Source organism: Mus musculus, chromosome 6, assembly GCF_000001635.26.
Source record: "Mus musculus strain C57BL/6J chromosome 6, GRCm38.p6 C57BL/6J".
NCBI lineage: Eukaryota > Metazoa > Chordata > Mammalia > Rodentia > Muridae > Mus > Mus musculus.
In genome coordinates, this window is record NC_000072.6 from 112,593,946 (window position 1) to 112,738,124 (window position 144,179).

At 43.1% G+C, this 144,179-nt stretch overlaps 2 protein-coding genes, 2 long non-coding RNA genes and 2 pseudogenes across 17 annotated transcripts in view; 3 read left to right on the forward strand and 3 right to left on the reverse strand.

Moving 5' to 3' along the window:
* On the forward strand, window positions 11,460–14,852 carry Gm5578 (predicted pseudogene 5578; annotated as a pseudogene).
* Window positions 25,906–102,746, reverse strand: Rad18 (RAD18 E3 ubiquitin protein ligase). Of its 8 annotated transcripts, XM_006506434.4 has the most exons (15): window positions 102,599–102,746; window positions 99,524–99,605; window positions 94,032–94,093; window positions 92,771–92,841; window positions 87,394–87,731; window positions 85,972–86,071; window positions 81,801–81,985; window positions 78,179–78,255; window positions 71,333–71,393; window positions 70,151–70,228; window positions 55,794–55,892; window positions 55,650–55,757; window positions 50,643–50,802; window positions 34,517–34,579; window positions 25,957–26,959 (listed from the first exon to the last, which is right to left on the reverse strand). In XM_006506434.4, exons 1-15 carry the CDS (start codon window positions 102,647–102,649, stop codon window positions 26,860–26,862), a joined length of 1,635 nt encoding a protein of 544 aa, XP_006506497.1. In that variant the 5' UTR covers window positions 102,650–102,746; the 3' UTR covers window positions 25,957–26,859. The 8 variants fall into 8 exon arrangements, with proteins under 8 accessions (NP_001161202.1, NP_067360.2, NP_001368860.1 ...); NM_001167730.1 differs by having other exon boundaries at window positions 25,906–26,959; window positions 55,650–55,892; window positions 102,599–102,725; NM_001381931.1 differs by lacking the exon at window positions 70,151–70,228 and having other exon boundaries at window positions 25,924–26,959; window positions 55,650–55,892; window positions 102,599–102,703.
* Window positions 102,723–104,542, forward strand: Gm35824. The gene is made up of 2 exons (XR_377964.4): window positions 102,723–104,310; window positions 104,425–104,542. It is a non-coding gene; the product is annotated as a predicted gene, 35824 (long non-coding RNA).
* Window positions 104,543–105,834: 1,292 nt separating this feature from the next.
* On the forward strand, window positions 105,835–110,219 carry Gm26799. Of its 2 annotated transcripts, none has more exons than XR_869361.2 (2): window positions 105,835–108,932; window positions 109,927–110,219. It is a non-coding gene; the product is annotated as a predicted gene, 26799 (long non-coding RNA). The 2 variants fall into 2 exon arrangements; XR_869362.2 differs by lacking the exon at window positions 105,835–108,932 and adding an exon at window positions 109,241–109,286.
* A 13,806-nt stretch (window positions 110,220–124,025) lies between these two features.
* On the reverse strand, window positions 124,026–127,497 carry LOC108169181 (annotated as a pseudogene). The gene is made up of 2 exons (XR_001785425.1): window positions 127,481–127,497; window positions 124,026–125,565 (listed from the first exon to the last, which is right to left on the reverse strand). The product of XR_001785425.1 is annotated as an uncharacterized LOC108169181 (transcript).
* Window positions 124,026–144,179, reverse strand: part of Srgap3 (SLIT-ROBO Rho GTPase activating protein 3) — a 229,535-nt gene continuing 209,381 nt past the window's right edge. For 3 of the 5 annotated variants that reach the window (XM_006506145.2, XM_006506144.2, NM_080448.4), the window contains 5 exons: window positions 141,889–141,968; window positions 137,384–137,564; window positions 135,704–135,853; window positions 133,268–133,595; window positions 124,026–129,256 (listed from right to left, as the gene is read on the reverse strand). In XM_006506145.2, the coding sequence (XP_006506208.1) occupies window positions 128,843–129,256; window positions 133,268–133,595; window positions 135,704–135,853; window positions 137,384–137,564; window positions 141,889–141,968 (1,153 nt within the window). In that variant the 3' untranslated portion in view covers window positions 124,026–128,842. The remainder of the gene's footprint in view (window positions 129,257–133,267; window positions 133,596–135,703; window positions 135,854–137,383; window positions 137,565–141,888; window positions 141,969–144,179) is intronic. The other 2 variants (XM_030255398.1, XM_006506146.2) reach the window with 1 other exon arrangement.

Below are 144,179 nucleotides of genomic sequence, written 5' to 3' on the forward strand. Positions count from 1 at the left end.
CCTGAGGGAGAATGGCTGTGACTATCAGTAAGGGAGCAGGGGGCAATGGCAAAGTGTCTGCGCAGGTGGACTGAAGTGCCCCGTGCCTGTCTATCAAAAGAAGCCCAGAAAAGGCTACTTGGCTTCAGTGTTGGTTTGATGTGATTAGAAAGTGGAAGGTCTGGATTAAGTTTTAAAGCAAACTGCATTTTCAAAGAATAAAAGTGATTTTGACTGGCCAACCAGAGAAAATGCTAAATGTAAAAACTGTCTGATCACTCTCATGCTGAACGGGCACACTTCTCCAGAAGCTTCTGGCATGACAGCAGATACACAAACAAGTTGGCACTGACACTGTGTGTTTGATCTGTCCTAAAAGCTGCCAGTCTTGACCAGATGGAAGTCAGGCTTCTCATGGAGAAGGGAAAGTTGAGACTGAATCAAGATGACGGCTGTGTTAATCCAACTCAAGTTCTTCATGCTTTTGAGAGGAGGGGCATAAAAGAGCTCAGGACTGAAACCTGGGCCTCTGCACCTGAGTCAGGTGACAGCACACCCGAGGAGATGACAGAGATGGAACGGGACAGGAGTGACCCAAGAGGAATGGGCACACTTCTCCAGAAATTTAATTTACACACACACACACACACACAGAGAGAGAGAGAGAGAGAGAGAGAGAGAGACAGACAGAGAGACAGAGACAGAGACAGAGACACAGAGAGACAGAGAGAGACAGAGAGAGACAGAGAGAGAGAGACAGCTCCAAAACAATAGAAGTCTGGAGTTTAAAAAGAAATGTCAGCACAGGACCACAGGGGACTGGGCTAGGACAGCCCAGCCTCACAGATGATCATGAACAATGGCACAATCAAAACGCAGATGATGCTCCAGGTGCATCTCTGAAGTGGAAACTTAGGGGTTCTTTGGAAAGTCGGTTGGGGGGTGTTCTGCTGAGGCAAACTCGTGAAGGAATGTTTAACTGAAATGGACACAGGTGAAAGGATGTTTTACTAAAGCAAGTATGTGAAAGGACACATGATGAAGGAGTTTTTGCTAACAGTGCATGTATTGGTCTGTCTTACATTGCTGCTGAGCTACATTTGTCGGAACTCCATGTTGTAGGTGTTTGTTGCTTCTGTGGACACAGGCTGATTGGCAGAGTGATGTCAGCTGAGACAGATGTACGTGCTGAGGCAAGACCTGTGTAGGACATGTGACGTTTGGAGGGAGATCAAAAGGACTTAATGGACAGTGACAGAGGCTGAGCTGAGCTTGCTTGTAGAGCTAGCTGTGTAACGCCTGTGAGTCTCCAGTCTTTGCTGAGAGAGACACCGTGGAGAACTTTTCCTGGTGTTCCTCCTGGTCCCTCTTGCTCACTCATGCTGAGGCCGAGGCCTGGCTGATTCCACTAGGTAGTGCCACCGCTGCTGATTTGTGTCTATTATCTCAATTCTATTGAACTGGACTGCTAGTATATCCATGAAGTATTTGTAAGTGGATCAAACTGTCGCTGTTAACCTGGGAACTGAGTTGCTCCAAAGAGCCACTTCCCCAGTATCCTTTCTTTCCCACCATCTCTGGTGAGTGGTGGGATAAAAGGGAAGTTAAATTATTTCAAAACCATCATTAAAAATAGACTTAAAAAACATTTAAGTTACACATTTCTATAGAGGAAATAGCACATAACTGAGTTGGCAAAATAATGACCACCCAATGATATCAAACCCTAATCTCCCAGTTGAGAGGACTTTAGGACCAGGGGGCAAATGAATGGAACTGACTTTAACATAGGAAGACTATTCTGGATGTCCTAGGTAGACCCCAAAGCAATAAATAATAAGGATCATAAAAAGTGAAAAAGGTGGGGCTGAAGAGGTTAGAGTGAGGTGGTATGGACCCAACGGGCGATTTCAGGCTTTAAGGATGAAGGAAGCAGCCTCAGCTGCAAGCCTAGTAATGTGAACAGTGTCCAAAAGCTGCAAAGGACAGGGAAGCATTCTCCCCTAAGGCTTCCAGAAGGGATCATGCCCCTGCTGAAACCCTGTGTCCAACCTAGTGTAACCGAAGACAGTATACCATACCTATGAAGTTTTATAACTCTTAAGTTTGTGACTATTTGTTAGAGAAGCAACATAAAATGTAGACAATAATCATTAGGTCCCTAATTATTTCTAATATAGACAAAATAGTGGGGTCTAGGAATAGACACGGTGAAGGTTAACAAGGAGAGGCCAGGGCTGGAGAGATGGCTCAGTAGTTAAGAGCACTGACTGCTCTTCCAGAGGTCCTGAGTTCAATTCCCAGCAAACACATGGTGGCTCACAACCATCTGTAATGGGATCCAATGCTCTCTTCTGGTGTGTCTGAAGACAGCTACAGTGTACTCATATATACAGCAAAGAAAAAAGAAAAAGAAAAGAAACAAGGAGAGGCCATACTAAAGGTGAAACTCCACTGGAATGTTAAATCAAGGTCAGAAACTGGCTGGGTGATGATCGGAGGGAGTTCTCCCCACCTCTTTCCCTGGGGTAGCCTCTCCCACAGCCCTCCCCTCAATGTTACCTCTCAGTGCTCACCCACTGTTTACACATGGGCACCATTGGCATGCGATCTCCCTGGAGGCATGGCTCTTGGAGTGATTGTTAGAAAGGTCTCCACACCAAGCTGACTGGCTGCCATAACTTCTAGTCACTGGCTCTAGTTACATAATCTTAGAATGTTCAATAGCTGTAAAGATAGGAGGACAAGCACCATGTATATCTGTCTGACATTCCCTCTCTTAAGAAGTTCAGTCAGGAATGGATACAGAAAATGTGGTACATTTACACAATGGAGTACTACTCAGCTATTAAAAACAATGGATTTATGAAATTCTTGGACAAATGGATGTATCTGGAGAATATCATCCTTAGTGAGGTAACCCAATCACAAAAGAAGTCATTAGATATGCACTCACTGATAAGTGGATATTAGCCCAGAAACATAGAGCACCCAAGATACAATTTGCAAAACACAAGACAATCAAGAACAGGGAAGACCAACGTGTGGATACTTCATTCCTCCTTAGAATAGAGAACAAAATACCCATGAAAGGAGTTACAAAGTTTGGAGCTAAGATGAAAGGATGGACTATCCAGAGACTACCCCACTCAGGGATTCATCCCATAATCAGCCACCAAACCCAGACACTATTGCATATTCCAGAAAGATTTTGCTGAAGGGACCCTGTTATAGCTGTCTTGTATGAGGCTATGCCAGTGCCTGGCAAATACAGAAGTGGATGCTCACAGTCATCTATAAGATGGAACACAGGGCCCCCAATGGAGAAGCTAGAGAAAGCACCAAAGGAGCTGAAGGGGCCTGCAACCCTATAGGTAGAACAACAATATGAACTAACCAGTACCCCCAGAGCTCATGTCTCTAGCTGCATATGTAGCAGAAGATGGCCTAGTTGGCCATCAGTGGAAAGAGAGGCCCCTTGGTATTGCAAACTTTATAATGCTCCAGTACAGGGGAATGCTAGGGCCAAGAAGCAGGAGTGGGTGGGTAGGGGAGCAGGGTGGAGGGAGGGTATAGGGAACTTTCAGGATAGCATTTGAAATGTATATAAAGAAAATATCTAATATAAATAAATAAATAAATAAATAAATAAATAAATAAATGAATGAATGAATGAAAGAAGTTCAGTCAGTGCCTATGCTAACCATCCTTTCTCCCTGTGCTCCCTTTAAGATGAGGCACTCATGACCAAGCATGTCATTCCACAGAAATACAGTTTGGAGACGATATTCATCAGTCCCAGTGTTAGACGTAAGGACTTGACCAGCCATGGTTACTCACATGGTTAGGCAAGAAGCTCTTGAAGGATCTGTCTAGCCTGGATCTGTCTATCCCAGGTTCTAAGATGAGGGAATTTCACGTACTCATTTATCCAATATTCATTTTTAAAACTAATTTTGCCATTTACTGTTCTGGCACTTATTAAGACAATCAAGAGGTTTATGATCCAGGTTGGATTTGTGAGGAGTTTTCTGTGGCTTGCCAAGTCTCTACTTAAAAGTGGACCCCCTGAGGAAGATAGTACACTACAATGATGGTCTGAGCTGTCTGGAAACTTCCAAGCAAACTCACACCCACTCTCTTGTAGAGTCTCCCATGTTGTGGTTTTAGATCTCTGACATCTTTATTCTGCAGGTTCTTATCCATTTTCTTACCTCAGATATGGAGTTGCATTTCAACAAGATGGAGCCTAGGTGGGGAAAGCTGAAACATACTTCAATATAAGGCATAAAATAGCTCTGAAAAGATCCACTAAGACCTGAGAGGCACTGGCTGTCCTCAAAGGTGGGAACCCAGTGGTTAGAGAACACTGTCAGCAAGGAGGGAGACTTAATGATGAAAACAAACGCTGGCGTTTTGTGAATAATGAATATTAAATCTACTATAGATTGAATGCATCAGTGAATAACTCAGTCTCCAATAGTGCACTAGTGTCACATTAAGGAAAGAAATCAAAACACTTCCCCTTGGTATCATTTAATCAAGAGACGGATTTGAATTCTCTACTTCACTCTCCATATCCTCCATCCTGTTTGGCTGTTGTATGAGTATGAATCTATGCCTGTCTGAAGGTCATCTTATAAGTCTGTTCCTGTGTTTGTTCTTGTGTTTCTGTGTGTTGTGTCTCTCTGTGTGTGTACCCCTAACAAACAGCTTTGTCTTTATTGAACAGCCCAGAAAGCATTACAATAGGGAAGGAAAGAGGGATAATTATCAGAAATCTTTTTTTTCTGAAAGACTTTTTTTTTTAAATCAGAAATAGTGGTTTACAAAGGATTAGGTCATTGACCCAAATGACCCAGATAACGCAGTATTACAAAGACCATTGGTAATCAAGCAATATCCATATGTTGCGTTCGATATTTACATTGGATATTCATTTTTATAAGACTGCTTTCAGCCTCTATTTGCTGTTTGTAACAAATGATTATCATAACGCATTCATTATTTTGGGTCAGGGGTATGGAAAAGTATATAACTAACGATTACACCTAGGCACCAGCTTAGTCGATTGCATGGGAAACCCAAGGCAAGTAAGACTGATTGTTACATTGCTGTCTGGTTTCTTGGTTTGGTTTGGTTTGGTTTGGTTTGGTTTGGGTTGGGTTGGGTTGGGTTGGGTTGGGTTGGGTTGGGCTGGGTTGGGTTGGGTTTGGTTTGGTTTTTTTTTTTTTTTTGAGACAGAGTTTCTCTGGGTAACACTGGCTGTCCTATAACTCACCAGGCTGGCCTGAAACTCAGAGATCTACCTGCCTTTGTTTCCCAAGTGCTGGGATTAAGGGTGTGCACTACCACACCTGGCTACATGGTTCTCTTAAAGCTGTGGTTCTTAACCTTCCTAATACTTTGACCCCTTAAATACAGTTCCTCATGTTGTAGTGATCCCAATCATAACATTATTTTTGTTGATACCTAACTATAATCCTGCTACTGTTATGAATCATAATTTAAATGTTTTCAGATGGTCATGGGCAACCCCTGTGAAGGAGTTGTTTGACCACCAAAGGGGTCACAACACACAGGTTGAGAATCATGTCTCAAAGCCAGGTTAAAGAAACAGGTTGAGTAGAGTACACAGCAGGACAGCAGTCTCAAGTCTTTTTTTTTTTTTAAGATTTATTTACTATATATAAGAACATTGCAGTTGTCTTCAGACACACCAGAAGAGGGCATCGGATCCCATTACAGATGGTTGTGAGCCACCATGCTGGGAATTGAACTCAGGACCTCTGGAAGAGCAGTCAGTGCTCTTAACCACTGAGCCATCTCTCCCGCCCCAGTCTCAAGTCTTAAGTGACCTCAGAGTAATATTAACTCTTTGTTATGAGGATCAACAAAAGTCCTTCTTTTAGAATGTAAACACTACTTTGTTCATAATATCTCATTGTTATATACTATTTAAGAATAAATATTTTTAAATTTAAATTAATGCCATTAGGATATTGCTATTCTTCCTCCATTCCATGTACAACTGGAAGGTCAATGAAAGCAATCTGATAGCTACCAGGTTCACCTGAACTTCTATTTATAATACAGAAATGGATGGACATCCTATAAATAAGAAGCATCAGACAGTGAAGATCCACAGTAAGCATTAACAGTTTTACTAGTACTTCAATAGCTAGCCCATGTCCAGATCCAATGCCAGGTCTATCTGACTTTATTTCTCAAACACATAGCCTTCAAGAACCTTTTTTCTCTCTCTCTCTGAGTGGAATGGCCACATCTGTAAATTAACAACCCTGGACTGGGAAGGCTTTGTGACTGATTTCAAGCTCTAACATTTTATGACGACTTGAATTTAAGATCAAGATAGCCAAATAGCAATCCAGACCTCCTTCCTCAGCTCCAGGATCACAATCCCCCTAATCCTTCAGACAACCCCTTGTCTGTCCCCTGATGAGACTCAATCAACAGGTTCATAACAGCGGGGCTCTCTATCCACAACAAAAATCTCGGCTCTTCACATCACAAAACCTCCAGAGAAAGGAATGCATCAGTGCCGAGCATTTCAATGTGACAGAGGCAGTCTGATAATCTTTAATAAAAAGGAAAGCTATTAACAAAATCCTTGAAGGCACCCAGGAAGATGGAATAATCACTCTTAGCATCAGGACTTTCTTAGTCATCTTCAAAGATGAGTATCTGTGGATCAGATATGCAGGTTAGCATAAGGATTTAAAGTAAAATGAAGTCCAGGCACAAAGACATAAGACTATAGACTAAGTATTCAGTATTTGAATCCAAGCCACAAAATATCTTCTATACAAATAAAACTAGGTCTTCCCTAACGGTTTTTGTAAGTTTTTAGTTGGTGAGGGCATGTAAAATTTAGACAAATACGAAATTGCATAGAGACGGAAATGCAGTCAGAGTCTATAGGTTTACAACAAAGATCATCAAAAGCCTAAGTGAGGACACACAGCTATGCACTTAAAGCAGTCACCAATCTGCGATTGGAGTGGCTCACACACAGGTATAATTGTATTATTTCCATTCTGTGGAACCAGTCATTCACGTATAGAAAGACAGAAACTGAGAAAAGGAAGAAAACTCTCCAAAGAGCCCTGACCTAAGATCTCCTTGCTTCTTCTGCAAGGCCTCCTTCCACATTGCTTTGACTCTCCCTCGGCTCAGATACTATGCAGAGCACTGGGAACACAAAGGTGAGTGCCACACAGCTCAGGTCTCTGGACTCAGACCTCATGTGTCTTTCAACAAATTGGTTCTGAATGTTACTGGGTACCAAATACTATCATAGACCTGTCAAGCACAGAGCTCCATTCAGGTAATGGCAAACCCAAATACTGAACAAGTAGGCAAAGGAGTGCCTTGGACAGTATAATTCTATAGAAGGGAAGACGTCAAGAACAGATGACTACTTGAAGGTACAAGGCAGCTTCCTCAAGTTGGTGACACTCAAAGAAGTAGCTAGGAGTACAGAATTCCACAAGGAAGCTCAAGGCGCATAGCAACTATCTGAGGATCCATGCAGCTCTGGGCCAATAAGGGGATGAGGGAGTGAAGATGAGAAGTGGGGGATGAAAGCAGTCAAGGAGAAAGGATTGAGAGGGCTAAGAGATGGCTAAGTGTGAATAGGAAAAGGCAGCAGTGGAAGGCTGAGGGTAAACTGTGAAGGCTAATCCAATTATTCAGAAGGATGTGGTGATTATAGGCAAGAGAGAAAGCAGGCGTTCTAATCAAAACAGCAGATACTCTGATTTAAAAATAAGCAAGAAACTTAAGAGGATACCTCTTCAAAGAAGATATCTACCTGGCCAAGAAGCATACTAGAACATGTTTAGCATCAGTCATTAAAGAAGTGCTAATAAAACTCATAGTGAAGTATCACCTCGCACCCTGCAGGATCACTGTGGGGCTGCAGAGCTGGCTCAAAGGTTCAGAGCACTTGCCGTTCTTGCAGAAGATCCAGGTCCCCGGCACCACTGTCTGTCTGCTCACAATTGCCTGTAACCCCTGGAACTGATCAAACACCACTACTGTTCTCCGGAGGAACGTGTGCACATGTGCTGCATTTATACCGACAAACACACAAATAAAATTTTTTTAAAAAATGAAGGGGAAGCTGCAGACTAGGCTCCTGGAGTACTTTGATCCTCAAGGTTCATGGTTTGTATGGTTTGGATTTTGAAGGCTGTCAAAAGGCTATGTACAATGCTTTGGTTCCAATCTTGGCAGTTTCGGGATTGTAAGAGGTGAAGCCTAGTAGGTCTTGCAGTCATTGAATCATGAATGCCCTTGGAAAGGATTGTGGGACACCAGTCCCTTTCTTAGTATTTGAGCTTTGTTCTGCCACATGCTAACTACCATGAAACACTATCTCGCCATAGGCCCTGAAGCAGGGAAGTGCAAGCTCAGATCAACGTTTATCGTAAGTAGATTACCCGACAAACACATAAGTCATGAGACAGGCAGAAAATAAGGCCAAGAATCCTGATAGGAAAGCTGACTGACTAGGCCATTCAGGAGGGCCAACCAAGTTTAGTGGAAGTGAGAGGCAAGGGAATGGCCACCGTGGGCCATGGGATCTAAACTGTTTATAAGGGAGTAAGAACACATTAGATTTTTGATGACAGATAGCAAAGACACACTAAGGTTAAATAACAAAGGTCTTGGAGGGAGGGCAAGAGAATTGTTGAACAGTTCAATGATGTCAAGAGAGTGCCATGGGAGCTGGTGGCAGAGGAGGAGGGAGGAAGCAATCTACCAGTTAGGATCAGCGACCAGGTGGCCTGACACTGTATGATAATGAATGGCTTACAAATGGACTGGATAGAGATATGGAAACAGAAATTTACCTGATCAATCCCCAAAGGATTAGCCTTGCTTATTGAAGGGGCTTGGGAAGTTTAAAGTTGGTCAAATGTCCTCAACCTAAAACAACTTCCATCTAGAACTTAAGACCCTAAGATTCCTTCCATAGAAACACAAGTGGTAGAGGTGACGGCGGTGGCAGTGGCAGCAGCTATACCTTTAGTAAAAATGCCAATAGTGCCTGAGACCCTCCATCCAGGAGCCTATAGAACTGCCAGCCTGGATCAACTAGACCACCTAGATCTTTGATTTGTCTGAAATTTTGGCTTCAGTGATACTCAAAGCCATGACATAGAAAGCACTTTCTTTCAGTTCCCTCAGCTAGAGGACTGAGATCTCAACACTGCTTTTTGAGGCAACAATGCTGCCCTCAAAACGAGGTTCCTAATCATAGGAAGGGGATCCCAATAGGGCCACTCCTTCTTTCCACCAAGCTCCAAAAACATCCTTGCTAGAGCCTTCATCTGAGAAACATTTGGAATGACACTGCCAGGCAGTTCTATGAGTAGGAGTCCTCGATGAAACTTCCTTCAGGAAGGGGCTGAACTCGATGATAGAAAAGGTCCTTTCCTTTGAAGACATCCCAGATTCCAGTAAATGATCTATTCCACTGAAGCAGCAGCAGAGGCCAAGGTGAGAGAAAGAGATACACTGGACTAGTCACACAGGAGGCCGAGTCTTAGTTAGGGTTACTATTGCTGTGATAAAATACCATGACCAAAGTACCAGAGCAATGTGGGGAGGAAGGGGTCTTTGGCTTATACCTCCATATCACTGTCCATCATCAAAGGAGGTCAGGACAGGAACTCAAACAGGGCAGGAACCTGAAGGCAGGAGCCACGAAGGAGTGCTGTACCTCAAGGCTTGCTTAGCCTGCTTTCTTATAGAACCCAGGACCAGCTCAGGGACTACAACACCCACAATGGGCTGGGCCCTGTCCCATCAATCACTAATTAAGAAAATGTCCTACAGCTGAATCTTCTAGAGGCATTTTCTCAATTGAAGTTCCCTCCTTTTACGTTAACTCCAGCTTGTGTCAAGTTGACATAGTAGAGTAGAGGATGTTTCTTTCTTGCACATTTGCAGTCACCATGATCTTACACAGCATTCATCAAGTGACTATGACCTTTGACCTAATAACCTATGACCTAATGACCTTTTTTCACTCAAAAGCAGGTGGGGCAAAACCACATTAAAGGAAGGACTCTCCCAAAGTCAGAGTTTGGGAAAGAGGAAACTAGGGAGATGACATTAACACCAAGGCAAATTCTAACTTAGCTGTCAAGTGTCTCTCCAAGGAGAAACCATCTGCTGCTGCCCTGTCCCTGCTTCTAGTGCTCTCTGCTCCTTTCTAATGCAAAATGCATCTCTTTATAAATGCTAATACAAACTCCATCTCTCACAAGTTCTCACCAATTCAAAGTGAAGTAAGGCTGGGGATTGTGACCTAATGGTAGAATCCTCTGTTAGGCGCTGGGTTTAATCCTCAGTATCACAGACAACAACAACAATAACAAAACCCAATATAGTAAAATGAAAAGAATTCACAGAGCTAGTGGGCACAATCACTGCTACACTGAAACTGTCTGGTAGCATCTCCTATGTTTTGCTTTCTATATGGATCCTAAATATTGCAAAGCCACAAGCCATGGTGCCATACATCTGTCTTCCTAGCATTTAGAAGGATGAGGCAGAGGAATGATGCATTTGCTAATAGCCTAGGCTACAAAACAAAACCCTGTCTAAAAGCCAACACCAAACAAATAAGCCTTGTGTGTAGTAATCTACATACATATTATTGAATATTGGAATTATCTTCCTTTGTTATTTATAAGCTATGCTTCCGTTTTCAGAACTTTAAACACTTACAGCTTGTATCCACTGGTGGTTACTCTTAAGGTTATACTAATATATGGGTCCTTGTCTTAGAGTGTGAAATAAGTCAACGCCACTCAATGCCAAGGGTTCCAGAATGCTACCATAGTCCAGTCTCCTTTGTCCAAGTTCACATATGGTCAGTCTAGCTTTGATTTCCAGTATGTTTTAAACATTCTACTCTACCCAGCTACATTTGTTTAAAATCTGCCACCCTCACCCCCAACTGATTTTTTGGCTCACAGGGGCCTTTAACACCCTACTCCTCTTTAGGGCTCCACTCCATTTCAAGCTTACCCTTCATTAGAACTTCTGCTATACCTTTAAAAAGCCTGCCTCTTTCAATACACTGTCAATGGAGAGTAAGTGGATTCCAATGGAACCACCTCACAACCCACCTTAGAAAAGCAAACCCCAACACCAGCTTAAAACAAGAGCTGATTTGGGGGCGGGGGGGGGGGGGAACATGTATTCATCTGTTTTCAACTTCTAGGCAGCAACAACCCAAACGTCTATGATCTTGAAACAGAACTAGACAGGCATGACCCTTTTGAGTCTCCACTCTAGATCTCTGTGTCTAAGTGCACGAGAGAAGCCTCCCCCAGATCCACGGCAGCCTTCACCATGCTGTTGTCCCTAGGATCCCCTCAAGCGAGACGACAGGTAGGCTCTGGGGGCACCAGGGAGCTCCCGAGTGTGGAGGGGCTGTATCAGCCCGCCCAGTAACCTTGTGGAGATCTGGCAGCCATCCAACCAGAGTCTCAGCTTTGCTTTGCAGAAGTCTAATCTGGAAGCCCTGCAGTGTCAACACCTCAGGCTTCTCCCACAGACTGAGCACATTTTGTGAAGATGACCCATTGGTTTCATAGGAACCCATTAAAAGCTACAGCTCCCGTGTCTTTTAACTACTATGGCATGATCACTGGTCCTCCCGCTTCAAAGATTTGCAATGACTTGAGGTCCGCCAGGACTCGGCTCCTCGAGTTGTTCACTGATTTGAGCTGTAATCCAGAAACAATGAAGAATGCGGCAGACTTGTATTTCTCTCTTTTACAAGGTTTCATAAATTCAGTGGGTGACTCTACACAGGAAAGCAAGTTACGATACATTCAGAATTTCAAGTGGACTGATACATTGCAAGGACACGTTCCGAGTGCCCAGCAGGATGCTGTTTTTGAACTGATTTCCATGGGATTTAATGTAGCGCTGTGGTACACAAAATATGCTTCAAGATTGGCTGGAAAAGAAAACATAACAGAAGATGAAGCAAAAGAAGTTCACCGAAGCCTAAAAATTGCAGCTGGGATTTTTAAACATTTAAAGGAAAGTCATATCCCCAAACTTCTTACACCAGCAGAAAAGGGGCGGGACTTGGAGGCTCGGCTCATCGATGCTTACGTTATCCAGTGCCAGGCCGAGGCTCAGGAAGTGACAATCGCCCGAGCCATTGAGCTGAAGCACGCTCCGGGACTGATCGCTGCACTCGCCTACGACACAGCCAGCTTCTACCAGAAAGCAGATAATACTTTGTCCAGTTTGGAGCCTGCACACTCTGCTAAATGGAGAAAGTACCTTCACTTGAAGATGTGCTTCTACACAGCGTATGCGTATTGCTACCATGGCCAGACTCTGTTGGCGAGTGATAAGTGTGGAGAAGCCATCCGATCTCTCCAAGAAGCAGAAAAATTGTACGCAGAGGCAGAAGCCCTATGCAAAGAGTACGGGGAAACCAAAGGACCAGGGCCGACGGCCAAGCCGTCAGGACACTTGTTCTTCCGAAAGCTTGGGAGCCTTGTGAAGAACACCCTGGACAAATGTCAGAGAGAAAATGGCTTCATTTACTTTCAAAAAATTCCAACAGAAGCCCCACAACTGGAACTCAAAGCAAATTATGGGCTGGTAGAGCCTGTGCCTTTTGAATTCCCTCCTATGAGTGCTCACTGGACACCGGAAGCGTTGGCTGCGTTTGATCTCACCAAGAGACCCAAGGATGACAGTGTCAAACCCAAACCGGAAGAGGACGTGAAACCTGTAAAGGAACCAGATATCAGACCTCAGAAGGACACTGGGTGCTCGGTCTCATAAGAATGTCTGTCACTCACTGCAATCTCTGCTGGTCCACAAGAGAAACTGTGGGGCTTCAGTTCGCCGTTTCTGATTTCTCTGAAGCCCACAGGATAATTGTTAGCTTCAGAGCAACTTGGCCTTTCATTTATTTATTCTTGATTTTTAACATAGAGGCATTTCATGATTTTGCTTCTGGGCTCTGCTTTTTAAATCAGGACAACATTTGGAAGGGTTGTTTTTTATGCCTCTAATGAGTATATGTGGGGGATTGGACCTTTTCTGAACTCTAGATAGTAAGTTTCATGTTCATGTTTTTCTACTTTCACAGAAATGTTTGTTCTTCTTGTTTGATACCAGAAGAATGTTTTGAAAAGAGATGGGTTCATCTTTCATCACCACATTGTCAGATCCGAGTCTAGCTTAATCTTCTGGTGGGGAAACAGAATCGCAGTTAAAATCAGAAAACCTCAGACCAAGCTCTTTCCCTGTACATAACCAGAGTCCATGATGACTAGGAAATCGTGTCTTCAGGAATATGGAAGTTACGTGGAATTCAGCAGTCTGGGTCTGTGCCCCTCGGCCTGGCTCAGCGGCGGAGGGCCGTGCTCTCTCCACCCGCACTACCCACACAGTGGTGGTTTTCTTACAAGTACCTTTTCTAATGAACTTTTTACTTAAGGGGTAAAGCTTTGTACTAGCATTTAGTGCTTCTGTGTAGAGAGAGGAAGAGAATGGCAGTGTGTTTTGAAGAAGTAAAATGTTGCATGTTGTAAAGAAAGCCTTTGTAAACTCAACCAAGATAGGTTGTCCTGATTCACACTGGTAATTCCTTTGTTAGAAGAGTTTTAAGAAAATGCCTTTGTTCCCTGATTTTGGTGGACACTGTGTTTTTAACATGGTTTTCTTCAGTATCCTATCGGAATGGCTTGGCGTTAGGCCATAGTGACAGAGGTTAGGATATAGACACACAAACTATGTGTTTAAAGGATTTGCTTATACCCACACACTGGGAATGATGGGTGTGTGATACTTTACCAAGTAACAGATGTGGGTGTATCCTGCTTGGTTGCTCTCCTGGGGTGTTAACTTCCTTTTCTAGGTGACAGATTGCTTCGCATAATAGGAATAATAATGTATCTGAGAACTTACTGTGTGCCAGACGTGTATAGGCACATATGTAGACCACTGCATCCCTTTAGCCACCCTGTGAGAAACACATCAATCTGCATAAAGTATTGAAACAGGAATATACATCTCATGATGAAGAATGAAGAGATTATACCTGTCAATCAAGACAGTAGTCAATAAATCATATATCATAGTTTATACTCCTTTGAAAAGCTACATATAATCACTAAGGGTTTTTTTAAAAATAATTTAAAATGTGAGTTACAGCTTGCAGTATCTAATATCTAAGCTGTAGCTTTCAGAATACTTGGAGTAACTACTGAATGGGCATTAAGTTTTATTTTGCTGCCTATAGGAAAACAATACTTTATTACGTTGTCACCCTTCCTACAGAGTCACTTGTTAAATGCCAGTGACTGACAAAACTAACTAGTTACTGACAAAACTAACTAGTACTTGCTGCTGCCTGTTTATACTCTGCCTGTAGGACTTGCTCTGTGTACTAACCCTCATTAACCTAGGTAGGCACGCTGCGGTTTCTGTGGACTCAACTGCCGTTCATGAAATGGAAACACATACTATGTCCGGCGCTTCTGTAAAGGCAGTAAATGCAGGTGTTGAAATCCATAATTGGCCATGTTCACGTGATCGCATGAGCAGTCTCGTTGATTGTAAAGCTAACACCAGAAGCCTCGTATACGCCGCACCATGAGGTTCCGAAGCAGTAGCAGGGATTGTGGGGATGCTGACTATAAAGCATTGGCATGCAGGCTGTGGAGAGATGACACTGGACATTGGTGTTGCATGTGTTTCATACCAGGCGAGGACAGCTCCTGTACAGCTACTTCTGTACAGTGTTTATATGATTTATCTTTTTATTTATGAAAATAAAAGCCATTTTACTTACAAAAAAAAAAAAAGGATCCCCTCAAGCTGTTTTGCTGTTGTGGTTTTTCATTTGGTTGCTTGTTGGTTGGTTGGTTGGTTGGTTTTGGTCTGTTTTTTAAGACAGGGCTGTGTTCTTCTTGCTATCCTGGAATTCACTATGTAGATCAGGCTAGCCTCATACTCATAGATGTCTGCCTGCCTCTCAAGTGCTGGGATTAAATCCTCTCAAGTTTATAACACAGGTAAAAATCACTGTCAAGTAGTAGAAGCAGAAATCAGAAATCAAATGGCTCTTCACATTCACACTTTCAGAAACATTCTGTTTATTATGCTCAAAATTAAAACATTTGCAGATAGTCTTAGGATTCAAATAGTTAACACTGAAATGCCCCAGGGGCTGAGGCTGCAGCATAGTGAAGCAGTGCTTCCCAGCATGCACTGAAATGTAATTAATTACTCGTTTAAAAGGCTCTCTACTTAGCAATAAATTTCAGATGGCCTAAAACTACATTTAGCAGAGAAGACATTAACAGCCATATAAATTAAGGCTGCTCAAATCCAGGTGCTACATAAAAGATTCACGATGTGGTACTTGCGTGATCCAAACAGAAGAGAACAATGCTATGTGGACCCCTACGAGTTCAAATGGATGATTGCGAGTTCCAAAGTTAGAAGCCAGGCACACACATACACACAATAAAATCCCGATCTCTGTCAGGGTTTTCATTCAGGCAGAGACATTGACAGCAGCAGAATGGCACCTTGCTTGCCGCCTCTTCACCTGGCATTCACACCAGCTGGGTTTCTTTGGTTAGTGCAGAATGACAACAGCGACAGAATGTCAATGTATTCAGGGGTTGTGCACCCAGCTGCTACCCAAAGCCTGGGTGCACAACAAGAGTTCTCTAGTTGTGCCTGTCAGGGACCTCAATATAAAAACGGTCAGAGTAAACACCAAGTCTTTGGGATTTTTCTTGTAACTACACAGAACGCTCCACTTCAGTTTCTGGTCCTCCACTTTGACAGTTAACAGAGGCACACAGCAAACCTTATGTACTTGCTCGAATCCCCACCTGGGCATGACAACCTGTCCCTTAATATTCATTATTTTAACACCCATAGAGCAGACTTGTACGGAGTCTTATACTTTGGTGCTTCCTGTTCTGAAACCCTGGCCATATGTTAGTTACTCAAAGCTGCTGTTGTACTTATTGCATGTCTGGGACCCTAGGAAAGTAATCACACGAGAAACAGCACAGCACTCCTGCTCAGAATTGTTTATAACTAGAAAACCCAGTAGCAACCTAAATGTCTGAGAAAAAAACAAGATATAGAACATATTCCAGATTGGCGGTTAGGTGATTTGAGTATTGACAACACACTGTGGAACTTGACAAATGAAAGTGTGTGTGTAAATATGCACACGCATGTGGTTATGGATGAGTATATATGTATACTTGTGTGGGAGGATGTATATGTATATATATATATATGTATACTTGTGTGGGAGGATGTATATGTATATATATATATGTATACTTGTGTGGGAGGATGTATATGTGTGTATGTGTGTGTATATATATATATATATATATATATATATATATATATATATACTTGTGTGGATGTATATGTATATATATATATGTATACTTGTGTGGGAGGATGTATATGTATATATATATATATGTATACTTGTGTGGGAGGATGTATATGTGTATATATATATATGTATACTTGTGTGGGAGGATGTATATATGTATATATATACATATATATGTATACTTGTGTGGGAGGATGTATATGTATATATATATATATATGTATACTTGTGTGGGAGGATGTATATGTGTGTATATATATATATGTATACTTGTGTGGGAGGATGTATATGTGTGTATATATATATGTATACTTGTGTGGGAGGATGTATGTGTATATATATATATATATATATATATGTATACTTGTGTGGGAGGATGTATATATATATATATATATATATATATATACACATATATACATATATATGTATACTTGTGTGGGAGGATATATATGTATATATATATATGTATGTATACTTGTGTGGGAAGATGGGTAGTCCTGGAAAAGCCATATCCTTTCCTCTGTTGTACTTCTTGTAGCTGTGTTAATTTGTGTAACTACCTGATAAATGCTTCTCTCCCCTCCTGATCTCAATTTGATCATGGGACACACAGAGTGAAGAACAAACTCCCTTAAGTGGTCCTCTGATGTCCACATGCTGGCCATGGCATGTGCGTTGTCTACGCACACACACACACACACACACACAGTAGTTTTTAAAAGGTACATGTGAAGGAGAAACGCACAGCTTGTAAGTGCTGGTGCTAATGTGGCCTGTTTCCAGCCTTTGATGCTCTGTCTTTTAGGTTAGTTCTTAGAACAGCATCCCACTATGTGGTCCAGGCAACACAATGTCCTCCTGCTTCAGCCACCTGAGCACTTGAACTGCAGGGATAAGCCACCGTAGTTGGCATCCCAGATGGTTATTCTTAAGACTATCTGAAAGACATCATGGCTAAAATCAAAGGAAGATGAACTTCTTTCATCTTCAGGTAGTGAGATGAATGAATCTGTCTCCCCTCTAATGTTTGCAGTTATCATTTTTTTAACACCTAAGAGGAGAAAGCATGTCCCATATAAAGAACTGTTTTCTTCTGTTAATTGCTAAGAATTTGAAATCTACTGTTTTTGTCTTTTCCTTGATTCCATGAAAACTCAAAGTCAAATTTAAGGTTTATGTATGGTAGCTAGCAATGAAGTGGTCTGGGTAGTTCGTAGTTCTACAGAGCCAAGAAGCACATTTAAAAAAAAAGTTCTGGACCAGCCCTTTGTTGGATTTGTAGTTAGAATAAATTTTTCCCATTTTGTAGTTTGCCAGCTTTAAAGAAAAAAAAGCTATTAATGACAAATTAGATAATGTTCTATGGGTAAAACCACAGTATTGGAAGACATATTGTAGTTAACTAAATTCATTAAAGTCACTTAGTAAAAGATCCCTATATAATAAAACCGTCTTTATATCAATAATATATATGAATATATTTAAAAATTTTTTTACTAATTCTTTGAGAATTTCATACAATGTATTTTGGTGATATTCTTCCTATTTATTCCACCCACATCTCTCTCTACTTCTTTGACCCCCAAGTTTGTATCTCTTCTACATTAAATGACTAATAACCCCAGGGGCTGACCACTAAAGAAAACTGTCCCTCCCTCCAGCAGGAGTCACTGTCCCTAGTGCATCAGTGAGGAGTAGGGACTCATGGACCCTCTCCACGCCATGCTTGACTGTTGGCTGGCTTGACACTATGCAGGTGACCACAGATGCTATGTATCATGTGTGAGTGTGTGTGTGTGTGTGTGTGTGTGTGTGTGTGTGTGTGTGTGTGTCTGGCTTGACACTGTGCAGGTGACCACAGATGCTATGTATCATGTGTGAGTGTGTGTGTGTGTGTGTGTGTGTGTGTGTGTCTGGCTTGACACTGTGCAGGTGACCACAGATGCTATGTATCATGTGTGAGTGTGTGTGTGTGTGTGTGTGTGTGTGTGTGTGTGTGTGTGTGTGTGTGTCTGGCTTGACACTGTGCAGGTGACCACAGATGCTATGTATCATGAGGCCAGCACTTCTGTCATGTCCAGAAGACACTGTTTTCCTCTGATCCTCCCTGATGCCAGGCTCCTACAGTCTTCTGCCTCATCTTTCATGATGGTCCTTGAGCCTTGTGGAAGTGAAATAATACAGACATCCCATTAAGCATGACTGAAATCAGTAAAATAAATATAACAAAATATAAAGAATCGGTGAAATCAAGAGTTAGTGCTTTGAAAGACTGGCACACCTTCAGGCCAAGCTACCTGCCAGGAACCAGTTAAGAGAAGCTAGAAACCAGCAGGTGACCTTCCTGAAGAAGTCAATATGGACTGGTAAGTCATGATGGATTTGATCTTCTAGGAAAGGCCAAAGATCAAATTTAAGGAATGATTTCTGCTATTAATATGCATTTCCTGATATTATTAAATATATATAAAAAATCACTAGGTATTAGCCCACCCTCAGGGTGATTTCTAAAGAACAATGAAGATATACTGTCTTATAGTGATGCTATATACACAAATAGGTGATTTCTTAATTCTTTTATTTATTTACACTCCAAATGTTGCCCCCCTTACCAGTCACCCTTCCAAGGGTTCTTCACCTCATCCTCCTCCCCTCTGCCTCTGAGTGGTGCTCCCCCACCCACCCTTCTCACCTCCTATTTCCCTTTTCTGGGGCATTATATCTCTACTGGATTAGGTGCATACTCTCCCACAGAGGCCAGAAAAGGCAGTCCTTTGCTACATATGTACTGGGGACCTTGGACCAGCCTGATTATACTCTTGGGTGGCTTAGTCTCTGGGAGCTCCCAGGGGTCCAGGTTAGTTGACACTGTTGGTCAAGGGGGTTGCCATCCCCTTGAGATTCTTCAATCCTTCCCCTAACTCTTCCATAAGGACCCCTGACCTCTCTCCAATAGTTGGCTCTAAGTATCTCATCTGTCTCAGTCAGTTGCTGGTAGAGCCTCTCAGATGACAGCCATGCTAGGCTCCTGTCTGCAAGTAATTGAAATGGGGTACATATCTAAGCAGAGAATTCTCAATAAAATAAACTCAAATGACTGAGAAACACTTAAAGAAATGCTCAGCATCTCTGAACATCAGGGAAACACAAATCAAAACTATTCTGAGATTCCAGCTTATACCTGTCAGGATGGCTAAGATGAATAACACAAGTGACAACGCTTGTTGGCTAGGATGTGGAGCAAAGTGAACATTCATGCAAACTTGTACAGCCACTATGGAAATCAGTGTGGTTGCTCCTCAGGAAGCTGGGAATCCATCTACCCCAAGATACCTCTCTAGGGCATATATCCAATGGATGCCTCATCCTACTAGAGAGGCACTTGCTCAGCCATGTTCACTGGTGCTCTACTCATAATAGCCAGACACTGGAAATATCCAAGGTATCTCTCAACAGATAAACGGATAAAGGAAATGTAGGATATTCACACAGTCAGCTACTGCTTAACAGCTCAAAAAGGAAAAAGAGAAATAAAATTTGCAGGAAAATGGATGGAGCTAGAAAAAGTCATCCTGAATTAGGTAAACAGAGCCAGAAAGACAAAGAGGGTACATATCCACTTATATGTGGATGTTAGCTATTAAGTCTACAATCTGTGTAACCACAGGTTAGGTATAAGATTAGAGATGAGAAAAGGGGAACAGATTTCGATAAAAATGGGAAATAGAATATATATTTATGGACCAATAAGGGATAGGGTCTGGAACAGGAAGGTCAAATGTGGAGGGACAGGGAAGACGGAGACAAGGGAAGCAATAGAGAGAGTGACAGCTAAAATTCAGGGCCATTTGAGATGTTGTATAGCAACTTAATATAGTAGAATCACTCTAAAACACATACAAATATTAATATCTAAATGAAATTGTCCCCAAAACCAGGGAGACAGTGCCCCAACTGGATGACTCTTGTCACCAAATGAAGCTTTTGGGACTGGCAATGGGTTACATCCAATTGAGTTGCTGGACAAAGGGGTCCTATGGGAACCCCCAAACAACCCAACCTATTGCAGTATTGGTTATGCTCCATAACCTGACAGGAAGCCCCCATTGCCGAACATGGCACTGAACAGTCATCTGACATGGAGAAGTCAAGCTAGGACTTTCCTAGAGTTTTCACCTCTTAGGGACTAGTGCTCCTGGTACTGGAAGGTATTCTGCTCACTACCAAAGGAGAAAGGTAAACACCAACGGAGCCCCAAGCCCTTTCATCCACAATGGTCATCTGCATCCAAGATGTGCTGTGGTATCACTGGAACAGACCTGTGGGAATAACCAACCAATATCGGGCAGGACTTAAGTCTCACACTATGAGATGGAACTCATACCCAGTGCTTCATGGGTGGCCAAGAACCTGAGACTAGATAGGCCAGGGACCAAGGGGAAAACCAAATATTCCCGTTCTGTTTTTAAGGAATGTAGCAATAAAATGCATCCTAACTAGATTCTGCTATAGGTCACACACTGCCTTGCTCAGCCACCATCAGAGACGCTTCCTCCTGCAGTAGATAGCAGCAAATATGGAGACCATCAGGTTGTCAAGCTGCAGAGAGTAATCAACTTTGGAGCACTCATGCCTAGTCAGGATGTGTCCAATCAAAACCCTCCCCTCAGGTCTCAGGGAACCCTGGGGAAGATGAGATGGAAAGAGTGTCACAGAACACAGTAGATGCCAGGACTATCTGTGGTCCAGCTACTGAAGTGAGGCACAGACAGTGAGTGGAGTCAGACTAAACCTGAAAAGAGGTACACTGCATGTGTTGCATATGGCAGAGAGAGAGAGAGGGAGGAATGCCCTAAATGTCCCATGATTCCCAGATGCTGGATACTGGGCTGTAACATCTGGATTAATACAGCTGGATTTTAGTATTGCTCCCATATGAATCTTTCTATTCTCCCGTTTTTCCCTTGTGGAATGAGAAAATATGTAACCTTTTCATTTGTTTTATCAGTTCCAACTAATACGACTAGGTTGGGTTGTTTTTGTTTTTAAGACTCAGGACTTTTGAAATGTAATTTTTAAAGATTAAAGGATTTTAAAAACTCACGCTGTGCTTTACATTATATTAAAGTAAGAATTTAGGGAACAAGTAATAAAAAAAAAGTCAAAATAAAACAAAAAAAGTCCTGTACAAAGCCTCCCCTGCTGTCTTAGTTAGGGTTTTACTGCTGTAAACAGACACCATGACCAAGGCAAGTCTTATAAAAAACAACATTTAATTGGGGCTGGCTTACAGGTTCAGAGGTTCAGTCCATTATCATCAAGGTGGGAGCATGGCACTATCCAGGCAGGCATGGTGCAGGAGGGGCTGAGAGTTCTATGTCTTCATCCAAAGGCTGCTAGTGGAAGACTGACTTCCAGGCAACTAGGGTGAGGATCTTATGCCCACACGCACAGTGACACACCCATTCCAACAAGGTCACACCTATTCCAACAAGGCCACACCTCCAGATGGTGCCACTCCCTGGTCCAAGGATATACAAACCATCACATTCCACTCCCTGGTGCCCATAGACTTGTTCAAAAACATGAGTCTATGGGGGCCATACTTAAACATAGCATAATGCAAAATGCATTTAGTCCAACTTTCAAAGACCTCACAGTCTATAGCAGTTTCAACAACGTTAAGTCCAAAGTTCAAGGTCTCTTCTGAGATTCATCCAATCACTTAACTGTAATCCTCAAAGAAAGACAGGAAACTAGCTGGGCAAGCACTAAACTCTGCATCTCCATTGCTGATGTTAAAGCAATCTTCAGATCTCCACTCCTTTTTCATCTTTGTTGACTGCAACAAACTGCTTTCTCCTGGGCTGGTTCCACTCCATGTTAGCAGCTTTCCTCAGCATGTATCCCATGGCTCTGACATCTTTAACGTCTTTGAGTCTCCAAGGCAATTTCAATGTTACAGCTTCTTGTTTCAGTGTCTGGGATTCCACTTGATATTTTGGGCTCCTCCTAAGGGCTGGCATTACTTCTCCAGCTCTGCCCTCTGTAGCACTCTAAGCTCAGGTTGATCCACTCCACTATGGCTGCTGATCTTGGTGATCATCCCATGGTACTGACATCTCCAATACACTGGGGTGTTCCACTCCAACTAGGCTTCACCAATATCCTCTCATGGGCTCTCTTCATGGTGCCAAGCATCAAATCCTTTGCCTGACCCCTTCAGTCCTGGCCCATCAACTACAGCTGAGGCTACACCTTCTCCAATGGCCTTCTATGACCTCTCACAGTGCCAAGCCTCATCTGTTCTTCATGACACCTTCATGCCTTCACATGCAGTACCACCTGAGTGACTCTTACACATTACCAAGTCCAGCCGCAGCATGAGGTACAACCTTGGGTATCTCTGGAACACAGCTTCTTTGTGCTCCCAGAAAACAATTTCCAGAAGATTTCACCTCAGTGATGTTGGTCTCTTCTTAATCACTGCTAATTCCTTAGCTCCAGCTAACCAGCATCAATTTTCCCAGTAGTTCCTTCCATTCTTAACTCTAGAGCCAGAGCCACATGGCTGAAGCTGTGGAGTTCTGCTGCTTACAGGAACTAGAACATGATCCCCTTGTACTATTACATTATCACTAGCTTTATGTTTTCTAAATCCTTCACTGCCTAAGCTTGGCTATCCTGGTTCTAGCTCTGTAGATTGACCTTGAATGCAGAGAGATCAGCATGCCTGTCTCATGGGATTAAAGGTGTGTAGCACCATGCCTGGATCTAATTAAGCTGGGTAGAATCTTGCCCCAAGGTCCCACTCCCTTAATCTGTTATCTCCTAGAACACAAGATTTTGCTCCATTTCACTTCCTGGTACTCCTTTAATACTCAAACCATATATTTTATATTTTTCCTTTCTAAGCTTGCTATGCTTGTTCAAACTTCTTTTCAGAAGACTTAACCAGAGAATAAAGTCTCTGCTGGGCTTTTTTAAAACTTCTTTTGTCAATGCAATTAATCCAAGTCTCTTCACCTTAGCCTCAGGCAAACTTTTCAGACAAGGGCAAAAAGTAGCCACATTCTTCACCAAAATACCACAAAAACAGTCTTTATGCCACATTCTGAAATTCTTCTCCTTTGAAATCTCTTGGGCCAGGTCTGCAATTACTCCTGGTACCAACTTCTGTCTTAGTTAGGGTTTTACTGCTGTAAACAGACACCATGACCAAGGCAAGCCTTATAAAAAACAACATTTAATTGGGGCTGGCTTACAGGTTCAGAGGTTCAGTCCATTATCATCAAGGTGGGAGCATGGCAGCATCCAGGCAGGCATGGCGCAGGAGGAGCTGAGAGTTCTATGTCTTCATCCAAAAGCTGCTAGTGGAAGACCGACTTCTAGGCAACTAGGGTGAGGATCCTATACCCACACCCACAGTGACACACCCATTCCAACCAGGTCACACCTATTCCAACAAGGCCACACCTCCAGATGGTGCCACTCCCTGGTCCAAGGTCTGCTCCTTGTGACACCCGAGTCTTTACCCATATCCTATCCTGAGCAACTCCTGTGACTTTATGTTTATGAATGCTTTTTCCTTCTATACCCACAATTCCATATGGGGTAGAAGAAAAAAAGATTACAAAGTAGGAAGGCCTGACACATTAGAGCCACCTGAATGTCCTTTCCCCAGCTCACCAGCATTTGCCCATTCACCTAAACCTTATGTGTCCCTGCTATTCTGAGCCAGTATAACTGACGACAGTTACCTTGAGGACAGTTAGGAGGAAAGGGACTGCATGGCTGGTGAAGGTCAGAAGCTGGGTAAAGATTGAAATTTTACTAAGGAAAATTTTATAATTAGGAGCTTATCACGTTCAATTCTGGATCTAACCTGTGCACTGGGCTCCCCAGTCTTTGCTAAGTAGGTTCACTTCTCCTTCAATGCACATACAGAGGTCATAAATGCACTGGCCATTTAGTTCTCCCTTTTACTCTTCATTTTGGTACCACTGTGATGTCAGGCTAGACCAGCAGTTCTCAATCTGTGCGTTGCAACTCCTTTGGGGATCTAGAAAGCCTTTCACAGGGCTCATCAAACCCACAGATATTTATAATGCAACTCATAATGGTAACAAAATTTACAGCTATATAGTGGCAGTGAAAAACAGTTTTATGGTTGGGGGTCACTACAATGTGAGGAAGTGTATTAAAGGGTCACAGCATTAGGAAGTTTGAGAACCCTGGCCTAGATAACCCCTAGATAACTCTTACAGGCCCCAGACATAAATGAAGCGAGTCCTAACAGCAAGGCTGTATTTAGAGACTCATTAAAAAGATAAAGTAAAATGAGGTCACAGGAAGGGTGTGATCCAGCATGACTGGTGTCCTCATAGGAAGAGATGAGACACAGATACATGTGCACAGAGGAGAGAACACCTAAGGACACTCTGAGAAGGCAGCTGTCTCCAAGCAAAGGAGAGAGGCCTCAGGAGACAGCCTATTGATCTGGCCTTCCAGCCCCTAGAACCAGGAGGAAAATCAATGCTCACAATGTGATAAGGAGGACAGTGCTTGACAGAAGCCCAGGCCCCTGCCCACATGGTAACACTCCCCCAAGCCTCTCTGTCATAATAAACCAAACCGTATGCATTTGTGCTCACCTGTCCTTGAGGCACAAGCTCTCCTGTCTGTTCTGCTGAGAACTGTTTTCACAATGTAACGAATGCTCGCCATCATTCCATCCCAAGTCAGTTCCCTGACCGAGAGCTTGCTATCTGAACTCACATGCTGGGTTCCCACAGACATACCAGTAACTGCTTCCAGTTTAATGGATGGCAGATTATGTCATCTTTAATGAAACAGCTTTCACTATAGTCTAATATCTGGTAACTCAGAGATATAAAACACGTTAATGCTAACCTCTGCTCACTTATTTCAGATAAGACGCAGTGAGTGGTCTTGCTGTCCATTTCCCAAACTCAGAGAACACACAAGGAAAACCAATGGCAGTGCCAGTGTGAAAACATTCAACTCTTGCCATGAGATGCCACCCCCCCAGAGACAGACAGACACACGTAAGTCCATCAAACACACAGATTTACACTGCAACTCATAATGGTAACAAAATTTAGTTATATAGGAGCTAAACAGTGTGTGTGTGTGTGTGTGTATATATATATGTATACATATATGTGTGTGTGTGTGTACACATATATACATACATACATACATACATACATACATACATACATACATGGCGAGAGAGAGAGAAATGTGTATGCCAGAAGTTCCAAAGCACACCAACAAGCCCATGTCCACAGAGCTATTTTCTGGAGAGAGGGGACAGTTTTCCCATCAGAAACAGACTCATTGTTGAAACACAGCCGTATGTGCTGTGGTGAGTGAAAGATCATGTGTCTGAGGGATTGACATAGGGGCAGGATGGCTTTGAATTGCCAAACAAAGGCAGGTAAAACTGGGAAATAAAGGCATTTTTCACACAGAAACAAATTTTATGACAAATGCAATATAAAATTTTGTAGGCTCTATTCAAATACTCACAAGCCACTGTTTCAAAGACATTACACATTGCATATTCATTGATAAATAACATTTATGTCACTTTTTTGTTTGTTTGTTTAACAGCTGGGATTCAAAGTGTTAGAGATCTGCCTGACCCCAGTGGAAGAACACTAAGAGTGATAACTTTAAGTGCCACTTCAGAAGGACATACATATGCTTCAGTCATTGAGACTGCGCCCTTAAAGCACAGCACTGACATCCCTACTTCCCCAGCTTTCAAACACCATAAAATGACCCCTACCCCGCCCCATTATAAACCTAGTCTATAAGTAAACACAGGTGTGTCTAACAAACACAGTCAACTTGGGTACTAAGCAGTAACTGCGGTGGCCTGGCAGCAGGCGCTCCCACCAAGGGTGTGTGGTTAGGACAAGAGCATGCACACTCTCAGCGGCAGGCTTGCAACTGTCAAGAGGATGAAAAGCTGCTTCTGAGGTTTGGTCCCCAGTGGAAAAAATAAAAAATGACTTAAAAACATCCTGAAATAGAGAAGTCAAACCAAGGAAAACGCTCCCGCTAAGAAATGTATACTCTGTGCAAAGCTGGTGAGTATGATTTTAGGGGAGAAATGTCTCAAAGGAAAGGAAGGAACCAACTGACTAAGAAGAGTCATTTCAGAACATTTCACGTTTTTTTGTTTGTTTGTTTTTGGTTTTTGTTTGTGTGTGTGTGTGTGTGTGTGTTTGTTTTGTTGTTGTTCAGGAAGGCAAAGAAGCATGAAAATAAATTAACTATTACATTTAGACTTAAAAGTCTTCCTTGGATATTGTTAAATATGAAGCCATACATGGCAATAACAATATCATATTCAGGTCACTGTACGGAAAGCTGGCACAAAGCCCATACTAATTCTTATTCCGCTTGTTTCTTGGTTCAATCTCAACACATTCACTGGCTCTAGTGCGGCGAGTCTGTTGTGGGCTGACTTCTCTGTTTTGATCATTTCTGAAAACAAGAAAAGAAATGGCATATCAGAAAACAACAGTCATACTCTGTGGGAACTCCTAGTATACTAAGCAGTTACTTTCACATTCATGACTTCGTTAAAACCCACAGTTGCCTCTCTTCTAAAGACAAACCTATAATTTGAATTATTACTATATCATTCTTATTGTGTTAAGTATGAGAACAATGAACTTATAAGGACCAAAGAAAAGAGTCTTTCCCTTGAATCAAAAACCCGTAGCTTTAAAAAGCTGCGTACATACCTGAGTCAAAAGCTGAGTGGTATAGCTATAATTCTAGTACTTGGGAGGCAGAGGAAGGAAAATGTGGTTTTGACTACATCCTGGCCTCCATTGTGAGTTCTAGGCTATCCTGGAAGAAGGTACAAATACTATATCCAGACTTGGTCTCAAAATAACAGAGCTGGGGAGATAACTAAGTCATGGAAATCTTGAGTTCCTTCCCTAGACCTCGGTGGTGGTCTGAATAAGAATGGCCCCCAGAGGCTCCCAGAATTGAATGCTTAGTCATCAGGTAGTAGCAGTACTTGAGAAGGATTAAGAGGTGTGGCCTTGTAGGAAGAAGTGTATCATTGGGTGTGTATGTGGGGTGGGGAGAGGGGTGAGCTTTGAGGTTTCAAAAGCCCCAGGCAGGCCCAGTGTTGGCCCTCTTCCTGTTGCCTGCAGGTTCAGATGTAGAACTCTCAGCTACTTCTCCAGCACCATGTCTGCCTGCATGCTGCCATGCTTCCTGCCATGATAACAGACTAAATCTCTGAAACTGTAAGCCCGCCCCAATTAAACACCTTCCTTTATATGAGTAGCCATGGTCATGGTGTCTCTTCACAGTTAACAGAAACCTTCACTAGGACAAACCTACATTAAAAAGCCAAGTACTTGTAATCCCAGGACTGGGAGGTGGATAGGTGGATAGAGCCTTGGGCTGAGGCTCACTGAAAGCAGGCCTAACTTATTTATTGAGTTCTAGGCCAGTGAGAAATCCTGTCTGTCTCTCTGACTCACACACACACACACACCAAACAAAACCCAAGTCCCCCTTTACAGATAGATGGGCCACACAAATTCCCTCACTTTGGGCAGAACATCAGATAATGACAGAGACAGAGACAGAGAGAGAGAGAGAGAGAGAGAGAGAGAGAGAGAGAGAGAGAGAGAGAGAGAGAAGAGGGAGGAAGGGAGCAAGAGGGATGCTGTGATACTGTGCACTAAGCTAAACTTCTCAGGAGTTTTTTCTTTCATCGTTTATTCTGATGTTGGGAATGGAAGGAATCCTGGGCTTTAATATATTAAGCACATATTTTTTTTTCTTTTACCATTAACTTTGTTGCTGCTATTGTTTGTTTTGTTGAGATAGAGTCTTATTATGTAGCTCTGGCTCACCTGAAAACAATGTAGGCCAGGCTGGTTTGGCTTCTTAAGTACAAGACAAACATGTGAGTCCACACGCACTTATAAATAAGCCTTACTCTTCTGCTGGGTACTCAAGAGGAAGCCTAAAACAGGCCAGAAATAGGAGTGCCTATTGAGACAGCCAGGAGGGAGGCAGAAAGCATGTCTCCCTCCCAGGATGCTTCTCTTCTGTGAAGAATAGGAATGCACTGGTCCCTGGAACTCAGACAAAAGTCTCTGAGCTTCTGATGGAAAAACAAGAGCTGATGATCTCACGGATTCTTTGGCGAAGGCAGTCAGAGCAACCACTAAAACCCAACCAGGCCAACTCCCAGATCGCCTGGCTCAACTCCCCACATTACTGGTTAGACAGAAGTAGGCTCTTTTCTAGGCACAAACATTATTTAGCTCGATCTCAGGCATCCTACACAGGATGTTCAGTCTTAGGCTAAAAATGAAGACAAAGAACAATCAAGAAAGAGACCCTACTGTCATGCACAAAGCAACTGATGCAGAGGCAGCCCAAATACTGGGCCCACCAGACCACATGACCTCAAACATAACTATGACCAGTGATATACACTGAGGGCTCTAACACAAAAGAAAAGGAACATCCAGAGAACTCCCACAGACATGGAAATGATATGAACAAATCAAATGGAAACACTGAAAAGTTCTAAAGCATCAGAGAAGAAATGCTTCTTTAAAGGACAATTACGTATAAAGTATGAAACTGATGAATGATACAGTAAATTTAAAAGATATGTCAGCAAAAAACATCAAACTGGGGGCTGAAGAGATGGCTCAGTGGTTAAGAGCGCTTGCTCCTGAACACAGAAGGGAGCTCTTAACCACCTTTAACTCCAGTTCCAGGGGATTCAATGTTCTCTTCACCCGCAACCTGCGCACACATGACACAAACACCCTCTCTTACACACATACATACATATAAGTAAAAAAAAAAAAAAAAAAAAAAATTTAAGTCCAAACTAAAACAGAAAAAAATTGCATGTGTGTGTACATGACTAGAATCCCTGAAGAAGAAATGACTATAAAATTAATTACAATACTGAGTTTTCTAAAAATCAATTAAAGACATCAAATAGACTAAAGCTAGTTAGTTAGCCCTGCCCCCATTAACAAATAACAAACAGTAAACACCTAGATACATATTCAAAGTGCTGAAAATCTTTGAAGGCAGACAGAGCTAAAGGACATTCCATAGAGGGATAAATAAGATTTCCAGTAGGCTTCGCATCACAAACCAGACAGGCCTTGAGGTGACGCAGTGGTGGCTTGAAAGTGCCAGAAGAAAAACTGTCAACCTAGAAGCCGCTCCCAGCAAAAACAGCTTTTAAAGATGAAAGCTGAGAAGAGACATCACAGACAAAAGCTAGGAGGACTGGTGGCTAATACAATTAAGAAATAACATAAGAAATATTAAGGAAGCTTCCTACATCAAACAAGCACGATCACCGGCTGCCAATCTGCAGCCATTTAACATGCGTAGGAGTAAATACACCACAAGGGGACCAGGAACAGAAAGTACGGCATGGAAACACTGCTGTTGGTTCTCATAGATCTGAAGGCATCAAGAATACGTCAAGAATTAGGAAAGCCCTAAGAGAACCAAGGGCAAACGATTAGTTGGCCCGACAGCTTCACCAACACCAGAGAGGGCGATAGGCTAGGCTTCTGCAGAAAGTGGTTTGTGTTTTAGCACAGGCAGAGAGCATCTGAGACATCTGAGCTGCTCCAAGCCTGGTTCCCACAAGGCAACACCAGAACAGGCAAGCATTGTGTTGGGAAACTTTTTAATGCCATACTTTGTCTTCTCCCGTTTCTCGGCAGGAAGTCTTCCAATGCTACTTATCACACAATGGCCTAGACACATGCTCACCAGGAGCAGTCAGCACAAACAGAAAAGCAAGACTCCTACAGACATATGTCTCCCATCAATAGCTACCCAGTTTCTGTACCAGCGTGGTCTTCTGGAAAACTGAGGTTCGTCAGTCACTTTGACCAGCTGACAGAAATTGGTGTTAGTACACTATTTGTCTCACAGAGTGTTTAACTAAAAGTCTAGGAGCAGGATGAGATGAATTTGCAACAGTAAACCCAAGTATGAGGCCAGGGTCTTAGACCCAACAAGCAGAACAATGCTATAAGCCTTCAGTGGCTACCTCAGAAAGCCACATACAATCTCCAGTGTCTCAATACCTTCCAGGGGCAAGACAGTAACACTCACCCAAGGTAAGGTCAAAGACAAAGAATTGGATGGTTCTTATTTTAGGAACAGCAGGGTATGCATACACTACCATTCACATTCTTCAAGAAAGCTCTCCCCAAGTAACAAAAGGCAGCTTTGATCTGGAGAGCTCTCCATAATTATCTAGGGGCCTCATGATCTACCAGTGGTGTTTCTTTGAATTCTTACAAATTGGTAATGATTACCACTAGTGTGTTAGTCATGTTTCTGGGAGGAAGGGACATTAACACCTACCTGGCTTTCATACAAGTAGCACTCCTGAAGAGAAAGTGGTATTTATAACTGCTGGTTTCCCACAAAACGGCATCAACACCAACTGGGGTACATGGGTTGATGACACTTCCTACAAGACTGTCTGGCCAGTTAGTATACATCAAGATAATTTCTTACTCAGTTCAAAGAACCAAGTCCACTCCTAGCTTTTTAAGACTGTCTGGACCACCAGTACACCTCATCTCATCTGTCCAGGCCACCTGTGGGGTGAGACGCCTGAGCAACAGTATGAGAATGGTGAGATCGTCCTCACCTGGAGGAAGTAACATGCTTCTGGGAGAAGGGGCAGGATCTGCTCAACAGCGGAGAAGGAGGCCACGATGAGTGAAGATCAAATGATGTTCCTGGTCATCTCACAGGAGAGCAGGCAGGAAAGTCTAAGGCAGTTGCAGCCATCTGGGAGACTCTCACAGTGGCGTTTTTCAGGGTGAGGAGCCTTCCATGGATTGCTTTGAAGGTCAGAGTCCCCCATTCTCTTTCTGTCTACAAGGTCCTCTGTTCAGGCATCTATGTTAGTAGCCTTCCCCTCCACAAAGTCAGTGTGCCCTTTCCTATTAGTTTGAATGTCACCTCTGTTTAAATGATCTCCCACATTTATCCAGTCTTCTTACCCAGGAGGGTCGGATGCAAGGGGGCTAAAGACATTTTTATAAAACTTGCAGGGATTCCTAATGCTTCCCCAATTTTGCCAGGGTGGGTCACAGTAAAAGCTGTCAGCCAGTAGTGTACTTAACCCAATGGTTTAAATTCTTCTGATTTAGAATAAGGGCTTGCACAATTTTTTTTAGTGGCCTAAATACTTATGGCTTTGACAACTCAGTCTGCTGCAACTACTTGCCTCTGTTGTAACACGGAACAACAAAGAAGCAATGTGAACCAATGGCAAAAGGAATGTATGGCTATGTTCTTAAAAACAACAAAAAAAGCTTTATTAACAAAATCAGACAGTGGAGCAGATCTGGCTCATAGGCAGGCTATGGTTTGCCAACCTCAACCCAGGGCTACAGCAGTTTAATAAAAGAATAAAGTTTAACCTTGGCCAAACTCCCACTCAGAGGGTACACCAACAGAGCCAGTCCAGAGATGCTGTTTGGAGAAAGAAGTATCATGCACACAAATAGATGAGAAGGCTTTGTTTGAACTCTGAGGATTTGTTTTTAAATTTTGTACTTTGTACACTTTCTGGATACAGTAGTATTCAGTCATCAATTCAATCACCACCTTGACATTGGACTTCCAGCCTCTAGAGCTGTGGACAAACGCAATTCTATGGTTTAAGCCACCTAGTATGCAATGCTAGAGTCCCATGTGGATGCTAACTAAGACTTCAACACTCTTTACCAGGATAGTCCCACTCTGCAATGGGTCATCACAGATTCAAAGACCAGAAGAGCTCAGCAGAACCTACATGTCAAGGTGAAATAAGCACAGGCAGCCTGGTCCCAGGCTCATCTCAACTTTATACCAGGCCATAGCAGCTACACTGCCAGGGAACGTGTTATCCCTTCCTCTGCCACCTTATACATTTATCAAAAGAAATACAACAACAACAAATAAACTCTAGTATAAACCATTGCATTTATTTTAAAAGTCTCATATTACTGATTTAAAACAATACTGAACAGCAACTAACAAAGTATTTAAAAGGTATCTTTATGCAATAGAACACAAAGGTGATTCCAGAAACAAATACACACACATATGAAACAGACATGGGTCATCTCTTCAATACCTAGTGCTGTAGCAATGGGAAAGCCTCATGCCAAAAAGAAGTATTGAACCACGGTCATCTCCACACCTTATGACACTCTTAAAAATGTACCTGAAATAGCTTACAAACCTTAACGCAAAACCTAATACTTCTAAGCCATAAAAAACAAAAAGAAAAAAAATCTTGGTGATTTGGGGTTGGGAAAAGGTTTCCTAGGTTGGACAAAAATAATAAAACAGACATTATACATTTCATCAAAACTAAAAACTGTACTTTGAGAACAGTACCTAGAAAATGAAAGGCAAAACTAAACAAGACAAAAGGAAGAGACTGAGATCCAGGGAGGTCTGTGTCTGAAGTCCACTCCTGACAGAAGTGCACTTTAGAAGAGCGGAGAGGCGCTAGCTGGCACCTGGAGGCCATGAAAGACTCACAGAGCCAGAGAACTGCCAAGTTTTCCTGCTTTACCACACTGTTCTGGGGAAGGCAGGAGGACACTAGAGAGTGGAGCAGCATCAGCACGCAGATCTGCAGCTCACTGCAGCCCATGGCCCTCTCTCCACAAAGAGTTGATGAGGACACGACAGAGTCCACGGCAATAGGTTCTTGCTTTTTGATTGTTTGAGGAGTAGTGGTGGTGATGGTGAAATTTTTCTCCCTGTTGTCTGTGGTGGTTTTCCTTGCCATCATCTTTTGCCTCGTGTAGTCTGCGGCTCTTGTTACATGTATACATGTTCTCAATCATTTTGTCTTCTTGATAGATTGACCTTTTCAAGCATTATAAATGTCTTTGGCTCTATTACAGTTTTTACCTTTAAGTCTCCTTGTCTGACAGTAACATGTTAGCCCTGTTTGAAATGGCTATGGCATATCTTTTTCTGTTCTTTTGTTTTCAATGTATCGGTGTCTTAGAATTATAAAATCGTTCCTTGTAAGGAAAGCAAAGGTGCACAGTATCTATCTCTTCCAATCTGTTCTACAGTGTCTGACTCTGGTGTGGTTGTATAACCCATGCCTGCAGTCACCCACAAAGCAGAGTGTGTGTGGCGCTTTCTTTGTTGTCATTTCTCTATTCCATCATCTCTGTCTTCTTTGGTGTTATCCAGATATCTTCCATTGCAGCATTTTAATCCACTTTAAATTTGTTCTATTTATCTTAAAAACATCGCCACCACCATCACCATCACCTCCTCTAAGACAGGGTCTCATGTAGCTGCCATCATCATCATTTATAAGACAGAGTCTTATGTAGGCCATGCTGGCCTCAAACTTGACACTTGCTGAAAAGGACTTTGAATTTCCGATCTTTCTGCTTGGTATGAAAGTACTGCTAAAGAGGCAAGGAAAGTGAATTCTGAAAACGACCTCTGGATTTAGCAGTCTGGAGGCCTTCAAAGGGCAAAAATGGAAGATAAAGAAACAAAATGCAAGTTGACATCACCTACAGAAGCTACAGAAGGAGAATTACCTGCAGCTACACAAAGGTTCCCACTGCACACTGAGAACAAAATGAGAAAGACCCAGTTGAGAGGGAGTGGCTGTCTGTGTAAGACAAAGAAGGACAAAGAGAGTGGCTCCAGACAAGGGGGGAGGAATGAAGCAGAAAGAGACATGGGGAGGATATTTATTTGCTGTGAGACTTTGCTTAACAGACTATCACTGTCCAAAGAAATAATGTGGACATAGACCTGACATCACACAAGTAACTTGTTGTTATGTGAGGACTCCAGTTCCACAGTGAGAAAGAACATACAAACAAGAAACACGGCAGAGCCTTCCACCTGGATTGGTATTCTCTTACAGCAGAAAGCACAAATGTTTGTACAGAAATCAGCTCTAGAGAATTCTCATTTCTCAGGCCGAAGTACACACGTTTGCTGGTCGTGGGAACTCACTTGTGAGCCGCTTCCCAGGCTTCCTCTTCTTCCAGAAGATCTCTTATGATGTCTGAACTGGAACTAAAAGGACACGTGTCAGCAATGCCACTCCTTGTGAGGTCTGTCCTAATCCAAGCATGAGCCCTGGGCGATGGGGACTGGGAGATGGGCAAAGTGGCACAGGTGACACTGAACGGTGGGCATGTTCACCATGCACACTGTGAGGATAGTTGCACAGCCACATTCCTATGTGCAACCTCACCAAATTGGTCCAATTATATGCCAAATAAATTTCAAAAAAGCTGTAAAAGCTGTCATGAATTAGCAATAATGAAAACTATGAAGAAAGCTTAAATAAATCCCTCAACACAAAACCTGAGTCTAGACAGAGCAGCAACATGAGACTCTTTAATCTCTTATGCCAATCAAAGATCAAATCACATTTTATCAGTTCCCAGCACTATCAAAAAGGAAAAGAGAAAAAAATGTGCTTTAAAAACTAAATTCTAGTGATGAGATTCACAAGCGATAACTCTCTAAGTGGCTTTTAGTCTCTTGGTAACCAACATAAAGTGAAGCATAATGCTAGAGAGCCAAGCTAATAATGGAAGTGTGTTATAGAAATGTGACCTAGCTTAAAACGCCACACTCTCCAGTGGTGCACAGAAAACAAGGCTGTCGGGGAGGCATGAATTATTCCTTTAAAAGAAAAACTGTCTGAAGCCTTTAGCATCTCGTTCCCATCTTATCAATAAAAGTTACTTTAAAAAACCCACATGTCTACCAGTATCAAACACACTTCTCTAGAAATTCTACACTGAATGTCATGGGAACCAAACGGGACATTCAAAAACAAAAGTCGCTTAGCAGAATGAGGAAGGCTAGGGTGAGAAACAACAAGGTTAAAAATATTAAATGCTAATAATTCTCCAATGATACACTAATAAACAACAAAAGCTTTAAATTATGAAGGCTTAAAGTGTCAACGAGGGGCTGGAGAAATGACTCAGTTGTTAAGAGCACTGGCTACTCTTCCAGAGGTCCTCAGTTCAATTTCCAGCAACCACGTGGTGACTCACAACCATCTGTAATGGGATCTGATGCCCTCTTCTGGTGTGCATGAAGACAGCTACAGTGTACTCACATATATTAAATTTATTTAAAGTGCCAATGAAGCACTTGCAGCCATTACTGACAAGCCACACAGAAGCAGCATTTCTCTCTGATGCTTAGATCAAAGAGGCCCCGGAGACCATCAAACACAGCTCTGCACCAAATGTCTCCCTCATCCCATGTGGTGCCCCAAGTCCTCTACATTCTCAAGAGCCTCATGCAGGGTCTAGGACGTTCAGTCACACTGCACGTATGCCCCCAACCTTCTAGTACCTTTCCTGAGCATCTGAGAACAAGAGGCTCACTGGTAATAGCAACTTCAGGTGTTTGTGGCTTGAAAAATATCCATAATGATGAGGAACAGATGTGACTTCGCAATACTTTAGTTGTGTTTATTCTCACAGCACTGCACACACACAATTTTTAAAATGACAGCACACACATATGTAGGATACTGTCTTGTCTGCAGTCAATTCTGTCTTATCTACATATGAACTGCAATTTTTCCTTTTGGTCCCTGTGCTGGGAACCTGTGACACAGCCTGCCATAGTACCCAAGTGTCTACTATTTTTTCCCACTGAGAAATGCACCCCCTTCAAAAGCTAAGTGTCCTCTAGGACAAGGAACACTTCAGCAGTAAGTTTCATCCAACAAGGGAAACCTTTCCTATTAAACAACTACTGAAATGGAGCTTTTATTAGAAGAGGAGGCAAAGCAGAAAGCCCTCCAGGTCATCTAGCTGATTTCACTAACTTCATTACTCTCGAGACAGACCCACACGGCTCCTCGCTGGCTCATGCCCACCGCCACTGCCATTCTCACAGACACAGTTTAAACCTTTCTAGCATAAAATCTCAACTCTGGCTCCTCCTTATTATGCAGTAACTGTTCTAACTGTAGGAAACCTGCAGCCAGTTAACCTTTTCCAGTTCTCCTCAGCACTCCTGGACAAAGTCTGTGGCAGTAGTTCTGGGAGTTTGGGAGATCACTTGACTGTATTTCTGTCTTGAGTCACATAGTCAAAGGAAAGAGTAAAGTCTACTTCTTGTCCAATAACTCTTCCACAAAAAACACTTTAAAAGACATTAAAAAAAAAAAAGGTTACAAAGCATCTGTGGTTCCAGGTAAGTAAGCAGGATGGTCACTGGTTTGTTAAAGGAAATTTAATATGTGCAGAGCACATAGCATACACTCGAGAGGCTTCTGCAATGATGCCTCAGTGGAAAACAGATGGCAGTTCACAAAGGACACCTCGTTGTTTCCCCTGCCTTTAATACTGGTGCTCAGCCATGCTAGCAGCTCCCACTGTCCTAATTCCCATTACTTTGTTAACACTACATCTTAGGCACTCATGAAATGATGCCAAAATCAAAATCTGACTGATACAAAGCCTACAAAGTATCAAGTTCACCAGCTAGGAAGTGTCTGGGTGCTACATCTACTACTTCACTTCTGTCATCAATGACTACTAAGAGTTGGCAGGAACACACGGCAATACAGAGAAAACTGTACAAACCTGTCTAAAGGAATGTACTTACCATGTCCTCGAAAGCCAAGTGTCAGAAACTAAGCAGACAGTTCATAATTAGGATTTTACAAAGGGAACAAATTTCAGTGTTACTAAAATTATCACTCAAAGATTTCTTTCCTGTACACAGAAGCAATTCATATTTTTGAACTTACTTAGTCTTTTTAATATGCCCTAAAGATAGAATATTCCCCTAAAATATCTAAAATACTTCTTCAGGAGAAATGTAATCACTGACTCTGATAAGCCTGAGGTGAGAGCACGTGCAATCCTACATGAACATAACGTTTACATCTAAAACAAGGAACTTCTGCATAAACTTCATCATCTCTCCTAGCTCTCACCAGCTAGGTCTGCCACTGCTACAAGATTGTAATTTGGGAAGCTGAAAAAACAAGAGGTCTTGCACATGAAAGTTACAACCTAACTACGGAAGAGTATTCAGATTGTGCCCTCCGATGTCATCATCTGTCCAGCTATCATGCGCATTATATAGATCATACGTGAGAAAGCCTCATCGAATATTATATGAATTTTAAATTCTAAATTCCCAAGCTGGGTTCTGCAAGATTTTAGTAGGCTCAATTTTTCATACCTTTTGACCTTAATCTCAGCTTAAACTAGAGAAAAATAAGCTAATACATTTATATGTACATGTACCTTGGAATAGCTGAGAATTTCATCATTGCTCTCTGAACATTACTTTTAAAGAGAAAGCTATTTGCATATTTCCTCTATAGCATACAATTTCATATAACAGTAGATTTCCACAGTTGAAAAGATGTCAAATATCCTGCAAAGCTGTGATGTAAAGTTATCTGGGGGATGGGGCGCACATGCATAGACTTACTGTCAGCATTGCTAAGATGGGACCCCTGTTCCTGTCACTGAATGTGCAACCTCAGGCAACTTCTGAAATCCTTCTAAACCTCAAAGCCTGTATCTATAGAGTCAGGACACATATTTTGCAGGGATCTTTTAAAGATGATCAATACAGCACACTAGATGGTAAGGACCGAGGTTGGCACGTAGTGAGTGTTCAGTCAATGTTGCCTATTTTCATAAACCAGCTTTGAGCCTGGACTTTCCAAAACACTGTCGCAGCACCGTTTCAATTTGCCCAGGACACTTGATCACTACATACACCACTTTAACCTTTGATTCCCACTGTTTCTATGACACCAGGTGCAAACTCATCAGAGCCTAATTATCTAGCTTGCCCGGTACAAAGGGTACCAGTAGGAAAAAACACAAATATCTGCTATAAAAAATCCTGTGGATTAAAGATTACTTACAAGTGGAATTTTCTATTATCTAATAGTTACCTGCCTCCAAGTGTCTTCACTGTGGCAATAATTTGAATGTGGTTAAGAATATGCACCACTAAAAAGAAAACAACCTCCTTTACTGCAAATCAAGTATTCAATGAAAGGGTACGAAACCTGCCAGACAATGGTCTTTCAGTAAATGCTGCCCACCAGCAGGAATCCTTCCTCAAAGAGTGATTTCTAGTAATCTGTTCTTTAGGATGAGCCAATCGTCTACATGCAAAATACTCTGGTAGTGGAGTATTACTATTAATAATTATTAGCAGTGGCAGTAAAATAGCACTTATGGATTTTTTTTAACTCAGTGATGATAAAGGGCACCATTTTTTTCTGAGTAACTACTATTAGCAACCACTGTAACAATTACCTTACATACTAGCTTTAATGCAGACCTGTTCTACGTTTCTTACCATCTGCAAGATGGACAGAGGATCAGAAAGAAAAAAGGGGGGGGGGGGCAGGAATACCAAGCTCATTTTGTTTTCACCAGCCATGTTGCTTCAGCCAGAGGAAGTAGGAACTCAAATACTCTTCATCTGTAAGGTGGTACTATTCATACTTCCCTACATTTCTATCAATAAAGTTTTACTAGATAACCAACTGCGAACTTCATAAAGATCAGCTAAGAAGAGCTTAGTGGGCTCCAGAGCTAGAAAACTAAGATGACAAGGCCTCAGATGACAGGTAATAAAAAGAATGTGTTTATCCAAGCTTATAAAACAACAGCAATGAGGTTCACTTAAAAATTAGTCCCAATGCATGAATAGACACAGTGTGGGTTTCCATTGCTGTGAAGAGACACCATGACCAAGGCAGCTCTTATAAGGAAACATTTAATTAGGGCTGGCTTACAGTCAGGGAGGCATGGCAGCTTGCAGTAGGACAAGGTGCTGGAAGAGACAAAAGTTCTACAACTTAATCCACAGACAGCAGAAGGTGGCTGTGCTGCAAACTGGGAGGAACTTGAACATTTATGAGACCCCAAAGCCCCACCTCCAGAGTGGCATACAGGCCACACCTCCTAATAGTGCCACTCCCTATGGCCAAGCAAACACATGAATCTATAGGGGCCATTCTTATTCAAACCACCATAATGACCAACTAACCTAGGGAGGTTGGCCAAGCAAACTCAAATTTCATTCGAGCAACAGTCAGTCTGCTCCCCTCTTCCGATCCCTAATCTGTGCCCCACCCCTTTCTACATGCAAGCAATGTGATCTCTATCTCATGCTTCTCAGCCACGTGGAGCATGCCTGCCCCTGGATCCTAAAGCAAGGTTTCTAACCAGGGGAGAGTTGGCAGTCTCAATGTTAGAAGAAAACCATATGTCTAATACATGAACTGATTATTCTTTAAAAAACACTACATCTTTCACTGTGCTTTCTTTGCTGTTACACAGAAGTGATGGACTGGGGAAACCCATGAACTTGCTAGTTCTAATATCTCAACTGTTTGTTCAGTTCCACTTCAACACCCTCAAACTTTATTCATCTGGCCTTGGTGCTTTCTGAGGACTTGGAGAACTGAAGAACTAAGAGCTTTACTATTGCTGGGGCTTGTGGGATTAAGTCACATCCACCTCTTTCAATGGACCCTTCTCAGAAACTGGGGAGACATCAAATGTTGCTGCTGTCCTCCTACCTAAGGCAGTAGGAGTCTACGTGTCGACAGACACTCTCCCTGGCCACTACTCAATGGTATACTAGGGAAGCAGGTAACAGCACAGCTCCTAAGCAGTGTGCTCTCCCTAACCCACAGGGATTGCTGGTATACCAGGAACTAACTCACAGCACCCAACTGTAGGTAGCTGAAGCCCATAGCATGGTAGGTACCTTCAGGCTCCAGCATCACTTTTTTTTTTTTTAAATTGGCACACTACCAAAATACTACTATTTTCTAAGTCTACTGAAGGAAAGAGTTGGAAACTCTGAATTAAGGAGAGAAGCACTCCTTTTGGGCCAGTAACTCTTATGAATGTGATGAGTGTGCTCTTTCTTTTTAAGGAAACCAGAACAGAGTAAGTTGTTTCTAAATATTGGAGATTTTTGGCTCTCTGTAAAAATTCAAGTTTGAAATACAATTAAATATTTATGCTTATGCTTAGCTTGAAACTTAAACAAAAGCAGTATCTCTGAAATATCAACTACCTAATATAAAAGATTTCTTAGGGTTTCACTGCTGTCGCCACGATCAAGGCAAGTCTTATAAAGGAAAACATTTAACTGGGGCTGGCTTACAGTTTCATGGTTCATTATCATTATGGTGGAAAGCATGACAGCATCCAGGCAAACATGGTGCTGGAGAAAGAGCTGAGAATTCTATAGAAGGGGTCAGATTCCCACACTGGGCAGAGCTTGAGCATAGGAGACCTCAAAGACCACCCCCTAGTGTGACACATTTCTGCCAACAAGGTTGGCACACCTACTCCAACAAGGCTATACCTCCTAATAGTGCCGCTCCCTGTGGGCCAAGTATTCAAACACCTGAGTCTATAAGGGCCATTCCTATTCAAATCACCACAGAAATCATCTTAAATTACCCAGATATTGACTATTTCAAATAGGTACCAAATCTCTCTAGTTAAATGGGCAAAGAAACAAAAGCACAAGGTGTCACTTCAGTTTGTTTTATTTTGAACTATCGGAGGAATGAAAATCTCATAGACAAACCAAAAGACAGGGAGATCACAATGTGAGGTGACTGTGCCCAGCACCCTGCACCCCCACCGCCAGGGAATCATAGAATAACCAAAATTCCAAGGATGAGCATTTCCTATCACTGTAGCCTAACTGGATGACAAGCCTCTGACAATGGGAGTGGAGAGGTCCAGTACAAAGATGGCACTGAGACTGCACGTGTTCTGTTCAGCTACAGCAGCTGCACTTAAGTCCATCCTGTTCTCTTTCCAACAGTACCAATGGAGGATACCCAGTGCCCTGCACTGTATCAGCACGAGCAGAATGACTCCAGGCTATGATCTGTCCAAGGAGGGCACACATTTTAAATCTCACTGACATGACTGGAGCACAGTCACTCACTTACCTTCTCTGAGAATCTGCTCCTTTAAGAAGCAGGGGTGAGGGTGGGAGGCATAGGGGGCTTTCAGAATAGCATTTGAAATGTAAATGAAGAAAATATCTAATAAAAACTTGTTAAAAAAAGAAATGAAGTATTATCACTAAACCATAAATGTGTGAAATAACTATCCCTCCCAAACCATATTTTCTCTGAGCTTCTAAATTCTTGATACATTTTAGTATTTTATGTGCAGTATAACCCACACCCCCAATAATAGGTTACACAAGATGCTTTTAAAATATACTGAGCACAGCAAGAAAAGCATAAAATGTCATCTTTAAGTCTTCTATAATTGGCTTTTGCAGAATCAATTTTTAAAAAAACCCTCTGCAAACAAAAGCAATCACCTGTAATGGCTGAATTCCTGAGATACAGAGCGACGTGTTATGCTTACTTGGTAAAATCAATAAAAGCAAGCAGAATCAGCGGTTTACTATGTACCCATGTTCCAGAATGGATCTGGGTGAGAGGGGAAAAGGACAGAGACGTCATACAAATTAATTCTGCCTTGCCTACTGATGAGGAACCCAGACAACCATTCCAGGAAGAGATAATGGAATGCTATCTAGTTATTAAGCTAAGGTAAGAGTTAAAACCAGCCTGCAAGACTTCCAAGACTGCAGGCAAGTAGAACCCACCCACATGGCTGTTCTTCACCTAACTTGAACATTCAGTTCTTAGACCACGAAGGCAGTGGTGGTCTAAAATACAGGCTGATGGAAACCCTCACGTTGAAATGGGAGAATGCCTGGGATGGAGTGAACGAGAGGCTTAAGTCTCCCTCTAGAGAGGTGGCATCAGCTCCCAGATCTCCATCCTTCATCCACAGAAGCAGATACTGTGTTTACGACTTCTCAGCAAACTTTCTACTTTGAAACACTTGTGTTCTATCTTAGCTCACCCTTTCCTCAGACTCTCACTGTCTCTAAGACCTTGTAATACCTGCTCTTCTGATAAAAGACAAGTAGTGTGGCAGTGACTGGAACAACGAATCCCAAGCAACCAGTTAAAAACACAAAATTCCAACAGCAAAAGGTGGTAAATGACGGATCATTTTTGCCCCATCCATTTTTTTACACTAGTACATGGATTAAGGGATTGTGATTTTTTAAAAAGTAAACTAGAGTCAGCTGTTAACTGGCCACCACCTAGGAGACCTGCTTATATTGATTCAAACAGTTACTGCCTGTCTAACAGTCAGAAGGAACTACGAGTTCCTGCAGCCTCTACAACTTTTCTCAGTGTTCTTAAAAGCACACTCGCTACTCCTTTTTGTTCTTCATTTTTCTCAATGAATAATTAATTCTGCCAACATTTAAAAATTGAACCATTTTTATGAATCAAACAGCACACACAGACATATCTTTGGACAAGAATATCCCAAGTTTGGAAAGTATTCGATAAGCAGCAATCCACTTTGAACAGTTCGGTTTACCTGGTGGGAGGGCATCAGACTCGGTATACAGGTGCCTGCCTATGGGGCCAGCACTGCTAACTGCACCACACACGCTACGTGCTTCCCCATATCACTGGAAATGATGCTTTTCTCCACTTCTTGCCTCCAAAGTTCTGCTTTGCTTAGTAAAGCTTTTCTCATCCTTTGGTATTCCAGTAATCTGATGTCCCCACAGTAGATAGATCAGCTGCCCTTCCCCCACCATCCTATATCTTGCATATGAAAACACCAATCACATTTATTGTATTTACCCAACTATCTTTTTCTTAGTCTGAATGTCTGTTCTTGTAAACCTTGACCCATACTTACTATGCACAAATAGTGTGTTAGGCCCATAGCAAGTTGTCAACGGAGTCTCTGAATAAATTAACTCTTCTAATAGATTCTATCTTACTCTAAAAGTTCAAATTCTAGCTACACAAAGTCTCATACACAGGACATTAGTGATGGTAATAATGCCCATGTCTCTCAGCAGATGGAATCAAGAGTTCAAAAGGTTGACTAGGAGATGATGGCGCCCATCTGTAATCCTAGCACTCAAGAGACTGAAATAAGAAGATGACCATGAATTAAAGGGCAGCCTGGACTACAACAGCCCACAGGCATAGCTAAGCTCCCCTTCTAGGAGGCAAAGGCAACTGTGCATGGCGATAGCTGCAGAGTCCAAAGAGCTCTAGAGATACACACTCAGCATTCCCTTCTTGTAGGCAAAGACTAAGGTTTGAAAAATCCCATCTGTTCTCATAAAATGTACCAAAGCCAAACCCTATTCCTACCTTTAGTTAATATCAGTACCTAGCCTAGGCAGATCTCCTTCATACCCTGTCCCCATTCCTTCAGTGTGCCAGGCTTAGCCTTACTGTTGCAAGACAGTCTGCCCAACACGAGGGCTGGAAGCAGTAGGGAACAGCTCCAAGTTAGATGACATGAGTTCCCTGGCCCTGCATGAGAACTTAGCCAAGCGTTTTCGACCGATGAAACCTCAGTCAGACAATGGCAGATAAGTGGCAGGGCCCGGCTCTCCCTTGCTTTCATCCTCAGAGCTCTCACCTACAAGTGTTCCCTTATCAAGGCCATCTCATCAGTTCTCATGACCCTGGGGCCAGCTCTTCCAACTGCAGCAAGTGGGGGAGAAGGACAGATGGACACACATACACACACACACACACACACACACACATGTCACCTATGGTTGATGAGTGGTGAGGCCAGCACTGGTTTGATGACATACATCTTTTCCTGCCTCACCTCCCATTCCCTTCAGAGGAAAGTCAAATATGTCTTCTCATACAAACCCTCCTGTCGGGTCTGCTCCCTCATGGCTAAGTACACACTTCATACTTCTCTTCAGAGGAAAAAAGCTGGGTTGGTTGAGGGCTCTACAGTCAAACAGTAGGGTCAAACCTGACCTTGCCACTTACTTCCTGACTAACAAGACTCCTGGCTATTTCATTTCTGCATCTCCAAGTCGCTAAGATTATATACCTTACATCACCACCAGTACTAGAGTAGTAGCATCTCCTGAAGCTCACATAGCTCACTGCCTCCCTAACAAGGCTTCACTACTCTGTAGTCTTGAGTAACAGAACTACTCAGGAGGCTCTCCCAGAAACACAAAAGCTCCTGAGTCCAAGAACTTCCTGAGAGACCCATCAGCTCTGAAACATGAAGGGACACTCCAGTTCTCTGACCTTTCATCTCAAACTCATGCTCTCCTGGATTCCCAAACCCCAACCATTAGGGATACCCAGTCCTTGCCCTGACAAACACTGCAACACCCAAGAAAAGCTACACCTTATATTGTCAGACCACGACCCATCTGTACCCTTCTAGCTGTAAGAGAGTACACTGGCTACTTAGAAAGTGCTTCCTGGTCCCCTCACTAAGCAATGTGTTCACCTGACCTTATCCATAGCCAACTAAGATGAATGACTCATGCCATTTTTCCCTTAAGCTATCTTCATTATTTTCCATTTCTCTCAGAAGTTAAGAGAGGTTAGAATTTAACGTTTTCTAAAAAGGTAGTAATAAGGTTGGGGGGGGGCGTTGTTTTTTCCTCTGGCTTTCAATTTTCTAGATCGCTCTTTCAGAAATGATTGACAAATGGAGAAAAATTCTATGAAACTAGAAAACACAGGCCAATGGCTAAGTACTATTTGGTAAGGGCCTAAAACCTTTGCCTATTCTTGAGAGGAATTTCATTCATAAAGATGCTATGCCTAATGGATAGAACTAGACCATGTCATCCTGAGTGAGGTAACCCTGACCTAGAAACACACATTAAAGGCGCCTAGCTCAACTGTCATCATCCGGCAGCTGATGAAAACAGATGCTGAGACCTAGAGCCAAACACTAGGGAGAATTCAGGGAGTCTCATGAAAGAGTAGAAGGATTGAGAGAACAGAGGGGCCAAAGATACCACTAGAAGACCTACAGAGATAACTAACCTGGGCCCATAAGGTCTCTCAGAGACTGAACCACCAGAGCATGCATGGACTGGACTTAGACCATCTAAACATAGGTAGCAGATGTGCAGCTTGGTCTTCATGTGGTCCCCTAACAATTGGAGCTGGGGCTGTCTGACTTGGACTCTGTTGCCTGCCTTTAGATCACTTTCCCCTAGCTGGGCTGCCTTGCCTCACTAGAAGAGGATTAGTTTAATTCTGATAGGACTTGATGTGCCAGGACCTGTTGGTACCCAGAGGGGGCCATGAGGGAAAGAGGTGATAGGGTGGGACTGGGAGGAGAAGAGGCTACAATCAGGATGTCAAGTGAATAAATTAATTAATTAATGGCGGATGGGGGGGGGGGGAACTACACATGCTGTGCCTAACTTAACACCAAAAAAGTCTTCACTATTTGGGGGGGGAGATTTAGAAAGGTTACAATGTTATTCGTTCACACATTGACTCATTTTTCAGAGGCCTACCCTCAGCATCTGTGGGAAGACTCACCTACCTGAGTTAGGACAGGCTACAAATGTGACTGACCACAGAATCATGGTATTAGCTAATCTTCCCCCCCACCCCCACCCCCACCCCAGACAGGGTTTCTCTGTATAGCCCTGGCTGTCCTGGAACTCACTTTGTAGACCAGACTGGCCTCGAACTCAGAAATCTACCTGCCTCTGCCTTCCAAGTGCTGAGATTAAAGGCGTGCGCCACCACACCCGACCTAGCTAATCTTTATAAGCTAAAAATTCACAACTGCTCATGGGGCTCAGATAGTTAGTCTCGCACAGCAGGCTCTGACCATAGGTTGACCAAATTAAATGGAAACAATATTTAACACTCTATGCAAACTCATGGATACTATTTTTAAAGTTAATTTTTAAAGCATAAATCTTCCTTTTTAAAACATGTCCTAGATGTAGAAAAATCAGACATTTCACTTATAGCATAACAACCAAAATTCTTTCATTATGGATGACTTTTTAAAAAGACTTACATTTTTAATGATTTCAAACCTACAAGCCCCAAGACCTTCCAGTTGATAACAGTCTATCACAGCTATCCGTGTAGCTACATATATACACAACACCCTACCATAGAAAGCACACTGTTGCCAGTGGTATTTACTTCCTCCGTATGGCTTTCTTAAATGAAGCCATACAATAAATCAAAAAATTAAATATTGCTACAGTAATAGAATCCAGAGACCTTATTTGTACTTCTCCATCCATGCCAAAAGATCACCATCTCTTTCAAATTAAAAATTTTTTTTCAAAATAATGATCTAAAGATTCTTCCAAGAAAAAGCATGACACAATTCACAAATCATTCCTTTATGAAGCTAGTGTCTCTCTTCTCTAATCATAATCAACAGAATCTTTGCTTCTAATTTAGCCTTCAATAAAAATGCAGTGTCCATAGTTTGCCAAGAATCAGTGAATAAAAGCATTCTTTTCTTGATTAAAGAGAACAATAAGTTAATTTAAAGAAATTTGGACAAGACTCGTGAACTCCCGGAAATCATCTAGCAAGGAACTGTACAACAATCTGAAATTCTTATTAATCTGTTTATCTTCTATTTTCAAGCTGGCAAAAGAAGGTCAATATAGTATTAATAAAGTAAGTTCTAAAATCTGTACTTATAAGTTACGCTAGCAATAAAGACCACTTGATCATAAAACCTATTTGGACTGGATACACATAGTGAATCTTACGACTATTTTTAGGTGTCAATCTTCCATTTTATATAAGCTTGAATACTGTTCTAGCACGAAACAAAACAAAACAAAACACCTAACCTCTTCATTCAACATGGTCAGCTCTGTACTGTAAGACAGCAAGGCTGCAAGGCAGAAAGACAATTCACACGTTTTTACTCACAGTAGACCCACAACAAGAAAACTTTAAAATACCATGGTCCTACTGTAGAAAAAAATAAAGAACCCATCGACCTACACATTTGTCTATCTGTGGAAGGCTGATTATTAATGCGCTAGTGTTATTTCAACCTAGTTAAATTATGAACCATTATTCCTTTAATTTTTCTATTTTTCACAATAGACATAAATGATATATAATTTTTAAAAATTTTTTTTAATTTGGGGCATTGCTGCAAATGTTCTATAATCTGTCAGTGTGCCTTTCTTATAAATAAGTCCAGGGGCTGGAGAGATGGCTCAGCGGCTAAGGGCACTCATTGACTGTCCTAGAGGTCCTGAGTTCAATTCCTAGCAACCACATGGTGGCTCACAACCATCTACACTAGGATCTGATGCCCTCTTCTGGCATATAGGCATACATGTATACAGAATACTGTATACATAATAAATAAATCTAAAAAAAAATCAGTCCATACAATAACCATAGCACATAACTATCAAAATCAAGAAGTTAAATACTGCTACAGTAACAAAATCTGGAGACCTTATTCATATTTTTCCAATCATACAAAAGATAGTATATCCTTTAAGTTAAAAAATTAACTTTTCAGCCAAGTGGTAGTGGCACATGCCTTTAATTACTGCATTTGGGAGGCATGGGGAGGTGGATCTCTGAGTTCAAGGACAGCCTGGTGTACAGAACAAGTTCTAGAACAGCCAGGGTTACATAGAGAAACACTGTCTCAAAAAGCCAAACCAAGCAAACAAACATAAAAAACTTTTTGAAAATAATGACCTAAAGATTCATATTCATTACACATACACACACACATACATATAAAATAACAAGATGGTCATAAAGTAAAACTTTCTGATTAAAATGCAAAAGATAAAGATACAAATACTTCAATATAAAAAGTGAATGAAATTCTAGATTTATTTTATAACACTAAGTTGTAGATGAACATTCGGTTTACTTGCCAACTCTACAAAGCTAAAAGGTTGACACAATTTTAGGATTGCAGAAGATCTCAACAAAGGCACTACAGTATCCCATCTCCCATACCTCTGTTGCCTGAATATAAAATATAAAATACAAATAAATAAAAATCACATATCTTTAATAGACTTTGATTTAGCTATGAAATTTAGTTTTGACTGGCCTTTCTTACTCTGGATCATTTTCCCGAATTCTACGGTGATAATTACACTAGTCAAATGGTCATCTCTTGGACTATTTAAGTTTTGGAGTCACTAAATGACACTGGCACTAACTCTGTGACAGCTTTCTGCCAGGCCACCATCATCCTACATTATAAATCACTTCATGTTTTCCAATTAAATGATGAAAACTGTCTGAACTGAGTTAGGAACCTTATTCACATTCAAATGTTGCATTTCAAAGTCCAAGACAACAATGCAGATGGCAAGACAAAACATACTGTGTGACAAGCAAGCGGGGGGGGGGGGGGGGGTCAATTTAGCTACAATACTTCCCTCCCACTTAGAAAACATAATATATACACACCCAGAGAATGTTTTTAAACTTAAGTAAATAAAAGGTTAGGTTTTCTTTTTTATTATTATTATTATTATTATTATTATTATTTTGTTGTTGTTTTTGAGACAGATTTCTCTATGCAGCCCTGGCTGTCTTGGAACTGGCTGTATAGACCGGGGTGTCCTCAAACTCACAAAGATCCTCCTACCTTTGCCTCTCCAGTGCTGGGATTAAAGGCAGTGCCACCATAGCCCAGCTAAGGGTTGTTTTTTAAAGATCAGTTTTATTTACTTATTTTTGTTTGCATGTGTACCCCTGGTTGCTGTGGAGTTCGGAAGAGATGCCAGATCCTTTGAGCCAGAGTTAGAGATGTTTATAGAATTTTCAGTTTGGCAGGCAGTCAGGTTCTACAGAGCAAATTCCAATACAACGATTGCCTAGCCAGGGCTCTTAAACATTGACCGGCCCATCTCTGGAGCCTCAACATAGGGTTTTAATACCATTTTTGTACATATATAAAAATATAACAGAAAGTGGTTTAAGTGTCCCTAAAATATTCCATCCCCACCTCTTCACGTTTGCTAAACAACTCTAAGTTTGCGTCTTCCCACACAGTCATGCTGAGGCACCACCAGCAGACTACAGCATTCTCAACAGTCCCTGCCTGTACGCAGTTTCTAGGAGCTCATCCAAAGTCGTTCTCAGACATCTTCTCTTTAAGACTTTTCTTTTATTAAAGATGTAGTATGCATGCATGCATGGATGTATTGTACATGTCTGACTAATGAGTTATGTGTACCACACGCACACAAGTGCCTGTGGAGGCCAGAGAGCATCAGATACTCCCAAACTAGAATAACAGCTAGTTGTGAGCTGCCTGATGTGAGTGCTGGCAATCAAATTCAGGTCCTCTCCAAGAGTTAGTGCTCTTAATCACTAAGTCACCTCCCAGGAGTCTTGGTGAGGATCCAGTATTGATAGTAGGATCCAGTATTGATAGTGTAGCAGAAGTAGTTTTCTTAACCCAAAAAACAAAATAAAACAAAAACCAACTAAACAAGAAAACCCCACTGCCTATCAGGTTTGTTCTAACAACTCAAGGGGGAGAAAAGAAAGTCAGTTTAAGATCCCCACATTACCCACCCACATCCCAGTTTGCCATCTCTATGAAGCCGACTCTGCAGATAAACAGAAGAGAAAGTGACCTGACCCGGACTATGATTTATCCTCTAGATCAGCGGTTCTCATGGCTGTGCGTGGTTACAGCTACGCAGCAGCAACCACATAATGTTCTGGCTGGAGGTCAGTACCGCAGGAGGAACTGTATTAGAGGGTCACAGCATTAGGAAGAGTGAGAAGCACCGCCCTAGATGGTTAGTGTTGACTGTCACCTGTACAGAATCTGGGACTAGCTAGGAGACAAGCCTCCAGGCACACCTAAGAGGTTCATCTTGATTGGGTTCACTGAGATGGGAACACATACCACAAAGGTGGGCAGGACCATTCCCTGGAGCTGGGGTGTAGATGCCAGGGAACTGAGAAAGTGAACCCAGCACCAGCACTTACCCTTCTTCTTCTCCAAACTAGTCATAGAACCAATCGGCTCCATCAAGTTAAACAAACAAACAAAGAAACAAACAGAAAAACAAAAAAATCTTGATTTTCTTATGAGGATCAGAACCCCAGACCTGTGAGCCAAAATAAATCCTTTCTCCTCAAAGTTTATTTTGTCACAAAAACAGAAAAGTGACTATGAAACAAACATAGGAAGCAGGTATTTAAGAGAACCAACTTGTACACATGTCTTACCTATTGCATGAGTCTGAGTCCGAGGAGAAAAGAATATCAGTACAACTAGAAGAATCATCCGGCCTCTCAGGCTCCGACGGGCCTGGCGAGTCCAGCTGGGGCTGAGGAAAGTGGTTTGTTACTGAGACAGTATCTGAGAAGCTCACATTATCTTCTTGTGCTAACAAGGAAAAATAAAATTTTTAAAAATTAAAGAGGATCTTAATGTACACTTTATATAAACTTTTATATCTCTTTAACACTTAATGTTGCTATTTCTACTTTAAAAATGGAAGTTAAGAAGAAAACATTGACTCTAAAACTATAAAATAAGAAATGATACTTTGGGGATAGGGGCATTCAATACATGGTTTCCTCCATGTAGCCCTGGCTGTCCTGGAACTCTCTCGGTAGATTAGACAGCCTCAAACTCACAGAGATCCACCTGTCTCCACCTCCCAAGTACTAGGATTAAAGGCATGCACTACCACTGCCCCGCACAAGAAATAACACAAGAAATCTTACTGTATTTTTCAGGATTAACTCATTTAGAAGTAAAGTTTCCTTTAAAACGGAGGTGGGACTACCTTGTCATTCTAATAGAATTTTCTATTAGCATCTTACTAAGGAATAATTGACAAATTAACAACAGATTTAACAACAAAATCACACAATTTGTCACATGACACGATACTGACCAACTATGGATACTTTTTTGAACACTTTTAAATAAAATCTATTCATTAAGGAAAACCAATCAGACACAGAAATCTTGCCATTTGATCTGACACATTCCTGGTCATACTCTTCAAATTCTGCTTTCAAAATTTATAAATAAAGATGCAGAGATACCTCAGGGTGGTTTGAAAGGTTATAAAATATAGGCATAGCCAAATATCTGAAAATAAAGGCACAAAAAATACCAGCCGTGCCAGATTGTCTGTTGCCTATGACTCTCCCTTTTACAGTGTGTGCCAATATGACAGGGCTTTACTCTCTCCTGACAATTCACATAATGAATAAATAATTAAATGAATAAAAGCAACTGTGAAGATTTTATTAGTAGAGAAAATATATTGAATTGGACAAATTTTTTTAAAACAAAAATAGCTTCTCAAGTTCATGCATTCAAGATTTTCAGAAATGACCCTCAATGTTTATTATACAGAAGTCCAGCACGGCACGCATCACCAGTGCAAACTAATGTTACCTGTACCAATAAACCATCGTGACCACAGCAGAGCCACAACCTCTGCTGTTCATAAGGGAGAGCAAGGCATTAACCAGTGACTTGCCAGAAGGTTCAGAACTTCCTATTATGAACATACCACATGGAGAGGAACTCCACTCACCACCAAGACCATTCATTCAACCAGTAGTTGGAGAGAATACAGTCGGGCTGGCAGATAATTTTAGTTAGGGTTTCTACTACTATGATGAAATTCCATGACCAAAAAGCAAGTTCAGGAAAAGAGGGTTTATTTGGGCTTACACTTACAGCACTGTTTATCATTGACGGGACTGAAGTTAGTACAGGAACTCAAACAAGACAGGATCCTGGAGGCAAGAGCTGATGCCAAGGCCATGGAGGGGTGCTGCTTAGTGGCTTACTCAGCCTGCTTTCTTGTAGAACCCAGGACCACCAACCCAGGGAAGGCACCCTAAACGGGCTGGATCCTCCCCCATTGAGCACTAATTAAGAAAATTCCTTTTAGCTGGATCTCATGGAGGCATTTCCTCAACAGAGGCTCCTCCTCTGATGACTCTAGCTTGTATCAAGTTGACACAATGTCAGCCAGTACATGGGAAATAGGGATTCAACTTAAACATTTACTTTTGCACAATGACTACACTCTTCTCTTCTTCCCCTCTTACATTAGTTTATAAAAGGTAAAACTCCATCAAAATGAGTATCATTTAATGGTTTGTGAGCACTAAAAGTCAGGTATCTTTCCCGTTTACCCTTAAACCTTGAAATACAGGCTCCAAACAGCCCAAATGTGAAACTCAGACAACAGACTTCCCCTGAGAGAGGCAGGTCCCCCTTGAGTGTGCATGCCTCTTGCTCATTACAGGGGGATACTACAAAATACTAGGAAGAAATCATGAGAATGGTACAATTTGTACAACAGTGCATTTGGCAAGACTTCATGTATATAACACCAAAAGTATAAACAACAAATGAAAAAAAAAACTGGACATACTAAAAAGTTAAAACAGTTTTGTGCATGAAAAGTACTATCAAGAAAACAAAAGACAATACAAAAAGTGTCTACAAATATTTGCAAATCATATATATAGAAGGAAGAATTGATATCCACAGTAAGAAATCCCTAAAACTCAAACAAACCCAAACACCCAATTAATAAGTAGGCAAAGGACCTGAATAAATTCCAAAACAGATGGCCAGTAAGTACATGAACAGATGCTGAAACTTCCTAAAAAAATAAAAATCCAATCATGATGGCATGCCACTTCCCACTTTGTAAAATGTGTGATGGCTACCTTGGTTATCAACTTGACTATATTCGCAATCAACTAAACCCAAGTAGCTGGGCACACCTGTGAGAGATTTTCTTGACAGGCTCATTTGAGGTAACAAGACTCACCCTAAGTCTGAGCTACACTTTTTGATGATAAGCTGAGTTATAAAAGAGAGAGAGAAGGGAAGTTTCTGCTTTTTCCCTGCTTGCCCTCACTCTCTCTGGCAACTCCATCTACCCTGTTGCTGAGGGTATTAACTGGCATTAGGAACTACTTCTTTGCACTTCCAACATAGGCTGAAAGCCAGCTAGACTAGCTGGACTGAACAACTTGGCCTTTCAATCAGGAGACAGATATTTTGGACTCGCTAAACCACAGCCTGAAGCCACTAAATACCCTACTCCCATGAATCAGTCTCCCCCCCCCCCCCTCTGTGTGTGTGTGTGTGTGTGTGTGTGTGTGTGTGTATTCTGTACGTTTTATTTCTCTAAAGAACCCTGACTAATATAGATGGTCTCCACAACAAGGAAACACATACCTAGAAGGTGATTTCCACAACAAACAAAACTAGCAAGTGCTGCCAGGCTGTGGAGAAATGATGCATCTGCTGTGCAGCACAATGTGTTGGTTCCTCAAAAGGTTAACCCTGGAACTACCATTTGAACCACAAAGCCCATTTAGACACTGTCTGGTTAGCTTGAACTATCAGTTGGACACAACCTAGAACCATATGAAAGAAAGTCTCAACTGAGGAACTCCCTAGATTAGGTTGGCCTGTGAGCATGTCTGCGGGGGATTGCCTCGATTGTTAATTAATGTAAAAGGACCTAGCTCACTGTGAGTAGTAGCATCCCTAGGCAGGCAGCCCTGAACTGTATAAGAAAGCAGGATAAGTATAAACTGGCCTGAGAGGCTGGGAGCAAACAGTATTTTGCATGGTTCCTGCTGTACTTCTTTGCCTGTGAAGTAAATCTCTTGGTTAGAAGTCATGCTGTATGGGAGAGCAAGCAGACCTGTCTTCAAGTTCCTGGCCCTGACATCCCTCAGTAAGAGACCTGGCATGTAAGCCAGATAAACTCATTTCTCCCCAAAGTGTTTGTTTGTTTGTTTGTTTGTTTTTGGGGGGGGGGTCAGAGCTTTTTATCACAGCAACAGAAACAACAGACGTATAATAAAACAAACTGAAAGCAGAGTCTTGAACAGATATCTGGGAACTAACACATACAAAAACAGTATTCACAACTCAATAAGGCAAAATAAATAATCAATAAATAGATGAACCACAGCATGCACATACTAAGGAATACTATTAAAGCCATAAAACAAAAGAAATTTGAATATCTGCCACTACACAAGACAATTAAAACATGCCTAGAAAAATAAGCCAATATAGGAAGACAGATACTACCTAATTTCACTTGCATTAGGTACCCAGAGCAAACAAATCCATAGACAGATACAACAGAGATCATGAGGGAGATGTGGGAGAACAGGGAGTGTTATGCTGCACTGTGTACAGTTTGTACTGGGGATGCTGAAAAGTTTTGGAGCATAGACAGATGGCTAAACAGTATTATGAAAGCATTTAACAGCCATGAATTATGCACCTAAGAACTAGTAAAAATATGTTATGTGCATTTGTCACAACTAAGAAAAGTAGTAAAGAATTTCCCCATTGTGATTCTGTTTTGCTCATGGACCAAAGCATTAGCAACAGAAATACAACATTAATCTCAAATTTAAAGTTAGACCAAAACTAAGTAATGCATCCCAACTACATTGCTTCGACTCTTCATCCCAACTACATAGCTTCGACTCTTCATCACAACACTCCATCCAAAGTAAACATCAGAGTGCAGCAAGAAAAATAATTCTCAGGGCTGGAGAGATGGCTCAGCGGTTAAGAGCACTGACTGCTCTTCCAAAGGTCCTGAGTTCAATTCCCAGCAACCACATAGTGGCTCACAACCACCTGGAATGGGATCCGATGCCCTCTTCTGGTGTGTCTGAAGACAGCTACGGTGTACTCACATACATAAATAATTCTTTAAAAAAAAAAATCTCTTCCTAGGTAGGTTGCCTTAAGATCTTCCACAGAGCATCTCTATGATTGGGGTGCTTCACGTGTACAAGGTAAGCAGACCTCAGGGGTCATCTCTTCAGGACACTCTTCCCTTGTTTCTAAAGCAAGCAATAAGCTACTTTAGAGTCAATAATTGCTACATTAATCTTATCTAAAAAATAAAATAAAATACTCCATTAAATACTGATTAACTTCAGTAAATGACATTGGTTTTATGTTTTTTATAATAAAAAAAAACAAAAAACAAAAAACAAAAAACTGAGGATGGCTGAGTGGTAAATCACGGACACCAAGCCTGACATCCTGGGTTTGGTCATTGAAACCCACCTGGTGAAAGGACAGAGGCAACTCCCACAAGTTACTCTACAACTTCCTCACATGTACACGAGTGTATGCACACATATACACACAGTGAGTAAGTGAATATAAAAGAAACCCACCACTCTTGTAGTAAGTCTTACCGATACACTCAGACGGCAGTGTTTCTGCAGGTTCATCTGCTCTCATCAACGGCAGTGTCTCTGCAGGTTCATCTGTTCTCATCGACGGCAGTGTCTCTGCAGGTTCATCTGTTCTCATCGACGGCAGTGTCTCTGCAGGTTCATCTGTTCTCATCGCTGCAGCTTGTGAAACTCTGCCAGTTTTCTTATACCCTTTTTTGGCCTGATCCACCAGAAGCTGGAATGCATTCTGGTGCTTTTTACCTAAATTCAAAAGCACTGTAAGTGAGTGAAGCATCTGCACATGACACACTGAGTATCAGGTGCACAGCTACTCAGCAACACCATTCACAGTCACCGGCACTGGATGCAGCGTGCCATGCAGAGGACCACAGAGGGCTTACTTAGGGGCAGCTGAAAAGTCTCCCGCATCCTTCTCTTCCCCCAAAGCAAACATGAATGAATGATATCAACTGCTACTCCTGGTTTTTTCTTCCCCAAACCCTTTTATGGATGGGGCTTTGCACAGTGCATGAAACACAGACTGATAACCATTTCCTCACTCTGTCCCATCTTTCCCATCTTACTTTGTTCTAGTGAGGCAGGGACTCACTTTGTAACCACAAAGAACATCAAAGTCATAATGCTCCTGCCTCTGCTTCCCAAATGTGGCATGTGCCACACACTGGTGATTGACACTTCTAAAATACATTCAAAAGATGGTTTTCTAATGTTCAAGATCCACAAGACTACTAAGACTAAGTGGATTACAGTAACTGACACAAAAGCCGAGGCTGTAGTAAGTAGGTTTATAATGTTTTCCTAACACTTCTGTTCCCCAGCAGAATGCTTTTAACATTTGACACTCGCAGCTCACCAATGTCTCCTGTCTTAAGATACGTAACAGCAATCTTTACTACCACGTTAACACTTCAAAACATAATTTCATAACCCTGACTTCAAGATCACCATTATGGAGATTAAGCACACACCCCGAGACACCTCGGTATAGAGCACAAAGGCTAGGCCACTTGTGAGATGAACCGTGTTCACAGCATCTGGACTGGTACCTTACCAGAAACCATGATTCAAAATAACACTGTCTGCAATGCCCTCCCAGTTTAGAAAATACTATAATGGCACAAACAAAATTCTAACAATTTCCCACATAGCTGACAATACACTGGTTAAGGCTGGTTTCTTCTACATTTAGCACAATTCAAAGGGCCAAGGAGTGGCCTGAAGTGAGGTTCTAAGGCCCGGAGCTACCCTTCCAGGATTCTAGCCACTGAATACCTTCTGCAAATTATGCGTAAAAACAGGCCTAGAAAACAATTCTCTATAGGAATGCAAAATTCCCTCGCCAGACAATCAGCTCAATTGATATCCTACCCCAGTATGGAAGAAGCCATTTTGCCTCCATGTGAAATTTTTTCTTATATTCTTCATCCACAAGTTGGTCTGCTCCACTGATTCTCTTTGGTATACCTCAAAACCATCTTCCCAATCTTCAGTTAGATTTTAAAATTCTATTTTTATTTTTGTAATTTTTAAAATATTTACCCTTATTTTAAGCTTATATAAGTGTTTGTTGGTATGTTTTTATGTTCACAAGTATACCCAAGGAGGTCGGAAGAGGGTGTCAGATCTCCTGGAACTGGAGCTACAAACGGTTTGAACTACCACTTCGGGAGTTGAAACTCTTTAGAAGCAGGTAAGAGTATGCACAGAAGGACACAATAATTTCTTTCATGACCTATTTAATTCCATGCATGTAAAGAAAATCATCTCATCTACTTCCCCAGCTCCCAGAATGCAGGAACACAACACTACCATCATCCTTCTGGAGCTGCTGTTAGGCATGGGGAGTTTAAGCCAAGTATAGGCTTAACATCTTGGTTTCTTTCCTGTTGCTGTGATAAGATATGGACAAAAGCAACTCCGGGAGAAAGGTTTATTTAGGGCAGCCCAGGTGCAGGAGCCTGAAGCAGCTGGTCACATCTCATTCACAAGAGGGAAACAAATGAACACTGAATACAGTGTTGCTGTTCAGCTCCCTTTGAAGCACTTATAAAATCTAGGATCCATGGGGCTGGAGAGATGGCTCAGAGTTAAGAGCTAGCTGCTCTTCTAAAGGACTTGGCTTCAATTACCACCGACTTGATGACTAATGACTGTCTGTAACTCCAGTTCCAAGGGATCTGATGCCCATGGCTGGCCTCTGAAGGTACTACAAACAGAGTGCACAGACACAGATGCAGGAAGAACTCATACACATAACAATAAATACACCTGTATTAAAAATTTAAATCTAGTATTCCAACCAAGTGCCACTCACCATGGGCAGGTCTTCTCAACACAATAAAGATAGCCTCAGGGGCATTCCCAAAGGCCCATCTAAGGGGTGATTTTAAATTTTATCACGATGACAACAGAAACCACCACAGCCATTTTCTTTCTTTCTTTTTCTAAGCCACCAGGAAACAGTAGGATTGTGACTTTGTGACTTAAGGTTTGTTCAAAAATCCCTGAAGAAATTAAACTAACACTTATAAGGGCTTAATGACTTTACCCTAGAGTACTAAAAGCTCAGATTTATAAAGTGTCATTTTCTTGCTTGAATCTAGTTAACCCATGGCAAGGCTGGAAACAAAAACCAACAGCCACCACTCTGGCTCTTGTTCAAGAAGTTCAAGATTGCTGCAGAGAAAATAAATGATGCCAACAGATTATGACTAATAAAATTGTTCCCACTCATCACTCCACTTATCTTAGGGGATCTGCTATTTGGCAAGGAACACTCTTGAATCTAAAATATGAGTTTGCGTTATATGTCTTGAATTTTCCTCTTAAAATTTTTAAGAGGATCTGGGGCTGCAAAATGGCTCAGCAGTTAACAGAACTGGCTGCTCTTCCAGAGGAAGTTTGGTTACCAGAACCTATCTGGTGGTTCACAGCCACCCATTACTAGGCCATTCTAGGGCAGCAACCCTTCTTTCTGACCTATGTGGGTATCAGGCATGCATGTGGCACACAAACATGCATGCAGGCAAAGCACTCACACACATGAAGCAAATAACCCTTTAAAACAATTAAGTGGATCCGGACCAGAGGACAGGTGTCCGCCTGGCTTGGGAGGCGACCTCAGCCTCAGCAGCAGCGGTCGCCATCTGGGTTCCGGGACTCCGCGGGACCTAGGAAATTAGTCTGAACAGGTTAGAGGGTGCACCAGAGAACTGGACAGCTTCTGGGACGGGCGGAAGCACAGAGCCGCTGAGGCAGCAGCCTGGGCGGGCCGCAGATAACCGGCCACCATCCGGACCAGAGGACAGGTGTCCGCCTGGCTTGGGAGGCGACCTCAGCCTCAGCAGCAGCGGTCGCCATCTGGGTTCCGGGACTCCGCGGGACCTAGGAAATTAGTCTGAACAGGTTAGAGGGTGCACCAGAGAACCGGACAGCTTCTGGGACGGGCGGAAGCACAGAGCCGCTGAGGCAGCAGCCTGGGCGGGCCGCAGATAACCGGCCACCATCCGGACCAGAGGACAGGTGTCCGCCTGGCTTGGGAGGCGGCCTCAGCCTCAGCAGCAGCAGTCGCCATCTTGGTTCCGGGACTCAGCAGAACTTAGGAAATTAGTCTGAACAGGTTAGAGGGTGCGCCAGAGAACCTGACAGCTTCTGGGACGGGCAGAAGCACAGAGCCGCTGAGGCAGCAGCCTGGGCGGGCCGCAGACAACCGGCCACCATCCGGACCAGAGGACAGGTGTCCGCCTGGCTTGGGAGGCGACCTCAGCCTCAGCAGCAGCGGTCGCCATCTGGGTTCCGGGACTCCGCGGGACCTAGGAAATTAGTCTGAACAGGTTAGAGGGTGCACCAGAGAACCGGACAGCTTCTGGGACGGGCGGAAGCACAGAGCCGCTGAGGCAGCAGCCTGGGCGGGCCGCAGATAACCGGCCACCATCCGGACCAGAGGACAGGTGTCCGCCTGGCTCGGGAGACGGCCTCGGCCTCAGGAGCAGCGGTCACCATCTTGGTTCCAGGACTCCCTGGAACTTAGGATTTTAGTCTGCACAGGTGAGAGTCTGCACCACAGAAGCTGACAGCTTCTGGGAACTGCCAAAGCAACACAGCTTCTGAGAGAGGCCCTGTTTTGGGCCTTCTTCTTCGACCAGGAGGAGGTCCAAAAACAAGATATCTGCACACCTTCCCTGTAAGAGAGCTTGCCAGCAGAGAGTGCTCTGAGCACTGAAACTCAGAGGAGAGAATCTGTCTCCCAGGTCTGCTGAGAGACGGTAACAGAATCACCAGAAGAACAATCTCTAAACAGAGTCAACTATAACTACTAACTCCAGAGATTACCAGATGGCGAAAGGTAAACGGAGGAATCCTACTAACAGGAACCAAGACCACTCACCATCATCAGAACCCAGTACTCCCACTTCGCCCAGTCCAGGGCACCCCAACACACCCGAAAACCTAGACCTAGATTTAAAAGCATATCTCATGATGATGGTAGAGGACATCAAGAAGGACTTTAATAAATCACTTAAAGAAATACAGGAGAACACTGCTAAAGAGTTACAAGTCCTTAAAGAAAAACAGGAAAACACAATCAAACAGGTAGAAGTCCTTACAGAAAAAGAGGAAAAAACATACAAACAGGTGATGGAAATGAACAAAACCATACTAGACCTAAAAAGGGAAGTAGAAACAATAAAGAAAACTCAAAGTGAGGCAACACTGGAGATAGAAACCCTAGGAAAGAAATCTGGAACCATAGATTTGAGCATCAGCAACAGAATACAAGAGATGGAAGAGAGAATCTCAGGTGCAGAAGATTCCATAGAGAACATCGGCACAACAATCAAAGAAAATGGAAAATGCAAAAAGATCCTAACTCAAAATATCCAGGAAATCCAGGACACAATGAGAAGACCAAACCTACGGATAATAGGAGTGGATGAGAATGAAGATTTTCAACTTAAAGGGCCAGCAAACATCTTCAACAAAATTATTGAAGAAAACTTCCCAAATATAAAGAAAGAGATACCTATGAACATACAAGAAGCCTACAGAACTCCAAATAGACTGGACCAGAAAAGAAATTCCTCCCGACACATAATAATCAGAACAACAAATGCACTAAATAAAGATAGAATACTAAAAGCGGTAAGGGAAAAAGGTCAAGTAACATACAAAGGCAAGCCTATCAGAATTACACCAGATTTTTCACCAGAGACTATGAAAGCCAGAAGAGCCTGGACAGATGTTATACAGACACTAAAAGAACACAAATTCCAGCCCAGGCTACTATACCCTGCCAAACTCTCAATTACCATAGATGGAGAAACCAAAGTATTCCACGACAAAACCAAATTCTCACATTATCTCTCCACGAATCCAGCCCTTCAAAGGGTAATAACAGAAAAAAACCAATACAAGAACGGGAACAATGCCCTAGAAAAAACAAGAAGGTAATCCCTCAACAAACCTAAAAGAAGACAGCCACAAGAACAGAATGCCAACTTTAACAACAAAAATAACAGGAAGCAACAATTACTTTTCCTTAATATCTCTTAACATCAATGGTCTCAACTCCCCAATAAAAAGACATAGACTAACAAACTGGCTACACAAACAAGACCCAACATTTTGCTGTTTACAGGAGACACATCTCAGAGAAAAAGATAGACACTACCTCAGAATAAAAGGCTGGAAAACAATTTTCCAAGCAAATGGTATGAAGAAACAAGCTGGAGTAGCCATCCTAATATCTGATAAGATTGACTTCCAACCCAAAGTCATCAAAAAAGACAAGGAGGGGCACTTTGTTCTCATCAAAGGTAAAATCCTCCAAGAGGAACTCTCAATTCTGAATATCTATGCGCCAAATACAAGGGCAGCCACATTCATTAAAGAAACTTTAGTAAAGCTCAAAGCACACATTGCACCTCACACAATAATAGTGGGAGACTTCAACACACCACTTTCACCAATGGACAGATCATGGAAACAGAAACTAAACAGGGACACACTGAAACTAACAGAAGTGATGAAACAAATGGATCTGACAGATATCTACAGAACATTTTATCCTAAAACAAAAGGATATACCTTCTTCTCAGCACCTCATGGTACCTTCTCCAAAATTGACCACATAATAGGCCACAAAACAGGCCTCAACAGATTCAAAAATATTGAAATTGTCCCATGTATCCTATCAGATCACCATGCACTAAGGCTGATCTTCAATAACAAAAAAAATAACAGAAAGCCAACACTCACGTGGAAACTGAACAACACTCTTCTCAATGATACCTTGGTCAAGGAAGGAATAAAGAAAGAAATTAAAGACTTTTTAGAGTTTAATGAAAATGAAGCCACAACGTACCCAAACCTTTGGGACACAATGAAAGCATTTCTAAGAGGGAAACTCATAGCTCTGAGTGCCTCCATGAAGAAACGGGAGAGAGCACATACTAGCAGCTTGACAACACATCTAAAAGCTCTAGAAAAAAAGGAAGCAAATTCACCCAAGAGGAGTAGACGGCAGGAAATAATCAAACTCAGGGGTGAAATCAACCAAGTGGAAACAAGAAGAACTATTCAAAGAATTAACCAAACGAGGAGTTGGTTCTTTGAGAAAATCAACAAGATAGATAAACCCTTAGCTAGACTCACTAGAGGGCACAGAGACAAAATCCTAATTAACAAAATCAGAACTGAAAAGGGAGACATAACAACAGATCCTGAAGAAATCCAAAACACCATCAGATCCTTCTACAAAAGGCTATACTCAACAAAACTGGAAAACCTGGACGAAATGGACAAATTTCTGGACAGATACCAGGTACCAAAGTTGAATCAGGATCAAGTTGACCTTCTAAACAGTCCCATATCCCCTAAAGAAATAGAAGCAGTTATAAATAGTCTCCCAGCCAAAAAAAGCCCAGGACCAGACGGGTTTAGTGCAGAGTTCTATCAGACCTTCAAAGAAGATCTAATTCCAGTTCTGCACAAACTTTTTCACAAGATAGAAGTAGAAAGTACTCTACCCAACTCATTTTATGAAGCCACTATTACTCTGATACCTAAACCACAGAAAGATCCAACAAAGATAGAGAACTTCAGACCAATTTCTCTTATGAATATCGATGCAAAAATCCTCAATAAAATTCTCGCTAACCGAATCCAAGATCACATTAAAGCAATCATCCATCCTGACCAAGTAGGTTTTATTCCAGGAATGCAGGGATGGTTTAATATACGAAAATCCATCAATGTAATCCACTATATAAACAAACTCAAAGACAAAAACCACATGATCATCTCGTTGGATGCAGAAAAAGCATTTGACAAGATCCAACACCCATTCATGATAAAAGTTCTGGAAAGATCAGGAATTCAAGGCCCATACCTAAACATGATAAAAGCAATCTACAGCAAACCAGTAGCCAACATCAAAGTAAATGGAGAGAAGCTGGAAGCAATCCCACTAAAATCAGGGACTAGACAAGGCTGCCCACTTTCTCCCTACCTTTTCAACATAGTACTTGAAGTATTAGCCAGAGCAATTCGACAACAAAAGGAGATCAAGGGGATACAAATTGGAAAAGAGGAAGTCAAAATATCACTTTTTGCAGATGATATGATAGTATATATAAGTGACCCTAAAAATTCCACCAGAGAACTCCTAAACCTGATAAACAGCTTCGGTGAAGTAGCTGGATATAAAATTAACTCAAACAAGTCAATGGCCTTTCTCTACACAAAGAATAAACAGGCTGAGAAAGAAATTAGGGAAACAACACCCTTCTCAATAGTCACAAATAATATAAAATATCTCGGCGTGACTCTAACTAAGGAAGTGAAAGATCTGTATGATAAAAACTTCAAGTCTCTGAAGAAAGAAATTAAAGAAGATCTCAGAAGATGGAAAGATCTCCCATGCTCATGGATTGGCAGGATCAATATTGTAAAAATGGCTATCTTGCCAAAAGCAATCTACAGATTCAATGCAATCCCCATCAAAATTCCAACTCAATTCTTCAATGAATTAGAAGGAGCAATTTGCAAATTCATCTGGAATAACAAAAAACCTAGGATAGCAAAAACTCTTCTCAAGGATAAAAGAACCTCTGGTGGAATCACCATGCCGGACCTAAAGCTTTACTACAGAGCAATTGTGGTAAAAACTGCATGGTACTGGTATAGAGACAGACAAGTAGACCAATGGAATAGAATTGAAGACCCAGAAATGAACCCACACACCTATGGTCACTTGATCTTCGACAAGGGAGCTAAAACCATCCAGTGGAAGAAAGACAGCATTTTCAACAAATGGTGCTGGCACAACTGGTTGTTATCATGTAGAAGAATGCGAATCGATCCATACTTATCTCCTTGTACTAAGGTCAAATCTAAATGGATCAAAGAACTTCACATAAAACCAGAGACACTGAAACTTATAGAGGAGAAAGTGGGGAAAAGCCTTGAAGATATGGGCACAGGGGAAAAATTCCTGAACAGAACAGCAATGGCTTGTGCTGTAAGATCGAGAATTGACAAATGGGACCTAATGAAACTCCAAAGTTTCTGCAAGGCAAAAGACACCGTCAATAAGACAAAGAGACCACCAACAGATTGGGAAAGGATCTTTACCTATCCTAAATCAGATAGGGGACTAATATCCAACATATATAAAGAACTCAAGAAGGTGGACTTCAGAAAATCAAACAACCCCATTAAAAAATGGGGCTCAGAACTGAACAAAGAATTCTCACCTGAGGAATACAGAATGGCAGAGAAGCACCTGAAAAAATGTTCAACATCCTTAATCATCAGGGAAATGCAAATCAAAACAACCCTAAGATTCCACCTCACACCAGTCAGAATGTCTAAGATCAAAAATTCAGGTGACAGCAGATGCTGGCGTGGATGTGGAGAAAGAGGAACACTCCTCCATTGTTGGTGGGATTGCAGGCTTGTACAACCACTCTGGAAATCCGTCTGGCGGTTCCTCAGAAAATTGGACATAGTACTACCGGAGGATCCAGCAATACCTCTCTTGGGCATATATCCAGAAGATGCCCCAACTGGTAAGAAGGACACATGCTCCACTATGTTCATAGCAGCATTATTTATAATAGCCAGAAGCTGGAAAGAACCCAGATGCCCCTCAACAGAGGAATGGATACAGAAAATGTGGTACATCTACACAATGGAGTACTACTCAGCTATTAAAAAGAATGAATTTATGAAATTCCTAGCCAAATGGATGGACCTGGAGGGCATCATCCTGAGTGAGGTAACACATTCACAAAGGAACTCACACAATATGTACTCACTGATAAGTGGATATTAGCCCAAAACCTAGGATACCCAAGATATAAGATACAATTTCCTAAACACATGAAACTCAAGAAAAATGAAGACTGAAGTGTAGACACTATGCCCCTCCTTAGAAGTGGGAACAAAACACCCTTGGAAGGAGTTACAGAGACAAAGTTTGGAGCTGAGATTAAAGGGTGGACCATGTAGAGACTGCCTTATCCAGGGATCCACCCCATAATCAGCATCCAAACGCTGACACCATTGCATACACTAGCAAGATTTTATCGAAAGGACCCAGATGTAGCTGTCTCTTGTGAGACTATGCCGGGGCCTAGCAAACACAGAAGTGGATGCCCACAGTCAGCTAATGGACGGATCACAGGGCTCCCAATGGAGGAGCTAGAGAAAGTACCCAAGGAGCTAAAGGGATCTGCAACCCTATAGGTGGATCAACATTATGAACTAACCAGTACCCCGGAGCTCTTGACTCTAGCTGCATATGTATCAAAAGATGACCTAGTCGGCCATCACTGGAAAGAGAGGCCCATTGGACACACAAACTTTATATGCCCCAGAACAGGGGAACGCCAGGGCCAAAAAGGGGGAGTGGGCGGGTAGGGGAGTGGGGGTGGGTGGGTATGGGGGGGACTTTTGGTATAGCATTGGAAATGTAAATGAGCTAAATACCTAATAAAAAATGGAAAGAAAAAAAAAAAAAAAAAAAAGAAAAACAATGATAAGAACAGATAAAAAAAAAAACAATTAAGTGGTTTGATTAGTTGTAGAAACTGATGAACAAGTCCATGTCTACCGACTCAAAATGACTGTGGCTCATCTTCTGCTCTTCATTTAAACCCCAGCACAGCCTCTTTATGGACCCTCTTAGGACCAAAAAACATACGGATTAATTTTAAGAGAAATAAGCTTGGATCTTCCTCCAAGCCCTGGACTCCTTGTCTGTGTACACATGCTCTACCTTCCTAGCCATTACCAAGAAACAACACTAACTATGTTAGAATTAAAAGCCAACCCCTAGCCTACGCTCCCACCTCCATCACTAAGACCAGATACAGAATCTTTTTTAAATCAGTATCACAGGTTGGGGGGGGGGGGGGCTTAGTAGATCAGGGATTGGCTTTTCATTTCTTAATGAAACAGAGACCAGAATGGAGTGTGTCAACATGCACCAAAAACGGTAAAGGGAAATATAGCTTTGTGAAAGTTGTTGCCATGATATGTGCATGCACTTAGTAGTGTTATATGAAGCATTTCTGGCTAAGGGTTACATTCCAAAAGCCTAAAAGTCACTAAGATAAGTACTCAACTTATGCAGCCAACTTAAAAAAAAAAAATCTCCCCTGACCCCAAATTCACTTTTCTCCTCTCCCAGACACAGTAACACTTCCCCAAAAAGCTATGTACTTTGAGTGGTCTCACTTCTGACACCTCCTCTCCATGATACCACTGCAGAGGTTTGCTATCCCCAAGCCACTCATCACTGCCTTTTACCCAGCTTCCCAGCAACAGCAGCAATGAACTGTGGGGCACAATTCACGATTCATCTATTCATCTAACTACGTTTCCAATCCCTTATGTCCAAGTGCTCCGTCCGCCTCAAGTCTAGACCAAGACACTCCGGACATCTTTCTTTCCATCATCTACATTCTAACACAGGGTATTTCAGAGTACAGTACAACTGAGGATGCCTGAAATTTTTCCTTCAAGGACTATGAGGTAACACTTATTGTCACAACCACACTAAGATGTTATCTGGTCCATATTTTACATGTATAGGTGTTTTGGCTCCATTTATGTCTGTGCATTACATATGTGCAGATCCTATGGAGGCCAGGAGAGGATTTAGATCCTCTGAAAAAGTGAAGTTACAGACAGTTGTTAGTCTTCATGTGGGTGCTGGGAACCAAACCTGGGTTTTCTGCATGAATAATGCTTTTACCAACTGGGCCATCACTTTAGCCCCACCCATTCTTTCTCATTACAATGACATAATATATGAATGGTGTGACACCATGGTGGAGAGATGTCTACCGCCCTGGTATATGTCAAGAAAGTAATGCTGTTTCTCTCAGCATGCATACAGTACCACTTAGAAAAAAACATAAAATCAACTTGACTAAAAGTATCTTGATGGTGGGCTGCATGATGGTTACTTAGCAGGCCATGGTTAGTATGTGTGATCCCCAGCAACTCTCTTTATACATAAATAAATATGTGGCAGGCAGCCTACACACATTTCTTTGGTGGAATAGTAAGAAAAGTAATTAATTTAATTAGATGTTGGCTCTTGAGTATATGACATGCCTTTCTAAAATCTTCCATGGTGAAAATTATCAAAGCACTGAGACTCTGTGAGCTAAGTTAGCCATTTATTTAATGGGGTACAGTTAGCATTCCATTGATGCAATAAAACATCACGACCAATGCCATTCTAGAGGAGGAAAGGGTTTATTTGGCTTACAGCTCCGTTATCACTAGTCATCACTGAACAAAGTCAGGCCAGGAACTCAAGCAGGGCAGAAACCTGGAGGCAAGAGCTGACACAGGCCGTGGAGGGGTCTCTGACTTGTCTACTGCCACATTTATGAAGGCACTTTCTTAAATGAGATTCCCTTCTCTCAGATGACTTTGGCTTGTATCAAGTAGACATAAAACTAGCCAGCACAGGAGTCCTTTTCTCTTTTGGAGGCAGGTCCTGGAATATAGATCAGGCTACCATCAAGCATCCAACCCCCTGCCTCAACTTCCTGACTGCAATCATATCTGGCTCAGGTTAACATCTTGAAGTGAAAGCACAAAAAAGCATGGCCATTACACTTGGATAACTGGTTCACATATTCTCAGAAGGGAATGACAGGACAAGAACGCCAAGGAAATAAACGTCACTACTTCCTGTCAAAGAGAGAATCAAGTCTTCTCAGTAAGGAGGAGAATGTGACACTGTGAGTGTTATGGTTTCCTTATCACTACCTCTTCTGATGAAACAGGTGGTGATATTAAAGAAGGCAATTTGCAAATATTCTAAACACAATAAGCCAATATATAGCAAATAACTAACAATATTTCAAAGCACACACATATGAAAGATCTGTTGAAAGAACAGAGCAGACCAGTGAATTTTAATGTAGTGTGGTGTGGAAAAAAAATTTCATCGATATGATTTCAAATTTTGCTTTACTTTTCTGAAATAATGTTGATCAAGTTTTAGCATAATATGTATCCTTTCCCAAGAATTTATAAAATGCTTCATTTTCCCGGTTACCTTTCTGGTGAAGCCAGGTATCTCTCCTATCCATCAACCAAAACAAGCCATGGAAAAGGTCAAACGTAGACACCAACATGAAAATCAGCTTGACATTAAAGATGTTTACAGAAGAGATGCCTCAGCAGGTAAAGACACCTGCCAACAAGCCTGACACCTGAATCCAATCCCTGCGGGCGTGCGGGTGGGCGGGCCATGTGGTAGGAGGGAGAACAGACTCCTCCTCTGACAGCAGATGCATTTTGTGGCATATGGTCACCCCATGCACACACATTCACAAAATAGATACGAAAAACTTTTTAAAGTTATTTGCAAAACTTAGAATATGCTTCTCATTAATTAAAAACCAGACTTCTCATGTATGACATGCGGAATTTAGTAGCTATGTACACTGTCTTGAACTGGAAGACAAAACCCACCTAAGAATTCTTTTTGCACTGCCACAGTTCTGTTACCCAACGTGTAGTCCCTGGTAGCGCCAGCAAGCTTTCTGACCCTACATCTTTAGTCTTTCTAGAATGTAAGGAGTGGACTATACTCATCTTACTGCTTAGCCTGGCTTTTCTCAGGCCACAGTGCTTCTAACTCTTATCATGAGGATGAGAGCCAGCCGGAAGCTCCCTGTCTTCCCCGACCAGTTTGTTCTACCGCACACGGACAGACATGACCAATTTGCTTCACTGCACACGGACATGACCAGTTTGTTCTACTGCACACGGGACATGTTTCTAGATACTTGCTCTTCCTGACCAGCGTCCCTTCAGTGAATACACAATTTCACTGTTAAAGTATTAATTTGTGTTTCACAATAGATTAGTGATTAATAAAACTACATCTTTTCAGACTAATGAAACTATCTTTTTATGTAATTCTTGTAGCATCTGAGCATCTTCTTTATTGTCTTTTCACACTCATACCCATTTTCTTAATGTGGCATTTACCACATTAGAGTTTTTTATATAATGCATTATACTCTGTCAGACCTAACTAAGATTTACAGAGACTTTATCTTAATCAGTGGTTGGGTTTTTTTGTTTTGTTTCGTTTTTAGTTCTTTTCAAGAGCAAATGTCTTAAACTCTTGTCATCTGAAGTTACAGCTTCTCTTTTATGGCTCATACCACTGTAAAAGAAATCTGCCATCTCTGACTTACAAGTCTTATTGTTTCCCTTTTGAATCGATGTATTACTCCTCTATTGTCTTACTGCCCTGGCTAGTACACACACTACACTACTGAATCAAAGTGTCGATCAACATTTACACGCTGTTGAAAATAGAGTAATAGGTGACATAATTTCACAATTAAACATCATGCATATATATCCTCTACTAAAGTAAAATATTTACAAAGCATGCATTTGGTAAAAAATAGTTGCAACAAAAAGAATAACAAAAATTCTGAAAACTTCAACAACAAAGAAATGAACACACCTTTTTTCTTTTTTTTTTTTTCCAAGACAGGGTTTCTCTGTGTAGTCCTGGCTGTCCTGAAACACACTCTGTAGACTAGGCTGGCCTTGAACTCAGAGATCTACCTGCCTCTGCCTCTGAAGAGCTGGGATTAAAAGCATGTACTTCCACTGCCAGGAAAACACACCTTTTTATTTTATTTTATTTTATTTTATTTTATTTATTTATTATTTTAAGGAGCAAAAGATTAAGCTAATTTATTTTTAAAAAATAAATAAAAGATACAGTGATGCAGACAGCTATATCATAAGATTCCATCATATGGCACCAAGAAATGACAAAATTAAATAGTGAAGCCTAGATGGGCATGTCAAGGCATGCTTGTCATCCAGTACTCAGAAAGCCAACGATCCTGACCACCTTAGCTTCCAAGAACTATGATGTCTGTCTCAGTCCCTGGTAGTTAGTAACAGGCTCCCACTATTAATACTATCAGTATTACCTGATAACTGCCAGCAGACTATGGTGCTTCTCATCTTGTTTTCGCTCACACAGCCCTGTGCTACCTGTTTGCCAGCATCTAAAACAAATGTTAACTTATTATTTCATCAGATTCATTTTTTTTAAATAGAGGAAAGTAAGTCAAATTTGTTACTCCATCTATAGAGTAGACTTGTACATTTATTTTTACATTTTGGAGAGGGAGAAAATTTTATGGTTTGCTTTGTTTCTGGTTTTTTTTGTCTTGTTTTGTTTTGGCTACATTACTGACCTGCCAAGTAACACTGGACCCATTCTCAATAAACGAAAATAGACAGAGAAAGAGAGAGGGGGAATGGGAGGGAGAGAGAAGAAGGTTGGAAAAACGAGAAAGAGAATTAGCCAGGACCCAGAGCAATAAGCAATTTCAGTCCTCATTAAATTTGAGGTTAGAGATGTAACTCTTCCAGGAATGCTAGCCTACTACATGCAAGACCTTAAATTCAATCCGTAACACTGCAAAAATTAAATTAAATTAAAATTAAAGAGGCAGGCAGATCTCTGTTCTAAGCCAGCCAGGTCTATGTAGCAAGTTCAGGAACAGCCAGGGCCATACAAATAGACTCTGTCTCAGTCTCAGGAAAAAAACCTAAGAAATAAAAAATGAAACCATCAACTAAGTAAAGAAATAACAACTACCCAGTTAACAAAAGCAGTAAGGTGTCAGTCACCTGGCAAAGATTCACACAGACAGCCCACTTCAGGGAGAGGGAATGATAACGCATGCGAAGATGCTAACGAGAGAAGGAAACCCATTTTTGACACAAATCTTTTAGCCATGGAAGAGCTGTCCCTGCAGGCCTGGGGCACAGAAGTGCTGTCCCTCCGTACAGAAGAGCTGTCTCTGCAGGCCGGGACACGGTGCAGTCCACATGCTTCTATGCCTGCCTGCACCATCTTCTCACATAGTGCTTTCTGAGAACTAACTCGTACTTGCCAAGTTCTTGGTGATGATGAGCTCAAAGCTGAACGTTAGTCACAGATCTTAAAAGGCAGGCACCACATAGACACCCCACTAAAACGCAGTCTCTGAAGCAGCACTAACAAGATTATCTGAACAATAAAAACCACCATTTTTTTAATTACTAAAGATGTAAAATAGCAACTTAAGTTCCTTACAATAAACACATGTTTCACAACTTACGATATTCACTGTGAACTTCCTCAATTTCCTTCTCTGTTTGGTTCTTTGTAAAAACCATGACCTACAAAAAAGAAGAATATTCAGAATTCCATCCATCCAAAATGACAAAAACAGAAATCAATGCACAAGTTTCAAAAATCTCAACTGTGTTTTTTTCAAACAGAGGAAGCCATTGCCTTTGTGTGTAACCCGCATGTTTGTCCCCTGCCTCAGACCGTATGATCAACAGTACACTCTTACTCAGCACTTCTTTCTCATCAACGGATTCTAATTAAAAAAAGGAAGGGGGCAACCTTTGACTCAAAACCAGTGGCATCCAGGAAGGAAATCCCACCGTGGTTAAATACTGTTTTCTACTTTAACAATATTACGGTGAAATCTGAGAGATTGTTTATATAAGTTAGGATATGTGCCTGAGTGTGTGTGTGGTATTACATGCATGTAGGTATGATGTGCACGCTTGTGCACATGAGAAGACCTGAGAACACCGAGTGTTCTGCTGTCCACTCTCTGCCTTATTTTCTTGAGAGAGGGTCTCTCACTAAACCTGAAGCTCAGCTGGTGAGCAGAAAGCCTCAGGAATCCTTCTGTCGTCCCCCCCACCCCCCACAGCACTGGAGTTACAGGCATGTAGATAGCCATGCGAGATTTTTCACATGAGTGCTGAGATTTGAACTCAAGTTCTCATGCTTATACACCAAGTGACCTTACCTGCTTAGCCATCTACACAGCCCTCGTTGTTTATATAACTTAACAAATGTTCATGTTATAATAAGTAGCTTGGCATAGTTATGTATTTTAAGCCAAGTTGAGACTCATTTGTGAAGAGATTTAAAGTTTTGTTTCTTCCCATAAATAGAAACATCCCAATAAAATTTGTAAAGCATATGTATCCAACTTCAAATAGTTGAGAAAAAAATAAAAATGAAAATGCCAAAAATCAAAACACAGGAGATAAAAAGGTGGCGGGAGATTGCATCAGGTAATAAATCTTTGACAGTAATGGGTAGTACCATTTTGTCTACCTTTCTGTGCAGGTAAGGCTCTTCAAGTAAAATACTAATGGGGAATTTTGGTAGAGGAAAACAGCCATCTACAAAGGATGGGGTGATGGGGGAACATGGGCAAAGTTCAATGATGTAAATGTATGAAAGCACCACAAAGAGACCCGTTGTTTATGTTTCCTAGAAACAAAAAATACAAGAAAACAAGAAGACAAATTTCTTAGGCAGTCTGATTTTTCAGGTGTCCATGTCATTTCTTCTTTCTGCTCTGAAGCTCACATGAATCTCTTTTCTAATTCTTGAAGTCCATTTTATCAGTTAAAGTATGTTTCTATATTAAGAATATTACATTAGAAACAAAATCCAAGATAGCCAAAACAATCCTGAACAATAAAAGAACTGCTGGAAGTATCACCAGTCCAGATTTCAAACTGTATTATAGAGAGCATCAGTAATTTAAAACACATGGCATTGACATAAAGAGATGTATTGATCAATAGAACAGAACCGAAGACCTTGGGACAATTCCACATACCTATAAACACCTAATTTTTTATTAAGAAACTAAAAATGCACACTGGAGGAAAGAGAGCATCTCCAACAAATAATGCTGGTCAAACTGGATAGCTGCGGGTAGAATAAAAACAGATCCACATCCATCACCCTGCACAAAACTCAATTCCAAATGTATCAAGAGCCTCATTGTAAGACAAGATATAGGGATCTTATAGATCAGAAAGTAGGGAATGAGCTTGAACTCATATGCACAGGAGAGCAATTTCTGATCTGGACATCAACAACATAGGCACTAAGACCAACAATTAACAAATGGGACTTCATTTGTTATGAAGTTAAAAGCTTTAGTATAACAAGACACCATCATTCGAGCAAAGTGGTCATCTTCAGAATATGAAATCTGATAGAGGGTTAGAATCTATAATATATAAAGAACTAAAAAAAACCTGAACATCAAGAAAACACAATTTTAAAATGGGGTACAGAATTAAACCATCTTCCAAAAATGAAACACAAATGGCTAAAAAACATTTTTAAAATCTTCAAAAACCTCAGCATTTTTAATATCTTCAATATCCTAAGCCACCAAGAAAATTAAAACTACTTTGACATTTCATCTCGCCCCAGTCAGAATGGCCAAAATCAATCAAACAAATGGTGAGAACGCAGGGAAGAAGAACACTTTTCACTGCTGGTGGGAGTGCACACAGGTAGACTCACTATGGAAATCAGTGTCAAGACGCCTCAAAAAGATGAAAACCAGTTTACAAGACTCGCTCTCTCTGTCTTGAATATATATCCAAAAGACTCAACATGCTACTACAGAGACACTTGTTCATCCATGTTTATTAGCACTCTAGTCATAATAACCATATTTCCAGACAGCCTAGATATCTACCAACCAATAAATGGAGTTTTCAGCTGTTAAGATAAGTGAAATAATGACATTTGCAGGTAAACAGATGGAGCTAGAAGCAATCATCATGAGTGAGGAAACCTAGATCCAATATTGAATGTTTTCTCTTATATGCAAATGTCAGCTTTTAAGTTTAGATATACATATTTCAATCCAAACAACAAAGGTTAGATAGCTAGCAAGAGACCAAGGAGTGGGGGTGATCTTCCAAGGGAAAGGAAACAGAATAGAGTATTACTAAAGACATAAAGAGGAAAGTAGGAGGATCAAATGGAAAGGAGAACTGGAGGGCAGAATAAAGGAGGGAATATAGAGAGACACCTAACACTAGAGGTCTTTATAAAGCCATATGGAAACCCAATAGTATAGAAGCTTCCAAATACACACACACACACACACACACACACACACACACACACACACACACTCACACATTCACAAAAAGTATTTCATACCACATGAAATAAACTTAAATGGAGTCACCTGATAATGAAAAAGACAATGCCTCAATTAAACATCTTATGCTACCAAATGAAACCACCAGTGACATGAATGGTTGTTACATTTTGTTGAACTTTTCCAAGGGGATCTCAAAGACACTTCCAAATATTACAAGCTATTGTCAAAGTTATTGGTTATTCACTATAGCCTAATGGTTAGGCCCTATTATTGAAGATACACCTTATATCAAACAAATAGAAATTGAGCTGGTGTCCAGCTCAAAGCTAAACCCCTGACTACTGACTAGTGTTTATGGTACTGGAAAGTATTCTCGAACATTACCAGAAAAGTAATTATCAATATCACCCAATTACAAACCCTGCAACCTACAACAGAGACTTGCCTGCAAGATACACTGGTACAATAATAGCACAAATGTCACAGGAGTAAGCAACCACTTTTTAAAATGAATTTTAAGGCCCACTCCATTAGTTGGCACTCATACCTGACCCTGCTAAAGTGGTCAAGAACCTCAGACTCATAGACTATGGGCCTAGGGGAAACCCTACTATTATTCTATTAGTGGAACACAGCAATAAAATGATTCCTAATGACATACTGATATACCCATATATCAGAGCATCATTCAACATCCATCAGAAAAGATCCTTCTTGTAGTAGATACTAATTAACAAAGAGATTCCCAACTGGACAATGGTCAGAGAGTGAGAGACTTTGGAACTCTTAACCCTTCATGGGCCATCTTTATCAAATATCTCCCCTCGGAGTTCCGGGGTCTATGTAGAAAAGGAAGTGGAAAGATTTTAAGAGGCAGAGGAAGTGGATGACTCCTAGAAACAGTGTCTTCAAGATACAACAGGACTGATACATCTATAAACTAGAGACTGTGATAGCATGCACAAGACCTGCACAAGTTCAAACCAGACAAAATCTCAGCGTGGAGAAAGGGAAGTGAGCATAAAGCCCCACCCCTCGTCAAGAAGCGATGCAGTTTTCTCCAATGGAGTGTCACTGATGCCCCCGCTCCAGGCAGGTCTCATGCCTATGAGTAGATGGCCAATACAAAATACAGTCCATGGGGGTTTTGTTTTTGTTTGTGTACTTTGTTCTATTTTTTTTTGTCTTATTCTATTTCTTTTAGTTTTTCTGAGTTTTTTGTTGTGTTTCTTGCATCTTTGTTGTTGGAGAAAGAAAGAACAGCAAATTGGGTGAGCTATGAAGTAGGGAGGAGTTGGAGAAGGAAAAAGAATTGATTAAAATATAAAAAAAAATAAAAGGAAATTTTAAAAATAAAACTAAAAAAAAGTATTAAATTAGCTGGGAGTGTTGGTACACACCTTTAATTGCAGTATTTGGGAGGCAGAGGTTGTTGTGGATTTGGTCTAATGCTGCATGTATTATGTTAATTTGGTCCCCAAAACTGCAGGAGAATCTGCATGTCTACACAAGATGTCGACAGAGCCTGCCCCAAGTTGGTTTTGATTGGTAAATAAAGTTGCCAGTGGCCAGCTGAGCAGGGAGACAGAGGCAAGACTTGAGGATTCCCAGACAAGAGACTGAGGGAGGAGCAGGAAGGAGAGAGCTGCCATGCCAGGAAAGGAATAGAAGCCACCACGTCTGAGGCTGAAGCATGCCAGACAGAGAACACAGCCTGAGAAGGCTGCAGGTCTGGGTCTGGGGCAGCCAAGATGGAATATAGGTTTTAGTAAGTAATAACTCAGGAATATCAGAGGGGGTGTATTAGCCATTGGAAGTCTGGATGTAGCCCAGCCATTGAACTGTTTAGGCATATTAAATATAAAGGGGGGTGCGGGGTAGCGAGGAGTGCACTGCCACCGCCTAGACCATTTGAGTAGTTATTTGGGTACAGTAACTAGTAGATCTCTGCTGAGTTTGAAGCCAGCCTGATCTATATAGTGAGTTCCAGGCCACACAAAGCTAGTGAGACCCTATCTCAAAAAATATATATATAAAAGAAGATGGAAGGAGGAGGAAAAAGAAGGAAGAAGGAAAGGAAGAAAGAAGAGAAGGAAGACAAGGAAAAGGAGATGATGATGATGGTGACCACAAAGACGAAGAAGACGACGATGACACTAATAGGCTAAAGAGATAGCTCAGAAGTTAAAAGCATTTGCTACTTTCGGAAGACCTGTGCAGAGTTCTCAGCACTCTTATCGGACAACTCACAAATGCTTCTAACTCCAGTTCCAGGAAATCTAATATCACTCTTGTCTGGCCTCTCCATGCAAACAGGTGTCCATAAAAATAAAATCTTTTTTTTTTATTTTTTGGCTTTTTCGAGACAGGATTTCTCTGTATAGCCCTGGCTGTCCCAGAACTTACTTTGTAGATCAGGCTGGCCTCGAACTTAGAAATTCGCCTGCCTCTGCCTCCCAAGTGCTGGGATTAAAGGCGTGCGCCACCATCACCCAGCAAAAATATAATCTTAAGAATATGTTAAATTTCCTAGATGGTAGACAATTGTGTTATAGCTATATAACTACCTATTTTCTTTAAAACAGATTATTAAAAGTTGGCCCATGATTCATTGAAGCTTGGGAAAGGTAACTTTGAAAACTACATTTCTTTTATTTTTTTAAAATTAGATATTTTCTTTATTTACATTTCAAATGCTATCCCGAAAGTTCCCTATACCCTTCCCCGGCCCTGCTCCCCTACCCACCCACTCCCACTTCTTGGCCCTGGCATTCCCCTGTACTGAAGCATATAAAGTTTGCAAGACCAAGGGGCCTCTCTTCCCAATGATGGCCGACTAGGCCATCTTCTGATACATATGCAGCTAGAGACACGGGCTCTGAGGGTACTGGTTAGTTCATATTGTTGTTCCACCTATAGGGTTGCAGACACCTTCAGCTCCTTGGGTACTTTCTCTAGCTCCTCCATTGGTACATTTACACAGTGGAGTACTACTCAGCTATTAAAAACAATGAATTTATGAAATTCTTGGGCAAATGGATGTATATGGAGGATATCATCCTTAGTGAGGTAACCCAATCACAAAAGAAGTCACTTGATATGCACTCACTGATAAGTGGATATTAGCCCAGAAACTTAAAAAACTCAAGATACAATTTGCAAAACACAAGAAAATCAAGAAGAACGAAGACCAAAGTGTGGATACTTCATTCCTCCTTAAAATAGGGAACAAAACACCCATGGAAGGAGTTACAGAGACAAAGTTTGGAGCTAAGACAAAAGGATGGACCATCCAGAGACTTCCCCATCTGGGGATCCATCCCATAAACAACCACCAAACCCAGACACTATTGCATATGCCAGCAAGATTTTGCTGAAAGGACCCTGATATATCTGTCTTGTGTGAGGCTATGCCAGGGCCTAGCAAACACAGGAGTGGATGCTCACAGTCAGCTATAGGATGAAAGCTACATTTCAAATCCTGGTCCTATGGTCTCTCCTAAGAGCTACAAAAGTCATCAAGAATAGCAGAGTAAACTCAGAACTCTTAATGTTTATGATTGTACAAGATATTTATAAAGATTTTGAAATCTCAGAATATTCTTACTTTTCCTTTTCTTTCAATGTGTCCTAGTAAGATGCTGGTTTCAGGGTTCAGACCATAGCTGTTTGGCCCCAGGCACCAGGGCAGAGCAGCACAGTGGCAGGAGTAAATGGAGGTGCAAGCCTTTACCTCATGGCAGAACAGGAAGCAGAATCAACGTTGGCTTTTCCTATATGACTCCAGTGTATAGGCAAAACTCTACTTGGGGCTATACTTTCTGCTATAAGTCTATTAAACACAAACACTGTCCAAAAGCATGAGCTGTAAGGAAATCCTGATACTCTAAACAGCACTGTGTTCCAGTACATTTTCTACCAGGAAGAATTTACAAAGGCTGGCTCTTAATTTTAAAAGTTCAACTTTTCCTTCTGCACTCCTACATAAACACAGAAAGAGACTCAACGTACATTTTCATTGAGTTTACTTGCTTCAAGGCGCATCCTGGTCTTCTCCATGCTTTCAATTTCTTGGACGATTTCAGCAGCTATTAAAATAAGGAGGAAGAAAAAAACTATCACACTGTCTGATCATTATTCTATACCTATATCAGGTTCTTAACAGTACAGCAAGACAGGTGGTAGAGACATGCAGATTCCTGTCTTCATTTTTGCAAATTTTCAAAAGTAAGTGTAGTGGTTTGGAAGGGAATGGCCTCCACAGGCTCATAAATTTGAATGCTATGTCTCCAGTTAGTAGAAATGTTTGGAAGGATTAGGGGGTATGGCATTGTTGGAGAAGGTGATTACTGGAGCTGGACTTTGATGTTTCAAAAGCCCACTTAGGCCCAGTATCTATATATCTCTCTCTCCTCTGTTCTCTCTCTCTCTCTGCCTAAAATTTGCATATCAGTGTGAGCTCTCAGCTACTGCTCCCATGTTGGGCCTGTCTGCCAGCCACCCTGCCTCCTGGCATGAAGGTCATGGACTCACTCTCTGAAACTGTAAGCAAACCTTCTATTAAGTGCTTCCTTTTATAAGTTGCCTAGGTCTTAGTGTTTTATTAGAACAGTAATGAAAATAGTAAGTTTAGCAACATATCAAAGTAGTACATTAAATGAAGAGTGTGGCGTTTTAACATATAACTCTTCTATGCATCAAAATAAAACTGTATAACATGTAATTTTTACCTTCTCTTAATATATAAACTGTAATTTTAATGAAATATGAGAATTAATTTACTACTATGAGTTAAGTTTTTAAGAGGATATCCACTCTAACTGTAATATATTAAATGTAGTAAAACTTAGCAAGGAGAGGAAAAGATTTGCAAATACCAAGGGACACGCCCTTGCCTCCAAAACCAGTATCTGAAGGCAGTTTCCAACCGCTCAGAGCAGGAGATCAAGAAAATGTCCTGTCACACATTAAATGCCTTTCTTTAAACACCAATGGTGCAGCTTTGCAAATGCTGCCTTTCTGTATCAAAAGTCAGTCTATTAAAGTACATGAGGTACAGAAGAACTGACATTCATCTTTATATGTAAAAAGTTATTAAGTCTGGGATTTAATTCAATATATTCTATAGAGAGGCTTTAAAAGAGACACAGAAAAAACTAGGATTGTTTGATAATTGCTTATACTGGAGGATAGATACATGGGGGAGATAGGAGTACTTCTCCTCTACACCCACTTCAATCTCCTCTGTACCACTGCAAATAATCGTACTCAAGCCTACTTCAAAATTCAAGCAACTTCTTCACTTAAAAGATTTTCTTCTCCAAGCACTGAGCTGTATCTGCCTCCTTAATATGGAAAAACTGATAGAAACAATGTAGACAATATCTTCTGTGAACAAGAAATGTTCATCTCCTTGTGAGCCTTCTGAGTCATGGCATAACACAAAAGCAGAAGTATTTACATTCTATCCAATGCATTAACACTAGTACCATTCTGGCACACTCTACAGTAGTAATATATATTATATTATATTATATTATATTATATTATATTATATATTAAGATTAAGATTGGGTACAAGCTAAAGGCTTAAGCTATCTTCAGAAAGACTTCTAATTCTGCTTGGGACGTAGAGAGCTAACAGCAGCATCACACTCACTATAATGACAAGGAAAAGCTAGACAATCTATGCAACTATAATTTTGTTTGAATCCATCAAAGTTAAAATTAAACAGCAAGTGCATGCCCTAAAATCCCAAAACAGGTGGCAAGGTTGGGATGGACCATGAGCACCAGGTCACAAAAAGCAATTCCCAGGAGAGAGACTGCAGTGACCCCACAACTGAGTAAGAACACAGCTAAACTTTTTGATGGATTGCAAAAGGCCAAGGGTGGCTTCCAAGAAAGTTGAAAAACACTGAGAGGCTCAGACACAGGACATCAATTGCAGGCTGTTTCTACAGAATGCCAGCACTCCCATTTTTCTGCTTCCTGGCACACTGAGATGGTAGGAGACCCAGCTACACACTCAGCATCACAGTCTTCATCATGCCTTCCCAACCATGTGAATGAGTTGAAATAAACCTTTTCTTTAAGTTGCTTCTTAGCTATTTGATCATACCAATGAGAAAAGTAACAGATACAAAAAAGTTAGTGAAAAAACAAGATGGGTCTGGTGGTACATGCCTTTAACCCCAGCTTGTGAGAGGCAGAGGCAGGTGACTCTCTGGAGTTCAAGGCAAGCCTGTTCCACAGAGAGAGTTCATCCAGGGCTACACAGAGAAACCCTGACTCAAGAAACCAAAAGCAAAAAAACAAAACTTAGGATAGAACAATGAAGTCATTGTTGTAAAGCTGGCCATGTTGTTCATAGGCCTTTGGAAGTAGCATGGAGAAGAACTGTAGAAGAGTGAACGGCTGCAGGCTAGAGTCCTAGAATACTCTTAGGGCAGCTTGGTAGGCCGCTGTGGTTGGAAAGAGGAAGACCAGAATGCTGAAATGTGAACAATGAAGACTGCACTCAAGAGTTTCCGAGGGCAACAGAGTTCTCTAAGGACTAGAACTACACTAGAGGTCATCTGTGTCATGCTCTAGCAAAGAATCGGACTGCATTCTGCAATTCTGACTATTTCAGTGAGGATGAATTTAAAAATAATAGGCTTTGTTTGGTGGAGAAAATCTTACAATAGTATAACATTCAGGCTTTGGCATGGCTACTGCTCAGTGAATTTATCCTAATTCATAAAACACAGAACAGAAAAATATAAAAAATGTGCAATTTAAAAAGAAAAGGAGCTCTAGCATGGGTAAAGTAGTAGACAGGCTGCTGGCTGGTACTGGTGACACAAACCTTTAGTCCCAGCACTGAAAAGGCAGAGGCAGGTGGATGTCTGTGAGTCCGAGGCTAGCCTGGTCTACAAAGTTCAGGACAGCCAGTGGCTTGGGAGGAGAAGGATTTGGGGATAGTCACAGTATTCTCAGGAGGCATTTTCACTTTATGAAAATTTACCACACCATGTACTTTTCTGTTTTTATATCATTCTTCTTGTTTATAAACATAAAGCAATTCTAAATGTTCTTACCTATAAAGAACTCCAAAATGTATGGATGGCTGACTGAGAACTATGGGGAGGATCCTGACATTTGTATGCATCAGTACCGACTAAGGATGTCTGTTTATGTATAATAATCACAGTAGAAGCATCCACTGAGCTCTAACGACTTGTAAGGTACTGTGCTCGGTGTGTTCTGTCACCTCGAAAGAATACAGCATGGAGGATTATAATCCTCAAGCTACAGGTGAGAAAACTGAAGGACAGAGATGTGATTCGCTCACAGTCACTCAGATTAAAGGAGGAGGAGTGTAAGACGCTACATCACTCTTTACCACCTTGCAGTCTCTGGAAAGAGACTCAAAATTGCCAGCAGTGATTCTCAGAGAAGGGACCTGGGGCAGTGAGACAGCCTGAGAGGAAGACTGCCTTAGCACAGTGTTCTACAGGTAGCTCTTAAAATTCATTTGCTTATCTTACCTACTACCAAAAAAGTACTTACTAAAATTCTTTCTGTGGTTTATAATCTCTGAGCTACATACTTACTTTATGCAGAGATGAGCACAGGGGTATTACTTTACCTGATTTAGGATGCAAAGCATCGCACTGGGCATTATACATGTGCACAAACTCCTGATGCCTTTTAATAAGCTGCTGTTTGTTTCCTTGAACAGATAAGCCATACTGTTTCAGCTTTTTCTTTAAATCACGATCAGAGAGCAAGTTATATACAGTTTTGGGCAACGGCTTCCTTTTGTGAGCAGAACTATGACAAACAAACAAAAAAGATCTTAGGATTACTGTGAATTATCAAGCATTCTCAGATAAAACAGTAAGTTTCCTTCCCAATACCTGACTGACTAGAAGAATAGTTGAGACATTAAGATAAAAGGATGGGAAAACAGCTAAGTCAATGGAGTACTTGTTTCATATGCATGAGTTTCATATGCATGAGTTTGGTCTCTAACACTTGTTTCATATGCATGAGTTTGGTCTCTAACATCCATATAAAAAGTTGGGGAGATAGAAACAGAGGCATCCTTAGAGCTTGCTAGCTAGCTTGCCTAACTAATGACCAAGGCCAGGCAGGCCCAAGTGAGAGACTCTGCCTCAAAGAACGAGGTAGAACAGACTCCTGAGTGTGATACCCAGGGTTGACCTCTGGCATTCACACACATGCTAACATACACATGTACCCCAAACCATGAGCATGCATACTCACACCCACACAAAGGTGTGGTGTATTCTGACTAGAGGTTCAGCTCTAAGGGTAATTAGATGCATAATAAGCAGTTTTCAAAGTGGTCTTCACAATTGCAATCATTTCAAAATTACAACAGCAAATTAGTAAGATCTTAAGACTAAGAGGGTTTAAAATAAAAAAGATTTAAAAAGAAATAAGCAAAGACAGTTCATAAAAGGCTGTGCTTCTCAAATTTCAGGGGAACCTCAGAACTACCAACAGCATCCAGCTACATGGTGCAGGCCTGAAGGTGGAAACTGAAAGTCTTTACTTTCCAGTTTCCCAAGGTAAATCTGATGCTGCAGTGGTCCAAAGGTCATACTGGGAGCACTATTACAGTCAAGTATAGATACAATAGTTCTACTCACATGAGGATTATTCCCTGACTAAATTATGTCTTTTATTCCCAATCAGTAAAGCCTGAAAGCCAGAAATAACTACTTAATTGTAAAATGACTGCAACTTCAAGAGTCTTTTTCCAAGATTGTTCTTATAATGGCATCCAACTGGACTCCACAAGATTGATGAAATTATGGTAAAATAAAATCAGAGTAGGTAGCAACAACTAACTCACTTTACAGTGTTTATGACAAGTACAAAGGAAGGGGTGATTCATTAAGTCTCTAAGTAAAACATTCATCCAGGACAGACTACTACATTCACAACTATGAAATGCTAATAAACATCTGTGGTGTCCGGCAGCATTCACAAGGAAAGCACCATCAGACGTCGACCATCTCTATCAAGAACTTGAGACTCTGAAGCCAGAGAAACATCTCCCCAAGCATGACATGCACTGATCTTTTCCATGCTGAGTAGGTGAAGCTAAATATTGTAAGTCAGGGGTCTCAGAACCAGGACATCAATAGAAAAGAGTTCTGCTCTGAACCAAGTGACAGCTCCACACAGGATGGGGTCAGGGTGATCAGCCACACTCAGCAGTGTCCTTCAGTGTTATAAAGGAAAGACTGTGAAGCATAGAGACCGTTATGTGACCAAACCCAAGGCCAGGATGTAACTAAACAGATTCAGGTCCATGTTTCCCTAAGTATGTCTGAACAATTTTGTAAGAAATACTTCTGAGGACAAAAAATAAACAGAAAAACTTGGAGTAAAGCCAATTTAGGAATTGGAAAACAAAACCAACACCAGCAGCTATCTCAAGTGTAGGATCTCTCAGCAGTCTACTGAGTGACATGGTACAGGCTAGTTCTAAGTTGCATTGGAGACCAACTGGCAAGGCTCTCTGTGCAGCCACATTTGGAACACAATTGGACAGAGCTAGAAGCATTAGAAGAATACAACAGAGCCTTCTGGAAAGAGAACAATCCAAACAAGATCATAAGTACAAATTCTCTTCAGGGAGAAAATACTCAGAAACTACTTCAAACTCATTTTCTGGGGTGAAACACAAGGAAAAAAAGCAGGTCACAAGATACCGATTAATGGCTTAGAAAGTCATCTTGGGATATCTCCTTGTATTATCCCAAATCCCCGCCCCCTAACTAGCAACATAACCATCTAAATACGATTCCCATCAACAAACTGTGGGTCTAAGAAGGCAGTCCTTGTGAGCACAGTGCTAGGCAGGCTTGGAGTTAAGGCCAGCTTGTGCTGTGAGTTAGCAGCACACTGCCACACTTCAGCCTTTGTAAGTCACAGCCTGCCCCAGGGAACCTGCATTCACTCCAAACTGACTTAGAAACATTAAGTGGCACCTTTTCAGTTTTAATAATTAAAACAATAAGATGATCTTGCCTTCTAAGAGAATGCTTTTGGGAGAATATTCCTCAAAACAGATGAACATAAGAGCCAATCACCCTCTTCACCCCTTTCCAGCTATCACTGAAGTCTCTAGCCCCCTTCTCTTTCCCACTCTCTCTGGACTCTCACAGATTGTCTCCAACTTCACCCCACTTCATTCCCTGTGCTCACCACTGTCCTGTTTACCACCTGACAGTGCAGGTAGACTGAGGCCTATACCCTGTTTTTAAAAATAAAATCTCCCCTTGACCTTGCTGCTCATGCTTCCTCCAGCTACATCTACCCAGACTCAAACACGACCCTGCTTCTCTATCGTCTCCACCAGCCACTGATTCCCAAAGCCCTGCAATTTACCTTCAATTAAAACATCACTCCTTGAATACTAAGTGGACTATTTCAGATTTGGTGACCGTGGTACACAAATGACACAAAGCAGCACAGTAGTTGAGGTACAAACCCCATCCTCACAACTTACTAGTACTGTCATTTCTGGGTGTTTTGGAGAGAAGGTCATTATATCCCACACATACTCTCCCATACATATCCCATACATATCCCATACATACTCTCCCATACATATCCCATATATATCCCATACATACTCTCCCATACATATCCCATACATACTCTCCCATACATATCCCATACATACTCTCCCATACATATCCCATACATATCCCATATATATCCCATACATACTCTCCCATACATATCCCATACATACTCTCCCATACATATCCCATACATACTCTCCCATACATATCCCATACATACTCTCCCATACATATCCCATACATATCCCATATATATCCCATACATACTCTCCCATACATATCCCATACATACTCTCCCATACATATCCCATACATACTCTCCCATACATATCCCATACATACTCTCCCATACATATCCCATACATACTCTCCCATACATATCCCATACATATCCCATATATATCCCATACATACTCTCCCATACATATCCCATACATACTCTCCCATACATATCCCATACATACTCTCCGGCACAGAAGGGGGAAATCAGAAGCTCTGGGCTGGATGACACTGAGCAACCTGGGCTGGCCTACTTTTTAGTAGTCTCGGAGTCTCCTGTCTTAGCCTCCTGAATGCTTGGACTGGCTGGCACATCTCACTAACCTCAGCTAAAATATTCTTCTGCATCATTTTTGCAGGGCATCATTATGCTATTGAACATCCTATTCAAAAAAAGTTTTTGAAAAAGCGCACTAGGATTCAATTCTCAGCACCACATACATACAGACAGATGGATAAATAATATACAGTAAATTTTATTTAAATTAATACTTAAAATACTACATTTTAATTGTTTAAAGATGTATATAAAAATATTAAAACATCCTAAGAACTAATGAAAGATTTTACATTCTTCAAATTCAAGCTGTCCTTGCTCTCTTTGGGCAAGGCCTCTGCATGACCAACTGAAAATTCTAAAAAGAAAGTTTAAAAGATAAGTGAATTCTAAGTCACTAGTTTCTCTAAATCATAATGTATCAGAGAGCAAGCGCTAATCTGCTCCTGAAATATGGCAGAGTGTGAGCTGAAGAAGGAAAACAAGAGGATGGAGAGGTAACCAGCACTAAAGGGAAAATCAAACACGGAAGGAAACAGAAGTTCTAGTCACCAGGACAACGGGAGTCCTGGTTTTGATTGACATCTATCAGGCAGAGAAGCATCGTGCAAAGGCAGGTCAGAGGCTGTGCTCACCTTCGCAGGCTCTCCTTCTTCTCTTCACGTGATAAACAACTGTCTAAATGCTTATTGATATGATTTTCTGGAATGCTGACCCCACAAACAGGACAAGACACTGCATTTAAAAGAGAGGGGGGAGACATTATTAGCCATAGAACAGGCAAAAATTACACTGACATCTTTCAGTAATTTAAAGACAGAATCCCAGCTGATATGCTCTTTAAAAGAGCCAGGAGAACAGGCAAACGGGTTACTAGTAACTAGCTGCTTTGCGGGAAGTCCCATGATCAGAACCCTGGGCCTAGAGGCTGCACTTAGGTTTGGGAGTTAGCCAGCTGGAAACAGGGTACTAGGAAACCACAGCGCTGAGTCTCCCCAGGCCGCAGGACATCTCACACAGGACATCTCACACAGGACATCTAACACAGGACAAGCACAGCCTCAGCAACTCTGTAAACAAGTTCCACCTGGGAGTGAAACCAAGGCTTCGCTGGCTCCTTACAATCTGGCTGAACTACTGACCTCCTGGCTCCCGGGCCAGGTCCTCCTTACTAAAGCTGCAGCTTTGTGGAGTTGCAGTGAATGTGGAGGTGCCCACAAAATGCAGTTTCCAAAGAAGGAAGGCTTGTGGCACCAGAGTCCCCAGACTCCCTACTCCTTCTTTTAGTAGCACAGAGAAGTGTATCTATTTTACATGTTATGGTCCATTCTAAGATTTCATTTGGATAAAAAAGAAAAAAATTCTACAAGAGCTGAAAACATGTCCATATGAAATAAAAATATAACAACAAAAACCACAGACGGAGTGATCTCCAGGCTGAGATGTTGATACGCATAATCAAAAACTAAAATAGAAAAAACCTTAAAAATACAAGTACTAATAAGCTAATTTCAATTTTCTAGTAAACACTACTGGCCTTCAACTGTGGGTTGTATGGGTTTGCTAAACAACACACATTCTTAGTAAAAGATAAGGTCCTAAAGACTGGCTGTGAGTTTTCCAGATGACCCTTCATACCATAATCCTGGCTCTGTCACCATTAGGCCACTCTGCACCACTGCAGCATGGAAACACCAGAGCTAGTATATAAACAGAGGAGGAGGGCAGGTTCCAGGCAATCGGTATTTACTGACCAGGTAGCACATCCGGTCAGTTTTCAGCTATTCTGTCAGCCTGAGTATACTGTAGGAAGAGTGAGATAACAAACTGGCTACAGAGACATTCTGGGAGAGCCAGGAAATAAGTCAGGCTCACTGAAGTACATGTCCTATACCAATAAAATAAGCCCTAACCACGGACTGCATCAATGCCTGAGACATGGTGAGGTGAAACCCAGTCCAGTCTTTCTCCCCCTCAAAAGTGCTGCCTATTAATCTCACACCACACAAGTGAGACTTCCTTAAGTATAAAAGTGCACATATAAAAGTGCTGCCTACCTTTAGTATCCAGTTTCATAGTGGATGTAGAGGGAGTCACAGGACCATTAGCATCCGAGAGCCCCAGTACCGGCTTTCCTAGGAGACTTGTCTCTTTAATCTCAGCAGAGGTGCTTAGCTCTTTTTGAGGGCTGAATTTCCTCTCATTTTCTTTTCCCAACAACTCAAATACACAGTCACCAGTTTCTCTAATCAGGAACTTATCCATTAACCTGTTCGCCTGTTTGACAGGGTGTTGGGCGGCGTCAGCATTATGCACTTTAACAACAACCTTCTTTGAGGTGGAAGACACAGGAGATATGGGTGGTGACTCTAAAGCAAACTGCAACAGGTGAGTCCTTGAAACACACAAAACAAACAAATGGGTAAATAAGATGCCAAGTTATGCATAATACACTGAGTCTCCCTAATTAATACTTGGTTCCTCTGAAACACAGAACTTATGTCACAATCACAATCAAACTAAAACGTTTCTTTTAAAATGCAGGAAATCATTATTAAAAGGCAGTGACTAGAACTTAAAGAGTATACTGGGTTCTAGGTGCTGATATGACACTTACTCTACAATGGCTAAGTAAAAGCTGGAGAAAGACATAAAGCAACAGTTAGCACTACGACACAAGCAACCCAAAAGTATGATCCCTGGGAGAAGAGAGACAAATGAAGTGATGCAACCCTGACCCAAGACCTTCACCTGGGAGCACCTTCTCGGATTTGTACGTTGAACTGACATCGAAGCAGAAGTTACCTCCCTGACCAGGGAGAAGAGAGCACAATTCTGGGCAGAGATGATGAGAACGAGAGGGACGGTGTGCTAGGCATGTAGGAGGGAGCCAGGAGAAGGAAACCCTCACCCATCTGCAATCGTCTCCAGGGTATGCAAGGACCAAACGCCACAAGCCTGGCAGGAAACAGACATTGGTAAACAGATGCCAGAGGCAGTGCTAGAAAGATGCTCAGCTTAGCCCAGCCAAAATGGATACCTTCACGGAGACCATGTGGCCTGCCTGAGGTGAGATGTCAGAGGTCGCACCTTAGGAAAGGGGACCGCTCTGTGCACAGAGTGTGTTCACACAAATGTGCACGTGTGCATATGTGTTTCCATCTGTACACCTAAAGCTCGTGTATGCACATGAGTCATAAAGCCTCACTAGAGGTAGGTAACCTGTGGGGACAGAGGTCAGAAAAAGTGAGGAAAACTAACACAGAATCTAGTAATACACTGCACCAACCCTTAACAGAACAAAAGCAAAGAGCCGGTCAGGTAACTGCGTGTCAGAACAAAACGCATTTACTTTCAAAAAGTATAGTTTTTCTTTCCTGCTGCTCTGGGTTTGTCAATGTGCTGCCTCTTTCCTTCCTTCCTTTCCTTTCTTTTTGTATTTTTTTTTCCCCCTGTACAGGGTCTCATATAAAGCCCTGGCAGGCCTAGAACTCACCAATCTGATAAAATGCTACTTAAAAACAAAGCAACAACAATAAAAGCTCACAACTCTTATCAACCATCAGTGATAACAAATGAGCTACCTCCCCCCAAGACTGAACAAAGCACAGATGCCAACCACCACCATCTCTCTCCTAAAACTGCAGAAGACGTCCTGAGTCAATGCAAAGGTAAGACCAAGAACAAGAGCCAGGAACAAAGACTACAAAGATTATAAAAAGAGGAAAAGATTTCATTTTCATAGGAAAAGTTAGGTACACGGTAAGTAAGAAGGCTGGTTCACTATATTACCTTCCCTACTTTCATGTATATTTAAATTTTTTCACAACTTAAAAAAAAAAGAAAAAGATAAAAAAATAAAGGAAAACTAAGCTAAGGATGGCAGCACATGCTGATAACCTCAGCACTCAGCAGGATGAAGCAGAAGATTCTAATTCCAGTGTAATTTCAATCACATAATGATGCTGTATCTAACACAATCAAGAAAAAGGTAGGGAAAGGAGGGAGGGGAAGGAGGAAAGAGGGAGTGAGGGAGTGAGCAAGAGAAGGAAGTTGGAGGGAGGGGAAAAACAGGAAGAAGGTTGAAAGAAAGGATCTTGGTCTTAGGAAACAAATAAAAAAAATTTTATATAAATCATATATATGTTTACACACACACACACGCACACACACACATACACACACACACACACCACTGGGTTCAGTAGTCTCTTATCCCTCCAGCCCCTGGATTTAGTACAAAGAAGATTCTGAGAAAAGCTTTCCTATCACAGTAGCAAAGGAGAGGAGACAGTATTCAGGCAAAGATGAGCCAGCACTGGTACTTTCAGCATGCTAGTGGTCATTTTCTTGCCTTTATTCCACAATCTGGGTGAGTTTTACTTCAGGTGGCTTTCTTATTTCAAGGCATGCCAAGAAGACTATGGAAGACAGTAGTAGCAAGACCACAACAAACTATTCTCAGGGCTAAAATTGAAATCAATTCACTTATTCCAGTACCGTGTACTCTTGCCAGAGAATCACAATAGAAAATAAAACCTATACTCACGAAAGTTACAGAATAAGGAAAAAATGAACACGTTTATACAATTTATGTGAAAAATGCTAATACAATGGAGCCTAATGGCTAAGAAAACAAACAAACAAACCCAACTCAGTGGTAGAGAGATTCCCTAGCACGTGGAAGGGTAAGAGTGCCAGCCCTACCCCAGGAAAAAATACATAGAATAAAGTAGAATGCAGCCAAGCAGGGGAAGATGAGGGAAGCGTTCTTTCCATCTTTCCAGCTGGTCATAAAGCCTCACTAGAGGTAACCTATGGGAACAGAGGTCAGAGAAAGTGAGTCTAAACCAGGTGGCCACCTGGGAAGATACTGCTTCACCTACAAAGAACAGCAAGCACAAAGTCTGGAGCCAGATGCAATCAACATGGCAGAGAACAAGACCTGGAACTTAAGTTAACTTAATATGCTGAGTCATAGTTGTTTATTCAGCGCTAGAGCCATGAGGTGAGCAGTTTGGGGCTCTCTTGGCTGTCTGAGATCTAATTTGTTTGCCTTTCTAAACTAGATGACTTGAAGCAGACCAGTGAAACTTCCTGGGACTTTATTTACCCATCTGTACAATAAGATGCTGATCCTAGTCTTCCAGCTCTAAAAGTCCTTATCTGTCCACGAGAATCTGAGTGCCTGTGATGAGTGCTGTTTGGTTCTACGGTGCCAGATCACTTTCATACGAATTCATAAGGGTGATGGAAATTAAGGAAAAATGACTAACTCCATTTAAATGTAAACATCTGCTTGGAAATTAGCATCTCTGTCTAATTTATTCTAGGTTATATGAATTGCAAAATATTTCTTGGTTTTAGATGTCATCTGTTTTCATGTTTTTCCAAGCCTTTCTCCCAGACTTCAGATTCCTGTCAACAGCCTATCTCCCATTTATCCTTGAGCCCCTTAAGAGCAAGCTAACCCTTGACACATCCAAAGGAGACTGCTGGTACTCTTCTGCTCTGTGCCTGCTCTCACTCTTGCTGTGTCTCTTAACAGCAGCACTTCCCGAATGCCAGGATGAAGGTGAGCCACTACATCGGGCTAAGAACATTACTTTAAAACAAGGCAAGAAAAAGGGTGTTCTTTGAAAAATGAACACCAAAGGTCAAAAGAAAATGTAAAAGAACGTCATCCTTGTATCTGAAACCTCTTAAAATTATTTCCCATAACTTATTATTCAATTTAGAATATTAAATTTTTAAAAATCCAAATGGCATATAAAATGGTAAGGGCAAATGAGAAAGACAAGAAATAAAATCAACAAGCAATATAAATATCTTACATTTTAGTCATAAGATTATTCTTCTTCCCTCATCAATCTTACCAGAGTTCAAACAAATCATGATATCAATTAACTTCTGTTTCATCCCTACTAATTTTGCAGATGAGGTACCACAGCACCACACGTGATGACCATCTAAGAAACAAAACAGGCACCTGCTCAAGGACGATGCTAAGAATGATAATGCCAAGAAGGTAGCCCAAGGAGAATGACGAACTCAAATACAGCCACATAAGATAAACCTTCAAAAGTAAAACAAATCAAAGAAAACAAAAAGTCCAGGAGATGGCTATCATTAAGTGACTTTGGTGGGAGTATGAGAACTCAAGTTCCAGACCCAGACCTCCCATAACGAGCTGGGGCTGGCAGTGTAATCCTGCAGCCTCAGCACTAGCCAGGCAGGGACAGGCAGACCCGAAAGCTTACTGGCTCATCAGCTACACAAACTCGAAGTTAGTGAGAAACACCCCCCCAAAACTCGAGGAATGATCACAGGAAGACATCCATCCAATACTGATCTCTGGCTTTGACACCCTCACACACACATGCAAGTGTACCTACACACATGCACATATATCATCATTAACAAGTACACATATAACATTCACACATACCTAGGGAAAAAACCTAATAGACATGACATGAGTTTTTACAGTATACAATACAGAAAGCAATGACTTCAATAGGAGAATCAGAGAAACACATAGTTTCTTATTCTAGAAAAGTGTACTATTACATGGCCTCACAAAGAAATTAGCTAACCAGCCAGTTGCTGCAATGGCATATTAGAGTTCACAGAGCATTAAACATAATCATCTTTATGATACAAACCTATTAAAAATGTGCAATTCTACTAGAAGTCTGAAGACATTTTTAGAGACAAGGTCAGGTATCTCCATGAATTTTCCAACAAGTAAAGAGGTCTCATGCATGGACATGTGCACTAACAACATAATTAAAACAAATACAAGGTATATTTGGTAGAACATGCCTTTCTATATCCCTTTGGGAAACCAAACTCATATCCAAACCTTCATGCATTTGACAGTTAAAGAACACAGCTATGTACGACAGCTTTATAGAGAAGCAGTTGCATGTCTCACACAATATACCATATTACACATGCTGAGTAAATCTGATTAAGAATTAATAGGTTAAAATATAACAAATAGAACCAATTAAATATGTGAACAAAGGGTTAATATACACACCTGCATAAAAACACATATTCTCTAGAGCTGTCCACTAAAACGTCTTAGAGGCTAACATCCCAGAAGCAACACAACACCAACTATAAATAAAGTGCCAAGATATCTACACTTTAACTCTTAATTCTTCAAAACGGGAAAGTTTCTGGTAGAGAAAACCTTGTGACTACTTATTAGACCTTCCCCTGTGCGGTGGCTATCACCCTTATTAGACCTTCCCCCTGTGCGGTGGCTATCACCCTTATTAGACCTTCCCCTGTGCGGTGGCTATCACCACTTCCCTTCTTTGGCTCCAGGATGTAACCCTGCACTCCCTAACGGAAAGGGCATGGGGAGGAGGCACACATAAAGAGCACAGGCAGTGAGTGGTTAGTCACCAAACTGAATCATACCGTGCAAAATTCATGCTTTTTACCAGTTCATCTAAGAGGCGATTATTTCTCAGGTCTGGCTCCGTTACTGCCTAGAAAAGGAAAACAACAGATGGAAAAGGTCAAAAGCAGTCATTAACTTGTCACAATCTTGTTTTTGAAAATGTCTGACCTGCCCTCCTGGGGCTCTCTGTCCCACTAGTATTCCAGGAAAACTTCAAAATAAAGTGGATTCATCTCATACTAACATAACTTTAGCCAGTGAATCAGGACCTGCTAACCGGAAGCCTGGCAACAGCCCTCAAAAGCATGTTAAAACTATCTGCTATTCACTCTGACCAACTAAGACAAAACCCAGTATGAGCAAGGATTTTTTTCCTTAAAATGCCAAAACTCTAGCTTTCCCTAATTACTTAGAAACAAAAGAGAGAAGCTCTTCTATGCAATAACTCTAGGAGAGAAGCATTAAGTGTTCAGAGGGTTAAAACTAAGAAACTCAAGAACACCAGAGAAATATCCATTACCGCAGCAGTGGTGTCACCTGGAATGAACGCCACGGTACAAGTCTACCTTTACAAAGACAGCAGGCAGTGACAGAGACCTCCAAGTCTGGAGGCAGCTGCTCTGTTTCTGACACAGGGAAACGGTTTAGACAAATTCAGTGACATCCTGACACGATGTGCTTGCTGGCCAGAGTGGTCACACCTCCAGCTCCCTGCAGCTTCCTTTTCAAGAGACCTGTGTCTCTTCTTTCTTTACCCAGATATGAGTTTAATTTTCCATTTTATCTCCCTCTCTATCTATTCTCACCTCAAGGAAAAGTCTCAGATATGGACAACACACTCGCTCATGTTTGTTCTGAAAGGGCTGCTCTGGGAGGGCAGTAAGAGACCAGGGAGGCCTGGGGGAGCCCAGCTGCCATGAATCTCTCGCCTCCTACAAATATATCCACCAACCCTTCCCAAACGAAGACTCCCAGCACTAGTTTGCATACAAAGTGAAAAATTATAAAAAGTTAGGAGGCACAAAAGCACAAACTGTAGGAATCAAACAGAATTAGAGCCTTTTACTTCCTAAAAATACATTAGGGTATCAAAATTCTTGATGAGAAAGGGAATAAAACCCATGTCTCTTGTGCATACTTAAGAAATGTTTCCTGGAAATGTTCAAATGGCTTAATTCACTGACTACATATCAATCACCCTGTGCATTTTTGTGGACACATAAAGCAAAAAAATTTGCCCTAATCAACAAAATTTATAAAAAAAAATTAAAAACTTACCACGCAACAAGTTGGGCACTGAGTTTTATAGGATAAAAACTTTCTTATACAGAGTGAACAATCTGCAAAAAGACACAAAATGTAACATAGGAAGTTACGTTATTCAGTAATGCAGGAATCTGACTTTTACAATGTTGCCTTCCGACTAGAAAGTGATTTCATTCCAAGTTTCTAGTGTCCTCTTGCTCCACAAGTGTTTACATGTATATCTAAAAAGCACTGTTAAAGAAAGAAAGTGCCTCTAGTACAGTGACTCTCTAAGCTCCCACAGCTCTGTAAGCACACAGCACTCCCTCTTTGCCCACTTTGTGACCACAAGGACACACTGAAGCCCTGGGCTTATTTTATACACATGCCCGATAGCTAGTATTTCCCACTTGAAAACAGAAAACTTGAAAATGGGATATACAGACACAACACATATCCAGGTTATTAAGTGAAGATTTCTACACCCTAAAACTGTGAGGCCCACAACCCCATACTTAACAAGCACTTGGGTGGCAGGTACCAAACAATACACGGGGCTAAGGGTTTGTTTTGTTGTTGTTGTTTTGTTTTGTTTAATCTCAAATAGCCAACAAAGAATGGGGCAACTATATTATAAAGTTAAGCAGGAAATAAGTAAATACTAAATTATTCACACCCGGGGCAGCATACAATGAAAACTCTCGGGTGTAATAAATTGACACTTTGCTGGTGGCTCCTTTACGCAAAGCTGAACTAAGGGAGCCTTTTAGTTGAGGAAGCAAAACCAATATGGTTTTGATGGTGTAAGTATTCATAAAGAAGCACTGCCAGTTCCAACAACAGTACTCCAAGGAATAAAGGGATAGACTATGGCCAAGAACAAGAGAGAAAACAGGTTGAGCTCTTCTGGGCATTGCAGAGAAGCTGGAAGTTGCCATTCAGATGGAAGTGGCCATTCAGTTGCTGAGCAACCTGAAAACCCAACAACTTGCCCTAGATCCATGGAAAAAGCAAGATCATAGGCTAAACTGCTACCCTCCCCCAGAAAACCCAGACAGAAAACCCACTCAGGGAGGAGAGACCACAGCAGAAAGCACCTCAGGAGCCAGAAAAGAAACCTGTCCTGTAGCCACCACCAAAGAGAACACCTGAAGTGACTAACAGCTGTGGGGCAAATCTGAACGTTGGTATTAGGAGTGGGATAGCACTCTGACAGGCCTGACCATGCTGGTTTTTGGAGAAACAGAGAATGCTTTGGGACTGTGGACTGGGAAAGCAGTTGAAGTAGGGCTTAATGGGCCATCCTAGTAAAAGCTTAGAAGACAGTAGTGCTGAGAGCAATGTGGACTGTGGAGGCCCAGCTCAAAAGATTTCATAAAGGATTATTTGCAACATTCTTGTGGTATGTTAGCAAAGAATATAGCTACTTTCCACACCTGTCTTAAAATGTTGCCTGAGGCAAAATTGAAAATAATGGATTAATTTCCTTGGTAAGGGAGATTTTAAGACAGTCAAATACTGACTCTGTCAAGTAGTTCTTAGAAATCACTCTTGGGTCTACAATGAAAAAAAGCAAAAAGTACAAAATGTAGTTTGAAAAGGAGAAAAAAAAAATTTTTTGTTTTTGTTTTTCCAAGACAGGGTTTCTCTGTATAGCCCTGGCTGTCCTCGAACTCAGAAATCCACCTGCCTCTGCCTCCTGAGTGCTGGGATTAAAGGCGTGCGCCACCACGCCCGGCAAAAAGGAGAAAATTTAATGTCAGAGCCAAGGCCTATGCTGAAGAGATATGAAGATTAAAGAAAGCTCTGTTATACAATGGAATAGTGGAAGGGGTGCACCAGAGCAAGACCCCCTCTAGCCAAGCTTCCACCTTGTCAAAAGGCAATGCCTGAGGAATTTTCTGCTGCTAAAAACAAAGGAAAGCTTCTAGAAATATAATTCAAGGAGGGGGCCAGGCTCTATCCTGAGTGAACAAAAAACTTGGCAGAGTTGTCCATGGGATTCTTGCTCTCAAGTCAGAAGGATGCACAAGCTAAGTGGTTGTGGAATCTCCCTCCAGGGCTAACGACAGTCACTGAAGCCTGTAGAGCATCTTTACAGACCTGTCAATAAAAAGCCTATGACCAATGAGCTAAGGCAGGATTAGAAGGTGGGTCATCCCGCAGAGAAAGATGATATTCTGGGAAATAGTAATGCATGTGAGATTCGCTGTGAACACTGAAGGTGATGGTTGCGTGAAACTGAGGAGAGATAACCAACCAACCATATGGTGGGACTTAGAATAGAATAAATGGGTAATTCAGTTATGAGCTAGTTGGGGAACAAAAAAAAAAAGCTATTGGCTTAGGCATTTATTCATATTTAAGAACTCCCAGAGTTGTTACTTCAGGGAACAAAGATGCAAAGCGGTAATGTCCGTGGTTACAGAGGCCAGGCATGTGGCAGGAGAGTCCCAGCATTTAGTCTGAAAGGCTACTTCATAAAGCTGTGAAAGTGAAGCCTGGATCCTGCTGGAGATCCCAGGATGTTAGAGATGTTAGAGCCATAGGATATCTGCCAAGTTGCACTAGCTGTACACAGGGAGTGGACTAGCCCGAGAGCAAAGAGTGCTGCAGTCAGCAAGGCTGGAAGCGAAGAACCATCTCAACCCTCTGCCATTGGACATGGACTTACAGAATTTGGAGTTTGTCCTGCTGGGTTTCAGTCTTGTATTGGTCCAGTATTTCCTCACTATAAGCCTCTTCCTCCATTATGGTCTATTCTATGCCACTCTATGTTGCAATTATGTAATCCACTTTTTGATTTTTGTGCTTACAGATGGTGACAATTAAAATATTGCCTTGAGTTTCAAGAGACTTTGAACTTTTAAACTATGTTGAGATTGTGAAAAACTATGGGGACTTTTAAAGCTGGACTAAATGCATTTTGCATTATTATACAATCACAAACCTATGGGGATAGAGAGTGGAATGTGGTGATTTGAATAAAAATGGCCCCATAGGCTCATATATTTGAATACTTGGTCTCCACTTGGTGAAACTGTTTGGCAAGGATTAGAAGGTATGGATTAATATAATATAGTTAATATTTAATTAATATAAGTATGATTAGTTAGTATTACTTGTTGGAGGAGGTGTATCACTAGAGGTGAACTCTGAAGTGTCAAAGACTCATGCCACTCCCAGTTACCTCTACCTCATAGCTGCATCTCTAGATGTGCTGTTTCAGCTACTGCTCCAGCACCATGCCTGCCTGCCTGCCTGCCTGCCTGCCTGCCTACTGCCATGTTTCCCACCATGATTCTTACAGACTCTAACCTTCTGAAACTATAACCCACAAATAAACTCATTCTTCTATAGGTTGCCATGCCATGGTGACTTAGCACAGCGAGAGAAATGTAACTAAGGCATACAGTAAGAAGTCTCCCAAGCAATATTTTAAGTCACACATTCCTAAATATACCTGCTGGGCTCAGGCACCTACAGGGACAGCTATTGCTTTTAATTTAGTTCCCAGACTCTACTATTAATTCAGTGGATTGGGTCATTTTTAAAAATGCATCACTTGAAATCATACTGATTCAATAAAAATTTCATAATTAGTTTTAGCTGTTAACAAGCCCCATCCATCCAACTAAGGGCCTGTATCCCACAATGTCCAGGACTGGAGTACTGCATACCTCTGTAACCCCCATCTGCCATTCTTGTCTGCAGACACACTTCCCCTCTGTGATGGTGATGGACTCTTATCTTATCTCTTATTTGAGGTGGTAAACCTCAAACCCTTCCATATGTTGACTGGATCATGGTGTTTTATCACAACAAAAGTAGCAATCTGCTCATACTGGGCCAAGAAATGGGGGGGTTGTTTGGTTTTGGTATGTGTGTTATATGTAGAAGCACTTGCCTGGGTATATACACATGGAGACAACGCTGTGTGTCTTCCTCAATCACCCTCCATCTTATTTTTTGAGACAAGGTCCTGAAATTCACTGTTGTTTTTCCAGTTAGGCTAATTAGAGCCCCAGATTCATCTGTCTTGTCCGCAAGTTCTAAGGTTATAGGTGTCTAGCATCACCCTTGGCTTTTAAGTGGGTAGTAGGGATCATAACTCAACACTTTACCCACTAAACCACCTCCCACAGCCTTGTCAAGGTTGCACATTAATTCCCAGAACTATCTTCTGAAGTACAAACTACTCGACAGACATTTACATTTAGAGAAATCCTAGGCAATGACTACAAACTCATCCACTTGCTAAGTGGCTCTCAAGAGCGAAGCGTGGGTGTATCTGCAAAGCGGACATTTGCATCATCTTAGTATGACTTCACAGAACTGTCTGTCAAGGATGCCTTCCAATAAAACCAACTTTAAGCCAAACTGAACTGATTTTTAAGTTTCCAAGATAAATAAACTTGAAAACAAAGGACAAAAAAATACCATAACTAAATATTCAATACACTAGATGGCCTAATTGGCAGGCTAACTCGCCTGTACAACCATAAGTTATTAAATACTTAGGAGACTGGCAGAGTACTTGCCTAAGAATGTATGAGGCTGTGGTCAAGACTTGTCCCTCAACAAATAAGTAAACAGATGAACCAGCATATTCAATAAGCATTTAAAATATTTCTTATAAAGAAGCAATTCTATTGCATAGTTGTTTTCGGTAGTACATGGCTGCTAAGTGATAAAATGATCTTTAATACTCTTAAATAGGAGAACTGTGAGGGAATCCAGATGGTCCTAGTTATGATGGTTTGACTGACTGTTTTCCAGCTATACCAGAATGGAAAAATGGTATTCACTCAATAGAAACTGTATTTTGCATTTTAATTCCTCTGTCCCGATCCCCACCACAACCTTTTACTAGCAATATGCACTATAACACTTTTGAATGCTGGGTAGAAGGAGTAGGCACAACTCCCCGAAAGCAAGCTGGTCAGAAGGGTGAGTGTATTGTGCCTGTACTGTGCTACAACAGGAAACAGGTTAAGTGGATTAACAAATGTTTACCTTACTAGCAATGCACATAAAAATATATTTAAAAATTTTATATAGAATAATCATAAAAAACACAAATGTTTACCTTATTAATATTTTCTACTGCTGATAGGTTTACTAGGATATAATCCCATGTTAAAAGTATCTGCATTCCTAATATTTTGAAGTTTAAAATTTACAATTCCACACTAAGTGGCTGAACCATTTGTCTGTCATCCTGCTAAAAATATCCTGAAGCTTAATATATTAAAGTGTTCAGCAAATATGCATATACTTTACCAAAATCTTTACTACCATAAACTCTGCAAAAGACATGTAAAAATATCCAAGGGGGACGTAGCAGAAAATCTAAGAACCTTGTAAGAAACACAATTGCCATATTCAGGAAAAGGTGACGGCATAGACCTTGAAAGTGCACGGCAAAGGAACGAAAAATGGAAAATGACTATGTGAACAGTATTTCCTTCACCATCAAGGAAAACTACGTTGTGCTTTTACTAAGAAAAACAAAGGGTACTTACAGTTGTGAGAGCACTGGGGGATTATCACTGCAATGTTGAAATACTCAAAGCAAATCCCACAGCGCAGCAAGTCATCTATTGTCTGCAATGCAAAAGCACATGTGTATCAGCAGGACATCAACAGCACACTCAATGCCTGGCAAACAATTTTCCCTCTAGTCCCCAAAATGAATTACATAACACTTATTTGTGAGTGATACATATTCAAAATCTGACTATAGACAAATAACAAAGGATCATGACTGAGAAAAGCTTCCCCCTGAATATTAAGTTTCAGGTTATCCTACTTGCTTTGTGGACAGGTGGAGCTGCAGGCTCCTGGGCCACACTGTTAGCCCTTCACAAAGGGCTCCTGCATCCCTGCTCTTCTCCTTCATCCCTGCTCTTCTTTCAGACCCATCCTCTGGCACAGAGTCACCACTCGGTGGAAGATTTCAACCACCTTTCTCTCTGATGACTCTAGCCTGTGTCAAGTTGAGACAAAACCAGCCAGGACAAAAGACTAATAAAGCCAAAGACTTAAAGAGTCTCTAGTGGGGTCGGTCGATGCACCTGTGATACCAGCATTCGGACGCTGAGGTAGGATTGAGTGCAAATCGAGATGTGGCTATATAATGAGACCTTATCTCAAACAAAAATAAATAAAATAGATAAATACTAAACTATCCGATTAAAATCTCTATTTCGCAATGAGGAGACTAACATCCCAGGTAAGCACACAATACTGGGCCTGTTTCAAGCCAAGGCTGACATACCCACCCTCCTCATGGTAGTCTGGTACTTTCTATAGGCACAGTGCAGCCAATGAGAAAGCCTTCGAAAGCCAGTGTCCACTTGGACAACAAGCTCAGCAGAACCAGATTGGTTCTTGCAACTTAAAATCCTTTAATTTGTTTAAGAAAGGGACTGATAGCAATGACAGTGGGGTGCTTTATTCTCAAGAAATGGAAGTGTGGGGAGCTAGGGAGGTGGCAGTGTCCTTGTCTGGCATGGAAGTGACCCTGGCTAGCATCCTGACACACACAGAGAGATGATTTAACATGTAGAGTAGGCCAAAGATAGTGACACAGGCTTCTCTGCACTTAGGAGGCAGAGGCAGAAGGATCTCTGTGAGTTCAAGACCAACCTGATCTACATAGTTTCAGGGCAGCCAGAGCTACAGAGTGAGACGCTGCTCTTTAAAAAAAAAAAAAAAAAAAAAAAAAAAAAAAAAAAAAAACCACCCCACCGACACCAACAAAGTAGACTATATTCCATATATAAAGAAACTTCTGAAAGGATGCGACAAAGTGATCATCAGAGTTACTAAGATGAGGGGACTGGGCAATGAGGGACATGGCGGAAAGGAGATCGTTTTTATTTTATGTATTTCTTGAACTGTATGAATCTGTTACTTAAAACACTGTGGAGGCTGAAGAGATGGCTCAGCAGTTAAGGGGACCTGTGCTGGATTCCCCGTGCCCACACACGGCTCCCAGCCATCCAGGACTCCAGCTCCAGGCGAGAGGACGTCGTCTCTGACCTCCATGGGCACCAGGCATGTATGCAGTGCATATACATACAAGTAGGTAAAGCACTCAATGCGAAAAATAAAATAAATAATTCTTTAGAATAATTAATGTAAATATAAGCAAATACAACCAAGGGAGTACCTACTTTTAATCTTAACACTTCAGTGGCAGGAGCAGGAGTATCCAAGCTTCAAGCCTACCTGCACTACTACATAAGGAGCCCGTCATAAAGCCAAACACAAACCAAAAAGTTGTCATTTACAGTCCATATGAAACATTACATAGCTATAAAAACCTGCTTGTGCTGGGCAGTGGTGGCACATGCCTTTAATCCCAGCACTTGGAAGGCAGAGGCATTGAGGTCTGTGAGTTCTAGGCTAGCCTGGTCTACAGAGCTAGTTCTGGGATAGGCAGGGATTCAACAAAGGAGGCCTGTCTCAAAAAACAACACACACACACAAAATAAAACAAACAATAATCAGTTGTGGAAGGGAAATGTTCAGGTTGTAATAGATGCATTGTTTGTAAGAACAGAAGGAAAAAGCCTGCACTCAGAGGACAGAGCTAGTTACGGGACAGCCAAGGATATCCAAAAAAACCCCTGTCTCAAAAAACAACAATTATAAAAGCAAAGAATAACCAACTGTCATAGGGAAACCGTCTAGGTTATAACAGATACAACGTAAGCCTGCTGCACTCAGCAGACAGAGGCAGGAGGGCTACCCAATCTTGGTAGAAAACAAACATCAAAACAAAAAACATCCACCGGATGGGCAGAGGTGGCACACATCTTTAATCCCAGCACTTGGGAGGCAGAGGCAGACAAGCAGATCTCGCTGAGTTCAAGGCCAGCCTGGTCCTACAAGAGCAAGGCTACACAAAGAAACCCTGTCTCAAAAACAATCAAACAAACAAACAACACATCCTACTAAATGTTATTTAAGGGAGATAATTCAGTATGCAATAATTCCTTAAAAGGAAAGGCTAAGCGCTGGGTCTAGGTCCTGGTCTCTCTTTTAAAAAGATGTGAGCCAGGGGCTACAGGGTATGACCTCGTCTCCTAAATTAATAAAATAAATAAAAGTTAAATAAAGAGAGATGCGTCATTATTGAGTCATGGAGGGCACATTAGGCAGGGAAGCCGGATGCAGTGTGTTAAGAACGTGGAGGACTTCTGGACCACAGCCAGAAATGGAAAACCATGATAAGCGGACCCTCTGCTATACTGCTTGATTATAAAATGTCATCCGATGCAACGTCCACACAAATCACGAGTGGTGTCACTGTTAACACAGGAGTCCTCGTAGGATGTGATGTCACCATCGTTGACACTACTTTACGGGGAGACGCGGTGATAGTGACAGAAACCCAAAACATCCGGTTCGTTAGGGCGGCGACCTAAGGCTGACTGCGCAGGGCCGCGGCGCGTTCCCGGACCGTCTCGGGGGTTGGAAACTGAGGACCGGCGTCGCGAGGCCAGGTTAGGGCCGAGGCGGCGGCGCGCGGACCGGGGTGCCTGTTCGCACCGACGACGTCCGCGCCCCGGCCTTCCCCCGACACTCACCTTCATCACCGCCAACCCCGGAGGCCATCGCGGCTCGGCCAGGACCTCCATGGCCGCACCTGATGAGACCGCCAGCTACCGGCCCGCCACGCAGCTCCTCTACTCGAAATTCCCCGCGCTACACCGTACGTCAGCTACGTGCGGCGCGCTCGCGGCGAGCGCACGGCATGCTGGGAGCTGTAGTTCTTGTGCGTTGGACGTTAGCGGCTTCGGAAGACCGAAGGGGAAAAAGTGAGACATTCCAGGGCGTAGCCTGGAGCGATGCAGGCGTTTGGACCTCTTGGATCCCGAGAGACAAGAAGATAAGTGAAAGATTAAAAGCAGCTTTAATCTGTCTTATAAAATGAATAAACAAAAGATTCCGGAAGGTGATTGAATATTAGGAAAAAGAAACCAAATGAAGCCTAAGCCTTGGTAGAGAGTTCAAGATCTAGGCTCAGGTCTTCCCTCTTCAGGTAGTAATCTCTGGTTGCTTTAGAGATCTGTCTTGCTCCTTGAAAATATCTAAAGTTACACTTCTGTCTCAACTCCTCTTTCTGTAAGCATCCACGAGAGCCACATAGAGCCTCTGTTCTTCAAAGGTAACCACGGCTAATATTGGCACTTAGTTCTCAGATAGTCCCCATGTATAAAAGGACCAGTGTTAGCAAAGAGTGTTATTAAATCAGTTTAACAGGAACCCACATTCTTTTTTATCAAATTACTCCATCTACTTGAGAGGCTCCTCACCCTCTTCCATCTCCCAGGTGACGCCTTATCTCCCGGACCTGTCTCCAGAAAGGTTCCTTTTAGGCTCATTTAACCAGAGCTCCATTATCTGGATGTGGAACGCTGACCAACACACAGCCAGCCTGGCTACTCAGTTCAGCACTCATCTTCTGCCTTCTGTGGGCCTCCGCTGTACTAGGTCTCAGGGGCCACAAGTTGGTCCAGATGACTCGCAAGACAGAATCCCGAAGCTTGCGGTATCACTGATACCCCGGTGGCCCACACATTCACCGATTCAACATGTATGTTTTGAAGACTTACAATGGACCAGGCATGTGAGCTCTCCTGGAAAGTAGGGGGAGAGATGTGGCTGTTACAGACACTTTACAGGTGTGAAGACTAAAACCCAGCAGGTTAGGAATTCATTCTTTTGAGTTTTTATCATAAAATAATCCCTGTAATCTGAGCCAATTAATTTTTCCTAGCCTACAGTCACAGATGAACTGTGCAACACCAACACAAACAACATTTAGGTGATAGTTTACTTATTACAGTAATAGCTAACACATATTAGACCACCTGTATTCAAAGCACTCCTGTGGCTTTGGGTTGTTTTGTTTTGTTTTGTTTTTGCATCATGCACTTACTTGGTTTACTCATTATTCAAAGGAAAGAAAAATGGGTAATTGGTGCAGAGCATTCTGCAGCTAAGTAGAAGCAGGGCTTGAACTCAGGATGTTGGGCTTTTGAGCATATAAACTACCACAGAATCGTCTCATAAGAGTCTGTCTGGTCAAGACAGTTCTTTCCGCATGCAGATACGGAACCCAGTGTCAGAACAGCAAGAGGATTCAGACACTGAATCTAGCAAGTCGGCAGCCAGGAGGTAAATGGCAGATTAGATGCAAGGTGGATTTGTACCAACCCATCAGGGGAGAGTACTCACATGAACTCTAGGTTGAGTTGGGTGCTGCTGGATAGTTCTGGGAACATCGGAGGGGCAGGTGGCAGATTAGATGCAAGGTGGATTTGTACCAACCCATCAGGGGAGAGTACTCACATGAACTCTAGGTTGAGTTGGGTGCTGCTGGATAGTTCTGGGAACATCGGAGGGGCAGGTTGCCGTGCAAAGATACGGCAATAACAAAAAAGCAAGTTTGCCATAGTTATTCCTTTAGGGTTCTCTTTGGATACTGGGCAATTAGGTTAACAAATGACTGGGGAGTGAAAGAGAAATGTGTGAGAAAAGAGGGAAGAATAGGGGAGGGACAGAGAGAGGGGGAGGAAAGGAAGAGAGGGGGGAAGGAGGGAGGGAAATGAGGAAAGAGAGAAAAGAGGTGGGGCTGGGGAGGCACTCTCTTCTCTGCAGAGCCTCCAGGTCACACCCCAATGCCATTCATCTCTGAACTCTTGCCACCAACCACTCAGTGAGATGGAATTAATGAGCAAATTACCAGTGAGCTCACATTCCCAGGTCATCTTTTCCTCCTGAGCTAAATGTTTTCCTCCTGTCCTCTTTAGCAGCACCCAAGGAGCCATGTCACCTCTGGGCCTAGGGAGGAAAGTTCCAGGGAACAAGCAGGTTCTAGAAAGACCATTATGGGCTCAGGGCAATATGCCTCCCCTTTTCCCTCCCTTAAGCCTCAAGAGCCATTCTCCTGTCTCCTGACAAGCTGCCGTCTGTCTCTGAGAAACATGCCCTTCTTTTAGATCAATAACGAGCTTGTGCCTCTTTATTCAGGAGCAAAAACAAAATGTTCTGTATTTAAAAAGCAGACAAGAGTCAGAGGCTCTCCCATAATACTTAGCCCCAAGTGAAGAGCCAGGATAGGTTGACTCCATGAAAAACAGATGCCCAGTAAACTTGAATTTCAGATATACAGCAAATAATTTAGAAGTATAGTGTGTCACAAACATATAACATACCTATATTTTAAAAAATATTCCCTGATTATCTGAAATTAATGGTTTAACCTGGACATCTGGTGCCTTTATTTGCCAAATCTGACAACCCTAATCAGGGCAATGTCTTCCCAGCCAAGTGGGACCTGTCCTTGGCTCACCCTGGATGTCTCACGGTCCTGAGCTCCTGCCAAAGGCCTCTTTGCATCCCACCTTCATCTCTTCCCTCCATCCTTCTCATCCTAATTCACTTTCTTAAAGAGTTTGGGATTTTGCCCTCCTTCCTTCCTGTCTTCTTTATCTCTCCCTTCTTCCCTTCTTTCTTCTATTTTTGGTTTTATTGTTATTTGTCTGTCTGTCTGTCTATTTGCAGTACTAGGGGTCAAACCCAGGCTCTGGAGTTAACTAAGCAAGCATTCTACAGAGCTACATCCTCAGCTCCTCTACTCTCTCAGCTTCCCTTATTCCTTTTAAGGTTCAGCTATTTTATGTTTGAATGTTTTGCCTACGTGTCTGTCTGTGCACCACATGCATACCTGGTATTTGCAGAGGAAAGAAAGAAGGAAAAGGAAGGAAGGGAGGGAGGGAGGGAGGGAGGGAGGGAGGGAGGAAGGAAGGAAGGAAGGAAGGAAGGAAGGAAGGAAGGAAGGAAGGAAGGAAGGGAAAGAGAAAAAAGAAAGAGAAGAAAAAGAAGAAAAGTGCTGAATCCGTGGATCTAGTTATGGCTGTGAATAACCATGTAGATGCTTGGGATTCAACCACAGGTCCTCTGGAACAGCAGGAAATGCTTTTAAACACACCAAGCTATCACCCGAGGCCCCAGCCCTGTGGTTTTTAAGACAAGGTCTGGCTATGAAAGACCTTGCTTTTACCTGCCACGTGCTGATGCTCCAAGCTATACTGCCCCACAAGACCCAGCCCCTCCATTCATTTTACTAAATGTTTCCAGCCTCCTGACACCCTTTCCAGGAGCTGTGTACACGAGATGACAAATCAGATATGGTCCCTGATCTTGAAGAGCTGACGCCCTGGGGTTGGAGGAGAGATGACATAGACAAGGGAGTATGAAAGAAAGTGGAAAGCGAATGCATTAAAGTCCAATGGCTCAATGTAGAATGGAGGAGTGCATAGGAGTTCCTAGCCTTGTCAAAGTGTCCAGATTTGAATCTCTCCACACCTCAATTTTCTAATCTGTAAAATGAGCTGATCCGAGATAGCATTTGCATTAAAGGGACTTTTAGTATTGCAGAGATATTTTAAATTCAAGTGCAAAGCTAACATAGACAACATACATGATTTTAAAATCTGAGTAATAGATATAGCAAATTAACTAAACTACTACCTGCATTATTTTAAAATTTTGAAAATTTCCACCAATATTAGGACGTTTGCTGGCTGCCATCTTACAAGTGGCCACATGGGGGCAACAAAGTACCATACAAACTGAGACTGAGCTGGTCAAGCACCCCATTAACCCATAATTCACTCATATTTTGTCTGGTCATTTAAATGACTTTAATGAACTCTGAGTATGTTCAGGAAAAAGAATTGAATCAAGGTGTAGTCCACCCTTAACCTCAGCCATCAGGAGGGCAAGGCAGGCAGATCTCTGGGAGTTCAAGGCTAGCTACAGCTACATAGTGATACCTTGCCAAGAAAGAATGAAAGAAGAGGGGAAAGGAAGAGGAGGAGGACTATGCCCCTGCCCCACTCCTGTCCTCCTGAGGTTTCTGACAAGCCCCTAAGGTAGGCACTATCACCATATCTGTTTTAGACACAGAGATTCTGGGAAATTAGAAATGTTTCCTCTTCTGAAATGGTCCCTGAAGAGGAGCTAGGGAAAATATAAGAGCCAGAGATCAAGGAAGATTGAAGCAAAATAGTCTTCTGGAGAGGATGGCCCGTTGCACTTAGGAATGCACAGCAGCTGTGGTTGGCTGCACAAGATGAAGCCAGTGAACACCCCAGCCTGGAGTTGGCGTGGTGGTTTGAATGTGTTTGGCTATTAGGAGGCGTGACCTTGTTGGAGTACATGTGGCCTTTGTTGCAGGAAGTGTATCACCATGGAGGTGGGCAATGAGACCCTCCTCCTAGCTGTCTGAAGTCAATCTTCTCCTTTTTGCCTTCAAAACAAGAAGTAGAATTCTTAGCTCCTCCAGTGCCATGCCTGCCTGGATGCTGCTGTGCTTCTGGCCTTGATGATAATGGACCAAACTTCTGGACCTGTAAGCCGGGGCCAATTAAATGTTGAACTTTATAAGAGTTGCCCTGGGCGTGGTGTGTCTTCACAGCAATGGAAACTCAAACTAAGACGGAAGTTAATCCCTGGGACTGGGGTGTTGCTGTGATGGGCCTGACCATGGTTTTGTTTGGAGGGATGTGGATTTGGGGGCTTTGAATTTGGAAAGCTATGGAATGCTTTAAGTAGGACTTGATGGGCCATCCCAGTAGGAATATGGAAGACATTGGTGCTGAGGGTGATTTGAACTCTGGAGATCTTTCTTAATGACGTTTTGGTGAAGAATGTTGCTGCTTTCTACCCTTGTCTGAAAAGTCGGCCTGAGGCTAAGGTAAAGAGATTTCGGTCAATTGCATTGACAAAGGAAGTCTCAGAAAAGCCCAGCATAGACTGTGTCCTCTGGTTTACTCTCATGAAGAGAGTTTTGATCAAGCACAGCAAGCTTAGGCATTGAAGAAGTTGGAAACAGAAAGCTAGTGATAATGCAATAGAACAAGGGGGCCATGTTCTAGCCCCAGCAAGCAGCAGAACTCAGCAACTTTAGCCATGTTGCTCTGGCTTTAGAGTTAAGACTAGAAGGGCCTACTGGCATGATTGATGCTGCTTAGCTGGAGCTAAGAAATTAGTGGTGATTAAGAAGAGACCAGCATAATTGAAATGAAATATTCTTGCAAGTATCTTCTGAGAGCACAAAGAAGCTGTGTTCCAGAGATAGCCAAGGTTGTACCTCATGCTGCAGTTGGACTTGGTAATGTGTAAGAATCACCCAGGTAGTACTGGTTTTGAAGGCATGAAGGGGTCATGGAGAGCAGCTGAGGCTTGGCACTGTGAGAGGCCAGGGAAGGTCATTGGTGAAGGTGCAGCCTCAGTTGCAGGTAACAGCCCAGGACTTAAGGGGTCAGGCAAAGGAGGAGAATTGGCACCATGAAGAGAGCCTTTAAGAAGTTATGGGTGAAACCTAATTGTAGCCTCCCTCAGCCCTGAAGCAGGCTGATCCAGACTTTGACCTTGCTGCCACTGAGAAGATTACCTAGGGTGGAGCCTTCCGACCTAGATGGCTCTTTTGTTCAGTCACCTGCCACTGCTCTCTCCAAGGCACTGCTACCTGCCAAGAATCCCCTGAGATGTTCTGGAGGAACCTCCTATTCTGCACTGTCGCCTACAGGCTGGCTTCAGACACCAAGAATGGACTGGCAGGGGATGGGCTTTCCCCTTTTATAGGCACACTCTCTTAGTAAACTGGTGGGCCTTGAACAGAATCATGTCTTGGTCTCCATTAATCTCTCGCCGTCTAAGTCTCTTTCAGCCCCAGCCTGCCTCCCAGGTGTACCCAGTTCAAGTAGACCACAGGCTGGCATACAACAGATTGGTGTCTGAGCCAGGGACCTTGAGAACGGCGGGAAAGCACTCAGGGAATCACTGTCTTGTATGGAACTCCAAGGGGAGAAAAGAATCAGAGATCGAATCGGGCATGGTGAGCAACAGGTATTTATGCTAGCGCTGGCTTTAAACTTCATTTTTTTAAAAAGTGTTGCTGGAGGTGCGGAAGGATATGGGTTAAGTTTGGAATAGTGCTAACCCGGTACTTTTTCCACTTAGGATTTGACAGCGAAATAGGTGTGGGACTAGAAACTGTGAATCAGGAGGTTGTCCACAGCTTTTAAAAGCTGTTTCAGAAGTCGGGTGTGGTGGCACATGCCTTTAATCCCAGCACTCGGGAGGCAGAGGCAGGCGGATTTCTGAGTTCGAGGCCAGCCTGGTCTACAAAGTGAGTTCCAGGACAGTCAAGGCTATACAGAGAAACCCTGTCTCGAAAAACCAAACCAAAAGCTGTTTCAGGTGAGAGGGTTTAAAATGATGAAACAAGTAGTTGTCCGCAGTCGAGAACTGCATCAGGCTAGAGGAATAGGGCTTAAAATGGTGGAGTAAAATATATAGAGGAAAATGGATTTTGAAACTCTCCCAGAGACAGAGAGAATTCGGGGAATGCCCTGCTTTATTCTCTCTGGCTCTACAGCCTCTTTGTGTTGTCTAATGTCTGGTGCACCAGTCCATTTACAAGTCGATTCATGTGTGTTTTGTTTCATTGTCTGAATGCCTGAATGTTCTGTGTTTCATGTTGGAAAATAAAGATGGCTAAAACTTTATCTGCTGGTTTAGCAAGAGTGGGCACACGCTTTAGCAGGATCAGGCACAGCAGGAGGGCTCCTGCTGGAAAAACAGTTTTTTGAGAAAGGGAGTCTGCAGCCTCTTAGTTTTGGGGCAAAAAAGCTGATAGATGGTTTGTTGCCTGGGGGGGGGGGGTTCTCTGGAATTGTGATTAATGTGTTTAGCAAGTGACAAAGTGCGTTTTTATCTTATAATTATAGCTAGAAAAATTAAAATTCTTTGATTGGTCTAAATTTATAAGACTCGTGTAGCCGCTTCATTTGTTTTTTTACTGGTCTTAGAGGTGTAATATGCTCTGCGTGTCTTCCAGCCTGCCTCCCAAGTGTACCCCGTTCAAGTAGGCCACAGGCCGGCATACAACACCTAGTTGCAGTAGAATACCACAGTGAATTGGAGGTGTCACTTCCATGGGATGATCACCAAGAACAGCAGCAGCAGTGGAGTGGAGTCAACCAGAGTGCTACAGAGGGCAGAGCTGGAGAAGTGACACAACCCTTTGGAGAAGCCCAGAAGATCCTACGTGGATCCAAGACACTGGAATGAGAAGCTGTAAAGTTGAAGTTGCCTCGGATACCTCAATATGTTAGAGATGTCAGAGCCATGGGATAACTGCCATGGGAACTGCTAACAGGGAGTGGAACCTGCCCAAGAGAATGAAGTTTGTTGCTGCTGAATGCCAGATCTGTCTGTTGGAATTAAACATGGGTGAAAGGGTGAAAGTTTCCTCCAGTGCCATGCCGGCCTGGATGCTGCCATGCTTCCCACCACGATGGTAATGGAATGAAGACAAACTACGACAAGCAGGGAAGGCTCCCTCTTGACTGAGAAGCCATGGGCAGTTGATAGCTTTGTGAGGAGAAAGAGTTGGCCTTACTTATGGGTGTAGCCCCCGTAAGTCAACCATGCTCTAGAGAATGGCCCCACCCAAGAGTACAACACAAATTGGACCTGGTAGGTTATTTCTAAGTGGGGTGGTCCATGAAAGGAGGTAGTTAAGTGGGGAAAGAGTCTGGAAAGAGCCAAGGGGAGGATTGAGGGTGTGGATATGATGATCAAAATACACTGTGTGCATTAAAATTTCAAAGAATAAAATTTCTGATATTTTTTCAAAGACTTTTCTAGTGGCTTCCCAGGAATGAGAGAAACTAGGACCTAGACCCTTGGAGATCTATTAGGGTGACCGCTCCACTTTTAGGATGTGTTTCTAAAGGCTCCTGAAGTTGAGGCTATTAGCACACTCCCTGGGGTTTGCCTGACATCACAGTTCTAAGGACGAAACCTCTTAATAGCGTTCTCACGCCCGGCCAGGAAGAACACAACAGACCAGAATCTTCTGCGGCAAAACTTTATTGCTTACATCTTCAGGAGCTAGGAGCGCAAAACCCCCAGCCCCAAAAGCGAAAGCCCCTTCTATATCGAAACCAAAACCCCTTTCCTATTTAGGAGAGTTATATTTCGCCTAGGACGCATCACTCCCTGATTGGCTGCAGCCCATGGCCGAGCTGACGTTCACGGGAAAGGCAGAGTACAAGTAGTCGTAAAATACCCTTGGCACATGCGCAGATTATTTGTTTACCACTTAGAACACAGGATGTCAGCGCCATCTTGTGACGGCGAATGTGGGGGCGGCTCCCAACATCTCCCCCTTTCCTTTTAATAAGAGCAAATAGGCCACCCATATTAATGAGAGTGGAGATAGAGGTCAAATCCCCAGTGTGTAGGTAAAGGAGCCATGTACAGGATTAGCTCTTAGGCTCACAGGCTTTTACCCAGAGCAACCCTGACCTGCTCCCGTGTCGTTTTGCCTGGAGAGAAGGACACTTGGACACTCAACCTTCTTGAAAGATGACATGTCTCCCTAGAATAGGCTCATATATGCCGCAGAGCCTTTCTACTGCAGTGCTTAGCCGTGCAACTCTCTCGGGCTGCTGAAGCACACTCACTCTATCCCGTGCAATGAGACTAGCCTCGTGAGATGTAAGAGCTGAGTGGCCAGCGACCTATTGCCTAAGCATAGATAACCATATATCAGGGGGAGCACCATGTTCTAGAGCTGCAAGCGCCTGGGCAATAACCACCTTGTCTCTCCTAGTTTAGGCCTTAAGCTTACAGACCAACCAAAGAAGCAACACTAATCCACAGCAAAGTGTATCTCCAAATAATATCAATCCCACCCATTCTTTAAAGAAAGAAAATGCTGAGGAGATCCAATTGGGTAATCCTTTGGTCAGGGACAGGTCCAAGCGCGTGGAGTTGACCTGAAGTCTCAATTCCCGAAGGATCTGTTCAAATTCAGCCATCCAATTCTGTAACATATACTGAAAAAGACTTTTTGACAAATTAGCTGCCCTAGTAAAATTCTCATACTGAATGGAAGTAACACACAATCTCGGAAACTTTTGTTTACACCCCAGCTGAGCTATTTGCCATAATACATCTAGTTGTATCTGGACAAGATCTATGCGTTGATTAACCAGCATGAGACCTGCCTGTATCTTGACATTAGCTGAGGCCTGTTTATCTATGACTGTAGTCACTGAGGCTGACAAAGTGTTAATGGTGTCAGTCGTCTGGACCTGTCCAGACAGAGCCAAGGCTGTCTGAATCAAGGCTAAACCCAGTTCCTAGTTAGTGGTAAAAAAGCAGGAGAATACTTGAGCATTATACATCACCGTCATTGGGAGTGGAAATATCGACATTATCCCCCAACGCTGCTCTCTCTTTATTATTGACGCCCTGGACATCACCAAGACGAGGGACATCAGTATTCCCTTGGTCAGTCTGGATTTTTCGGGTGAGTCTTTCTGGTATCCAAAATGGGTTGTCTTCATTCTGTGGGAAAACACAGATAGCTCCCCTGGATCTTATCAAAATAGGATCCGGGCCATACCATTTATTATCAAGGACATTTTTCCATTTAACCATCTCATTGGGCCTATCTGGCTCTGTACAATGACGTTCAGCCGCAGTATGGCCATGAGCATCAATATTTAAAAAATTGAGTGTAAAGAGTGCCATAGACACAGACACTCTTGGTGCTCGGGGTAAAATCTCTTCAAAAGTTCCCCTCTTCTGTTTTATAAGATAGGCTTTGAGGGTGCGATGCGCACGCTCAACAATACCCTGTCCTTGAGGGTTGTATGGAAGTCCAGTCAGGTGGGTTACGTCCATCTGACGGCAGAACTGCTGAAATTTTTGAGACGTATAAGCTGGTCCATTATCAGTCTTAAGGAGTTTGGGTTTCCCCCAAGCACTCCATGCCTCAAGACAATGTTGAATCACATGTGAGGCTTTTTCTCCGGTTAACGGAGAAGCAAACATGATGCCAGAACATGTGTCAATGGACACATGGAGATATTGAAGTTTTCCAAAGGAAGAAACATGTGTAACATCCATTTGCCAGACCTGTAGAGGTCGAATACCACGTGGGTTAATTCCCACATGAGGAACTGGCAAGAACTCACAGCAGCTTTGACATTGAGTAACAATGTCACGGGCTTCTTTTCTTGTCAAGGAGAAACGACTGCGTAATGTTTCAGCCGTCACATGAAAATTGTTATGAAAATTTCTTGCAGCCTCTACCGGGGATGATAGGGCAGCAGCCACCACTTTAGTGGCCTTATCTGCCAAATCATTTCCCAGAGCCATGGGGCCAGGTAGGCCTGAATGGGCTCTAACATGAGTAATATAAACAGGAAATCTTCTAGATAACAAAACTAATTGTATCTGCTGAAAAATATTGGCAACTCTACTGGAAGGCTTAATCACTCCAGCCACTTCTAAAAGATTTACTGCATTAACCACATAACAGGAATCTGACACAATATTAAGGGGTTCTAAAAAGGTTTTTAAAACTTCTAAGACCACTAAACATTCTACCACTTGAGGTGAATTTTCATTATATTGTTTGGATACCACTTTACCATTAGCCACATAGGCACCTATGCCAGTTTTTGATCCATCAGTATATACCACAATCCCATTTTTAAGTGGGTTTCTTACTGTTATTTGTGGAAAAACAACAGATTGATTTTGGGCAAACTGTAAAATTGGATGTTTTGGATAATGGTTATCTATTTGTCCTGAAAAGGAGGTAACTAAAACTGCCCAATCATTAGATGTGGCTGCCAAGGTTTGAACCTGTGTAGCGGTATAAGGTACAATTAAAAGATATGGACTTCGCCCAAAGTGGGTGATTGCTGCTTTTAGGCCTCTAAGGGCAAGCTGTGCAATTGCATCAGGATACCAATCTATTATTTTAGCTGGGGATACGTTTGGATGGATCCACAACAATGGCCCATTCTGCCACAAAACTGCGGTTGGCAATTGTGCTGTCTTAAAGACACACAAACTGAAAGGCTGCGAATCCTCAATACGTTGTAATTGTGCATTCTGTAAGGCTTTTTCCACCTTTTGTAAGGCCTGGTTAGCAGCTAGAGTAAGAGTCCTAGGGGAGGAGATATGAGGATCTCCTTCTAAAATACCAAACAAAGGCCTTAACTCAGCGGAAGGAATCTTTAAAAAAGGTCTGAGCCAATTAATATCTCCCAACAGCTTTTGAAAATCATTTAAGGTATGGAGGTGATCTCTTCTTATCTCTACCTTTTGGGGCACAATCTTATCTGGGGACACCACAGAGCCCAAGAATTGTCCTGTATCAGAAATTTGGACTTTTTCTGTGGCTATCTGTAAACCCCACTGACTTAAAGTTTTAAGTAGAAAAGGATATGCCTTTTGTAGCATGGTAAGGTCTTTATGGCACAGGAGGATGTCATCCATGTAAAGGAGCAAAATTAAAGAGGGGAATTGTTCCCTCACTGGCAAAAGAGCTTCTTGTACATAAAGTTGACACATAGTAGGACTATTGGACATTCCCTGTGGTAAGACCTTCCATTGATACCTCTTATCAGGTTCCATGTGATTAATAGAGGGGATGGTAAAGGCAAATCTGGGCCTATCTCTTGGACACAAAGGTATAGAAAAGAAACAATCTTTAATATCTATAATAATTAAATTCCAGCCACGTGGTAAGGCGGAAAGTACAGGGAGACCCCTCTGTACTGGGCCAAATAAGTTCATTTGCTCATTAATGGCTCTGAGGTCATGGAGCAGTCTCCACTTTCCTGACTTTTTCTTAATTACAAAAATTGGAGTATTCCAAGGTGAGGTAGAGGGTTCAATATGGCCTAGTTTTAATTGTTCCTCTACCAGTTGAATCACAGCTTCTAGTTTTTCAGAGGATAGGGGCCATTGAGGAACCCACACTGGGTCCCCTGTTTTCCATGGTATGGGTCGTGCTGCCCCAATGGCCACTAAGGAAAACCCAGACCCTGTCTGTCTTGGTTTCCATTAGGTGAGATGGGCTCTATCCTTCCCTGTTCTTGATGTCCTAACCCTTTTCCTTCTTTATAACCCATCTTTGCCATGATATTTTTTGCTTTAGCTGAATACCCTCCCGATGGGGCGTTTTCATTGGACAAAATAAGGCCCAAATGCTGCATAATATCCCTTCCCCAGAGGTTAACCGGGAGTGGGAGCACATAAGGTATGAATTTCCCTTGCTGCCCTTCAGAGGATTCCCACGTCAAGGCAATGGAGCTTATAGTGGGACATGATTGATAACCTAGGCCCTGTAATGAATGAGATGACTCTGTGGTGGGCCATGCTTTGGGCCACCAATGTGTAGAAATTATACTTTTATCTGCTCCGGTATCAAGGATGCCTTCAAACTCTTTTCCGTTGATCTTAAGGTGGAGCTTAGGTCTATCATTCAAAGATACAACCAAATAGGCAGAATCATTTCCTGAGGAGCCCATTTTCTTTATCTCAGGTCCTGCAAATTTCTCCCTGGTATTATCAGGGAGGAGCAGCAGCTGAGCTATCCTATCTCCTTTACTAATAGAAAAAACGCCTTTAGGGCTTGAGCACAGGACCTGTATTTCAGGGGAATGTTGACAATCCATAACTCCAGGGTGGACTACTAAGCCCTGTAAGGTGAGTGAACCCCGGCCGAGAATAAGGCCCATGGTTCCCGGGGGCAAGGATGGTATAGGCTCCACTGGCACCGGCTGAATACTCATTTGAGGCATTAATAGGAAGTCGGAGGCGGCACGCAGGTCCACCCTTGTGGGTCTTCCTGGGTCGCCTCTCTGACTGCTTCCTGGGTCCTGACAAACCGGTTCCCATATCTTTGAGGGCCCTGGGACCGAGGGCCCGATGACCCGTTTTTTGGCACATAAGCTGATTGACTATCAGGTGGGGGAAGAATTCTGCCCTTTATATCCCTCACAGAGCGACACTGGTCGGCTCTATGATAACCCTTGCCACACTTAGAGCAAAGAGTGAGAGTCCCTCCCTGTTTATCTGGAGCTCTGCAATCTTTCTTAAAATGCCCAGGCTTTCCGCAGTTAAAACATGTCCTCTGATTATTTCTGCCCATGGAGCGGTTTTGGGATTGAAGGATGGCAGCCGCTAAACCTGCATTGCTGAGAGGTCCCCCAAGCTCTCGACAGACCCTGAGCCAGTCTTGTAAGCCTTTGTTCTTTCTTGGGGCTATGGCCGCTCGGCACTCCTTTGTGGCTTGCTCATAGATGAGCTGTTCTACCAGAGGCGCAGCTTGCTCTGACTCTCCAAAAATACGCTCTGCTGCCTCTGTCATTCTGGCCACAAAATCTGAGAAGGATTCCTGAGGTCCCTGGATTATCTTTGTTAACTGCCCAGTGGCTTCCCCTGCTCGGGAGAGCGCCTTCCAGGCCCTAATAGCCGTGGAGGAAATTTGGGCATAAGCTCCCCAATGGTAGTTTTTCTGATCAGCAGAATAAGCTCCCTGACCCGTTAACAAGTCAAAAGTCCAATCTCTCTGCTCTGGAGTCAAAGCAGCTGCGTTTGTTCGGGCCTGCGCTTGTGCAGCTTCGTGCCAAAGCGCTCTCCATTCCATATATTTGCCCATACTAGGGAGAGCGGCTTTTACAATCGTTTGCCAGTCAGCAGGAGTTAGTGCCATGCCGGCGAGCCTGTCTAACTGCACCAAGGTAAAATTAGCATTGGTTCCGTATTTACGGACCGACTCGGCGAGTTCTTTAATCTGTACGTATTCTACCGGAGCGTGGACACGCCCACCCTCGGCTCCTTCAAAGACTGGAAATGCCTGTTGTATTTTCCTTTGTTCCTCTCTGGGAATGAATGAGTCTGCGCACTGCCTCTCTGCGCACTGCCTCTCTGCGCACTGCCTCTCTGCACATTGCCTCTCTGCGCACTGCCTCTCTGCGCATTGCTGACGCACTACGCAGGGCGGGGGCTCCGCATAGGGCGGACCTTGAAACCGACTGCCCGGAGGTTGAACAGTACGCTGGCTTTCGCCAGCCGCTTTTGGCTTTTTTCTTGACCAATTAGCTGGCTGGTAATGGGCTGCTTCTTCCTCCCAGTCTGTTTCCTCAGAGGAGAATTCTTCATCTGCTTCAGAACTACTAAGAGCTGGCTTCCTGAGCTCATCTAGTGACGAGTATCTCCTAGAGACCTCCGCTAATCGATCTTTTTTCTTTTCTTTTTTCTTTTCCTTCCTTCTAATCTCTCCCCAGGTATTCTTACCTGACCTAAACTTTTCCTCGGGTTCAAGACCCTTGGAAAGGCCTGTATACTTATTTTGTGTACCATATTTTCTCTTTGCTCCTACTCTCTCTCCCCGCTTTACTTCTGATAGATTGCCCTGAATTTCATCCAGAATTTTCAGCCCTATCTTAATCACCTGATAACATGTGAAAAGGAACAAAAGGGCTCCTAACACTAGAAAAAATTCAAGGCCAAACATTTTCCACTTTACTTCTGATAGACTGTCTTGAATTTCCTTAGAAAGTTCAAGGCCAGGCGTACCTCGTAAAGCTGTACTCACTGGTACTCTCGTTCCCCAGCTGAAAAGTTCTGAATTCATGCAGTTGAATCCTTCTTAACAGTCTGCTTTACGGGAACCTTTATTACCGCGACCCGCAGTTCTGGTTCTGGAATGAGGGATCTTCCTTGCGCCGGTGAAACTCCCGTCCCGAGTTTCCTCCCGGGTTTTTTCTTCCCGGATTTTTTCTCGTCCCAGAATTTCTCGTCCCGGATTTCAGCACCAATTCTTAATAGCGTTCTCACGCCCGGCCAGGAAGAACACAACAGACCAGAATCTTCTGCGGCAAAACTTTATTGCTTACATCTTCAGGAGCTAGGAGCGCAAAACCCCCAGCCCCAAAAGCGAAAGCCCCTTCTATATCGAAACCAAAACCCCTTTCCTATTTAGGAGAGTTATATTTCGCCTAGGACGCATCACTCCCTGATTGGCTGCAGCCCATGGCCGAGCTGACGTTCACGGGAAAGGCAGAGTACAAGTAGTCGTAAAATACCCTTGGCACATGCGCAGATTATTTGTTTACCACTTAGAACACAGGATGTCAGCGCCATCTTGTGACGGCGAATGTGGGGGCGGCTCCCAACAGAAACCCATCTTTCTTGAAAAAAAAAAAAATAGGCATTTGACAGTAACCAGAAAACTAATTTCACATACAGTGGGCTCTCAGAACCTGACCAGAAACCTGTGCTTGGTATTGACAACCATAGTCATTCCATTCAGAAACAGCACTTGGTCCTTCAGTGTGGGCAGATAATTAACAACATTTATGGAACTTCTCCTCTGTGCTGGGCACCAGACTTCTGCCTGGAGACAGTGTGGAGAAAATAGTCAAATCCCCAGACTTACCTTCTAGGTTGGAGGAAGAAACAATACAACAAAATCATTTTTTTTTTCCGAGACAGGGTTTCTCTGTGTAGCCCTGGCTGTCCTGGGATTCACTTTGTAGACCAGGCTGGCCTCGAACTCAGTAATCCGCCTGCCTCTGCCTTCTGAGTGTTGGGATTAAAGGCGTGTGCCACCACCTCCCAGCTACAACAAAATCACTCTTATGGTAACTAACGAAAAGAATAGAGCCTGTCGCCGGCTGGTGACTGGGGAAAGTTCCTCCCTTGGCAAAGTAGGCAGACGAGGCTCTCTGGAGCAGTGACAAGAAGCTGAGGGCAGAGACCCTGAGGAAGAGTGTCCCAGGCCAAGGACTGTGCCACAGCAGAGGCTGCATTGAGCTAAGAGGGACAAAGACTTATGTGGAGAGTGGCTGGGAGATTCGGAGAGAGGTTGGAGAGACAGGCTGATTGAATTAGAGTTTCTATTGCTATGATACATGCTGTGACCAAAAGCAAACTCGGGGAAGAAATAGTTTATTTCATCTTACACTCCCTGGTCACACTCAATCCCTGAGGGAAGTCAGGGCAGGAACTCAAGGCAGGAACCTAGAAGCAGAAACTGATACAGAAGCCATGGAGGCATACTGCTGGCTGGCTTTCTCCTATGGCTTGCTCAGCCTTCTTTATTACAACACCCAGGACCATCAGCCCAGGAATAGCACAGCCCACATCAATCATTAATCAAGAAAATGCACCACAGGCTAATCTATCTCGTGGGGCATTTTCTCAATTGATGGTCCCTCTTTCTTAATGACTCTAGTTTGTATCAAGTTGGCATAGAACTATCAAGCACATGTATCTTTGGTCCAAGAAGAGTTGTATCTTCTGCTAAGTTCTGGCCTCATGATCTTGTTTGGTTCTCAGCTCTGAGGGAGAAAGGCCAAGACCAGCTCCAGAGTGATACTACTGACTGAGTCTGTCCCCAACCCTGAACTCTTTATAGAGGCCTTCCAACCTCTCCAGGCTGCTTATTCATTGACCAAATCAGAGAAATAGTGGTACTGCTGCATTGCAGGCTAGATGAAAGCACTACTTAGTTAGCTTTGGGCTGTGAAAAGAACACAGTAAGCCTCAAACCGTCAACTACAACCATTCCTTTCCCACTTTCCTTTCTCATTTTAATTATTTATTTATTTACAGGGGTATGGCTTGGTGTGCCACCACATGTGCCTAGAGATCAGAGGACAACTCTGGGAGTCATGATTTTCTCTTTTGGTCATGTGGGTCTTGGGGAATCCAACTCAGGAAGTCAGAGCCTTTAGCTGCTGAGCCATTGTTCTGGTCCCTTCTTTGTCCTTTTAATTACAAGATACAGATGCCTCCTCAAGTTATAACAAGTTATATCAAGAAGAGGAGGGTGAGGTCTCTCCGAGGATTTCAGGGCAGTGGGGTGGGTACATGCCGTTTGTTTTCATGCCAGGTCCACATGACTTTGCTTTCAGAGGTGCTGGTCTCCACCATGGCCTTCCTACAACCCTTATTTTGTAACTTCTGCTAACACTTCCTTTAAAAAGCCTTCTATTGGCTCGACTCACTAAGGGCCAGGAAAGAGAGACCTTCAATTGAGAAAAGTCCCCTACCAGATTGGCCACTGGGCAAGCCTGTGGTGCATTTTCTTGATTAATGATTTACGTGGGCTGTGCTATTCCTGGGTCACATCTCACCCCTCATGACTTCGGTCTCTTGTTGTCCATAAATCCCACCTCCCCACCCCTGACCTTGTCATTGTGGTCTTTTTATCTTTTGTTCTTCCTGCTAACCTCCCAGGGTTTTGCAACTTCTGCTAAAACTTCCTTTAAAAGGCCATCTATTGGCTCAACTCACTAAGGGCCAGAGTTACTATCCTATCCACCATACTTCCCTTTGGGTCAGTGGCCATCTATGGCTCAGTCCATTGGGGCAAGGAGATAAGGCCTATACTGAAAGCATTCTCCAAAGTCACTGGGGTATCCGGCTATGCCCTTTAAAAAGCATGCTGGGCAGAGCAGGGATGATTGACATTCCCTCTGGGATTCTACAGCCTCTGCCCATACCTCAAGTGGGAACTCAGAGCAGGAAACAATAATAATCAGCCTGTCTAGTCTCTTGTCTTAGAGGTAAGGAAGCTGAGGCTGGCCTGGGCAGGAGACTTAACTCCAGTTAGTGGCCAGTGGAAATGGTGGAATTTCTTTTATTTCTTTTTTTTAAAAAAAGACATCCATTTATTTTATGTATGTGAGTGCACTACAGCTGTCTTCAGACACACCAGAAGAGGGCATCAGATCCCATTCCAGATGGTTGTGAGCCACCATGTGGTTGCTGGGAATTGAACTCAGGACCTCTGGAAGAGCAGTCAGTGCATTTACCCGCTGAGCCATCTCTCCAGCCCTGAAGTGGTGGAATTTCGACTAAAGTTTTTCCTTTGAAATAAGTGTGAAGCGGCCAATCATTAGAAGCTTGTTCTTCCTTTCCACAGAGCACAGAGGTGAGGCAGGTGACAGTCACCAGGGCCACACAGTAGCATTTGGATAGACTGTGTGTGTTACAGGTTGTCCTTTCAAATGGCTCTGTGAAACACACACAGCCGCTTCGTAGCCACAGGTTCCTAACAAAGGTAGGCTGTATTATGTTATGTGCCCCGTGTCAAGGTCATTTACAGATGTCCGTCAAAGCTGAGATTTACAGTCAGAACCTTTGCATATATATTCTTGACAGAATCTCATCAATCTGCATGCAGGGGCTGTAGAAGAGTGGAGTGGCTATGTTTGGTGTACATGTGAGAGAGGGCTGAGGGCTGAGGGGAACAAGTGTCAGGAGAGCCAGAGGCCTCTTTTCTCCTGGTTCCAGTTAGGTTTTGTCTTAGTCAGGGTTTTTATTCCTGCACAAACATCATGACCAAGAAGCAAGTTGGGGAGGAAAGGGTTTATTCGGCTTACACTTCCACATTGCTGTTCATCACCAAAGGAAGTCAGGACTGGAACTCAAGCAGGTCAGGAAGCAGGAGCTGATGCAGAGGCCATGGAGGGATGTTCTTTACTGGCTTGCTTCCCCTGGCTTGCTCAGCCTGCTCTCTTATAGAACCCAGGACTACCATCCCAGGAATGGCACCACCCTCCCCCTGTCACTAATTGAGAAAATGCCCCACAGCTGGATCTCATGGAGGCACTTCCCCAACTGAAGCTCCTTTCTCTGTGATAACTCCAGCTGTGTCAAGTTGACACAAAACCAGCCAGTACAGGTTTGGTTTTGTTTGTTGGTTTGTTTTTGTCAACTTTTGTCAACATAAGCTAGAGTTACCTGGGAAGAGGGAAGTCAACGGAGGCAGCCTGTAGGCGAGTCTATAAGGCATTTTCTTGGTTAAAGATTGATTTAGGAGGACCCAGCCCACTGGGGGAGGAGCCACCTCTGGGAAGGTGGTCCTGGGCTACATAAGAAAAGTAGTTGTGCTAGGATACATCCTCCACCTGGACTTGAGACTTGGGTCTGAATCCTCTCCTGCCTTTAGCTTCCTGTCTCATATATTCACTATCCTACCTAATGCAAACCTATATGCTCGGCAGAGCGCCAGAGTAGAAAAAAAATGAGAGAACAGAAAGTGTTCCTACAGTAGTAAAGGCCAACACGGCACAAATGTAGAGCGTTAATTAGAATTGTTCTCAATATCAGCATTTAATGGAAATCAAACAATGATAGATATATTCCCCCGAGAAGAAGCTGGGACAGACTTAACTCCTTACGGGGCTGTCAGAGTAACCAGACCTCCCAACGATCAGGCACGTGGTGATCACAGAATCCTGGGAACTGTGTCCTGCAGCAAGTGGGGCAGCAGAAATGATACTGAGGAATCCTAGTAGAGAGCTCCAGTCCCCTTGACTGTAAAGTAGAGGGACAGAATTTACCATGGTGGGTACCAGTATGGATCCAGGGCATATGAAGCACTCAGCACACAGCACACACTTGATGGGTGTCATCACTGGTAGGTGGGAAAGTTTAGTGTATTTGACTGAGCATTTGACTGAGTCAGTTAGTGACTGCTGTGTAAGCGCTACCCTCACATTGAGTGGAACAGAAAACCATCACTGTTTCTTATTACTCACAGGCCCCCAGGGTATGCACATCCTCTCTCCTAATCTCTTATAGGAAGCTATTCTTTGCTGATACAGTCTGAAGAGGGATGACAGTACCCTTGTAACTAAGGGTCATAGGTATTCCTATTCCTACTTATAGTTGTCTGCCCAACTCTTGAGCTACTTTAGGGTTGGCTCAATTTTAAGGATGGATGATCAGTCAGTCTCAAGATGTTTGCTCTCCTGAGGCTGAGAGGGTGCACATAGTGCAAACTTTTAGCATCATCCAGCATCCATTATATGAGACAGGTTGTGGTGAGAAATAGCCCAAAGAAATGACTTGAGAATAGCCCAAGACAATGCTTATCTCATCCTTGCCTCAATCCAAACTTGAAGACAGTCCCAGTCTGGGGCATCTAAGATGGGAGGCTAACACATTCTCTTGCTTGGGGCTGCATGGGTTGGAGAGTTTTGCCATTCACAAACCAGTTTATTAAACAGATTTGAGTCTGAAGCAAACATTTCAGCCATACATTTTGTGTCCTTGCCAGTCAAGCAGTTGAACAGCTGAAGTTTGCCCTTGGTGCAAATTTTGTGCCTCAGAGTTAGAGGTGCAGTTCTGTTATCTGTTAAGTTGGAACTGACTGGTTGGTGATCGTTTTATACAATCAGGCTGTGAGTGGCTTCAGAGCTGGAGGATAGAAACTGGGTCTCATCCACCTGTGTCCCCAGCAGCTAACTTGGGGCCAGGCACATAAAAAGATACTTGTTGGATGACAGGCTTCTAATTTGGGGTTCCAAGATGAGCATGGTTGCTATGACAGGTAAATGGATTGCAGAATGTGTATTAAAATGTAAACTTCTAGAAGGTTCCATAGCCAAAGAGCCCGGCTTAGCAGAAATCACCACACAGTGGGTTGTGGTAGTCAAAGACCCACGCACAGAGACTTACATGAAGAACCACCAGAGGGCACTTCAGGCCCTGAAGTCTGCAGCAGGTGGCTGAAAGACACTTTGTAGATAAGGACACCTGACCCAGCCTTGGGGCCATGAGGATACAGTGAAAGTAGGCGTGAGGCACATGAAAAATGCACGACTTGGCAAACAGGTGGTTCAAATCCTCAATCCTCCACTTCTGCGGCTAACCTTTGTTGTGCAAACCACTGCTCCTTTGACTGGTGCCTGTTTCCTCACTTCTCCTGAGAGTTGGGCATATACAAAGGTGTCAAAACTTTCTCTAAGTCATCACTTCGTCACTCAATTAGACATCACTTTCAAACAAGTGCCTCCTCCTACAAACTTTCATTGTTTGGGATTAAAGGTGTGTACTAAGGTCCTGTCTGTGTGTCTGTATTCCAGCCAGAGGGATTAAAGGTGGGTGGTAAGTGCTGAGCTGCACCACAACTGGAAACAGAGTTCTTCACTCTTCAGTAAAGAACACAACCTCAGTGTTCACAAAGGGATCGGATATCCTGCAACACTAGAGTGTTTTCAGGGAGTCTGATGGAAGAGGTGTACAGACAGAGTGGACTGAAGGAGGAGAAGGCCACTCCCCTGGGTGTGTCCTTATGCTTGTAAACAACCACAGACTATGTTTGAGAAAAAGTTAAGCTGTTTTATTTCACAGGATAGCTCCACATCAAACCAGCAGGCACCATCAGAATACGCAACAGAGGATCCAATCAGACACTCTATAGGACGGGCATTTTGGTCATAAGGTAGAGAAATGATACCCAGAAGAGGGCAACAGTTAGCATCACATGGGGACAGGCAACCAGCAATTTCCTAGGGTGGTTTCAGTTTGTTTTTCCTGTCATAATTTGGGGGAAGAAAGAAAGCAAAGCAAACAAAACAGACCAGCCACTCTGAAGCAATCAGAAGCAAACCTATTGCCAAACCATGTAAACAGTCACACTGCCTGGAACGAGGGCCTGGGCAGCAGAGCTAGCCTCGACCCACATCCATCAGGGAAGGAAAGTGCAATCTGGTGGTTCCACTTCAAGGAACAGCTTTGTGATTTGCCTGGGACAGTTTGCACAGAAAGGAGTTGTCAGCAAAGGACTGCAATAGCCATTTGGCCAGTCCCAAAGGATGGGACAACAGTATGCTGGCAGATCAACTTTAAGAGGTCAGGAGGTCTCGGACTGACAGTGAAGTCCCTTCTGGCAGTTCCCATGGGTAGCTTGGAGTATGTGGAATTCTCCACTTGGAATTCATCTCAGTGGAGAAGAGACCCCAGAGAACCACAGGGAAGTGAACACGAACTGTCAGCCTTAGCTCTGCACAGCAGAAAATCAGCTAAGCAATGCCTTGGTTCACCCCTTTCTGCCTTTTCCTCCCCTGTCACACCTTTTCCTCCCAGTACGACAGGACCCACTACCGCAGCTAGAAATGACACCCCACTCCACCCCTTTCTGGGTTTTTCGGAAGAATGAGGCATTTGCTCTAGTGTGGAACCATCTGGAAGAGGAGAAGTTAGAAACAGAAAGGCTGAGAGGGAGGGCTGTTGTGTTAGTCCTTGGAGAGTTTTCCAGCACTCGTTCCAAATGTATGTGCGCTGGCCACTCAATGATGACCAAGTACCAAGTCACGATATGTCCTCTGCATCCATGCCTCCTGAATAAGAAAGGGATGCACCCAACAAGGCACTCTAGGAGATGCCAAGGAAGGGAACATCTGGACAGGCTTCTCTCCCACCAGCTCCCCTTGCGTACCACACACCAGTCTAAAGTGTTTATAAGGCAGATCTCTGAACTGCTGGTTCCAGCCAGTAGCCAACGGATGGCTCCATTTCCCTGTGTCTCTTTCCGCTCCGATTTGATTTCTTCATTGGATATAAACCTTTCCGTTCCTTAGGAATCCGTTTCCCTCCTGATCCCTGGTTTAGTGACTTCAGAGAAAAGACTCCCTCGTCTTAATTCCCACGCCCACAATTCCCTCCAGTTGTGTGCTCTGTCCGGGGGGGCTCAAAAGGCGCTTCAAGGTGAGAAGTTAGCACTGAAGAGAAGGAAAGACGACAGTTGTTCACAGGATCCCACAGCTCAGAGCAGCTCGACGAGGACAAAGAGAAGGAGGGCAGGGAGGGTGAGTCGGGTTGGAAGCTCGGCTTGTTCTCAAATTGATCGGAGAAAGGTCTTTAGTGGCAACTGGGCCACACGGTGCCCAGGAAACTAGACCAGGAATTAATTGTCTTTGGTCAGTTTTAATTAAATGAACATCTTGCTGGTTCATTCCTAAAACAGACTGAACACTAGTTATACATAAAGACAAAAGGCTTGACCTCGGGGTAAGTTGGAGGTTAAGAAATCATTCCATGAAGCCAAAATAAAATTTTTTAAATGCCCGTTATAAACTAACTGATCAGTACAGCTCTCAATAATGGTGATGAACATTGGTAGACACCACTTCCCCTTGTACGCTTGGCTATATTGAGGACTACTAACTATGTTACTACACCCCCCACCCCAATCACTGTACAATTAGGTTTCTGGTATTTGTTTTTACATCGATCTATCTACTAGGTGCAAAGATTTGGTGAGTGGCAATGGCTATAATGTAATTGTAGCCTTCATTTTAAAAAATTACAGTTTCACATTTTAACAGTTACTTTCCAGCATTTAACAAATACAGCAATATATAGTGGACTAAAAACAGGCAGGAGTCAGAAGGGAGATGCTCACACTAGATAGACACCGATGGGACTGAGTTGGGGCTGAGTTGGGACCTGGGGGTGGCTGAGACATGCAAGGGGACCAGATGAAGAAGTGTGTTGGGGATGGGGGTGGACAGTGCTTTTCCATTTGTTCTGCATCAAAGCTCAGATTGGGGGTTGGAAGAGCTGGGGACTCATCTGCCATCTGTGTGTGTGCTTCCCTAAATGTGAATTCATCAGCCACTTGCCAATGGGGGAAAGATAGATGCTTAAGGAAAACAGCTGAGGCTCTGCTCTTGGGACATTTGGGGGAGAGGCAGTAAGGAAAATGAAATAAGTCAACCCAGAGACAAATCTGCACAGCGTAACTGGCAATAGGTGTGTCCGGTAATAGATTTGTAAACTCAATTTTGCTTCTATCTGGTATCCAGGCAGAGAATATTGCATTTTTGCCTGGGAGGTGAGTGGACTTAAAAATCTGGAAATAGCCCTGGGATACAAAAAAGAAGTCTTATCTCCCGGATGCATAGCAGAGATAGCAGATTCCTGGAAATGAGGGCTTCCTGAGCCCAATGCAGCCCACTAGGCCATCTGGCATATCTTGTGCAGGTCCCAGTCCTCCCACCCCCAGGCCTTACTGTCTTCAACTATAAAATGGAGATATCTTTATGTGCTCAAAAAACAGAGGGCCCATCACAGCAGGAGTTGAGAGGGAAGGGGAGGCTTGATGGTTCGGGCATCTTCCTGGCATTCTCATTTGGAGCCCATTCTTGATTCCACAGTGTACTCAGTGCTGATCGTACAGGCAAGGCAGAATGGGTGATTCTCCCCACACTCAAGGACCAATGACTCACTAGGTCCCTCCCTGGGGAAGCGGTCAAGATTCCTTTCAATGGAGGACCCAAGAAATGGTGGAAGTAAACCCAAAGGGAAGAAATGCCAAGGATGGCACTTCAAAGCATCTGTAGGTGACAGGAGTGGTGTAGCTATGGGTCACAGGGCTCCTGTGGGGGCTGTGACACAGATTCCAGATTGTGGATTGTAAAACTTGGAGGTAGGCAGAGAACCAGCCAGTGTGTGTGTGTGTGTGTGTGTGTGTGTGTGTGTGTGTGTGTGTGTGAGAGAGAGAGAGAGAGAGAGAGAGAGAGAGAGAGAAGAGGAGGAGGAGGAGGAGGAGGAGGAGGAGGAGGAGGAGGAAGAGGAGAAGGAGATATCCTTGGTTGGTTTGGCATGCAGAGGGAGAGTAGAAATGGTCCCACTAGGATTTGATTCGCCTGTGGTGCATTATCCAACAATTCTGGAAATATCTGGAAAATGGAGACAACAAAAAAAGCAGGTAAAACGGAATCAAACAAGAGCCATGCAGGAGGCTGCTGTGACACTACAGAATCACGTACCTTGTTTCTACCACCATGTTTGTCTACATTAACTGCTTTAGAAGGAATGGAAGAAGAGGAGGGGAAGGGAGGGTGAGGAGCACTGCCGTTTTCATAGCATCCCAGCCTACGGTGCTTCCTAGCACAGTCCTCCTAGGATGGAGGCCAAGGGATGGCTGGGCACTGGAGGCTCCAGCGGGGAACAGAGTGTGGACTGCTCTCAAACAGACATGATGTGACTGAATGCCTCCTTGCCCATTTAGTTCCAAATCTGACAAAGCATAATCAGTAGAACGAGGAGGAAAAAAAAAACCATTAAATATTTTGAAGATGAGAGAAGTAAAACTTGTACAGTCAGCACAGATTTGTCCCTACAGCACGTGTAAGGTTTGAACTACTCCATACTACTGTTTTGGGTTTTGTTTGTTTCCTCCTGTTCTCCCCCACACCCCCAACCACAGCATCTCACCATCCTGAGTCAGTATACAAACTCAAGGGTCTTCACACCAACTTCCCCTGTGCCTTCTGGGGGTACAGTTGACCTTTGGCCTCCGGGTGACAGGGCAGGGTCTCTAGGGGGGTGGGTGAAGGGTTTTCTATGAAGGGTTCCCCACCTTTAGGGGCAGCCTGCTTGGGGGTACTGCCTGCCCCACCCTTCCTTGAGGGGCAGACAGACTGTTCTGGAAGGCCACGACTTCTGGAGACAGCTGGAGACTGTTTCTGGTTTTGTGTCTCTGCAGGTTAGTGGTATATTGCTTCGTTCGCAGTTACTGTGGGGCCTCTAAGTTCTCCCAGAGAAGTCCCTGCAAATCCCACCAAGTAAGAGTGGGAGATGTTTGGTGGCATGGGTCTGAGGTAAATCTAAGTTTCATAAAAAGAAAAAAAAAAGGAGCGTCTATATACAGTTAGCATGTGTGTATGTCCAGCTCTCTAGTATATGTATATAGATGCATAAATATATATATATACACACACCTACAGACACATACGTACACATATGCGTATATATGCATGTATTTATATACATACACATATATACGTATGTAGAGAATATCGAGAGAATAATTTTCCAGTGACAATATGAGAAGCTGGTAAGCATCTGCCTCAATCTTAGGAAACACTGTCCTTGGGACTGATCTTGCTCCAGCATTCCTTGGCATGTCTGTTTGCCTACAAGAGGTCTGTGGCATTCACATGGCTGAGCGGGAGTTGCAGCTAACGCCTGGGCCTCTGCTCTCCACAGACATACACCCTCCCAGGCTGACCTTCCAGGATCTGCCCTCCAAGGCCAGGAGATCCCTGGGAAGCTAGTGGAAGCCACTAAGGCCACCCTAGGCCTTGGTGTGCTGCAGTGGGCCATGGCAGTGTCACCAGTCCTGCAGGTCACATGGTGCCAGACTTGTCCGAGGAGCTATTAGGGAACATCTTCTCCGTGGGTGTCACTGCCGGGCTGCCCACACCTGAGCTGCTGCTGCTGCTGGATCGGTGCTGAACCACAGGTCTGACCGGACGCATGGGGGGCGGACGCAGCTGGGCACCAGCCAGGCGAGCTGACAGGGCTGGCTTGAAGGTGGTCATCATCTCCGTCGATGAGCTGCTGCTTCGGCGCATAGCAGCATCAGGGTCTCGGATGACAATGGTGTGCAGGGGGCTGGCGGGCTCTGAGCTGATGGGGCCTGGTGGATTCTTCAGGGGCTCCAGGGTGTCCAGCACCACATCTGGTGCCTGCTTGACAGTGTTCTGTCTCTCAAGTTCCCGCAACTCATGCAGAGCGGTGCTCATGGTCTTCTCGATGTCCTAGAGGGCAGAGAGGGCTCTGGTCAACACAGTGTCTTCAGAACTGCTAGCCAGTTCAAGACTTTCCAGAGGATGTTTTCTGGAAGCCCTATGGCCCAGAGGGAGATCAGACCCCAAGGGCGTCTTGCAACCAACTCAGGGAACCAGCGCGAGCATTCATTCCCTGTGCCTGCCCTGAATAGGAAGTCACCTTCATAAAGGCAGATCAAGTTATGGCAGGCAGACAACATTCAGTCAAAAAACGGACTCTACTACCGCCTTATTATGGAGCTGCATTGACCACTCTGAGCCTGAGAATTCTCACTGGCAAACTGCAGACAATTACAATCCCTCCCTCTGAGGGTTGATGGATATATAAAATGATCGGGACCTTGCATGGCACCTGGCACATAGCAAGCACTCAGAAACAGTAATAACAGTCCCCGCTGCAATGATACCTAATGCTGAACACTTATCCAAAGCTTTGAATAATTTATCGATAAGGTAGAGACAACTATTACACACATAAGGAAACTGAAGCTCAGTCTAGTCAAGTCCCTTGCCCAGGGTCACACAGCTAAATAACAAGACAATGCAAGTCAGAACCCAGGCAGTCTGGCTCCAGGGTCTCTGCCCCAGCCATTGTGTTATTGTTCTTTTGTTTTGCTAAAAAAAAAGTCCTTCATCTTAGAGGTAGAAAGATGGCTTAGTGGTTAAGGAAACAGGCTACTTTCCCAAAGATCCCAGGTTCAATTCCCAGCACCCACACAGTGGCTTACAACCTGCTGTACCTCACCTGCCTCTGTGGGCACTGTGCAAATGTGGTCTACAGACATCCATGCAGGCAAAACACCCACACATGAAATAAAATGGAAAAAAAAAAAACAAAGTCTTACATTTTAACACATATGGGTATCGAGAGAATTCATACTCCACCCTACCGAATTATATAACTGTATACCAGTTTTAAAATAAAAAATCATTGCCCAAAGGGAAATGACTCTCTACAGAACATATACCGTGCATCCTAGAGTGACAGGAAGACCGCTTTCCTCCCAGTATTATGATCTAAAAGGCTCGTGTGGGGAAAATGTAGATGGCACGTCATTGTCTCTGCAGCCTCATTAAAAAGAGAGTACCTCAGGAGTCAGAGCTGTGGCACACCTCAGTGAGCTCCTTGTCTACCAATCCAGGGCAGGGCTAGGGCTGAAGGCAGCACTGACTAGAAGCTGAGCAAACTGGGCAGACACCAGCCACTCGGGACTGCAGCCCACCCATCTGTTGGAAGCCCACACTCACTGGGAAGATGCAGTGAGAGGATGGACAGGAGGAAGCTCTGCCAATTGCCAGACAGTGGTCATCCAACTCCTCAGAGTTCACGTCCTTGTTCATGGGGCTTTTAATGGGGCTGCTGCCGTATCCAAGCTGATCTGACCCAGAACCCACAAGAGGGCACAAGGGACCTGTCTTAAAACCTCCACTTGCAGGTGCCATGTGCAATCTGAGCCATGCTGACTGCTAAGGGATACTTGTTCTTAAGCAGTCCGAGGCCAGCCCTGGAAGAAATGCATGGCTCTGGGGAGACAGATGGGGCTGGAGCCTGGAGATACTGAAGAGGCCTCTACCTACCAGCGTTCTTCATGCTCTCCATGGATCTGCAGGCATCCTCCTTCCTGCCAGACTCCAAAGTTTCCCCAACCAGCCTCTTGCTCACCTCCCTGTGCAAGTCTATCCCATTTGCTCTCTATATCCTGCTAGTGACTAAAACCAGTTTTATGCCTCCCCTTTATGATTAACTCTTTGCATGCTGTGCTGGCAATTTTAAGAAGGAATCTTTGGGAGTTTCTTTATTCAGAGGCTCAGTTGTAAGTGACTCCGCAGGCAGGACTCTTCTCCCTATGTATTGTGCAGGGTCACCCCAGCCTCTAGCACTGTTCTGGGACTTAGTCTCCTATTGTCCCCACAATCCCTTTTGTTTGCTCTAATGTAACGGGAGCTGAAAGATAAAAGTGTCAATAACTAAGATGAAATTTTCTCATCTCCCCATCCCCGGTAGAGTGTAAATGGGAAAGACAGAAAGCTCAGCGAAAGGTGGGCTGAAGGGTTTAGGCTGCAGCCTTGCATTAGTCTGATGAGGAATGCATAAGTCTGCCAGGTGAAGCTGCAGAGAGGCACTGGGGACTGAGGGACACCGTGGGGAAGGTTCTCATTTGTCACTTCCTCCCCACTTCAGATGACAGTGCTGCACATTTCCATAGCAGCCTCGTTACCAGAACTTTAATTCTACATTGTTCAGGGCATTTGGAGACCAGAGAATCTAGGGTGAATCCATCTACTATTTGAGGTTCTCCATACCACCTCCCCTTTGACTCAGAGATGAAGTTGAACAAGTAGGTAGCTGGCCAGCGTCTTCTTGACTGTTTCCACCGTTTCCCATGAGCTTCAGTTTCACTTCCACCGGTGAAAAGCACTATCCAGTTAGAGTGGGTGTGCACTCTGACAATGTGCATAGGATTGCTGAGTGTATTTCTTAGACTAGGCTGACGAAGTGCTCCCCAAATAAAACTAAAGAAGTCTGGCAATGGAATACACTCTGTTCTTGCTGGAGATCCACAGTGCTCAACAAACTATTGCAAAGCTCTAAAATGTCTTGTCAATACACATTTCTACTTAGAGTACCACAGCATAAATGATGCTAACTGCAGAATACCCCACAGGTATCTCATAGCAGTCTGCGATGTGTTAGACACAGTGCCCCAGACTGCATTTGAATGGCCATGTAGAGCGCCTCAAGCCAGCTTTATGAAGCCTCTGCCCCATTGTGACTGGCAGAGTCTTTAGAAGATTCTAGGTGCTAGGGGGATGGTTCTCAAGAGATTAGCCTTCAAGGATAGAAGGTCAACTTGGCTGTCTCCTTTGCATGGCCCATGCCAAGGTACTGACCCCAAGTACTCTCTGGAAGTAGGCATCAGTACATGAGGTAGAGGCCACGTGTGGAGTTCTAGCTGGTGGTGCATTGCTTCCAGTCAGGGGATTCTCTGAGGATCTTCCCTGGACTCTTGTAAGGACGTGCTCAGAAGCTCACAGGCTAACCTCAACCCCTTCTGAATGGTACTCAAAGGCCATTAGCACAAGAGATTTCCCCTCAACCTGCAGGGTCTCTTGGGCCCCGTTATCTCTTAAGTGAGAGATAGCATCAAGAGAGGTGTGTAATGGACCGCTGCCCCAAATTACAGCTAGGGCAATAACAATGGAGACTTCTGGGAATGCAATATCCAAACTAGACATGACCAGTGACGTGAACTGGTAAACAATGCATTGTGCTGTTCATCTGGCCAGTGTGTGGGGGGGAATCAAACAAAAAACAAAAACAAACACAAAAAACAAACAAAAACGAACAGGAAGTACTCTAGAAGAGCCTGAGCTAGTCTTCCATTCTGCTTCTACTATTCAGTCCTGCCCATCTCCTCATCTCCTCCCAGTGCATTACTTCTAAACTGTAGACTCTCAAAATATGATGTAACCCCTCCCCCCACTTATTAAAGATGCCTAGCCTAGCAGCCATTTCGTGTCGGCAGTTCTCTTTAACTCTAAGCTCACATGGGCAGGGCCAAAGTGCATCAGGTCTCCACTGTACTTCATCGAAGGTGATGGATGTCACCCAACAGATGCCCAGTCAAGATTCATCACTAAATCAATAGAGTCATGAACAAAGGACGGATGCATGCATGGATACATGGATAGATACATGCATGGATACACGGACTTAATCATAGCATCTCAGGGAGAGGGCTGCCATTGTCCCAGTCCCATAACCCAGCTACCCTCTCTCCAGCCTGAACACTGGGGGGGGGGGTGTCTTCCAGTCTTTCCAAGGGCCATAGCTAGTGGCATGGAAAGGAAGCCAACTCATTGTCTTGTCTGACTCAGTCTCAAGTCCCACCAAGGCCACTGTGGTCCCCACTCTGCACTTCCCACCCTCTGTCCCACTGGGTGTCTCACTGGCCTAAGTGTCTTCTGTGGGGCCCTTACTTCTGCCAGGGCCTCAGCCTCCAGGGACTTGTGGTCCCCTAGGCTGCTGTGTCGCGTGGAACCGCAAGTCGACCTCATGGAGAGCCCTTCTGTCAGCGCCTTCTTGTCAGGGTAGTTGATACTGCCAGCGCTCCCGAAAGTCGCCATCCTTCTCTTCTCAGGGCTCTCGATCCGTCCCCGGCTGAGGGGGATTTTGTGGGGGCTGCTGGGGCAGGCAGCAGCTCGGGGTGGCGTGTCTATGCTGGGACCCAAGCCCCGGGGTGGGCTGTGTGTGTCGCCCCCACTTCGGCGCCTGGGGATGGCTGCTCCGTCGGACCGTAGTCGCACTCTGCAAAGGAGCCAGGGGCAGGAAGTATGGGGCAGAAGTCAACCCTCGCCAGTCTCAGAATGTACCAGCCAACCCCCATGCTACAGCTACACAGGAATCTAGAGGAGCTAGCACAGTGAAGCCTCATTCAGCCAGAATGAACACTTTAGCAATAAAAGGCGGGCTCAGACCTGTGACACCTCCCCTAAAGGGGAGGAGTAACCTGACCCAGGGAGGAATGTGGAGAGTGGGAGCCAGGCTGGCCATGGCAATACTGCAGACCCTAAGGTCAGTAGATTCTAAGGTCAGATCGGGGCAGGAAGATTCCAAACTGGAAATGCTGTGGCCAGCTCTGGTCATATATAGTTTGAAGCCTTTCAGATTCTAGCTGGTTTGAAACACTGAGGCTTGACTGTACCAAAAGGCCACAGTAAGCACAGGAGGGGACCTCTAGGAACAAAACACCTGTTCACTGTTGTCACCCACCAATGGAAACCAAGTCGTTGAAGAGTGAATACATCATTTTAAACTATGCTTCTGGTCTATGGGTACCTTGTCCACCTCCAGTGCTCTACTGGTATAAAAGGGTATGAGCTGCTTATGAAGGGAGGGCACAAGCCTTTGACCCATGTCTGCCACAGCTTTCCTGTATTCTCCCAAGTCCATCCGGTGAATCAGCTACATCAATGAACTATCATCTCTCACCTGCCCACATCTGAGTGGGTTTAAAAATAACTTAAAGATGGCTCTGTCCTATGGAAGTCCCCTAAGATACAGAGGTCTTCATGAGGGGAGGGAAGAATGGGATGCTGGGAATGGACCAAGTTCCATGAGACTGGTGGCAATTCAAACCCTCTGACCCCAGCAAAGCTAAGCAAGCCTGGAGGTGGCCCAATAGGACCAAAGCATAGGTGTTGGGGAGGAAGAGGCTTTTGAGAAAGAAAAGAAGAAAGATGAGCGAGGCAAGAGGGGAGAGAGACAGGAGATGATATGGCCCTCCTAGGAGCAGGGGACCATGCCATTCTCATCGGTGGACCCCAGTCTTTGACTTCTCTGTGGACTCTATCATCCTGCAGTGTCCAAAGCCAAACTGAATAGACTTAGCTCTAAAAAGAGCCATCAGGACCTCAACTAAAATAAATTCTTGAGTATGCTCCCATTGTATGCTGACACAGGTGGCTTCCAATCTCTGGAAAGACTGGGTTGATTACATGACCCTTCTGCAGCAGGGGTGGGGGTGGGGCACACAGACTTGACATTCCAAGAGAACCCGGGGTTGGGGGTGAGGCAGAGTGACAGGCTGTTAGCTTTCTCTCTTGTTCCTGTTCCCAGGAGGACTTGCACAGCGCCTTGCTGGCAGAAGGGTCATGTGATGCAGCCCAGCCTCTGTGAAGAAACTGGCAAATCTGCTCCCACTAAACAGGTGGGCGGAGTCGGGTATCAACTTTCACTGGCACAAAAGGAGGTGTGAGCTCTCTGTTTAAGTGGTGTGTTTCAGGGATGGGGGACTGTGGGAGCTTTAGATCTTTAAAAATGTTGTATGACAAATCACCTCCAGCAGAAAGCTGGAAGGATCCGGGAGCTGCTGGAGAAAGGAAGAAAAGCACTCGCCAACTTCTCTCTCTCTCTCTCTCTCTCTCTCTCTCTCTCTCTCTCTCTCTCTCTGTGTGTGTGTGTGTGTGTGCGCGCGTGCGCGCGCGCGCGCGCGTCTGCCTCTCTTAGTACTCAAGACAGTCTTATTGCTCTGTCTCTCTCTCTGTGTCTCTGTCTCTCTGTGTCTCTCTCTCACTACTATCATATTAAATTTTCAAGACAGTCTGACTATGTGGTCAGGCTGGCCTATGATTATTATTTAAAATAAAAAAGTTCTATGAGCCCAGCATATGTCTTCCTCCACCTTCTTCAATGCCCCTCCCCTCCCCCTCAAAGCTGGGTGGCTCACACCCGAGAATCTTTGGGTCCTTCCAGCCAGCCCACCCAGCTGTTCCCAGGGTCGTGGCTTGTAGGATCAAGGTGCTGTAACAGCCTTCTCCTCCCCTTCCTGCCCTCTTGCTTCTCCCAATTCAGACACAAACAAGCAAATGGGTACTAGTGAAACAAACAAACAAAAATGAACCCATGTTTCCTACCGGCCCATCACCCCCCCAAAGCCGTAATCAGAGATGTGCTCTGTGGGGGACTGGAGGTCATTCTTGGAAGAGGCCTTGTCATCCAGCAGTGGCCCACTGCTGGCCTCGCTGTCAGCCTTTTGGCTCAGGCTATCGGAGAAGGCATCGTCCCTGGGGAGGAGAGAGACAAGAGTTGGAGGTGGTTCTCATGCTCTTGAGGAAGGACCGGGATGCCCAGAACTCCTTCACAGCTGTCTGCACACACCTATGGCTATTCCAGCAGCCCAGGGTGAACACCTTCCCTCCACACACACCCACCACAATGCTCGCATAGCCAGGCTTGCTAGCAGGTGGCTCCCTTGTAGTCTACCCCTATATCTCTGTTTCTTTATCTTTTACTAGCTTGTTCTTTTAGACCCTTTCAATGATGGAGACAGGTTGAAGAAATGGGGGTTGGAGTCTGCAAGCTGGGTGTGGGATACTGAGTGCTGAGTCTCCCAGCATAGGGTGCTGTATGCTGAGTTTCCTATGGCTCCATACAAGGTGGTTCAGAGCCAAGCAAGCAAGGAAGGGCCACTTCAGTCCCTTATCTCCCTATCTGCGGTACAGGATTCTTGTGAGGTGGCCCATGCTTTTAGGGGTGCCCTGCCAGTTTCCCTCTATAGCCTTCTCCTTCCAGTGACTTGCCCTTGCTGTCAGAGGTCTGTGGACTCCAGGGCTGCCAGTCGGCCTGCTATTACAGCATCCCCTTTCTCATTCACTTGGCCTTTGCACAAGCTGAGAACCTTCTCTCCTGCATCACAATATAGGCTTAGGATTCCCTTCCTGTGGAGCTTAGCTCCATAGCTACTACCAGGACAGGCCAGCTCTGCTAAGCCTGTCCACGCTGGAAAGGAATGAGAGAACCCCAAACAAAGTGTTGATTTCTTGAACTTTCTGGGCAGTGCTGGATTCTTAGGATGTGTGGCTTTTTTTAACTCCTTAAATCATTACAAATGACATCTGTTTAAAGGAGACCAGGAACATTTCTTTTTCTCCACCCCCTTTGAAGGTCACATCTGGAGTAAAGGACTAAGCGCCTTTAGGGTTGGCGAGCTGATCACCGGCTACAGAAAAAGCTCAGGAGGGATACGAGAAGACTGTGGGATGCTAATGACCATGGTGAGTGATAACCTAGATGTGGCTCATGGATTTGGATGGTGACCCCAGACCTAACACTATCTCTGTATCATTGGAAGGATGAGAAACATGCATATTTCTTCTGTGGATTTCCACTTAAAGGAAGTTAGAAAAAATTCTTAGAGATTATCAAACATATTGAATCCGGAAGAACAAATTCCCAGTATTCCCCTTCTACTGCTCATTCCAGACATCACTAATCTATTCCCTCATTCTTCACAGAAGGCCCCAGTTCTCACTCACGTGTCCTGTACATCTATTCCCCTTCCACTGCCCATTCCAGACATCACTAATCTATTCCCTCATTCTTCACAGAAGGCCCCAGTTATCACTCACATGTCCTGTACATCTATTCCCCTTCCACTGCCCATTCCAGACATCACTAATCTATTCCCTCATTCTTCACAGAAGGCCCCAGTTATCACACTCATGTCCTGTACATATATTCCCCTTCCACTGCCCATTCCAGACATCACTAATCTATTCCCTCATTCTTCACAGAAGGCCCCAGTTCCCACTCACATGTCCTGTACAACTATGTACTGATGAGGGATGAGTCCATCTACACCGTTGTGGCGGCCCTCCCACCAGTCCTCTGAGGCACGGTGATACAGGAGTAGTGAGGCCCCTTTTTTGAAGGATAGTTCACGAGGGGACCGCCCCACATAGTCAAACTTGGCGATGGCCTCAATCTGCTCCACTTCTAGAAGAAAATCAAGAGAAAGAGCATCTGTGAGGTCTTAGGGGTGGCCGGTGACTCATGCAGCCTTAGCTTCAGTGAGGAATCACGGGCGGCAGGCTTGATGAACACATGGGCTGGGGCTCAGGGCCCCTGCGCGCCAGGCTCAGACTCCTTGATCTTAGGCAAGCCATGCAATTTCTCAGAATGTCCACTGAGTACTAGGCTCGGTGGCACAGACCTGCAACCTCAGCATTCTAGAGCCCAGGGTAGGAAGACTGTGAGTTTGTGACCAGTCTGGGTTACATAATGATAACTTATTTCACACACACACACACACACAAAGTAAATAAACAAACAAATCTAAAATGTCCATAGGGAGCTGGCAGGCCAGATCCTTGTTTTCTGTTGCATAATTACTGAAGCCAGTTTGGCCAGGTGTGGTAATGCACACCTATAATCCAAGCATTTGGGAGGTGGAGGTAGGATAACAGGAATTTAAGGCTAGTCTGAGACCCTGTATCCTCTCTCTCTCTCTCTCTCTCTCTCTGTGTATGTGTGTGTGTGTGTGTGTGTGTGTGTGAGAGAGAGAGAGAGAGAGAGAGAGAGAGAGAGAGGAGATCTCTGTTCCTTCTGCATGCCAGCATATACTCTATCTTCACTTTCCCATGGGCTCTCTTTTCTCTCTGGTCCACTTTACACATAAGACCCCCACCCTGCCTGCACGCAGCACTAGAGTCCCATCTCTGTTCACCCACAATACTTTCTGTGACTCTCTTCTCCTTCTCTCTTTCTTTTTTTCCTTTGTCATGCTGGGGATGGAACCCAGAGCCTCCCACACACTAGGAAGGAACTCTGTCACTGAGCCTCACAATCAGCCTTTCAATGGCTCTTAGACTTCCACATGGTGAATGAAAATTAGGGCAGAGTACATTCAAGCTCATGGATGCAGCTAATGCCCTGCCTCGGTGAAATTTAGAGCTGCAAATGGCTGTGCTAAGAGAAATCCTAAATCAATAACCTTCACCTTCACCTTAAAAAACAGGAAGAGATGTCTGGGTGGTTAAAAGCAGGCTGCTCCTCCAGAGGACCTGGGTTTGATTCCTAGCACCTACATGTCAGCTCTAGTTCCATAGGATCTAGCACCCTCTTCTGGCCTCCAAGGGCACTGCATGCACAAGGTACATAGGCATACATGCAGGCAAAATGTTAAAATTAAATTTAAACATCTAAAAAAAATTTTTTTAAAAAGACATTAGAAGTATAAACTAAGCGGAAGCAGGCAGAAGAAGATGGAATCCAACTAGAGTAGAATTAAATGAGACAGAGACTAGGGAGCTAGGCGAAGTCGAAGCTGCTGTTTTGAAAATGATCAATGAAATTAACAAATCTCTAGCTAAATAAACTAAGAAAATAAGAATGAAAAAAATCACACTAGGCACGTGTAAGATCAGAAATGAAAGAGGAATGTTAATGTTATTACTCTGAAGGGAAAAGAGGTATCCTAAAGAAACATTACCAACAACTGTCTATCAACACACTAGAAAGTGGAATAAAATGAGCATATTTCTTTAAAAAAATGCAGACTACTAAAATGGTCTTGAGAATTAGGATATCTGGGGCCAATGAGATGGCTCAACAGGAAAGGCGGCTTGTTGCCAAACTCAAAATGTGAGTTTGATGGCCGAGTCTTATGTGGTGAAAGGGAAAAACCAAATCTTGCACGTTTTCCTCCAACCTCACAAGTACAAGTCCCGACAAAGGCACTCCCCCCCCCAGTAAACAAATATTTTTAAAAAACCCCAGAATATCAAGCTGGTAAGATGACCTCAGTTCTCTCCTCATTCATTAGACCACATAGGGGGGGAAAAAGCTGCACACAGTGGTGCACATCTCTGTTCCCACACTCCTGCCACGGTGAGATGGGGTGGAAAACAAGAGAATCTTCTAGAAGCTCCCAGGCCAGCTAGCCTATCGCATGCAGCAACAGAAACAAGAGAAACCCTGTCTCAACAAAACAAAGGAGAAGGATGTCATTCGACTTCATGCATGCCATGTCACAAGTGTGCCAGCCCATCAGACATGGACATGCACACATGCCAAGGATACATCTTATGAAAAGAAACAGGAAACCCGAATGAGTCTCCAGGAGAATGCACCACCCATCAAAGCAGGAGAGAGAAGTGCCCAGCCCCAGTTGGCTTCATTGTTGAACTATACCAAACATTTAAACAATAATAATTATTCACAGAGTCTTCCAAAAAGCCCAAGGGGTTGGGGGGACACTTGGCAATGCATTTCATGAGGCAAGTATTATCTAACACAAAACCTGGACTACATCACCAGGAAACGGCAGGCTGACAGCACAATGAATATAGATGAGAAATTTCTCTACAAAATATTAGCAAACCGGTTGCAGGGGTTTGTTAAAGGGGTCATGCTCCATGCCCGAAGAGAATTTATCCCAGGAATGTAAAATTGTTTAGCATCTAAAAAGACAAAGAATGTATCCCATCTCACCCATAAATAAAAAGCATGGATGACATAATCATTGCAATGGATAAAGAAAAGCATTTGGCAAAACCTAACACCTTCTCCTAACAAAACATCCCACAAAACGGGAACAGAAGGCAGCTTTCTTGACTTGACAGATGCACCTCTGAAAACCTTACTGCCGGCTGGGAAAGATAGCTCAGCCACTAAGAGCTTTTGCTGCACAATCATGAGGTCCGAAGCTCAGATCCCCGTATCCAGGAGACAAGGCAGGCATCTGGCACACACCTGTGACCTCAGCTCCGGGAGGGATGGAGACAGAGGTGTCACTGAGGCTTGCTGGCTTCCAGTCCAGGTGAAAATATGTTAGCCCAGGTTTACGGATTCTGCCTCAGAGAAAGAGTGAACACAGAAGACCCGCAACAACCCTCTTCATGTTTTTATGTGTGTGCCAGACACAAGTACACCTATGCGTGAAGATGCATTCACACACAGACACTCATCAAAAAAGAAAACAATTAGCCTGACAATGAATATTCTCTCTTGTGGTAAAATACTGGCTGGTTTCTCTGTGTGGTGGTTTGGATGAGAACTGCCTCTACGGGCTTGTCTGTTTGAATATTTAGTTCCTAGTAAGTGGAAATGTTTGGGAAAGATTTGGTATGGCCTTGTTGGAGGAGGTGTGTCACTTGAGGGGGTGGGCTTTGGACTCTAACCTTCTGACACTGTAAGCCACAAATAAACTCTTTCTTCTATAAATTACCTTGGTCATGGTATCTTACTACAGTAATTTAAAGTAATTAAGATACCTTGCAAGAAAGAAGGCAAGACAAGGGTCTTCTGGAATATAGTTAAAACTATGAGCAACAAAATATAGGATGGATGAACTGGACTTCATCAAAATCAAAACTCTTTTGTGCTTCAAAGGACACCATTTGTAAAGCAAAAATCAAGTCTCATAATGGAAGAAAACATTCAGAAATCAGATTTGAGGTAAGGAACTTATATTTAGAATATGTAAAGAGCTGTTCCAACCCAATACTGAAAAGATAAATTTGAAATGGGCAACAGATCTCTAGACAGAATATCACCCTGCTGTTTTTCCAGGTAGACAAAGGTGGCAGAAATTCCTCAGTACCACTCTCAGGTCCTGAAGGGCAGCTGTGCTGCTTGGACTGGCCCTGTGGCTGGCTTGTGTAAGCACGAGAAGCCCCTGTGAAGTTCTGACCTAGCCCCTGCACACACTATCTAGTGGGTAAGGAGGCCTGAGCCCACTTCACTCAGATTGTGCTTCTGTGTGGTCCGGTTTCCATGGAAACCAGCATGATTCTGTCCCTCATCTGGCAGGAGTAGAGGAATCAGGATGGGCCCCTTCCCCTCTCTCTCTCTCCACACACACTTCTGTTTCTCTCCACAGGCCTCACTATTGAGGTAATTCACAGGTGTCCCTGCATTGGAGATGACCCTTTAATCTCACATTGTCAGTCTGTTCTTAAGAAGCTGCTTCCGGTCTGTTGATGTCTTCTGAGAGACACAACACCTTAAGGATTCACCTCATTCGTCACCACATCCTAGGTCCCAGCAAAGGCCTGGTGCAGAGCAGACCCTTAGGACCCAAGCAGGACACACAGAGGACAACACGGGCCAGGAATGGTATGTAGTAAATGCATAGCGCCCACCAGGATCTATGTGGGCCTGTGCTGGGACCTGAGGCATGTATGAAGGCTTTCCTAGGTCTCCCTCCATGCTGAAGGGCACGCTGTACTGCTTGGAGAGGTGAGGGGCTGTGAGGTTGGACCTGTGGCTGGCTCAGGGCCCTGTGAGGTTTTTGGCCTAGACCTTCTGTGCTACTCACCTTCGTCACTGGTGTGAGGCTCCGTGCCATTGTCATGGTCAACTTCATCAATGGTCCCCGGCTCACTGTGTGGGCTGTCACTGTAAGCAAACACAGGAAGAAGACCTGCTGAGGTGGGGGTTTTCTTGAACACTCCCTTAGTGAACCCTAGCTATGGAACTGACTAGATTGTCATAGGCTTGAGTATGTGATCACCCACATGTATTGGAAATGTCATCTCCAATGTCACCATGTTTAGAGGTATAACCTAAGCAGAGGTGATGAGGCCACAAGGACTATGTTAACAGAAACTGATTGGTGTCAATCAAGGAGTGGTTTAGTTATCATGAGAGCCAACTGACCCCTCTGAGCCATCTTGCTTGTTCTCACACTTTCTTCCCTTCTGCCTTCCACCATAGGACAATCTATCATGAGGCCCTTGACACAGGTGCTATGCCTCTTAGTTCTCAGAACCGTGAGCCCCATAGATATCAGTTTATTATAGGTGACTCAGACGCAAGTATTCTAGTTCAGTACCAGAAGTGGGTCGAAGTAGTTTAGGTGTTCAGTGAGATCCAGATGGCAGTGGCAGACTGCAAGCTTCTGGAAGCCGGGGCTTTCCCTAGTGTGTACATCAGTGCGTGTGAGTGTGTGTGTGTGTGTGTGTGTGTCCATATGTGCATGTGAAAGAGTGTATGTATGTATTTGCGTGCACATGTATATGTGTGTATTAGAGCCAAATCAAGGACGTCAGCCTTCAGCTGACCTGTGGAGCCTGAAACCCCTCCACCCTCCTCTCACATACTCCATGTCAACAAACCAAGCCACTTTTCATTCTACTGAGGGCTCCAGGCCTAGGACTTTCTTGGCCCGGTCCTCTGTGAGTTGGCTCCAGTTTAAGCTGCTGGCTTGGCTCTTTTCTAACCTCCTTGGGAAACCTTTCTTGGTAATTGGCTCAGGGACCCCTTTCTGGAACAGAAGTCTCTCAACACTCCTTCCACTGGAGCTGATCCTACTCAGGTACCATCCCTGCCACAGGAGATCCAGGCCCCAGGATTCTGGATGGTGGAGGGGGAGACATTGCTGAGTGAACGAGTCTTGCTTACTGTACTGAGACCTTCAGCCTCACCTCTCGTTTTGGTTTGGAAAATGCCTTCCAAATGACCATGTAATTACTAACTCTCCAGCCTCACTGGAAATGAAGAAAAGTGTAAAAGTGGTACGTGAGTACTGTGTACTAACAAGCTGTGTAATCTGTGTGTTTAGCTTCTCTTCATGTAGGAATTGTGCTTTCTAGATGCACAAGAGTCTCGTACAGTCTGAGGATAGAGAGCTGCAAGCAGATGCCACTGAGACCAGCCACCCTCGTAGCCCTTCATGTCTATTTGGGGGAGAATGTTCAACTTTGAAGCCTGCATAAGCATAGACGATAGAGGTCATCCAAACATCCAGGAGGACTTTAATCAAAGCCCAAATCTCCACTGGGCATGGCAGATCAAGTCTATGATCCCAGCGCTTACTGAGGCAGGAGGATCACAAGTTCAAGACCAGCATGTGCTAAATAATGAGACTCTTTTGCAAAAAAAAAAAAAAAAAAAAAAAAAAAAAGCAAACTGAAGTAACTACGTTCACCACAAGCACCTGGCAGAAAGATTTAAGCATACAGGCTGTGTTGACCTGGGCTGGGGACGATGTGACAGCAGGAACATTTGGCTGATCTCAAGCAGCATGCTTAATTTTCTCTTCTCTGCATCCCTCCTCCCCCACTGAATTTTCCTTTTTAATTAAAATTTAACTGTACAAAAATCATAAGGATTATATGTAGTTGTGAGATGTCATGTGACCATTTAATGTATGCACACATTGTGGGATGTTTAAATCAGGGGTAAAAGAACCTATTTCCTTAAAAACATTTATTTTATTTTAAAAATTATTTGTATGTGGAGGGTGGGGACGATATGTGTATAAATGCAGGTGCCCGTGGAGGGCAGAAGGCATCAGGTCGCCTGGGGCTGGAGTATAGGCAGCCATGAGCTGACAGACTTGTGTGTTGAGAATTGATCTCCTCTTTCTGTAAGAGCAGCGTACAGTCTCAACTGCTGAGCCATCACTCCAGCCCCAACATTAATCTTTTTTTTTTTGTTTTACTTTGGTGCTGAGGATCCAATTAAGGACTCCCTACACAGTAAGTATATGCCCCATCACTGGGCTATACCCGAAGCCCCTCAATCATTTTTCAGTGTGAAAACCTTTCTTTGCTCTAGTTTCCTGACACATCTGGTAGATTGGTGCTGTCTACATAGTCACTCATT

Bases quoted from the DNA above. Each gene is read 5' to 3' on its own strand.
- Rad18 (NM_001167730.1), bottom strand. From the start codon at position 102,649: ATGGAGGTCCTGGCCGAGCCGCGATGGCCTCCGGGGTTGGCGGTGATG. The intron at 99,606-102,598 runs GTGAGTGTCGGG...TTTGCATTGCAG, and splicing joins CGGGGTTGGCGGTGATGAAG to ACAATAGATGACTTGCTGCG. The intron at 55,893-70,150 runs GTAATACTGATA...TTTTGAATTTAG, and splicing joins AGTCTGCTGGCAGTTATCAG to GTAAAAAGCACCAGAATGCA.